The sequence below is a fragment of the Pyrgilauda ruficollis genome, unplaced genomic scaffold, assembly GCF_017590135.1.
Source record: "Pyrgilauda ruficollis isolate IOZ18807 unplaced genomic scaffold, ASM1759013v1 scaffold73, whole genome shotgun sequence".
Classification (NCBI taxonomy): Eukaryota; Metazoa; Chordata; class Aves; order Passeriformes; family Passeridae; genus Pyrgilauda; species Pyrgilauda ruficollis.
The window spans coordinates 4,230,464-4,374,642 of record NW_024529155.1 but is presented as its reverse complement, the minus strand read 5'-3'; the positions used below and the strand labels follow the sequence as shown (position 1 = coordinate 4,374,642).

At 40.9% G+C, this 144,179-nt stretch overlaps 4 protein-coding genes across 11 annotated transcripts in view; 2 read left to right on the top strand and 2 right to left on the bottom strand.

The window, feature by feature from the left end:
• KIAA0930 (KIAA0930 ortholog) overlaps positions 1–51,170 on the bottom strand; it is a 58,126-nt gene extending 6,956 nt beyond the window's left edge. Inside the window, exons 1-8 of one of the 2 annotated variants that reach the window (XM_041485975.1) lie at positions 50,819–51,170; positions 25,453–25,601; positions 13,919–14,026; positions 12,556–12,633; positions 7,826–7,927; positions 7,268–7,408; positions 5,004–5,198; positions 2,665–2,827 (exon numbers count right to left, since the gene is read on the bottom strand). In XM_041485975.1, coding sequence (XP_041341909.1) covers positions 2,665–2,827; positions 5,004–5,198; positions 7,268–7,408; positions 7,826–7,927; positions 12,556–12,633; positions 13,919–14,026; positions 25,453–25,601; positions 50,819–50,942 — 1,060 coding nt within the window. In that variant the 5' untranslated portion in view covers positions 50,943–51,170. The remainder of the gene's footprint in view (positions 1–2,664; positions 2,828–5,003; positions 5,199–7,267; positions 7,409–7,825; positions 7,928–12,555; positions 12,634–13,918; positions 14,027–25,452; positions 25,602–50,818) is intronic. The other variant, XM_041485976.1, reaches the window with a different exon arrangement.
• A 36,837-nt stretch (positions 51,171–88,007) lies between these two features.
• FAM118A (family with sequence similarity 118 member A) lies at positions 88,008–99,711 on the top strand. 7 transcript variants are annotated; one of them, XM_041485960.1, is made up of 9 exons: positions 88,008–88,121; positions 88,172–88,332; positions 91,050–91,105; positions 92,314–92,566; positions 93,571–93,792; positions 94,418–94,546; positions 95,280–95,565; positions 98,052–98,084; positions 99,491–99,711. In XM_041485960.1, the coding sequence occupies exons 2-9, from the start codon at positions 88,273–88,275 to the stop codon at positions 99,586–99,588; spliced, it is 1,137 nt and encodes a 378-aa protein (XP_041341894.1). In that variant the 5' UTR covers positions 88,008–88,121; positions 88,172–88,272; the 3' UTR covers positions 99,589–99,711. The 7 variants fall into 7 exon arrangements, with proteins under 7 accessions (XP_041341894.1, XP_041341893.1, XP_041341892.1 ...); XM_041485963.1 differs by lacking the exons at positions 88,008–88,121; positions 88,172–88,332 and adding exons at positions 89,377–89,549; positions 90,800–90,942; XM_041485959.1 differs by having other exon boundaries at positions 88,040–88,332.
• Positions 99,712–102,216: 2,505 nt separating this feature from the next.
• On the bottom strand, positions 102,217–131,068 carry SMC1B (structural maintenance of chromosomes 1B). The gene is made up of 25 exons (XM_041485974.1): positions 130,960–131,068; positions 129,011–129,199; positions 128,400–128,512; positions 127,417–127,620; positions 126,782–127,020; positions 126,067–126,325; positions 124,988–125,128; positions 123,137–123,219; positions 122,435–122,642; positions 120,003–120,188; positions 118,807–118,986; positions 117,672–117,818; positions 116,947–117,084; positions 116,344–116,460; positions 113,720–113,826; positions 112,804–112,945; positions 111,884–112,029; positions 110,614–110,767; positions 109,132–109,227; positions 108,095–108,251; positions 107,210–107,364; positions 105,664–105,815; positions 105,198–105,267; positions 102,551–102,661; positions 102,217–102,327 (listed from the first exon to the last, which is right to left on the bottom strand). Exons 1-25 carry the CDS (start codon positions 131,066–131,068, stop codon positions 102,217–102,219), a joined length of 3,714 nt encoding a protein of 1,237 aa, XP_041341908.1.
• Positions 131,069–131,540: 472 nt separating this feature from the next.
• RIBC2 (RIB43A domain with coiled-coils 2) lies at positions 131,541–143,796 on the top strand. Its single transcript, XM_041485993.1, has 7 exons — positions 131,541–131,672; positions 135,148–135,229; positions 136,597–136,941; positions 137,515–137,633; positions 141,107–141,334; positions 142,688–142,854; positions 143,715–143,796. The coding sequence occupies exons 1-7, from the start codon at positions 131,556–131,558 to the stop codon at positions 143,794–143,796; spliced, it is 1,140 nt and encodes a 379-aa protein (XP_041341927.1). The 5' UTR covers positions 131,541–131,555.
• Positions 143,797–144,179: the final 383 nt, after the last annotated feature.

Sequence of the window (144,179 nt, the reverse complement as noted above, 5' to 3'; positions counted from 1 at the left end):
GGGCTTGTGTTACCACACTGCACCAGCAGAACACTAACTCAGCCTTCCCTCATACACAAAATCATAGACTAGCCCTAAAATTAAGTACTTACTCATGCAGAAATTCACCTGGGTAACAAGATAGAAATTGTTTCTTTTGAAGAAATGTCACTACAGGACACGAAAAAACATGACGTGAACACGCTGCCATTCTCAAGGTAAAGAGAGGCAATTTACCTTCTGACTCCAACATTTATAGATGTGGACAAAAGTGACAGTGGATTGGAGGGTGAAAGTGCCACCTCTCCAATGACACTGGACAACAGTCCATCAAATTTCTCCTCCTCCATAAAAGAATGCAAAACAGTAAGTTATTTACAGGAAGTTTGTGAGAAAGTGCGTTACAAGAAAGTAAACATCAGAAGGCTTAGAAAATCTTAAAAAATCAGGATGACATTGAAAAGTGCCATCTAGCAGACATGGAGACTTTCAACACTAATACCTCAGTTTCCTGCACACCTAGGACCCTTCAGCTGAGCCACTGTCCTCAGAATTAGTTGAGATGCCTCCAAGCAACTTTTAAAACGAAAAGATACTGAGTCCCCTGTAGGCCAGAGGAGTTTTTCATAGGTGCAGGTCTTTCCCACAGCCACGTGCTGCATTTTTGGAGTGTTCTTTAAATCTTTGCTCTATTTCCCTGTAAAATTCAGCCCTGTCCCACAGGGCTAAAATCAGATGTTGAAGTCAACAGATCGATTCTGAACCAGAGTGATCGAAGCTTTGGGACTGAAAGCAGATCATGATCCAAAGAGGAAAATACGTGGTAGTAGCTGCTCTAGAAATATATATAACAATGTGGGAGGAAAAAAACTGTGAAAATCTTTCCCTCCTGCCCTACACATGTCTGTAGCCAAGCTGTCTATTACCTCTTCCCATGCATGACCACTATGGCCAGGAGCTCTGTGGTGATCAGGGCAGAAGGATCTGACTCTGGAAGCTGCAATAAGCACAGCACTCCTGGTGTATCATGCTTGAACACAGCAAAGCCACTGAAGTGGGCCTTGGTGGGCTGTTCCTGTTCACCACAGGTCTGTCTGCACTGGGGCAATCACTGGCTGTACCAAGGACACTGCTGATCTTTACACAGTCCACATCTTTTCCTCCACCCACAAAGCCAAAATGCACCCAAATCTCTGCTCCTATCTCTGCATCTTCTGCATCTGTATCTGGCTTTTTCATGCCAAAATAAGAGTTTCACCACTGCAGCCCCTGAGGAGCACTGGTAGGACACTCACGTTTCTGAAATTTATAAAAAAAGAGTAATTTAGTTGCTATTCCTTGTAGCAAATTAATTTTTGAATAAATTAAGCTTCCTAGGATAAGCTGTTAAAATATTACTCTTTTAATTTTTCAGATGAGGAACAATAATGTCAAAACTCTTAGAAACCATTTCTTGGTATTTTATATGAATGCTATAAAATATCTGAAAAACTTAGATTTGTTTATTTCCATAAATATATTAGAAGGAAAAGGATATTAAAATAAAAAGAATGTCCATCATTATCATTAAATACTCTAGCATCAGACCCTGCAAGACAACCCTGACCAGGCACTGCACAACCCATGAGGGCTGCCAGAAAAACACCTTAAACTCTGTTCTATCCTGGGCAACCTCCAAAATAAAGATACCAGAAACAGGACTACATGTGGGGAAAGCTGCCCTTCTCCCCACACTACCCTGTGCCTAGTAAAATATACTAAAAAACATCTCATTTGAAATAACATATGTTCTGATTAGGCAAATTAGGGAAAAAGAGAAGAGCAAAGGTTTTTATTGATAAATTAAATTAGCTGAATTAGCTACCATCAGTTTCAGCTGCCACAGAATTTGCATTGAATGCTGTCACTTCAGTTTGTTTTTTAATGTGCAATTCTTTATTAGTTAAGGTGGTCCAGGGCTGCTGATAGGCAATTTCTTCACTACTTCAAACAGAACTTGTAATCTGGAAATTACCTTTGGGTTTATCTGTTAGAATGCTAACAGACAGATTTGTTGACTGAATTGTTTTTAAACATATGGAAAGCAATTTGGACATGGACATTTTTGAGTTTCCTGCCTCATGAGACTGTGATGTGATTTGATTTATATACTATATTCTGAGTCAGGCTCCACCTTGCCAGTTGTTTCCTGCTGAATAACTAGGATTTAAAGGAAGAGTTCCACAAGGCATTAAACTATTATGCAGACAAACTCATTATGTTTTCTTTATAAAGTTCAGAACTGATTCAAAGCCAGCTGAACTAAATGCCTTTTCACCAGCTTTAACCAACTCTGGGTCAAATCAGAATTCAAAGAACGTGTTCCTGAGAGCATATCCAACCCCGCCATACCTGGAGAAGTGCCCCCAGAGGCTGTGGCATCTGGGAAAGGGGAGGATTTCAGCTGCTCCAGTCTCTCTCAAAGGGATCCACATAAAAGAAATAAGTTTTAATGTATTCAGGAGTTGTGGGCTCCAGCCCTCAAAGAGATGCTTAAGCCTATGAAAAATCCCATTTTCAGAGAGGCACCGGCTGTATGTGGAGCTCATGTTTTTCCACCTTACAAAGCTTCTTGAAAACCCTGCACTGGGATCCCTTTCCACAGCTCTCCAGACAAGTCTGTTTAGCTGTCAATACTTCTCTCACCTCCACCATCATCATCCCTGAAGAACTCCTCACTGTCATTTGCTGAGTGGGACTTTTTCATCTCAGCAATTCGATTTCGGGGCACTTTTCTCTTGAGGGATGGGGAGAAGAAGGATGGGCGGTTGTTACGCTCTGGGGTTGGCGGTGTGCTGAAAGAAGTCACCTGAAAGGGAAATAAAAGAAATGCTGGAGAAAGTCTTGGTTTTCCCTCCATGTGCCACAAGGCAATCACATGTGTAAAAATCAGAATGATGACTGGTATCCAGCTCCACTTTATCAAAGTGGCTAGAGAATTTAAACTGAACAATCACCTCAAGATGCTCATCGAGGGGAAAAGATTTTGATATATCACAACCCTCAACTATTACATGAATAAAAATTGAAAACCTCTCTCCTCAGATGATCACTTTTAACAAGGATCTACAGTCATAATGGCACAAAATTAGTAATTTAGACACCAAGAATGCCAATCTTATTTTTGCATGTTGAAATGCAGAAGACTTAATAAGAATGTACCGTATTGGACACACTCAAAATGTGCATCTTCATTTCTTTGGCACACACAAGGCAGCAGTTTTCCTACTGGGAAGACTGTCCCATGTGATCCTTGTGGAAAGTCAATGTCCTTGAGGAGGAGGGTCATAAATTCCTAAGCCCAGCACACTGAGGCAGAAGGTAAGTCAATGTTCTCATTTATGTGTGTCGTGTTTCAATACTGCAAGGAGAAAGTGAAGCTGCGGTGCTTCAGAAGATTTGGTTGGTCCAAGTGGTGACAGGGATGGAACTGTCTGTGGTTAAACTCAAGTTAGGGCAAAACTATGGTGACATTCTTCCTTCAGAGCAGCAGTTACCATTGAGTAAATTACAATTAAAGCCACGTACATCTGTTTTGGAGAGAACTGAAACATAGTGCTGATGTACTGGCTCTGATGATTTTAACAGTTTTAAAATGAAAATATTTTAATAGTTTCATTTAAAAGGGAAGAAAATAGGAATAACTACTTTGCTAATGGATGTGAGTAATTTTGATCTTGTCCTTCTTTCTTTACACAGTCAATTTAACAATCTCATAACCTCCCTCAGCTGGCAAATGACTCTGCTCATATCTGTCCAAAGAAACAGAGGGAGGTGACATGGAGTGATGATGGCAGCCAAACCAGGTTGAGTGCAGAAACACAGCTCACTCCATGTTGTACCTCTAATGCTAAATTCACTAATTTAGCATTTCACTAATGCTAAAAAAAAACAAAAGAAGGGCACTGTAACGCCCAACTGATCCTCTTCCCAGCACATTTAATTTCTAATTTGTGCTTGTCTCTATATTTAATTTGGGAGTCATTTCATATCACACTGTGGGGGGAACCAGAAACAGACATATCAGCATTAAAACCATTAGCAAAAAGCAGTGGTAACACATTATCAAATCTAATTTTACATTTTCCAGCTGACACTGAAAGCCTTGGAGATAAAAAATCCCGTTGCTCCTCCAGGCCTGATTTCTTCTGGCTATGTTTCTGCGGTAGAGAGCAAGAACATCCAGTTAATGAGCTCTCTGCTGGTAGCTCATGTTGCCTTTTATCAAGTCAGAAACAAAAACCACACTGCCTGCATGGAGACCACTAGAAGCTGTTCTGCAGACCTTTAAATGATACAGGTTAGCTGCACTACACAGAAAACCATGCTAGACTCCATCAGTACTGACCCAGCCCAGGTCTGTGCAATTATTTTGAAGACATGTTGCCTAATCCCCATTAACCAGGTAAAACGTCTCAATGGAAGATAAGGCTCAGGATTGAATAAAGGCCAAATCAGCATCTGTGCTCTGATTCTGTTGGCATTTTACTGTACTTGCATTAAAATTAAGCATATGTATGAATATGATGCTGCATGTGGATCCGTGACCTTTGCTTTAGCATTATAGAGGTTTTGTGTTGGCAGAATTCCTCAGTGGCACAACCTAAAAGCACCACTTCCTATGAGGTTTAGCAACCTATATACTACACAAATTCCATGTTTCTAGGTAAATCCCACTTTGCACAGAAGTGGAATTGACTTTTTTTTCTAGATAACAGGCAGAATCACTGGTTTCCCTGGCATCAAGATCGCTGTTTTTTCAACAAAACACTCCTCCAGAAGCATGAATCATCCAGCCATCTCTGTATTCAGCATTTGCTCAGGGGAAACTGCACTAAAGAATCCATTTCACTTACTGAGCACAACCAAATTACACACAGGCAAACCTCAGTGCAGAACCTCGATGGGAGTTAACCCCAGCTCCTGTCTTTGGAACAAAGCATGTTCATGCTTCACCTTAAGAAGTATTTCTGTCTGCTACTTACTCTCTCATGCACTGGCGAGTCTGGATTTGAATCTTCTTCTGTCCCATATGGTGAAGTGTCACCAGTGGAAACTCTGCTCACTGCCATCTCTGCATGTCCTTTTCCCTGTGGTCCTTTCATTCGGACAAACTCCATGTTGTTGTATTTATAAAAGCCAAAAGACATTCTCTGAGCCATCTTAGCTGCAACACTCACCTACAATGCATGAAGACAGGAGAGAAAAACATGTAGTAACAGCTCTATGACTTGAAAATAACATCCTCTGAAAGTAGTTATCTCAGAAAAAGTCAAAACCATAGTGAATAATAATTCCTAAGAAACATTTTAAACCACAGTCTGAAGTGATCTCCAAAAAGAAAGTAATTTTACAGAGACAAAAACAGGTTCTGAGAAGAAACAACTCCTTCAGCCACCCAAAAGGCAGAGTTAGCAGTGGCACAATGAGAGAAAACCGAAGGTTTTTATTCAGGTCCACACACTGTGGCACACAAGAGCAGAGGCAGGCACGTGCTCAACCCAATGCAGCCTGTGCTGGGACACTCATTTGAGTCCAAAAAGCAATAGACATACACACAAGATTCCTCAAACCACCAAAGCACACCCCACAACTGGGTCACTACTTTATCCAAGTAACTTCTGACATTTTTATGTTCCCACTGTCAAGGCCAAAAAAAAAAGGAACCAGCCCCATGCACAAGTAACCTGCACTGCATGGCTCACCAAGACACCCTGACAGCTTTAAATCCCCTCGACAGACACAGGGGCTCAATTTCCAGTCAGCACAACTGAACTGAAAATTGGACTGAGAACTGAAAAAGGGAACAGACCAATATGAAAACAGTCAAGGTTTTGCTAAGTGAAAATGATGCCTTCAATTTTCAGCTTTTATCCATAAGGTTAAGTGATTTATTGCAATTTTCATCAGTTTATGAAAAGGCCAAGATGCTCATCAGCTTGTATTGTAGTGAGAATTACAGAATCCACGAATAATTTACATTAGAAACAACCTTTAAGATCATTAAGTCCAACCAATCCAAACACTGCCAAGCCCACCACTATTCATGTCCTTAAGTGTCACATCTACACATTTGTTAAATATCTCAGGGGCTGAGGACTCCCCCACTTCCCTGGGCAGCCTGTTCCAGTGTTTGACAACTCATCCAGTAAAGGAATATTTCCTAGTATTCAATCTAAACCTTCCCTGAAACAAATGATATCAAATAATGTTCAAAATATAGAGATTACTCCTGTTCTGTAAAAAAAAAAAAAAAGGTAAAATTTCAAGTTTTGCCTCTGGCCATGATGAAATATTTGAAGACTTAACAATTTTACTTCATCTAACAAAATAATGTCAAGTAGCTGTGTGGTCAGTCAGGACATTCCTAGGCTATGAGGTGACTTTACCACATCAAATCTTATCTTTCCACTGCAGGGCTTTCTTTTTATGTTGTCTTCAGTGATTCTGCATTCTCACTTATTAAAATAACACAGCTGCTGATGGTGAAAGGTCACAAGATGATGGTGGGAGAGAAACAACTTTTGTTTCTTGTTCTCTCAGAAACCTGCTGGAAGAGTGTAATGGCTAACATTTAAAACAGGGAGATGGGAAGTTATTCAGGAACTCCCCTGACAAGAGTAGAAACAAAAAGAAATTTAGAGACACAGTAGATCATGTGAGAATTTATTTTGTTTCTAAAAATCTCTCAGGATTGTCTTCATAATAAACCATTTGAGAAGTTTATTGACTCCTGATTTCAGCACTAAGTACTGAGTTTGAAGGTGAAAGTGCTGGTATTTCATGTCTCTATAGAAAGCAAAGAAAGCTTCTCTCAGTGGCAGTGACACTACAGGGGTTTTTTGAATACAGCCAAGTGCAAAACACAGTGAAAAACAACACTTTATCATAAGGTAGTTACCAGAGTTTAAAATCTCCCATGAAATCATACTTCTCTGAACACAGAAATAACTATGACTTTTCAAGAAAAATGAAGGGGCTCCAAGAACTGTTGTTCAGGTCCATTCCTATGTCACACTCTTGACTACATATCCCTACCTTCCCTCCTGGCAAGGAATATTCCCCAGTCTGAATACCCTCAGTTATCTGAGCCAAAACCAGCAGCTTTCAAGCTAACTTTCAAAGCCAAAAAGGACAGACTATGATGCAGCTGATCTAACAGGACAAAAAGCTGACAGCCTCAGCCACAAAGAAAATCTAGTCAGAGCACCACTGCTGCAAAGGACATTGTCTTTCAGAAGCTCCTTACCCTGTTGTCATAGACCTTCTTGAGTGCTTCATAGCGGATGGACCCCTGGAAAATCACCCCTTGGAAGGTGTTGCTTTTATCACTGGCCACTAGCTCCACACAGACCATTTCTCCTTCTCCCACAGTCATGTCACTGAAAACCTGAAAAAAGATGCAAGATGAAACACTTTGTTCAAATCAAAATAACATTCAGATTCTCATGGCTGTCCTTATGCCCAAGGAAGTTTCAATATAAATTGAAAGGGAGCAGAATGTTCCACCCCAGCCTTTAAAAAAAACAGGCTCCAGGCAGTGCACACAGCAAATCACTTGTTGAGATGAGCAGCTCTCACATCAGCCTGTCATGCTTTAGCCCATCATCGACACTGATGCCAAAATCCAGCTTTAAGATCAGATTTCAAACATTAAAGAGGAAAGTTAAATAAAAATAAAATAAGATCTAGCAGAAAATAACCCTCAACTGGCCAAAAACATTTGATCAAAAGGTACAAGAAAACAGCTAATCAGGACATAAGACTAGAATAGGACAAAACTTTGCTGCTGCAACAAGGAACTCACCTCCTCAAAACTGTCAATCATGAAGAATATATTGGGGTAGCTGATCTTTGACTCCTCTCCTTTACTGTCCATCGGGTGTTTGCTTGGGGACGCAAACACTTGCTGAGAAAGATGCAGAAGAAGATGTCACTTCTCAGTTAAATGTGCTTGGGAACAGACACACCAAACACAAGGCAAGTAATTACAAAACACCTCAGGCTGGCACTGCTCACTTACACTAGAGACGCTGGACAACCTGCAAGCACAGCTGAGCTGGTTTCTGACTAAAGCCAGATTTGCAATAATGGCACTTGAGAAATCCTTTCACATACAAGTAATTAAAAACTCATTGCTTCACAGTAAATGTCCCTGTGTGTACCTGACCTCTCACCACATTATAGTAAACCACTGTACTTTTTCATCACCACTTTCAGGTGCCTTCAAGTTGCTGCAATGTGCTGTAAAGTAAAATGCCACAGTGCAAGAAAGTTACCATGAAGCAGCTGACACAACACCTTTACTCTAATTTTTTGTTGTTTACTTAGTACCACAGTAAGATCATTAAGGGTAGCTAGCGTGGCTGTCCTGGGGTGATTCATAATGTTGTTCTATTCCACATCTGTCTGCACCCCTAAACTGTTACTGTATCTTTCTGACCCCACAGCTGCAGACCTTGTGTGTGTGGGGCGCTATCACTGGCATTTCTGAAATTGGTGTGGAGGCAGGTCTGGGCTCTTGGCTGTGTAGCATTCACTTTGCAAGCTACTCAGTCTTTGTTCAGACAAAGACTTTCCTTCCTGTTTTTCATTCTGTCTTCATTTTGGTTTGTGTTTTTTTCCTTGTCTAGGGGAGACTGCAGTTAACAATACTGGGCTGTCTGGGGGCAAATTCCACAGGTGGGCACCTGGAGCAGCCCTCACTCCAGTCCCAGCCATGCCGGGAGAGCAGACTATGGGAACCTCTCTCTTTGTGGCAACTTTAGGTTTGCAACTGTAGCTACTTGTAAAAATTGCATTTTGTAACTAGAAACTATTCCAAGCGAACTTTGAGAACTCTCCCTGCAATGACAAAAAAGTGAGTGAGTTCAGGGGCCAGGCCATGCTGTGCCATGCCCACAGGCCGGCCCTTTCCCCACCCCAGCCGGCTGCAGAGCCCACGAGCAGCAGGAGGAAGCGGCTGGCAACTCTCCATCTGCCTCAAAAACTGCTCTGTGAGCTCCTGCTTTCCTGCTAGGGGTTGCCACTGTCAAAAATAGGTTAGAAACTCTAGTAAAATAGTTAATAATTGTTAAGCACGTGCCATACCTAAGTAAAGTGCACCACTCCCTCAAGCGAAAACGAGTCAGCCTGGACTCGTGAAGGGCCAATCAAGCGCTTTAACCTTCATGCAAATGCAAATCCCAACAGAAACCAATCCAAAGGAACAAATAACAGGATAAAAAGGGGGCATCTGAATCAGTGAGACTGTGCTGCTCCACCTGGAACATCTGGAATATCCCTGCTCAAGAAAGGAAGAAGATCCAGTGCCAGTGCTGCAGCATCCTCACTTGTCGGGAACACTCCTGCTCGACCCATGGGCCCTCCAAGATTTAGGCCTTATAGCAAAAGCTGAAATCACTTTCGTTCCAGAGTGCGTTCCCATCTATAATCCCACCATCTTGTCACTTTATTCCTGGGGACACACAGTCACCTGGGAGGCGCCATCTTAGAAGGGAACAGGGTGACGCCATCTTCCCTTTGTCCCTTGGCCTCCTGCACACCCCATTTTGGGAACAGGTGTTTCTGGCATTTTGGGTCTCTCTTTGCTCCCACGGGGTTTTGAGTTATAGCAGTTTGGTATCTAGTAGTTATTTACTTTTCCCCCCTGACTGTTGGTGTCTGTTTCATAATAAAATGTTATTTTTTCACTTAAATCTAATAGTATTTCATTCCTTATTGGGGGAAAGGAATTGGTTGGAACCAAGGGGGAGTTTACTCATTTCAGAGTGCCCACCTCTTTTTAGACTGTCTCACACTGTTGGAAATTATACCAAGTTTAATTTTTTTTATATAACTTTAGTCAGGGGTTTTGTTCACCTTTGCCCCAGGGTGGGTGGGGAGGGAATTTAATTCAGGGACTGTTTCATCATTTAAGGCCTGATGAGCTTAAGATCTCAACAGACTAGGAAGATACACAAAAGACAACAACCATCAACTCCAAACATCACCCCTGGCGGGAGACACCTGGTCTGGGAAAAGAGAGATAAGAGAATGAAGAATGAGAAACTAATTAACATCTAAGGGGAAGAGATTGATAACCAATAGGGAACCAGATACTAAGAACTGTGTAATGTGTGACCAATGAATATTGAACCAATTAATTTCTATGGGTTTTGACTGTATGTGAAAAATCTAGTAAAAATGATGTGTGATGGAATATTTTCTCTGCACAATCCAGGCAATGTGTGGGTGAAATTATTTTGTTTGCACATCCTGGCCAGGACAATATCCTGGCCAGAATAAAGTAATGCTTTGATTCTCTAACACTGAAAAGGTTTTTGAAGCATTTTTGCTTTTCCCGCAGTTTCGGTGACAAAATCAAGACAACGGCTCACAGGAGGACAAGCACTTGGTTTCTCATCGTCATCTTGTGCTTCTGCTTCTTTCCCTATCACTATGCTTCCTCTTGCACATTTCTCCCTCCCAATCAGGTCCTGAACTCCTTAAGTGACTTTGTTTGTTTAAACAGCTGAAGGCTTTAGATTTCATCATTCCAAAAAGATTAATGAGTAGGTAAGGAGGGAGAAGGAATTCATACCAAGTAGATTTTCTTCGCTTCCACATTTGTTTACAAACGAAACCTTGAATTAAAGAAACCTGTCAAATCTTAGCCCACTGTGAATATGCCAAAAGCTATGGATCTGACCAGACTGTCAAGCTCTGACATTCTTGCTACAAACCATTCAACACAAAACATAATTAAGGACAGGACATTAGATATTCACAAGAGGGTTGCTTTTCCTTATTTGTACTTATACAGCCTTTATGCACATTGAATAGAATTAAAAAGAAAGGTTTAAGACCAGAAACATAATTAGAAAGCAATTAGACTCCTAAAAAAGGCTACCTGCACCAATGCCTGAAACAAGGACCTTTTCCAGGCATCTTCACTCTCATACCAGCCAATGAACCAAAACACCCTCCCAAATTCATCTACAGTCAGGCACACCTGAGGAAAACAGTTTGTGGAGATCTTACTGTCAAGCCAGCAGTTTGCAAAATAAAGTCAGCCTTTTTCATACTGGCTTCATGCCACAGGCACTCACTTGTGCAAGCAGAGTAGATTTGCCATCGGTCTCAAGTAGGACAGCAAATCTTAAGCCATCAACATCTGGCTGCATATGGGCAGGAGAAGACACATTTTCTAAAGCAAGAGCCATCAGAGCAGAAATGCAGATCCAAACCAGCTGGATTTTCTTCATTCAAAACCAACAGCCTCAAGAGTGGATGTGACAATGGAATGCCCAACTGCAAACATGCTTTCACAGCATATGGAATTGCCTTTGTCTCTCTATAGATCAACACAATGATGCTGAAATGTTACTGGTATGTACCGGCAAGTTTATGTGGAAAAGGGAAGACAACAATTTGCAAGCAGTCCCACAGTAGGAGCTAGAAAGAAGGAACAAAAAACTTCCCCTTCATTCTAAATACTGCTCACATGCAGTAAGGCCATATCCCTCATCTTCTCCTTCCTAGTTTTCAAATCTGCAAATAATATTTACAGATTTTTCTCAAAGCCATTTGCAGAAGTTAACTTGTGGTGAAATTTGGACTAGCCAACAGAAAAAAAAGCAATGAGAAATAACAGGCTTAAATGAGCAGTGCAAAGTGGCATCTCAACAGCCCCTAAAGAAAAAATTATGCGTAATCAATGTAAATCTCAGAGACAATAATCAGCATTGCTAGTTCTGTTTGTAGGCAAAGCAAAATTCTTTTAAAGTGGTTAAACATAATCAAAAACTAAATAGCATTGGATTATTTAAGTAGAGCCATGCAAGCAGCTGCATGAACTAAGGAAATGGAAAGCCTGGGAGAAAAAGCCATTTAAATGCAACACAAGCCTTTTAAAAGAAGAATTTCTGCTAGCCAGCAGAAGTTGTTGCAAGGTCTACATTACAAATTGAAATAGAGTGGGGAAGCCTCAGGTTTCTTGTTCCTATTCCCTTTATACTTGTTATTCAGTCTCTTCCACTATGCTAAACTCTGGAATTACTGCACACAAAAGAAAAAAGCCTATGGAAGGATTGAGCAGTTTAAGAGACTAAAAATCTTGTAAAATAATAAAAAACAAAATTGGTAATCAGGTAATTGCCTGCCATTTAGCAGCTCTACATTAGAAATTTACACTCCTCAAATTCCAGATCTCATACAATTTCAGGTTTAGTCTCAGACTGGGGAACGGTTGGGCATCATATTCCTTCCTCCCCCTAGCACCTTCCCTCTCTCCCCTAAATCCAGCAGGTAAAGATATACACCCTGAAGCATGCAGGGGTCTTCACAATTGTTTGAGAGGGGCTATAAAGGACATTTAGATCTCAAATCTAGATAACTGGCAAGAAATATCACTAAGCAAAGACTTGAGATGCTTTAGGAGGATGAATCTGTCAGACCACAGCCTGAGAACCACTGCCCCAGTTCTGGAGCAGTTTTTAGGATTAGGTAATACTGGATACCAACCTCTGATCCAAAGCAATAAAAGGGGAAACTCACCTGAGATTTCTTTTTGTGAATATGAATATCTCCTCCATCGGAGCGTGTGCACACAGCACAGGTCACCACATAATCCAGCTGGAACAGGGCACCAGAATGAGAAATTAACATTTAGAGTCATTTGGGAAAACAAAACATTCATGTGCATGAAGCAGAACACATTCTCTTTCATTTTTTAGCTGTCTGTCTAAAAAGTAAGCTATTTTGGTGTTGCCATTTTCTTTACTCTTTTTACTATATGGACCACCAACAATTTATTTATTATTTTCACAGTAACATGTTATTTTTTTCATTTAAACCTATTTAATTCCTTATTGGGGGAAAGGAACTGGTTGGAACCAAGGGGTTTGGAACCAATTGATTGGAACCTGTGTTTGTTCATTAACTCAGTGGCACTGAAATCTCTTGTACAGCTGCTTGTTGAAATGCTCAACCGATGGGTAAGGAAAGTCCTGCCAATATTGTTTAACACAAGCTTAATTTCAGCTGGGGGAATAAGCAGCACACACACAAACTCCTAAGCACGTTTCAGGATAGAAATGGAAAAGATTTCCTGCCTTTGAACAGGAAAAAGAGACACTAAGGAGCACCAGTGACATGTTACAGAGGTCGGAAAACACTAGCACAGCCTTCCAAACAACCTGAAAAAGCTTGTAAGGAGCAAGTGCAATAGCTCTGGAGAGCAGTACCCAGCTGTAGTAACATCTATGAATTCTGACTGTGGTAAATGTATCCTGGTTTTATTGAGCATCAAATAAAGGCAAAAACTGCTCTCTGCAGAGAAGTTCTGCAAAGAGACTTCTGGGAGGAAGGAGAAAGAATGAAAACAATTTGTTTTCAAGGATGTGTGCCTAAGCCAATAATTTCCCATTCTGAGACCATAATGAGCAAAACCTTTAAGGGATCTCAAATGATTACAGCAATATTCAGCTTTCCTAAGTCATAATGTAACACACACAATAACCTCTTAGCCAGTTAAATATAATAATTAGTTCTAGCTTCATGTTCCTACCCCTAAATATTTTATCAAAATTCTGTTGTGAAGAGCAGTAACCCCTCAGCATAATTTATGACACTGCATTTACACTCTTCTCTATTAGCTGCACCAGTGAACTCTAATGGAAATGCTGCTTATCTAAGTCTCATTCATTCTCAAAAAACATTAAACTGGATGAAGCTTTCCTTTTGCAAAACTTTGTTACACAGCATAAAACTCAGCCTAGCTTTACTGCATACAGTTAAAGTTTTTTGTAGAAATCTATTAGGACTCTTGAAAAATAATAAACATCTCAGTTTAGGTTCATTTATATTCTGAAAGACTAAACTGCATAAATAGTGAAAATTAGATAAGCATCACTGTTACCTTCTGCAGGATGAGGTTCAAGTAGACACTCTCTTCCCAGTCAATGTCAGGGTCTCCCAGGCCAGGAAGCTTCTTAGAATCTCTCCGGTAAACTTCAACTTCAACCTGCTAATAAAACACCACATCTCTTTGAAAATTATTACTTAGAGGTACCTATTTCCAAACATCAAACTGGAATCAGAAGCTGTACATCACGTAGCTTTCCAGTTTTCTGTCAGGATCAGATTTTGCTGATGATGCAAGGCTTTGTGTGGAAATGTACTGGGGAAACATGGCATGTGTGGCAAACAGGGAAGAAAGGCAAGAGAAACTCTGTGCAGAAGAATCTCAGTTTTGGACAGAAGCTTAATTGATTTCTTGTAACAGGTATGTGTCACAGTCATATGTTCTGGAAAAATCCCTTCGCCCAGGATTTTCTCCTGGGAAGCTGAGAAGCCTCAGAGGAAAGGTAAACTAATTCTTATCTCATTTGCTTCTCCTGTGTTGTGCTCACATGTGGAATGTGTTTGGAGATTGTTTATCCAACAGGTGGTTGTTTCATTGGTTTCATGTGAATTGTTTTGACTTATTGGCCAATCAGGGCCAAGCTGTGTCAGATGCTGGAGAGAGAGTCATGAGTTTCATTATTACCTTTTTAGCCTTCTCTAAGTATCCTTTCTGTATTCTTTAGTATAGTTTAGTTTAGTATTCTTTAATATAATATCTTAAAATAGTAAATTAGCCTTCTAAAAACATAAAGTCAAATTCATCATTCCTTCCTTCCTCTGGACACCTCACAAATACAATAGGTATGTTTCAGCAAAAATGAAATTAATAAAATCAGGGATGCACGCACATCCATATTTCTCTTAACAAAATCCCTCAGAATCAAGCATGTCACTACACTAATGCTCAACGCAGTCCAGACCACAGCTATTGCTTATTTTCCATTGGCATGGGAGTCTCTGGGAAGACAAAATCCAATAATTCAATCACAGAATAAACCAGCTTAGGAAAGACCCACAAAGATCATCCAGTCCAACTCTTGGCCCTGTACAGGACCACACCCAACAGTCACATCATGCATCCCTTGGGGATGGTCCTGTGCACTCCACAGAGGATATTTTGGAAACCTCTTTGTACTGGGCTTGTGTGGCCAGGTTTTGGTAGAAGGGAGCTACAGAGGCAGCTCTTGTGAGCAGCTGCCAGAAATTTCCCTTAGTGCAGCAGAGCCAACGCCAGGCAGCTCCAGGATGGATGTGCTTCTGACCAAGGCTGAGCCTGTTCATGGGAGTGGCAGCACCTCAGGAATAACAGGTTTAAGAAGGGGCAGGTAGATGCCTGAGAGAGGCTGTGACCCTGTGGAGAATCCACAATGGCAGTATCTGAGAGAGAAGAGCCCAGGCTGGAGCAGGTGTGCTGACAGGACTTGTGACCCTGTGGGGGACCCACACCAGAACAGCCTGTGTCTGAAGGACTGACCCTGTGGAAGGGATCCACACTGGAGCAGTTCCTGAAGGACTCTTCCCTGGAAGGGACCCCACTCTAGATCAGGGAAAGAGTGTGATGAGCCCTCATGCTAAGGACAAAAAGTGGAGGCAATGTGAGAGGAGCTTACCATAACCTCCTCTCCCCATGACCCTGTGCTGCCGGAGGGGTGAAGAGGTAGAGAAAACCAGGAGAGAAGGCCAGGAAGAAGGGAGGGGTGGGGAGAAGGTGTTTTTGAAGATTTGGTTTTATTTTTAATTGGTAATAAATTGCTCTAAATTTCCTAAGTTAAGTCAGTTTTGCCTGTGACAGTAACTGGTGAGGAATCTCTCCCTGCCCTTATCGTGACCCACGAGCCTTTTGTTGCATTTTCTCTGCCCTGCCCAGTGATGGAGCAGTGTCAGTGGGCACCAACATCAACATCCTGCAACTTCTTCTAAAGGTTTCACACTGGAACTGCTGATTGGACACAACTATGTGCAAGATTTTCAGCTGCACTAAAAAACAAGCAAATGAAAAATCACAAATAATCTCAGAACATAGAAACAACTCTGCCTATCCTAACAAACTGAAGCAGCTGAGACAAATATAAAACGATAAGGTAGTACACTGAGGTGAATGTAGTTTGACACTTCTAATACAAACTAGAATAAAAATAAATAAAGCTGGAATTCCAAAATATAGTGAAGAACAGGGAAACAGTAAAACTTCAGGACTGGCACTGTCATCAGATACCATGAAAGCTGAACATGCTGTTCTTAGCCATTAATTTTTAAACTTAGACATATTTTTTTAAAAGGTTTGTAGACATAATTTTTCTTTTGTTTTGTTTTTATTTCTTCCAAGGTTCCCATCAATGATTTTTTATTAGCAATATAATTACACAAATTAATGACAGTTACTGCAAAAAACTAAAGATATGAGCAGATGAGGGAAATAATCTAATTTAGATTAATCTCCAAACAAAGGTAATATTTGCACTTCTGTGCCTAAAAGCACAGAAGCATGACAAGAACAAATTCCAGAAATATCCTGTGAAACAACAGCCATCCTGTCTCTGAAGGAAAGAAGTGGTGAGAAAACAGGGTGAAGGCAGGACTGAGCAATGGCAGGGTAAAACCCCAGCTCTAAATAACACCAGGGAAAGCAGAACCAAGTGCACAGCAGACACCTTTTCAGTCTCTCCTGCCTCTGTATCCATGGAGCCTTTATTTTAAGCCAAGAAGCAGTTAATCACCTCGTAACACTGAAGTCTAAACCTCCCTCTGCAGAAGTCAGCCACTAATTCTTTCTGCTGGTGAAATTCACTCACACATGAACAACTTCTCCCCCGCAATTACCATGCCAGTGCTCAACAATGCTTTCATGGAATGCCTCCCAAGTCTGTCACAGATATTGACAGGAAAAAGGCTTTCTTTAACCATTTTTTCCCTGTGCACTAATTCAGGGTAGGATTCCTTGGTGTTCAGCCTGTGGATCAGGGCAGAGTGGATCTCCATGAATCACAGCTCTGCATGGACTGGAGAACATGCTGGATTTCAGACAGCTGAGTCCTCAAAACTGCCCCAAAATCAAAACTGCCCCAAGCCAGGCATCCAGGAGTCACTGGGCCTTTTCCAGGTCTGCGGCTGACTCACCTGGCCATGCCTTATCTTTGTGCTTGTTTACCTGGCTCTAGATCAGATGTGCACTCCTGCAAGCATAAAAATACAAACAACTATGTAAATACTAATTATTTATTCCCAGTAAAATCCAAAATCCAAGCTATATATTTGCTAATTCAAATCAGTGACCCTTCTGGAGCTGAAATCCATGATGCCACCTTTGTATCAAGTTTTCACAGGGTTCCTGAGCTACAGCATGACCTCCCACATGCCACGGATATTTCACCATGTCACTTCCTCAAAAACCCCATTAAACAACCTTTAGCTGGACAGTACCTGGGAAAATACCTTGCTTTGAGAACTCACTCCAATGATTAATCATCCTCTTGACTCCAAGTGTGCAACTTCATTTAATTCAGCAGCTTTCCTTTTGCTAGCCTCTGGATCTTGTCATACCAATTTATGTATTTATATATATATATGAAGAAGATCTTGAATACTCAGTTTTGGGTTTTTTCATTTCATGCTTGGGCTTTTGGGGTTTTTTTTTCTGTCATGTGTTAATCTTTGCTAATCTTTTAAATAAAGCAGACAAAATACTTTTAGGACACTTCTGAGCCTCTCAGAACTTGTGCTCCTTTGCTCCCCACTTCCAGGTATGGAGACACTGGTCACTCCTGGCTTCCCCCTCTCTACACATCAACAGCATGATGCAGTTAGGAAAAAAAAGACGATCTCAGGAGCTGCCTGCACCTTTTGGCACAGGAAAAAGGCATTTTCTCACACTGAGAAACCCCAACAAACAGCATGTCTAATATGTCAGGACTTGTGCTTCCTGTGGGAAGGTTTTAACAAGCTGGGAAGCCCCAGACATTCGGTACCCAGCAGTGCTGCAGGACAGATACTCACCAGGACACAGGCTGGGCTGGCCAGTTGGCCATCAAAATCCATCTGCTCATGCATCTGTTAGCCAGTGACATCCCTAAATGCTAAATGGGAAGGAAATCAAAGGAGCCTGCTATTTTCTGGAGCATGCAGAGAAGCCCTGTGGGAAGGGTGCACTCCCAGTCCTGTCACACAGGGAAGCTGATGTTACTAGCCTCCACTGGAATATTTATATCCAAGATAATATTTCAAAGGGGACAACTGTATTCAACAATGCAACAATGTTCTAAAATGAAAAAGAAAGATTCTTTCAGATGTTATATGGAGAAGCTTTCTTAGGATTAAGGCTACTGAAATTTTCACTGGTGGTAACAGCAGAGCACAGTGTAAAGAATAGTCTCCAAGACAAAATTCATATTCCCTTTTTCTGGATATTATCAATTATTCAGAAGTTGCACCTGATTCTCCTGGAACACACTCTGGAGCCCACATAAAGGCAGCATAATGCCCAGTAGCTATGGCAACTCGACACCCACCATAGCTATAAAGCTGAAACAAAGCCCACTGCAATAAAGCAACTGCAAACTGTGCAAGAAACAAAGTTCAGCTGCAGAAAAACTGCCCATTTTGAAAAATTTGCTTCTGTGTCAATTGCTTGAATTCTGTGCCCACAACCAATTCTGTGCTGTAAAACCAAATGATCACAATCTTTGGGAACTCTTCCTTGTGCTAGTGTCTTGGTTTAGAGAAAAGTTTAGAAGAAGAACACTCTGGAATGAGTATTTCTGCCAAAAAAAAAAAAAAGGATTCCAACAATCCCTTTCTGCCAATGAGAGATTAACACTAGTGGATGAAAATGAAAAAAACCAACTGTTTATTGACAAACAGAGTGCCAATGTAGGGTGGTAAAAATGGTGAATAAATGCTAGATCCTGAACTGTCAGACCTTGCCCTGCCCCACCAGAACAAAAAAACACCAAAATGCCAGGGACAGAGGAAAAAAAAACCCACAACAGCCACAACATGGTGGGGAGGAGGAAAAAAAATGGTGTTGTCTTTTGTCTCAGAGAAGGGAAAAAAAAAGGGTTCTCACAGCAGCTGAGGCAAAAACAAATCAGAACCTGGTGAGTCTCTGATGTTGGTCTCCTCTTCACAGCAGATGAAGCTGGTGGATTTAGGGTCCTTTTGATAGGGAAGATGTCTTTACAAACAATGCAGTGGGTGAAGGTATGGATATTACTGTCTTTGAAATGGGTCTCAATGTGTCTACTAACTTCAAGCAGAAGGTTTGTTGCAGACAATCTGACTCCTGAAACAGACATGAGGTTCGGGAAGGCTGCACTGTCACATTCACATTCTCTGAAAAATCCCTTTGCCCAGGATTTTTCTCCTGGGAAGCTGAGAAGCCTCAGAGAAAAAGGAAAACAATAATTATCTCATTTGCTTCTCCTCTGTTTTGCTCCTTTGAGACTGCTTACCCACAGGTGATTGTTTCATTGGATTCTGGTGTGAGTTGTTTTGACTCAATGGCCAACCAGTGCCAAGCTGTGTCAGGACTCTGGAAAGAGTCACAGGTTTTCATTATTATCTTTTTTAGCATTGTGTAAGTATCCTTTCTGTATTCTTTAGTATAGTATAGTTTAGTATTCTTTAATATAATATAGTATCATAAAATAATAAATTAGCCTTCTGAGAACATGGAGTCAGATTCACCATTCCTTCCTGCCACAAAGGTCCCCACAAATACAACACTTCACCTTCAGAGTACCTCAGCCAGTGGGGAAAGGAAGAGGACAAGGTGCAGCCAGGAGTTTAGGATAAAAGGAGGCTCCAAAACCTCCAGAGGGGAAAACCCCACAGGTGTGCCCCAGTGGACACTCTCTCCCTTTATTTGAGGAGACTCTTCTGTCTCCTTTATGGCTTTTCATAGTGTGATTTTCTGTACACTTTCTTTCACTGGGTCGGCTGTTCTGAGATCAGGGGGTGAGGTGGAGCAGCCCCTCGGCTTCCTGCCCATCCCTGTCACTTCTCCCGTCTCTGACCAAAACCAAACTGAGCAGCTCAGGAAAAAACGCTCCATGGATCTGCTAAATCAGCTTTCCAAAATGAAACTAAGAGATAAATGTGTGACCATTTGAGCATTATCAAACGTGGTCCCAGACCATAGAGTAACCTGCATTTTCAGGTGCTGAAACAAGTTGTTCACTGTTACCTTATTCTTGTATTGTTATTTTCCAGCCTTTCTGAAGCTTCTAGAGAAGCACAAGTACCTGAAGCAACACACAGTGTGCCTTCTGCAGTATCCAGTCAGCAGGCTTCAGGAGGATACGTTACATCCACAGGCAGCAGACACAGTCATGGGAGAAAGAACATTACAGAATGGTAATAAATCAATGTGTCTCAAACCATCTCCACTGAATACAGAAATGCATAAACTGGATTAGTGACTGGAAGACAGGGTGGGCGAAAACCCTGGTGCAGACATCAAATAATTTAAGTTCTCATTGCCAGTGTTACTGCAAACTCGATGATGATATTCCAGAGCTCCAATTCAATTGCATATTAATTTCAACACTGAACCCAGACCTTCACATACCTCTAATAAGCAAGTTGACCAGCCTGTAACTCACAGATCAAATCCATTAAGTGCTCTGATGAACCAGTGGCTTCATGAAGCTTTTGGGGAGCTCCAAGCAGATGCTTTCAGCTTTTCCAGGATGCAAACCTAGCCTAGCAGTACCCTTCTGTCCCTCTAATCCCCAGTGACTCAGACAGATATGATGCATTTCTGATACTGAATTATTCAGCACAATTCATCAGATAGGAAAAGTGGGTCTGGGCTTCTTCCCTTCCCAGTAAAGTTGCTCTCTGTAGAAGAGAACAGAGCATCTTCTTGGCTGCCACGTTTCAGTGCCATTCATATTAAAATCACATCTGATTCTGGCTTTCTTGTCACCCTATTTGACTGCTTAAGAAGAGTTCTTCAGACTGGAAGCAATATAAAGCAATTCATTAAAAATGCCCCTGCAGCCCACACCCCTTCCTGAGTCTGGAATTTTGTGACTGCGATACTGTGAAAGTATTTCAGCTGTACACTTGCTCACACATTTAGACAATCTAAGTAGCACAAGAAAACACAGGCATTTCTGGCAAGGGGAACTGCAAAAGAAAGGTCATTATACTGAAAAATCAGAGGTCTTTACTCTGAAAAATCAGAGTATCAATCTGATAACGCCAGGGTTCCTTTTTCATGTTTCAAAATGAAAGCATTGTGTGGATGTTGAGCTCTGCCGGAGCCAGTGCTCCTGCTCACTGCAGCACCTTTGCAAGTTCAGCACAATGAAGAGCTGAGGCACAACAGCTGATTCTGTATCAGCCTGGATGTATTGGAATAATTGTTTCCTCATACTACCCATGAACAAGGAGAAAATCTATTCAGCAAAAAAGATTCAATTTTTGACCGTTTGTTTTCTCTTCAGCGCTTGGGTGGTGGCATGGGACTGCCATGAAGCATGGTATAGAGCTCTTTTGGAGACATCCTGTTTGCTCTCAGTGCTGAAAAAAACCTTAACACTAGAACAGAGCCAGCAATGAAAGATTCTTAAAACTTGCATTTTTATTAGATGCTGAGTTCAGGTTGTTGAATCTTCCAGGCAGCCAGACAGTGACTTGCAGATTCAGTCAGGAAAATCCTGTGATTTTCTGTGCAAGTCATGTGCCTGAAGTAATTTAGGTTTGGAAACTGACTGGTCACACCACAAGCAGCATTTGTTGAGTCACAGGTCCAGATGCACATAACATGTAAACCATGGCTCTGTTCATTTCTGTCTCTGAAGCTGTGGTCTCAACATCAATAGCTTAAGCTTTTCGGAGACTTAACAGGCCTAATGACTATCCTGTGCATTTGGCAGCAACTCTACTCCTCCACATTCATAGGATGCTGAAGAAAATAGGAACTAGTCCAATATCCGGGCAAACTCAGAACACATGCCCAGAGTATCTTACATTTATCTTTTTTATTGCTTTGCCCTATAGATATGGCACCTTTTATTCACCTTTTCAAGGCACAATGAAAGGCAGAATACAACTTGTTGGTCTATCACTGAAGTTTTATCTTTCTTTCCCAGCTGTGTAACACTGTATCCTTGCATCTTTTGGATTCCCAGAAGAAAGTAAAGCTGCTCTCTACAGAAAGATCAGAGATATTCAATCTTGACCTAACTGCATTTTAAAATCATAATCCTAAGTCCAACCACGTTAACCTTTCAAACCTGCAATGTCCAAGACCCTTTGGAAGTGAGGATCAAGGCTTACATTTTCCAGTAGGTCACATCAGCTGGCATGAGAGGCAGCAGCAAAGCTGTTTTTGAGTCTTGACTTAATAAAGAGTGACAAGTCAAAGGGATTCCACTTTACAAAACCCTGCTAAATTCCTTAACCTTGCAAAAAGCTACACGACACAGTGCCTTGGTCTGCAAAGAACCTGACACAAGACACCAAGAGAAGATGTATCTTCAAAACTTGGCAAGAAAAACTGCAAGAGTGTTACTGTGACATGCCAAGGAAAGACAGAATTAAATGTACTTCTCTGGGATCCAAGAGTCTGTGTAGTGGATATAGCCCAGAAATCAATATGGCAGTTCTGCCCTGGCATTCACATATTAGGAACTTAATTGCTGTTTCACCCATCTATGCTCAGTTTAGAAATTGGTGGGAAGGAAAAGAGAAGCAAATGGAAAGTCACTTAGACCAGGCAGAGTGCAAAGCAAATAATTTAAAAGGCCTTTTAAAATAAAATTTATGACGGTAGAGAAGTTTACCATCCAGCACCTACTGGACATACCAAATGGTAAAATTTATTACTTCAAGCTGTCGTGACTCATCCAAAGCCCTTCTCATTCAGTCTTAAAACTGAGCAGAAAGTCTAATCTTGATCCTATCAGGTTTTTTCTGCTTATCCTCTGTTACACTTCAATTTAAAATCAAATGTTATTGCCAACACTCTTCCAGCTCCAGTAAGCACAGAAAAAAACCCAAACCCACAAGCAGGAGCTACTTTTAATCAGACAGTTCAGGCACCAAAGCCTGGGAACCACTGGATTCATTGACATTTGTTTCCCACTGACACATACCATCACACCAGGGCATGGAAATGACACAAACACCACCACTGTCAGCACTCAAACAGCATCTCCCCACTCAACCCCTTTTGTTGTTATCAGTGTGATGACTGCTATGCTCAAAGCTGCACAGATCTTATTTTCATGAACATAAACTAATGTTCTGAGCTGACATGGCATTGAGTCACCTCTGCCAGCATTCTCCAGCCAAAACCTGCAGCAGCCAGCTAAGCACAGAGCACATACGTAGTAGAGTTTGCGGAAGAACTGCAATGAACTTGCTTCACTGTACATCCAGACTACAGTCACCCTCAATGTGGTCCATGAAGGAATCATCACCAGACCATTTGACTCAGCTTGGCATAAAGAAAAAGCCAACAGCATAGCTCCAGTTCTAGTCCTAAATGTCCCCAAACAACTCTGAACTCTCCCCTTCATTTGCCTTTTCAGTCTACCCCTGGAAACCTAAATGAGAGCACAGCTTGGGGGGTGGCAGGGAGGCTTGCACTTCTATCCAGCTCCTACAGATACCAGTCTCCATCTCCCTCCCCTTTAACAGTATCACTTTGGCATTTTGGCATTATTTTCCAAGGAAGAATATCCAAAACTACAAAGTAAATTAAAAACCCATGCAGTCATAATTTGATGTGTAGGAGTAGTTGTTTGGTATCTCACTGCACTGGGCAGGCTCAAAAATCAGATAAAAGAGGAGTTGAAACTACAAAGCAGTCAAGTGAAATCTAACAGGAGGACAGCTGAACAAGTACCAATGAATAACCAACTATGAAGTTTCACAAAGCAATTGAAGTACTTCAAAGTCACAGGAAAGGTTCAATTCTCAGAAGCCATGCAAAATACAGCCAGCCACAAGAGAGTTACAAATGCTGTGTGTGCTAAAAAGGCCCACTCCCCATCCCAGCTGTTACCATACACGATTCACTAACACTGATTTTGTGGTAATCACCACTTATGCAACCTCCTCACAAATAAAAATTATTTATGGTGCTTTTAAAAAGCCTAAATAATGCTCTAAGAGCAAATACAAGGGTTTATTTCACTGTCACCTATCCACAAGAGCTTCAGGCACTTAAAGCTAATGAATCAGTTAAACAGATTTATTTGTGAATGAATTTAAGCAACTAGGCTGCCTCTGAGATTCACTTTCCTTGTTGAGAAGGACAAGAGGTTAAACAACCCATGCTTTTACCAGGCTGAATAAAGCCATAATATCATTTGATGTGAAACAGGGATGCTTTTATAGTCACTGAAACAACAATCAGGATGGAAGTTTCCCCCACAAGTAAAGCTCCAAATACACTAGCTGAACACTAAACCACCTATCTGATAGAGAAAGAACCATATTTTTCCATCTTCTCCTCAGTGGTTGTCATGGTGGAAGTTGGAGGGCCAGGGAGAAGAGAGAAGATAAGCCTGTCCATTTTCTGTATCTTTGTCAAAAGTGTGGGAAAACCTGGAATCTTTTTCTCAAGGGACCTGACAGCTGTGGCTCTTTATACCGCTCCATATGAACCCAGAGAACTCTTGTCTAGCTGGTTACAAACACTTTCACAGACACCATTCACAAACACCTGTGATTCAACAACAGTGTCAATTATTTACATATGTCAGGAAACCAATCCCTGGTTTTTTCTCTTCCATTTATCTTCCTATAGCCACCAACCTTAATTTCCAATAAAACCATTCTACCTCTTCTTCTGTTTCCCCCACCTAAGATGAAAACTGCCATGGAATGCTAAGAAGTTTCTCAGATCTCTCATGGGAAAATACCTGTGCAGCAGCACTAGGACACCTGACTGTCCTAGTGCTGGAACAAGGAACAACAGTTCTTTATGAGGGGCACATTGTCTTAAATGTAGACTGAGAATACAGGAGTTTGTCACTGCTGTATCCCAGCTCCAGGAGACTGCTTGTGTTCTGCTACTGAGTACACCCAACAGATGTTCATTCCTGATACGCTGGTAATCTCTGCCAGTTTTCTTCTAGAAATACCAGTGCGACCATCTCTCTTCTCCTTTTTTTCCTGTCTTCCTACAGACTTGTGCTTTGAGTTTATAAAGTATCATCACTGAGAAGCAAAACAAAAATCAGCTTTCCAAAAAGGCAGGTAAGCTTTCTGGTTTTCTCAAGTCTATAACAGAGCACCTCATTTACACTGCTGCTGCTGTTACAGAATCACAGAATTGTTAGGGTTGGAAGAGACCTCTGGAGATCATCCAGTCCAACCCCCCTACCAAGGCAGGGTCACCTGGCATTCACAACCTCAACCATGGTATTTCCTTATGGACCAATTTTGTATAACATCTTGTGGCGAGCAGACCTGGAAATTCCTTATCCTTGGTTTGCAATTCTTCAGAAGTGTCAGGTACACCAAACACCAAATCCCACGCTACCTTAAGTAGTTAAATTTAAATACAAGTTAAAATCCATCATTACTCACCTTTTTACCCTCTGTACTCTCCCCACTGCCATAGGAGAGTTTCCGACGGACGTAGAAGAGCATATCATCCTGCCGGGGGGCCCACTTCTCCATGAAATACGTGGAAAACATCCAAGTCCAGAACACAATACGGTCATCTTTGAAACACCCTAGGAAGCACAGAAGAAAGGAGATATGAGAGTTGTGAAGGAGGATGTCACTTTTGCTTGTGCTTAACACGACACCAGAACTGCAGCTCTAAGTTCTTCTGTGGTGCAGAAGAAGAGCTGGTGCTGTCACTTGGCCTGAGCCCACAGGTTATCCCAGGACATTGTCAAGCACATTCCAGCAACCCATCTGCCCCTCTGCCGCACCAGCACAGCACAAGGTCAGGGCCAAGGAGCAGACCCTGGCTTGTGGCATTCATATTCTCTGAAAAATCCCTTCGCCCAGGATTTTTCTCCTGGGAAGCTGAGAAGCCTCAGAGAAAATGGAAAACAATAATTATCTCATTTGCTTCTCCTCCGTTTTGCTGCTTTGGAATGTGTTTGGAGATTGTTTACCCACAAGGTGATTGTTTCATTGGATTCTGGTGTGAGTTGTTTTCACTCTTTGGCCAACCAGTGCCAAGCTGTGTCGGGACTCTGGAGAAAGTCACGAGTTTTCATTATTATCTTTTTAGCATTCTGTAAGTATCCTTTCTGTATTCTTTAGTATAGTATAGTTTAGTATTCTTTAATATAGTATAGTATCATAAAATAATAAATTAGCCTTCTGAGAACATGGGGTCAGAGTCATCATTCCTTCCTTCATCAGGGCAGCCTGCAAACACAATACCTGGCTCTGCCTGTGCTATGAAGAAGTGCAGGGCAAACACACTGAGGGAAAATACATCAAAGCCACCCTCAAGCACTTTCAAAGACATGTGGTGACAGTACATGCTCCAGTTAATGACCTGAAGCCACAAGGTGCCTACAGGTTTCTTATGGGGTCTTGGGGATTACAGCCAGTCCTTCAGGAACTAACAGCTGATGCCTTCCTTAAACCAATAAACAGAAACAAGAATGTACCTCTGACTGCAATTCACCGTCTCTCCGACTCAAGGAAATGATGAGCAGACAAGCCTTGAATCCCAATTACACAATAAAAAGTGGCAGGAGAAGGACAAAAATGGGAAGAGGAAGATGCCACAAAGTTTCACTCAAGGAGGTGAATGACATCAGCATCAGCAATAGCACTGCAGTTGGCCTCTCCCCAAGAAAAGGAGGCACAGTGGAGGTGACATCTCATTTTGTGAAACGCTTCAAAGCTCTTAGCTGTAATAAAACAGCAAAGGGTGCTGCACCTTTTGTATTGTTAAAGATAAGAAGATAATGCAATCCTGTGCCTGGTGATAGGGGAGCTGATTGCTACTCCATGGAGTGATTGCATCCCCTCCCCAAAGCCCTACTGAGAGATAACTGGCTGCTATAATCAAGCAATTTTAAACATGTGAGGAGAGAAACACTAAAAAAATACAAATAATTATATTGCTGACAAACAACAAAAACCTAAAATAGATAGTGGAGATAATGGATGGCTATTATGTACAAGACAGCAAGACAGGTGGAGGTGTATGTACACACATGAAACTGCCAACCCCTCCTCCAGAACATCCACCCTTTACAGGACATCCTCAGCACATTTTCCTACTTCACTCCTGTGCAGTATTTGCCAGATAAATGTTCCTTCCAATCTTTAATTACTGAGGTGGGCAAGAGATTAGATTTTCAAAATTTTAGGAGACAGATGTGTGACTGAAAGAAAAAGATGAAATGTCTCCAAATGAAATAAAAAGCAATATTGAAACCACAATAAAAATCCACTGATGGACTGTGCACAGAATATGTTAATCAACATCAAGCAGGAAAATATTTGAAAATATGAATATAGCTGATTAAAAAAAAAAAACAAACCAAAAAAACAACAGGAATGCTGAGGGAGAATGGAAAAAGGCCATGGTAGCTAGTTCCCAGTGCAGGTTAATTGCATGCCACACTGCAATTATTTTATTTTCATGACAGCAGTGAAGTAGTTTCAATTACTTAAGGCAGCATGGAACATAATGTGCGATCCTGAATAAAATCTGCACTAAATACTTGAGTACTTAAGGATTATCCATTTTTTTCCAGTGGACAAATGGAATCAAGTGCTGGAGAGATCAGATAGGAGATCCTGGGCATCTTCATCACGGGAATGTCTCCTTAGGGCACAGATGAACAGGACTGTGTACAGCAAATACTTACACCTGAGAGCATATAAGAGTGGATTCCAGTGTGTTCAGACTCACAAAACCAGTGTGATAAAGGACAGGACCATCACTGGTCTGTATATTCACACAGGAATATCAAGAAGAGAAAAAGAACTCTTGAGGTTTAAGGATAAACCTTGCTGCCACAAGGCCAAATGGCTCTAAAGTAGCCACTGACACATATGCAGGCTGGAAATTCAAAGCTGATTCCTAAGCATTCAAGCCACAAAGCTCAGGAGCAGCACCCTCAACCGGAATAGCGAAGGCAAAAATCCCTGCAGATAAGACAAAGCTCAGCTTGGTTAAAAAGTTTCTGTGGCACCTGTGACAGCCGAGGACACCATGACCCAGTCCCACCTCTATGTTTAGCAAAGAGCAGAAAACGGCACACATTCATCGTGATTAACTAATAGCCTCAAAGAAACTTTGAAAATCTCATGGGGTTAGAGTACCCGAATTCCCAACCTTAATTAGGTGGGGAGGGAGGAGGAAAGAGGATTGCCCTGAGTGCCTCTGAAGTTCTAAGAAAGACAAAGGAAAAACTAAAACATGAAAGTACATTCTGTAAGAACCATCTCTGAAAGTGCTCTAGTGTTGAGAAATACATTGCTTTGGTTTGCTCCATAGACAAGGAAACAAAGTAAGTCCAGGCAAGGCACTCCTAGATTTATAATTCAAAATCAAGTTATCTAAATCCAGCATTATAAAAAAGGGTTTATTAATCACTTCCAGATTCTTACAGTACATGCAAAACTCTGAGAAACTGTCCATGAGCTGCTGACACCATCAGGTGTGTTTTAGGCTATAAACCACAGGACTTTACCATGCTCACCTAAGTATTTAGGGGTAGTTATAGCATATATATTTAGCATATACAGTTCTGGGTGGTTATACCTGCAGGAAACTGGGTAGAACAACAGAACTTTGTGTGTGCTTTTACCCTTGCTGGGGAACACAGAACAAAGTGATTCCACGGATTCAACCTTAGTCCTGGGGATAATACCTGGGGATAAAAGCACTGCAGCACTGAACCTGTATCAGCACTGCAGCACAATGCAGGGGAAAAACCCTGGAAACCCTTGGAGTCACGTTGGATCACTGTCAATTTCAACCCCACCTGCAGCTGATGAGATGTAAAATTCTTCTCCTTGCTTCAGAGATGCTTGTAGATTCTGCTGTAATTAAAACCAGCCTAAGGATGCTGTGACTGTTGTGACTGCAGTGGCTAAAGGACTCATCTTGAAGCCAAAAAGAGCCAAACCACAGCAAAAGAGCTGCTTTTCTTCTATTCTAGGAGAAGCAGAGAGGATGTGCAACAGCACACAAGAAGAAATAGCCTTTAAAATCTACTATTAAATTGCCTTAACTTGCAAAGGAGACAAAACATTTTTATTTGTAATCAGAACTTCTTAAAATATGAGAGGGAGAAAATCTATTACAATTTAAAGCCTGAAACTGTCAGATCCACTCAGGAATGCCTTCAACTATTAGATCCCCACATTACAGTAATTTTGGGCATTTACAGCTTCTCATGGGAAGCCTTCCAGCTTTGCCAAGAAGAAAATTGGAAACGTCTATGGTTGAGAGCTTGTAGCAAGTCAGCTTCCTGAAAATGCTCCTCCCCTAGCAAATCCCACTTCTAAAGGAATAAAATGGAATTAAGAGTTCAGACTATAAATCTTAATAAACCCAAAATCTTAATAAACCCATAGTTAGTTATATAATTATGAGACCTTTGTCATGAACAAATCCTAACTACAACAATTACTGTAACTATTCATTTACATGTATTTTATCCTCATTAGAAGCAAAATTTATGCCAACTACTATGCAATAAATGTCTTTCTTCTTACCTATTAGGTTTTTATACTGAACATTCATTTCAGGAAACTGACTTCATATCCACATAGGAAACAATGAATTTATTTTTTTAATGCCTTCCAAAAAATCATTGGATAAAAGGAAGTGTCAAGTTATTATTTTGCTTCAAAATAATAGAATAAAAGACTTCTCATTCAGTGGATAATATTTTTTTTCAGCATGTACCACTCAGAGCTTAGAAGAACAATAATTTCAGCTAGACAATGTTTCTTGCTATGCTTTTATTTCTTTAGTCTGCCAGGAGATACTCCTCACTGTGAAACATTATAAAACTCATTTCATCCAACACTGCCACAGTGATCATCTGTAAAATACCTATCCTTAGATGTTTAGGAGTTAATTAAACACTAATGAAGATCTTTACAGCCCCAGCATGGTGATGAAATGAGAGTTCTAAGCAACTCACACTGGACTTAATTTTTTTTTCTGAGTTTAGCCAAGTATTTTGCAAGGACAATATAAGAAGTGCTTCACATATATTAAAGCTACCATTGATGTCATAAGGTTGTAAATTATGACTGCATAAAATCAGAATGGATGTTCCCTCTCTAGAGGAAGTGGCCAGCTAACCAGATCATCAGAAACCTAAAGTTCAGGCTTCTTCCCAAGACTGCATACAGGAACACCACTTAATCCCTTCAGCTTGACCTTATAAAAAACAGGATTCTAGTGAACTTCCAGAAGTTCAGCAGCAAGCAATAGTTGGAAGGCACGTGGTACAGAAGGAAAAAATTTTACTGGCAGAACTTTGGCTAAAAAAGGAAGGCATCATGTTAAGTAACAGCAGCAACAGAGTCAAGACATGTCACAGATACAACCCTGCTCCTTACCCTTGTGAGAAACAATGCTCACTTCTAAAATTTCAGAGGTTTATTAAACCTTAACAAAAATACAACAAAGGACTTAATAAGGAAAGATTACAGCACCGGGAGTCTCCGTGACCAGTGGCCATGTGCTCTTCTGCAAAATGGCTGCTCTGCCTTTTATAGCCTGAGGCCCTTCCAAGGTTTTGTCAGCCAGCTCCTTCTCTGCTGTCCATGGGTGGAGATCACTCTCTTGCATCTCGATTGGAGGTCAGCTGTTGTCATGGTGTGCCTCCTGGTAATAATCTTACCCTCCCCAAAATGCCCCCACTAGTGAGCCTATTACAAGGGGGCGAGGAAAGAGGACTATGGGAGGACATATTACAATAATATCACTATATATCTACAAAACTTCTCTTAACATATACATAATATTAATCTCTTAATTGTGAGAGCCAACCATCACGTTATTAATCTATAACACCCTAAAGTAAACTATTCTACCCTGCCAAGTGTGGCATGCACACTTCTATCCATCTAAGATGATGAAGACGCAGTATTATACCAGTTAGAAAAACCTCCAACTTATATGTTTATTCAGAAAACAGCTGGATGAGCCAAGACATCCATAAAAGGGTGTGGAACTGCAGGGAGACAAGGATTGATTTCAAGGAAATCCACACCTGCACACCGGGCTCCCCAGCTGTGCAGTTGCAAATTCAGGGAGTCTCATAGTGCCTGTGCCATCTCACCAACTTTTTGGTGGGATGCAATCAATGTGTGGAGATAACTAGAATGGAAGAAGCTCTCCCCCTTCTCCTAGCTAAACTGAGGGAGCACTCAGCCCTCCCTTCCTCCACTTGAGTTTGGGAAAATGAGCTGCTTCCCTCTTTCCTCTCCAGCTTCAGAGACTGAAGAAGCCCATTAAGGGGAGCAGAAATAAGAGTAGCAGAAAGCACCACTACAGAGAAGCAGACAATGAAAAACCTAAAGAGTTTCTGATGCTGCTCCACCCAGCAACATAAAAAACCCAAACCGACTGAAAAATAAGAAACCTGGTCAACAAAAACAGGTATCTATTGTCTTTTCTTCAGCCTTCAAGTGATTTTCAACATGCACACAACCTCCACCTCCCCTATCTCCTTCTTCCTGAGATAAGAAGCCTTGCCAGGTCCCTGCAGCCTCCCAAAGCTCCACTGGCCAGGAACTGAACAGGCAGCTCATGTCAGATCCAGCTCCCACCTGCCACCACAGATGGGCCAGCGTTCTGCCTCACCAGACAGGAATGACACAGTGCCACATGATGCCACTGACAGCTTTTCTGGCTCCATCACTGGCTCCTCCCAGCACCTGGCACAGCCCCCAGTGGGGGAAACATCCCAGTGCTTTGGAAGAAACTCCAAAAGAGCCACAGGAACCCACTGAGCTTGCTGGAACAGCCGTGGCTGCTGCTCTTGGCTGCTCCCTGATTCCTTTCCTCCTCCAGCAGCCAGTTCTCCACTCCCACTGCCCCAGCCAGAGCCTAGTGTGCTACCCAAAACTGCCCCTTGGTAACACCCTGAACCTCAGGGCATGCCCCAGAAAGTGCTGTTCAATGTGGCAGGGGCTGAATTGCCACCAGTAGGACCAGATCTTCTCAAGACTCATTCTGGCAGGCACCTTCCTACAAATCCAGGCTGGGCTTGGTCCCACCAATTGCTTCTCCCAGCTCCTTCCCAAGAGGCAGCTGAAAAAAGCTCTGCTCTGCCTTCAGCACATGTGCTGCCACCTCCCCTCCAGTGAGACTGAAAAGATTCATCTGGCCAGACTTTGGGCTGATAAATGTTTTTTATCAATTGCACAGCAAAGAGAAGGAAAACTTAAATCCATTAAATTCCTAGATATAATAAATCTGGACCAAAGCAACACTGAACAGGCTCTGTATAAGCCATTTCCTCCACCCATGGGGCTGTTTCATCCCAAGGGGGTGAATACCCCAGGAGGGGTCCATACCTCAGGAGAGCTCTCTTCATCTTCACCAGCCCCAATGACAATGTGCTACAGAGCAAAAGCTTTTGGGAAATGCTGCTTCCACATGGGCTTCCCATGCAAGTGACAATGGCCACTGCCATGGCCTCAGGTTCCAGGCACAGAACCCGAGGTCACTATCTGGCCCCTTCCACGTGGCCTCTTCTTGCAGAGGTCTCTGCTTCCCAGGCCCCTGCAAAGGCTCCCAAGCACACATATCTCCCACCAGATCAAAGCCTTCTGAACCCCTGGGTCACTTCCAACCATGCCCACCTGGGGAAGGGAAGTCTCCAGACAATAAATCCCTGTAAGTGGCAGGAAAGAGAGGCACAACCAAGGAACTCTGCTCAGCACCGCTAGCACAGGGCAAGGGGGAAACCTGAGCTCCACTTTACAAAACAGAGAATCCATGGGATAAAACAAACCTAAAGAACCCAGGAGCCCAAATGCCCATAATCCTGCCCTTCCTTGCCAGCCCTAAGGCAAAGCAAGGACCTGGCAGGGGTCATCCCCCTCCCTGTGTCAGACACTGGTGATGCCACCTCCACCTTCATGCCACTGGCACGATCCTACAGGTGCAGAAAATAAAGCTGATGAGAGATTTGGTCAAGCAGCATGACTTTCCCCTTTCAGGGAGGGTCACGTGGTATTTTACCACACAAATTTCCCCAAGCTGCGATCCTCCAGCAAATCCTGTCTGCTACAAAGACATTTGTGGCTCTTGCTATAAGCCTTCGGAAAAGCCCTTGGAAGTTACTGGGGCACTGCAATGTGAAAAGTGCAGATTATATGATTGGCTCTATGCAGATATGAAAAGGAATACTATATGTGTTATGTTGTATTAATTAGAAGTACTGTATTAATCTTTTTTTAAGTAGTGTGGTAAGTATAGTTTTAGGTTATAACAATGTTAAAATAGAAACTATGTAATGTAAGATACTTTTTTTAACTAGCTCAAGAAAGGGATGAGATAATCAAGAAATTCTTTGCACAGAGATAACAGCAACAAGACACCAAAATCCCCAAGAGAAGAATTATTGCCTCCTTATTGGAAAAGACCAAAATCCTTCCACCTCCTTCCAGACTTTGAGGAGCCACCAAGATGAAGGAGGGGGAATTGACAAAAACCAAAAAACACCATTTGTTTGAAAAGAATTTTTGCATTATGTATGAGATACATGAATATGCAACCAGCTGCTGTTTTAAGAGTTAATCCTTTGTTAGCATGTGGGCTTTCAGGGCTTAATTGCCCAGGAAGCATCCAGACAGTCCATATTTCTTTGCTTTTTATTGTCCTAACTCTGATTGTCCAAATTTTTATTGCTCTAATTTTTATTACTATTTTTACAACCATTTTATTACTGTTAAGCTTTTAAAATTTTAAAACAAGTGGTTGGTGTTTTTCACAGCAACAACCAGCCTGGCCACCCACGTATGACAAACGACTCCGCTGCAGGAGAACTGCCAAGGCACTGCTCTCCAACACCTCAACAGCTACACAAACGTTCTTGCCTCCAATCCCCTTCCCAAAACAGCCACAGGAATGATGTAGGAACACCAGAGTCCCTACCCCGGTTGCCTTCCTGTACTCAAGCACTGCACCCGGGGTGTGTGTAAATCTGCCCTGATTAGCAAGAAGTTTGGGTATAGAACTGAACTAGCAAAAACAAATAATTAAAAGGCAAGGATAGCTGCTGCCAATCTAACACAGACTTCCTAATAAATGTAATTATGGTATTTTTATAATGCCTTTTTGGGGTTTTCTACCTTCTAATTAGCCCCTGCAAGCAAGAGGAAGAGTGCAGACACAGTCAGTGCCTAGAGATCAGAGCAAGGCTCCTCCACAAAGCTGCTCTCATTTGGCTGAGGACAGCAGGACAGAGCAGACCTTTGCATTGTTCATCTGTCAGTTATTTCTGGTTTATTAACAGTATCTGTAATGATCTACCAATAGAGACAAATGACTGGTCTCTTTGCAGACTTTTGCAAAAAGTCCAAACTTCGTACAAAAAAGTGGCAGTACATTTATTCCACCACCTGCTGTTTTTATGAAAAAGTCCATATAGTCCAGGCATCTAAATATACATAACTCTTACGAGGTGTAACTACATATTATCCTGACTTCTAAAGCATGTTGTTTAAGAGGTTACCACAAATACCCTATTAAAAATTTATCACTAGAGAAGTATTTCCTATATCTCATTCACCTGGTGGTGTCTTTTGAGTTACTTTGCTTTTTCCATTTAAATCATGCTTTTACCAAACTCAACAAAATTGGTTTTGCTAATCTCTGAAATCTACAATCTGTTTCCCTACCTTTTCCTGCAGTTCCTACTCCCCCCTTCCAGAAACTACCTTTTAACCTCCCCCCTTCCAGAAACTACCTCTTATCCATTCATCTACCCAGCTAGATTAATGAATATAGTACCATGCAGTCCTTTTAGGTACTGGTCATTACTGCTGTGCCTAAGAGCACAGACAGCCCTGCCAGTCAAAGTTACAAACACTTAATGCCTGTCTCATGTATTTAAGGACTTCACTTGGCCCCAGTGGTATTTACAGACTTTTGGAATGGGGAGAGGAGGGCTCAGGGTGAAGAGAACCCTCAAACACAACTACCAATTCTACAATTTGCAGGAAAAGTTTAGGAAAAGGAAGATCTCATCTGGTTTTCAAAAGAAAATACAGTACTTTGGGATTAAAAAAAAATGTGTAAGAGATGGCTCTAACTCACCTAGGAAAGGGCTTAAGGAAGAAAAAAGCAGCCAAAAGAGGTTCTGGCCTTGCAAACCTCCCTAGCTGGAGAACACAAAATAGAGAGCAAAGCACAGAGAATAGGGCTTAACAACTCATCACCTGAAGGGTCTTTTTCAACATTTATTTTAGGGCCCAAAAGTTTAATTACTTCCTCAGCAACAAAGGGGAGCTGGTGGGGGGACACAAGGGGTGTGAGGCACAACACTTCTGCACACTGAAATCGTCAGAGAAAGAGAGTCTAATCAGGAGATAAAACAGAGAGAGCACGGTCAGACAGCTCTAACCATAGCACCTGCCCATTCTGAAGGAACTCTTTCACATATTTAGACACTGAGTTAAAAAAGAAGCATTCACAAATGATCCAGGTTGTACAGAAGGCATGAAAATTCAAGTCAAAAAAACACCAGAAGAGCGTTGTCTGCTCCCATCACCAACTCTTTAACTCTTTTGGTTTGATTAAGTCCCTTAGCAGCCCTGCCTGACTATTCCATCTGTCAGGATAAGGCAGTATTGCCATCCTGCCACAGAGACAGATCAGTTAAATAAATACCTTCCAAATATTTCATTTGTACTTAATGAGAAACATGCTTTAAGCTATTCTTTGTCAAAAATGCTCTCAGATACGTAGATTATGACTCTAGCATAAGCAGAGATGAGCCTAAGAGCATCCATGGAAACACAGAAGAGATACCAAGGACCTATTTAGACAACAATTATCAATGTCAGTATCATCAAGCATCTGGAACGACCACTTGGGAGTGTCCTGACAGGACACCACAGAACTGCAGCTTAATCTCTTCCTAAACCATCTCCCTGCCAGCACTTTGGTCTTGGTTAATTAAACAGTGACACAAAGAGCTTATTTTTCTTGTCTCTTAGGAGTTTCTTGGGATGAACACTGGGGTATTTTTCTGCAGCACAATGTCTTACATCAGATTTAATGATCAAAGTTATATATCCAGTAACTCCACAGAGTTACTAAAAGATCAGCATACAAATACCACAAAGTAGCTAAATTCAGATAACCAAAAACTGAATAGTATGAAAATAAAGAAATATTTCAAATTCTCTCTGTATTACACCTCACAGAGAAACACTACTACTGGCCATTCCTGATGAGGAAATCCCTTGAAGAACACTTTCCTTTTAATTCCAAGGAACACAAAAACTTCATGTAAGAACAGTGAGTCAAGCCCAAAGGTTGTTTACCCCAGCATTGTGCCTTGAACAGTCGGCCCTGGAGATGGACAGGAAGGACAGAGGATGATGCAGGAGTGCATCACCTTCCTCCTCAGTACCCTGACAGCCCCCAGTGTTTCTGTGCCAGAGACCAGTGACCATGGCAGCTCCTGCTGGATGGCCATTCCATTCACCTGTTCATCATCTCCTTGGACACACCTACAATTGTTTGTGACTGTGAAACCCAGCTTTTATCATACAGGGGCTGGTTTTGTTTGGTTTAGGAGATTTTTAGGAGCTTGGGGGTTTGTTGAGATATTGGGACACAAGACAGATGATGGACTTTGGACCTGGTTAGCATAAGAAGTTTGATAACAGGATGCCTTGGCAAGAGCAAATAGAACTTTGAGGATTAAAAGAAGATTCAATCAGACTGGGTTACCAGAAAATTTCATTAAACTCTGCAAGCAAGAGTAATATGTAATATGCATAAGTTTGTGTACATGATTTTAACCTAATCATGGTAGTAAACATTACTAGTCTTCCTAAAACAGTATATAAGCATTGGTAGTCCACGGTAAATTTGGATTCTGATCACTGAATCAGTCTCCCCATCTCTCTTCAGCACCAGCAGGAGTTTTCTTTCCTACCAATTTCCAACTTTAAGCAATGGTTTTAATCACAGAAGGACACTGTGAGCAATTACTGCCTACACACTGTATTCACACCATCTACTTCACAAGTAGCTTGTGGCACACAGCACCTGAAGCATCCCTTTGCCAGGCTGACAAGTCCTACCCTACTAGTGAAGTATCTCCTGTACAAAAGTCATCCCCATAGCTCCTCTACTGCCCTTCTCTGAACCTTTTGAAGTCTACAATATTAAAAATTAGCAAATTCCACAAAAACTTTCTGCACATTCAACTTTACTGAACACAGGAACAATTACAGCTCGCAAAGCAGGTAATACCAACTTGCTCTGTGAAAATGATGTTTGCCGATCAGCTAAACCCAGGGACAGAGTTTCTAATGCAACAAGTTTTGGGGTACAAACATGCCTTTCTACAAAACTATTTCCTCTTTTTCCTTGCTCTTCATATCTCATTGCAGAGCTGTAGCACAACTAAAAGGAAGAAGCCTTATGCACAGGCAGAACACCAGTGCAGATTTCAAATGTGCTTGTGCACAAGTGGACACATTACCAGGCCTAGAGGAGGGAACATTAGAGCTTCTGCAGGCAACACTTCAAACACAGCCACATGTGAAACTGCACAGCTTTCCATTAAGAAAATTCATCCCAGAGCTCCTCACTTTTAATACATCTTTATCAACAATACCTTACACAGGAAAGCTCCATATTTAATGTGCTTTAATTTTCCAAGATTAAATTTATAAAAACCCACTACATCAGCAATGGAAACAATTCCACCCACCCAAGGAATACCCTTGACACTGAAGAGCAATCAACCAACACAAGTTTCTCAGTTGCCTCCCTTGCTCTTAACATCTTGTACAGCTCTTTCTGAATCCAAACAATTCTTTTCTGCTATTTTGTGTTTTACTGAATTTCACCCAAGAGAGAAGGGATTCACAGAAGTAAACTTGAATGTGGCTTTAGGCATATCTGCAACACACAACCAAAGGAGAACAATACACAACACAAAAGGGTTCTGTTAAGGATTAAATTGTTTTTTCTATGGTGAATTGAGTACCTCTATATATATATATATATATATATATATATATAGAGGTGCTCAATTATAGAGCATATATAGAAAACAGCTAAAGGCCAGTAGGACAACTCCCACAGAGAGCTGTAACCTTAGGAGAGAAGGTACACCACAGTTCAACTACCAGAGTTAACATGCATTCTCTTTCAGCTTTGGGGTTTTATTTTGGTTTTGGGGTTTTTCTCTTCCTATTTTCTTACCAAACTAAGATTTTCTGCCCAGTACTCATCTCACCATTCTAGATATCAATAACATATCTTATCTACATCCTCAACTGCTTTCTAAAGTACTTGTAGTTGCTTCAGAAAACTTCAGTTTCTGGAACACTTTTAATTCCATTTTCTGAACTTCACATATAATCTGCCACTTTGATTACATTTACCATGTTTGTTTTCCCTTTGTTTTCTTTCATGCACAGGATGACCTTGTGGAAGTCCAGCACAAGTTCATGTATTATTTAAATTGAAGACACATGAAGAGAACAACTCAGCTGATCCTGCAACTCATGCTAAGGTTTACACAACAGCCACGCAGTGTCATATTACAGTGCTGGAATGCACTTGATGCTGGCCACCAAAGTACAAAGGACACACAAATTTTTGTGTAGTATTTTCAAAGTCCACTCAAAGTGACAGAGAAAAGTATAACTGAACATGACTGAGGTTAAACACTAGCCACAAAGTTTGGCTGGGGTTTCAGAGCTTCCTCAAATTGGACCCTGTGATTCCTCACATCCAGGAAAAAAACTAGTATTTTTTATTTGTCACTTCATTTCATGCAAGTAGTGAGAATAGTGAAGGAAAAGAAGTGCTTATTTGCACAACAGCATCAAGAAGTCTCACTCTTTGGACTCTGGGCATTGCAGTTTTTTGCTTTCTTCTCCTTGGGATGGTTTCTGTGTTACTCAGAAGTGGAAGGTGGGAGAGAGATTACTTTCTCTCATCCACATTTGTTTCAATTCTCCATTTCCATTTTTACCTGCACTTCTTCCACAGCAGAAAATTGCTTCATAGCATCATTGCTGAGAAGACAAACACAATCTCCGCTAGAAAAAAGATTTGTAAAATATATTCCTAAAGTTCACACATCTTCCTGCAGGTCTCTTCTTTACTATTACATCCATATGCTGAGAAAACCATCATTTCAGTTAACACTGAAAAGCCAATCAAAGCCTGCATAATTTAAAAGCATAAACTACTGTGCACCATCTACAGATTTCCACTTTGAAAAAGTAGAATTCAAATGGAACCATAATAACATGAGAAATATTTTCCAACAAGAGGAACCCTAGAAGATAAATTTAAGAGAAAAATCATCCAATATGACAGGCCAGTATGTAACACCAAATAAAGACAGCATTTTACAGGCTTCTGGCAATTTACTTTGACTACTAATCCTAGCAAGGGTCAACACAATTGAAAGGATATGGTTACCTGCTACTGAACTGCAGTGCACAGAAATAATAAATCCATTTTCATCCAACAGTTGTCAGCTACTTTGCTGTACAGCCTCTCAAAGCATGTGGTAGCTCAGTTCCCTGGAAATGGCACCCAAACTCTCAAACTATGCACAATTCCCAAAGGACTGCAGCATCACTTCCACAGATTTCATTACTCATTAGGGAAGCACCAGAGGAATCACCTTGTTATGCCTTTCATAAGAAACTACTGCAGAAAAGATGTTGTGTTTGAGAGCTGGCCTAATTGGGGATTTAGTGCAGGTGTACACATTCTCCTTCAACAGAGGCAACCCCACTGGATGCAGACACTTTAAATCCAGTGAAAGAAGAACAAATGCTTACACATTTCCTACTGCTGCCTTCAGGATTACCCAGCAACAGTCCCAAACTTTCCAGGACCTAGATCCAACCTGGAAAGGTCACTTTGCAACTTACAAAGAATGCTGGCCATGCTGGAGTGCAGAAACTTGTCTATAACAGTACAAATATGTGTTTTCACTGCTAAAATACATGCTATTTTTGTTCTCTACCAAAGCAATCCCTCTGATCAAAGACTGCTGCTTCTGTAAATTTATGACATCCAAGGTCCCTATTTTCACACTTAATAAATACCACTGTCAAAGCCCTATCTGAGAGACTACTGTGGTAGGTCAGATAAAACCAGCAAATTGTATTTTAGAAGTATTCCAGCCTTACAAAACTACCAAGACTGTGGTTATTACTGATAATTTCATGTATGCACCTCCCCCAGTACCTTATCTTTGCCCAGGCTGCTAGTTAGCAACTTGCTGTCAAGGCAGAAGGAAGGAGCAGCTATCACAACAGCAGCTGGCAGAGAAGCAGAGTTATTTCCTATCCATACTTACTATCACAGACTGGCATTTTCCAAATGCAGTCTCTTTTCTGGTTAGAAACATCGGCAGCATCTTTCTGAGTGAGCGCTTGGCAACTTTACAGTGGAAGCCATAATTCTCACTTACCTTCTACACCACAAACCCACTCAGTTTTAGAAGCTGACAACCAACACTTTCACCTATCTTGCAGCCAAGATTTAAAAAAAAAAACTTGTTTGACACTGCCATTTCTTAGATGGGTGCCTAACCTCCTATGCACACACATAAGACAACCAGTCCAAAAAAGGATGTATTTCTTAAAAAAAAAAAAAAAAAAAAAAAAAAAAGCCCTTTAAAAATCCCACTTAGGGTTGTTCAGGGTTGGGTTGTCCAACAAACTGAGTGTCTTTGCCAGTGCCTGGATATTTCAGCTATTTAGGCAGCACTCCCTTTAGCATTGACATTACTGTCAGACAGAACTCAAAATAAAGCCAGCACCCTACTCCTTAAGGGAGAGCAACTACTGCAAAGCTGCTGTTCTATTCCATAAACAGAGGTTTAGTCTTCCATTCATATTTTAGCTACCGAAAACATGCCATCCCTTTCCATTGGTAACCAGCATCACTGCTCCACTTTCTCATCCAAAGGAGAGACTTGCACAGTTCCAAATCCCTGCAGACCTGGAAGGCTTTGTACAGGGTGTATTACAGCAACCTGGCCAAGGGAACAGAATCCTGGGCTAAAGAGTTAAGAGACTTTGAGGCTTTTTGCCTCCAGTCTGCAACATGACTATTGTTCAGCACTTCAGCTCTGCTTCTTCTGCCCTCCTTCCCCTTCCTGGGTCTCTCCCACCCACCACATCACCCTCAACAGGCACTCTCTCCAGGCTAAAAAGAGTTACAAAAATGCCTTACAAACAACCAGAGAAAGTCACAGCCTTTATCTTCTGAGAAATCACTTCTATCTCATGACAGTTAGAAGGTCTCAGGCGGGAACATGTGAGCTGAAGAAGAAAAGTCTTCCTTAGAAAACTCCTAGCACAAGCACCACAAGGCAATGTCTTTTACTGCCTTTGCCCACCACTGGGCTTACTAACATCCTCCCCTGAGATTTTGATTACACAGTTTACTGTGTAATCAAAATGCCTTTTGATGTTGCAACTACTAGTTTAGAAGTAAATATTATAAATCTTAATATTCTTCTATTCAATCATTACAGCACTGAAGCATGGATCCTTCATTTGAAGAGACACACCAAGGCTTTAGAGATACAGCCACAGTAACTGCAATTTCTCCCTATCCTTTTGTTTTCTGTAAATTTTAGGAAAAGCCCTCAATCTCAGGTTTCACAGACAGGGACAAGTAAGTACAAGGTAAGCATTACATTTTTATTTGCTGCATTCTTCATAGTATTCTTCTGAAGAAGATTTGTGATTCCCTTCAAAGTTTCTTACCAGAAAAGGAGACAGAGGAAGGACATGTCTACACTTGATTTTCCCTTTTTGACCCATTCAGAACAATATAGGCTAAAAAATTCGACCCTGGAGTTTTCTTCATTTCTGGCAGCTGTAGAAAATAATTCAAATTGGAAAGGAACTCAGAATTCAAGTTTTGCTGCAAAAAATCACAGGCAACTCTGTGTTTATGTTTTTTGTTAATAAAGCAGAATTTATGTTATTTACAGGCCAGGTGGTGCTCCTGGCCATGTCACAGGCAGGAACAGAAGACAGAACAGTCTCCAGGAACAGGACACTAGCCTGCTCTCAGTGCAACTCTGCTGGCACCAGCTACAGCAGCCTCAGAGCAAAACATTAGAGTGAGCTTCAACACAGCAAGTCTAAATTTTTAGTCTCTTTATTTGAAGATACCTAGAAATGCTACTTTAGAAATTAATTCAAGACAGCAAGATTGTAAAAGTGGCAAACAGCCTACTTGGGATCTCACACTTTGCCTGCCTTTCCACTTTTCCATTGGAGACTCATAACCACATTTTCCCTATTGGCTTCTAGGAGCATGGATGCTACTCAAGTGCAGGACAAGTGCAAAAGGATCATTCTTCCATTCAAAAATACTTCTGTTGTGTTACAGGATTAATGCATTGTATTAAATATACACACACGTATGACTACTTAGTTATCTATCACCAAATGAGTTAGATTGACAGCTGTTGAACAGAAAAAAGTGAAAAACCTCATAATTCTATTCTGGTCACTTTAAAGCACCTAATGCAAACATTTAAATCGTTGTTCCTTTGTTAACTGAAAGAAAAGAAAAGCCGCTGATGAAGAACAATCCAGAATGAATCTGGAGAGTCAGAGCAAAGAACTCAGCATAATGTATGTTTTTAATTTCAAAGATCAAAGAGGATGAAATCAGTTCCCCTTTAATCATGTAAAACATGGGCTACTAACAACTCAAACGATGCTTTAGTTTAGTCACCCTTGTTATGAAAAACAAGGGTCATCTGTTCAGACCTTCATTATTTAGCCAGAATTAAACTACTCATTAGAAACAAACAAACAAAAAAAGGTACTTCAACATTCCTACAAAGTATATAAAAAGCTGGATCATCATTATTCAGAAAGACACCTGGGTTTACAGAGCTTTATCTCCAAGTTGTACTGCCATGAACTTGCTGCTTTCCTTCTGAAAGGATGAGATGAGGCAATCACTAAGCAGGAGTGCCACCCCCGAGGCAATGAACTCATCTCCTCAAGACTGATTATTTCACTCATACTGAACACCCTGTGTATTGTTATTTTATTAGTACATATTACAGAGCACTGAGTTTTATGGAAATCTGAAACCCACCTCTCAGGGTCTTTTAAGGCAGGTAAGTAAACATATTCAGTATTGGAAATGCAACACTGCTAGACATTCAGCATCTCCTGTATCTGCTCTCCAACAAGGCACAAGAATAAATTTCCAGTGAAATCCTTCACAGCTCTTAGCAGAATGTTATAAATCCATTTCAAAACACTTCCCTCATCTTGATGGTGTTTCAGCATCTCCAGGCAATTAAATCAAGCTCTTCATAGTGCCATGACAGCTAAAGCTTCACTGGCATTTTAATCCATTTCTCAAGTTCCTGCTGATCACACCAAGTCCTGCAAGGTAGGACCAAGAACTCCCAACACACTTCTGCCTTTTATCCAAGCTTGGCAGTTAAGACATGCAAACAGAGTTTGGAGCTAAAACTACCTATGTTACTTCCAGACACAGGTAATCAGAAGTAATCTATCTTCCACCTCCATGTGCCCAAAGGAAACCCCACCTCAGCGCTCACCCATATTCCTCCAGCAGACCTGACACTATGCAGTACCAGCAGATTGATAAAATGGGAGCAACACCTATCACAATATTCCTGACACTTGAAATCACTCTGGGTGTGGTGACAGGGCAATTCCTGACATGGGAGCTCGTGAAATGCTGGGTCACTATTGAGCCACAAAGATTTTCAACACAAACAGCAAAAGCAGGGTAAGTCTCAGCCTGACTCACTGAGCACATCTTGCCTAAAAAGGAGGAACAAAAAGCCCAATGATGTCATTTTCCAGAGGGAAACACGACAAAGTTCAACAGATCAGGCCACCTCAAATGCACTTCTGCACATCCAGCACACTGTTGTACCTGGAAAGAACCCAGAATACTTCAAATGTGAAGGACTGATGATTGCCTGACATCTGCTCTGCCTTCTGAGATAAGAAAGAAAATTATGCAAAAAAAATATTCTGAAACACCAAATGCAGCCTCAATACCAGCACCAGCAGCTGTTTCCTCACTGCTGTGACAGGACAGATATGGCTCCAAAATGAACTGCTCTTCACATCACAACACATTACCTGCCTGCAAAATACTACATTCACCTAAAGGGACTCAACTTGTGGCCTCTAAGGAAATATGTCTAGGGAACCCCCAAGTAGGAAGATAAAGAAAATTACTGTTTTCAGGGTTCAATTTCTGCATAGTACTAGCACACTGTCTATACTAGAAACCAGGCAAACCAAAACAACAAAAACTTCAGTTTTAAAGCCTTGAAATTGCAGAAAACCCTATAAATCTTCACACATACAATTTGTACCTTAAACAGTAAGAATTCAGGGGAAAAAATTACTTAGGACTGTTGGTGCATCCGATTAACTTCAGCCAACAGAAGTCCTGCTGCAGTGAGCCCAGGTGACCACAGCTCCACAGCAGCAGCAGCATGATGCTGTATCTGCTGCTCCTGTATCCTGACTGCATTTTATTGCCTGCATAGGGAAAGGCAATCAAAACTCTCTTTATGATCACACACCTCAAAAAAAGAGCAGCTTTGATGCTCTGAAATTCACCCTGTTTAACCCAAGGAACTGCAGACAGACCAAAACCAGCTTGTTTCACATACTTTTGAAAGCTCTCTGCAAAAAGCAGCTTCACTATTCAGTGGGCTCCTGGCACCATGAATTGATTTTGTGCAGACCTTCTTTTTCTACCTTACTGTTCACTTCCAGGTAATACTTAAAATGAGAGTCAGCTGCTACCTCAGCTGCTGATCCTGCTGAGCCAGTTTACAAGGACAAGCAGATGCAACAATCATCACTAACTATTTAACTGCAGGGGTTTGGTTTTCCAGAAATGCAGCTGGACATAAGACACTGTGTATTTCAGCTTTTGAAAAGCCTGAATCCTCTGAGCTTTCTCTGTTGATCATCACCCTGATCACTAACAGTTAGAGGGGAGACCAACACACTTCATTCTTCAGGAAATTCCAGTTTTCATTCTTTGGAAAGAATCCAAACAGAGTGTTAAATCTTTAAAACAACCACCCTGAACCTTATAGGTAAGAGGTGTCCTAATCCCTAAGACAATCCTCCCATCCATCTTAAATTCCAAAACAGAACTCAGACTTCTAAATAGATTTACAACTTACTAAAGGTTTAGAGCACACTACTAGGACAACAAAACGAAGCAGTTATGGTTATTAGAGCTACAGTATTACATAAATAAGAGATGGGTACTCTCAAATATCCTGGCTGTTCCCATTATCAGTCTTATGGATTCATAATTCTGCCCAGAGGGACACTAAACAGAAAAAAAAAAAAAAAAAAAAGAAAAAAATGGTGGGGAGGGATCCAGTAACACCAGCTAGCATCCAAAAATGAACAGCAGCATGCGATGCCTTAGAAACTTGACTGCTCATTTTGGTAAGGCAACAATGTTTTGGAAGGTATTTTGTGTGGGGTTTTTTTTTGGGTTTTTTTTTTTTTTTTTTTTTGGGGGGGGGGGGTTTTTTTCCTGATTAAAAAAAAAAAAATCTTGCCTTTCAACTTCAGCATCTCCAATCTGTTTTTTATAATTTGAGCGTGCACACTCCTGAGCAGGACACGAAGAATCCCATAAGGTTTCATCTCTATTAAAATGAAAGAACAAACTAATAACTCAACTGTTATAAAAAGATGTGAAAGCTGTAATAAAAGATAGTCTGTTATATTATCGATGTGGAATATCTGCCACACTCCAGCCAGAAGCTAACCTTTTCCAACAGCCACAGGACAAATCCCTGAACACACCAGTGAGTGATGGAAAGCCTGAGAGACCATTAGTGACATCAGCATGAACAAGGTTCTAAGGAACAATCAAAACAGACTTTCAAATGAATCACCTTTAAAAGACAAAAACAAATGAAAAAAATAAAACCTCACAGGAATAGGTATTAGCCCTGGAGAGCTGCAGCCCTAGAGTTTAGCCCCAGACTGCTATTCTCCATGGCCTGATCCTACAGGGACACTCCTAAACTTGACTGTGGAAGTGACAGGGTGGGATCCCAGGACACAAAACCCTTGGACAAGCAGAAAGGCATTCCCATCCCCTGGACAAAGCCACTGGATCTAAGAGTTGGCTCCACCTGTGGTTTCTCCCACACCACCCCATCCAAGTGCGCATACACATCAAATGTCTACATGCATCTGACTGCAGAAATGTCTTCCAGACATTTTTCAATGCCAGGCAAAAAAAAAACAAACCAAAAAAAAACAACAACAAAAAAAAACCACCACCAAAAAGCAGTTTTAAAATAATCTGTCTTTCACACTGGAATTTTTTTGCTATTTGCTCATCTTTATCCAACTACAAATCTGAGGTTCAATTCCTCAGGATATTTACCTAAGGGTAAACTGGTTGAATCACTTTGATTTCAAAGTATCTATTTAACTCTGATTTAAATAATCTGTTCTGATCTTGCATTGTATTTGCACTTTCTAGAACTCTTCCTGAAAAAAAAATACAGATTCCCCCTGGTTGGAATGTTGTAGAGGGGTATTTTTGTTTTGACTGATTAGGAAGCTACTCTATAAACACATTTTTATTTTACTATTTTTAAGTTTCTTACATGAGTATCTTCTTTTTCTCCTCAGTATTTGACTATACATTTTTTAGTGAACATTTCATATTCATTAGCTGCAAAACACTTTATAAATAGGGCAAAAGAAATTGTGTAAATAATAAGGTAAAAGTAACAAAAAAAGGCTTTTTAGGCTGAAATCAAATTGTTCGAAATAAAACATTCTCACTGGAGAATTTGGTTGTATACATGCCTCAAGTTTTGTTAGGACAGATGTGATTTTCATACCTTCTTGTTATTGACAGATCAAAGGAAGAAAAAGCTTTGCAGCTTTTGTAGTTTCTCACCTTTGACTCCACAACTCCCTGAACTAACTCCAAGAGCCATGAATGAAGAATGTTTTGTGTCTGCTGGAAAGTGACTCCTGTCAAACCAGTTCTGTGCTGCAGTAAATTCTCTGCAGACACTTTCACCTACACTGTGGATATACTTTCTTCAAAGCTACAGACACAATTATATCCTTCTTGAATATTATAATTTAATTAAAAGTTACTACACTATGAAAAAGGTAGCGCCTGAATCTAGTACTTTCAAATCCAAATTAATTCTCCTTTTAATTTTTCATTTTAACCTCTTTTGTTTTCCAAAAAATTTCTTCCCCTGTTCTTCATCCCTTCAGCCACATTGTGTTTCCATCACAGTGACCAGCATTTACTGTGCGCCACCTCACCTTCCCTTCTCTCAGGAAGGCTAAAGAATTCTTTCCAGGTCTTACTCATCAAGGCAACGTGGCCCATGAATCACACTACAGCCTCTTCTCACATGATGAGCCCTGAGGTTTGTGCACTGCTGCACAAACAAGTCCAGGCAACCCCTGGCTTTGAGGATGAACATTCCTGCTTCTGCTGCCGCTGTGCCAAGTACACCTCCTCTGCTCAAGCCCCAGAACACCCCAGGACCACCAGGAAAGCAAGAACAAGAAACTCTTCATGACAGGTAAGACCACTGGGTCTCTGCTGGCACCTGGAACAGATTCCTGCTGCACACCTCAGTTTCCAGCTGCTTTTTAAGTCCCATGTGCTGCACTCCACAGGGCAGTCGCCTTCTTTTCAGATCTCTTCAGGACCTCTAGGACTTCTCCATTTTTCACCCACTACATGTCCCCATTACAGACTAGCCACAGTTCAAGAGATTGTTAGGATCTACCTATTTATTTTTTTTTACTCATTCTAAATTCCAGTATGAAAGTCAGGCTCCACCCCAACCCTCTCCACTACTCTAAAAGCAGGGCAAATTGTCACTGAATGACAGAAGGACAAGGAAATTAAGTATCTGAAAATGTTACACAGTAGTATCATGAACCACCAAAAATAAAACGTTCCCCAGTTCAGGGATTTGGCCGAAAGGAAACTTTAGAGCCTTACATGCAGCCCCTGAGGAGACACACACAGCCCATCTGTGATTGCCTCAGGAGAAGTATTTTGCCACAGAAGTGTTGCAACCAACAGCATTTCAGAGGGGCCTTAGTGCACAACACCAGAGCTGTCCAACTGGGTGACACCAACAGCCAGCCAAGAATTCTTGGAGAGACATCACCCTTCCCAGCTTGGTAAATAATGACATGAGTCATTATTTTGAAGTGCTACATTTTGTACATTACACAAACAGGACATTATGGAAAATCCCACCACTCAAGGGGATTTACATTTCTGAACAAAGCCTGTCCAAATGCTTATGTGACGTTCTTGAAACAAAGCAATTCCTCTCACCAAACCTCAGAGTCAGCAGAAATAGCAATTTCCTCCTCCTTGGGCTCACTTCTAGAAAATACACAAAAGGAGAGAGAATGGCCAAGTTATGACCCAGTGAGTCCCATTTTATTGTTGAGGGATTAGCAGCACTCAGGGAAAAGACACTGTTGGAGTCTTTGCCAGCTGATTTGAAGGGAACTGAAAACAACAGGTTTCACCTGCTGATACAGCTCAGAAGGACATGGCCCCACAAAAAACCCCACCACAAATATAAAACCAGCTGTGGGTGAGCAGGTCCCTAAGCCCCACAGGTGATGTGCTACCCAGGCACAAAAGGCAGACAAAATCTGTGTTAGCCACCTGAACCCAGACAGGATTGTGACTACTCTCATGACTTCTGAGCTTGAGGAAAATCCTTTACATCTGCTGTGCTGCCAGAGCCCAGCACACTCCAGAATAGCCCAGGCTATTCCAGCTGTGCTGCATGCCTTGCAACAGCATTCATCAGTATAGAGCAGACATGCACAAGTTTAAGCCACAGAATCACACCTTGGGTTCATCTACAGTTTCTACTAAAGGAGAAGATGTTTTTCCTAAAGGAGGTATTTCAACTTAATTTACTAGCCTGGCAACAAATCACAGCATAGGAAAAAGAGTTCTCATTAGCTGGGAATGACAGTGTTAAGGACCAGGGAAGACACTGCAAAATGCACATCTCCACACAGGGACAGACACACAGGGGCACGTCTCCTCAGCCACGAGCAGCCCCTCAGTGCCACGAGCTCAGCAGCTCTCCTGAGGTTTACCTTTCTAATCTTCACCTGGCAGAAAAGAGGTCCACTGTCCTATTCCTTGTGTGACTATCCCAAAGCCACTCAGCAGGACTTCCCACGATGGGCTACTGTGGATGTGTGCTCAAACACAAGCAGAGAAGGAATATCTGCATGGTCTTACCAGCTACCACAGGTTTTTCCTGTCCTAATTTCAGCAAAAGAAAGTGATGGTGATATTTCTCTTCCTGGCAGTCTTTATCACACATTCAAACATGAGATGGCCAAACAGGACGCGACAGAAGCTTTCCAATTAATGCAATCTCATAGGCATTTAAATTTCATTTACAATTTCTTTGCCACAACATTTTACTTACTTTATTAGGCCCTGTAATATTTCAACACCACATTACAGCCCAGAGAGCCAGTTCTATCAGAAAAAAAGGCATAAAGAACCAAGAATAATTTCTCTTTGTTCATACAAGATTTCACTCTGTGGCAAAGCAAAAGGAAAGAACAGAGAGCCCATTCCTTCCCAGGGAGACCACAGCAAGCACTGGCAGACAAACTGATACATAAAGGCAGAGAACCAGAGATGCCCCATGTTCATCCAAACCTCATCTCCTGTAAAACCTGAATAAGAACTTATTCTGAGCTTTTAACAAAGACTCAAAAATGGATGAGACTTTTGGGGCCTTATAAACGAGCTGAGGAGGGAGGAGTCATTAATAAAGGCACCATAGAAGAAACAAGTGTTGTATAGCACTTTTCATCGCTTGAAACACTGCACCTGCAAGAACTTCTGGATATTCACCCCCTTAGAACACAGGTCCAGTCCTGGCTATATAAAAGCTTTGAATAAGGTAGACAGAAATTTTGGACGTGAAGAACAATTTCCATGATCATCACTGCTAAATACAAAAATGAGTAATTTCTATTCATTAGCCTGGCCAGAAGAGTTTCCTGATGTGAACAATTTTGATTAACGACCTGCCATACCATTCTGTTGCCTAAAGCTGACCGAATTTCAACCTGAAACTTCTGTTTTGCAGTGCATAAGCTCTGCCAAAAGCTAAATAAAGACTTGCTGCGTGAAATTTGCATCAGCCGAGATGAAAACAAACAAGACAGAAAGCTTAAGAAACCCTCCACGGTTTAAAAAATTAACCGACCTGCAAGAGGCACGACATCCTGTGCTTACTAGAGCATGGCAAGCCGAGTGAAGTCATTTAAACAGAGAAGGGAGGTGTCAGCCTCAGAATCTCTAGAGAGCGTCTGAGAGCCGCACAACAGCCAGCACTGCCAAGAGGCACCAAAAATCCGCCGATTCCATCCCAAAACACACACGACACGTAGTTTACACTTAAATACAACACGGGGTGACGTGCGCGGTGCTGCCTGACCATTTTTCTCCAAGGGCATTCCAGACAATGGAGCGGGGGACGAGCCCTCGGGGCTGGGGCAGGCACAGGGGCCGTGCCCGTGTGCCGAACACAACAGGTGCCGCTGCTGAGGGCGGGCCGGCGCGGGGCCGCCTCAGCCGCCGGGGCCGCCTCAGCCGCCGGAGCTCCGGGCTCCGCTGTCCTCCCGCCCGCCCCGCCCGACTCACCGAGGCCGCTGATGTCGTGCCGGAGGCCGGCGCGGCTCCGCTCCTCCGCTATCGCCCGCAGCATGTGCCGCAGGGAGCGGTCGGGCTCGCCGTCCGCCTCCCCGTCCCTCCGGGCACAGGCCATGCTGCCGCCGCCGATGAGCTCATGTCAGGCCGCCGCGGAGGCGGCACCGGGGCTCCCGGCACGGGAATAGCAGGAGCTTCCCGGTCCCGCTGCCCCGGCCGCTCCCCCCTCGGGACGTTCCCCGGGCGCCGCCGCCGGCCCCTCCCCGGGACACGGCGATCTCTGCCCCCGACGCTGCCCGGCCGCGCTCCGCCGCTTCCTGCTGCTGCGGCCGCCGGGCGGCACCGGCAGGGCCGGGAGCAGCCCAGACACGCCCACAGGGCGGATCTGCCACCTACCGTCATCCCGGGCAACCCATCCTGCATCCCTGACATCAGCCGGCATCCTGGGAAACCCGTCCTGCATCCCTGAGAATCCATCCTGCATCCCTGACATCAACCAGCATCCTGGGAAACACATCCTGCATCCCTTGCAATCCATCCTGCATCCCTGACATCAGCTGGCATCCTGGGAAACCCATCTTCCATCCCTGAGAATCCATCCTGCATCCCTGACATCAACCAGCATTCTGGGAAACCCGTCCTGCATCCCTGACAATGCATCCTGCATCCTGGGAAACCCATCCTGCATCCCTGAGAATCCATCCTGTATCCCTGACAATCCATCCTGCATCCCTGACATCAGCCAGCATCCTGGGAAACCCATCCTGCATCCCTGACAATCCATCCTGCATCCCAGGCAACTCACATAGACCGACCAGAAAGAGTCATTAGATGTCAGGGATGCAGGACTTTCTGGACACCTCCTTCGCTATCCTTCCTTCTCACTGCATCCCACAGATCTGTCTACTGCCACTGCAGGCAGAGCTCTCCTGCCCACCCCACCGATGTCACAGAGGAGCTGCTGCTTCCTTCTTGCTCTCCTGTTCCCATGTGTCCTCTGTGGGGACAAAACCCAACCTAAGGTGTCTGCTGAAGTCTCTACCAAGATCTGTCACCTCTTCCTGAGCATTAGCACCTCTTGTGAAAATCAGGGATTGGTGGTCTCAGGGAATACCCAGCTTGTGCTGCAGAGATTGGATCCAACGTCCTCCTGCAGCTGGTGGTTGTCCACAGCACATTCCAACAATGGCCAAAATTTCCTCAGAAATTTACGATTTTCTAAGCCATCGTTGGAAAGCAATACCACCAACTTCTCAGTTCTCCTGCAAACAATTTGTTTTCTGTTTATAATATTTCTTTAGCCTCACCTTAGTTCCTAAAAATACTATGAAGGCTTAGGCAGACCATTCTTCTCTCTGAAGCCCCATTTGAAATTTGGCAGGCCTTGCAAGTGGCAGTGGGGAGAAGCAAAAGGGTCAGAGGACTTCAAATGTGAGTTGACAGCATTTGAGAGTCAGGCTTTTTGCTACAGCATAATAAGAAAGGAAAGTTATCAAATACTGCAATGGCATACATTTAGCCCATGTTGCCAATTTCACTTCCCTGTCAGCTTTTGACACCAGTAAATTAATAATCAGACACCTGCTGAATGCATATCTTGGTTTGAAAAGACAGGTGCCTGTTAAGGAAGGCAGGAGCCTCCCTTTAAATAGATAATGTAAACCCCCTCCTTCTTAATTATTATTATTTTGAAATTAAGGGCCTCTGAGACAAAGATATGGGAGTAGGAATAGCAATTCTTTATTAGGGAAAAAAAAAAATAAAAATGCAGTAATACAAAACAACATTGACAGAATACAACCTGACCCCCTGCAGGTCAGGGTGTTGGCAGCACTCCCATTAAATGGTGCCTGCAGCCCTCCTGCAGTGCCAGCTGTGGTTCTGTTGGGCAGTGATCCTGTAGAAGGGTGGAGTTTTCCTCTGAAAGTCCTGTGGTGGTGTAGATGGGTCTGGTCTTCTGGGAATCCAATGGAAAAGGCTGTTTCTGGTGTTTCGAATCTCAGATTATATCCAGATAGGAACTCTTGGCTCCTCCTCACGGCTGGAGCATCTCCCAATGGGATGATGGAATTTTATCAGTCATGCAGTGAGACTCACTGGCCCATTAACAGCAGATATTCCCTGGAGAGAGGATTGGTTGTGGAAGAGATAAAGAAAACTGCCCCACCTGGTTTTAACAGGTAGTCTAATTAACAGCAGATAATTGCCCCACCTCTAACAGGAGGCAATATAATACACACCCCCAGCCACATCTTGCATTTCCAAGCTAAGACAGTGCAATTTACAGTCACACACTTGTTTCCCGTTACACCAATATAGATGAGTGTTTTCTGTAGAAGGCCCTTCTGCTGAATTGGATAGAGGAGAGACATTTAATGCAGCATTTTTCTAGTAAAGTATCTAGTTCTTTCATAAAGCAATAGAAAACAGGGACATACAATCTCAGGATTTAAGCACCTCTTCCCTGGTTAAATCTTTTTCTTGGAGAGAATGAAGTTTGCAGTCACATGTTAGCCCTGTAAATGCAGACATTACAGTTATTTATCCCATGGGGAAGAGCAGCAGAAGACTGTTACCTCCAAGTTGTTTCTGACATTGTCAGGAGGAAGGACTCTCTCTGCTGTTGGAGGAGCAACAGTCTCACTTCCCTCACATCATGCTGTACTCACTGAGGATTGGATGTCCTTCCCCTGCAGATTGCTTCTGGATCCCAACAGCACTGTCATGTTGGGGTCACACAGGAACACCAGTGTCACCAGCCAGCAGCCAGCCTTACAGCAGTTTCACTAGAGTCTCCAGCAGTTCAACCTCTCTGCTGTGCCCTGAACACTAGCCATAAAGTTCCAGCCACCCTGGTTAAAAAAAAAAACCAAAAACAAAAACAAAAACAAAAAACCAACCAGCCAAAGAAACCTGCTGCTGCCTTGTCCAGGCCTTTTAAAAAATGAAAAGGTATTCCTGCCTCTTCTTAGCTCCCCACCCTACCTTCTACTTTCTCTGGCTTCCATCAAAACACCCATGGACAAAAAATGCAGCTGTTTTCCTTCCTTTAGCCTTCCATAGCCAAATATACCTCATAGCAGATCACAGCACTTGATCAGAAAACACAGGAATAAAGTTTGTTTTCTTAAAGGGACTGTTGATACCCTTAAGATCAGTTAGAATCCTGTTAGAATGCTAATTGATTTTGGATTTTAAAGATCTCATGGTACATTGTAAAACAAGAAACCACTCTGTCTAGCTGAATCTTTACAGAGAGGGGGCTTTGTATCTGATCTTTATATATTGGTCCTAAAGGTCTTCTTCATCAACACTTAACCCAGTGTTATCACTATGATGGGCACCAGGAGCACTGTCTGACCATGCATGCTCTCACTCAGCTCAATGACACACAAAAATTCTCTGTCTTACAAAGGGGTAATGGGTGTTGTGGTCCTGATCACCCTTATCTGGGGCCTCCTTCCCCCTCTCCTTGGCTGGGATCTCTGCTTCAGCTCAGCCTTGAGCACCTCTTGGAAGGAGTCTTTGGGTGTGCCTCAGCTGAGGCTGCTGTTCCTCTGGCCTTTGAGCTGCAGGCTGCTTACTTAGCTTAGCCCCAGACCCTGGAGGCACCTTTGGACCTGGGCTCTGCTTTGCCCTGTTCCCTCTCTGAGGTTCTGCTATGCTGAGATGTGGACCTCAAAGGCCCTGCCAACCTGGGAGTGTCTCTCCAGGGAGCTTTTAAAGTGCACAGTGCCCTGACAATAGATTCCTGTGCTTTCTTATATAATAATGCAGTTCATGTCCTGATGTAAAATATGAATATTGATCAACAAGATGGATGGGCTTTGGGGCAGAGGCTGGGCTGAATTATTTTTTGTACCTTAGAATGTGTGTTCTATACAGCAGAAGGTTAAATACAAGGGCCTTAGGCTTATTAAAAATATCTAGCTGGCTGAATGTTGTGTGCTGTGCATTTTGCACCAGTCAATAACAGTCACCTTTGCTATATGAAAGTCATGCAAGTTATTTGTACGAGGCTGTATTTTTCTTTCTATATTTATTTTAGTAGTAGCTAATAGTGATAGCCCGCAGTGTGAGCTAATAAGACCACATGGGGTGTGAATATCTAATGGCGAAAATGAGTTTGCAAGTTAGAAAATATGGGTTTATTGAATGCATTTGAGTGTCTGTCTAAGGGCTGAGTCCTGGATTACACGCACCTGACAGTCCTGACCCTGGCAAACATTTGTGACTACCTGCAACCTGTCAGAGACCAGCATTACCTGAGCACTTCAAGCTCTCTATGTGTAGAAACAATTGCAGGAGCAGACTTTGTAACTCTGAAGCTTTGGAAGTTCTTTTCAACCAATTATAAACACGCAGAGTACCCCCATTTTTCTCATGTGTTCTTTACTGATAATAAGAAACTAAGGTTAATAGCAGCTGTATGTAGCAAATAAATGTTATATCTAGCTTGAAGAGACAGGGCATAAAATGCAGTTTTTTGAGGAAGAGATTAAGCAATTTAAAAAATCAAATCCTAGTTTAGTCTCAAATTGGGATATTGCCATCTCTGGCAGTCTGCTGCTCTGCTGAGGGCATGCTTGAGGTCAGTGGCCATCCAGGCAGTTTATATGCAAAGAACAATTCTGCAAACTTTGCTTAATTGCCTCCCTAACTGCATCAAAGCATTCTGACTTAGGACATGGCAGTTTGGGGCCTCCCATTATAAAATGTGTTAAGTTGGCCAGCTTGAAAGATAACTCAAAGTTATCAAGTTCTAGAACTTCAGCACAGGTCTGATTTTGCTTCCAAGGTTAAACATACAAGTTACTGAAAGTTTTATGTACAGAGTGTTACAAGATCTTTTTTCAGCTAAAATAATTCTTTGGAATTAGATCTGTGAATGCACAGCAGAATACTTAAGGTCATGCAATTTTGAAGTTAGAGGTGTTCTATGTGTTTAACTCTCTTTTGCTCTTCCCCCTTTCTTTGTACCAGTCTTGTTACCCCTGCTCCTACTTGGATCTGTTAATTGCTATAGGTTATACTGAATGGAAGCCAGAAATGCTCAGCCCAGCACTGTAGGAGTAGAAACACATCTGAACTTGTATGTAGAGCTTTCAGCCCAGATTGATCCCCCTTCTCTTCAGCCAAAACCACTGAGCCTTCTGCATCTGAGTCTTTTATCCCAGATTGTTCCTGTGCTGTTCCTGAGAGGATAATTATCTCAATAGGAGTGACATATGAACCATAGCCTCTGTGATAAGAGACTTCTGAGATTTATAAGCCACTTACACAGAATCCATGTCTCACTGTTTTTCTTGAGCTGTACTTGTACCCAGAAACCCTTCATCACTTGTGAACCCACCCCAAGCTCTTCACCAGCTCAGCAAGTCTGAAATCCATGTAGGAACTATTTTTTTCACACTGCTAAGCTCTTGGATAAGAGGAAGTGGGGAAGTCCCTTGACAAATTCAAGTTCCTTTCAGGAAAGAAGCCCCTGCCAGACTAGGTAGGACTGTTCATTCAGGGCATGGGATTCTGCTGAAAATACTGAACTGGCTGGAAGCCACCTCAGAGGGCAGAGGTGATCAGGACTTAGCACAGGCCAAGTATCTGCTGACAACTCTGTCCCAGGGAGTGACACAGCATTGCTTTCCACAGGACTCTTACCTGATGCCAGTATATTGCTAAATTCCTTGTCATGTTACCTTACCTGTGTCTCACCTGCACTCTTGAGCCTCTGTGTGTGACAGCCTTTGAGTTCATAGGCAGCACTTGCTAAAGAAATGTTCAGCACCTCTTGGGCACAGGATTCCAGACCTGTGAATGTGTAAGTCTGCCTGAGTATTGCCTGTGTTCTTTGAGAGGACAAATCTGATGGAAAACAAGTGGGTGGTGAGGCCACAGGGGCTCAGTGGGGCGAGCCAGGGCTGGGAGCTGCCCTTGTGTCACACTGAGCTGTGGCTACCAGGAAAGCACGTGGATGTTTGCCATCCACTTCAAGTAGTGCTCAAGGCTTGTGCAAGACTGTTTGTAACCACAAACAACAGGTCTCAGCCTGCTTTAAAAAAAAATTAAACCCCAACAAGTAGTAACATGGTAAAAAAAACCCTCCACTTATCCAGAGGAGTGATCATTTCATGCAAAGTTTATAAAGAATGCAGTGATAAAGTCTTTAATTCTTTTGGGGAAAAGATATGTGATTACTTTCTTAAAACAAACTGACTTTTCAGAAATAATTTCTAAATAATTAACTTGTAATTTGGAAATGAGTTGGTTTTTTTTTTTTTGTTTTTTTTTTGTTTTTTTTTTGTTTTTTTTTTTTTAACTCCTGAATTAGTGTGTACACCTCTAGAAGTATAGGGGGAAAATCAAATCTGAGTATGAGTAACAATTCTATAAATGCACAAGTAATGATGTAGTCTTTTTTTTCTTCTTAGAAATGTCTAAACAATAGAAATACCTGGTTATTTTTGAAATATCTAACCAAAAGTGTGGTTTGAAAAGTTTACAGTTTTGGTAATAGTGTGATTTTATTTTACTGGTTTTAATGCTATATTAATTACACTTTATAGTATAGTTGTGTTAGTATTTCAGTATTAATGAACATCTGTTAATATTTTTAATAACAGGCAAGATAAGAAAGAATCTGCGAGCAGAGAGCAGAAGAAATTGCTCTTTCCAGAAGATCTGCTTTTATAAACTGGGTTGCTCTAATAAATGACTCAAGCAGCAGCTCCAGATAAAGAACTCAGTGTGGCAGGGTTTTTTAGATTCATTTTTACTTAAGCAAACATTCAGAAGGTCAACTACTCTCAAGACAATTCAGGTAATGTTTGGAGCTCTGAGCAGCCTGGTCTAGTGGAAGGTGTCCCTGCCCATTGCATGGGATTGAAACAAGATGAGTTTTAAGGCCCTTCCAAGCCAAACCAGTCTGTGATTCTGTGATCTTAAACAATTTGCCTCTAAGATTTTTCTCTACAGATTACCTGGCTGAACTCTGCTCTGACATGCTCTCTCATATAATAAAAATGCTTTTTGACCTTTGCAAAATATTTTGGTGTTCATACCAATGTATATAATAAACTCAAGAATTAGGGAAGTCAGGTTTCCAATTAGAGAAATGCTTTCCGACATGAAAAAACCCCCAATTTTATTTTCAGGATGATTTTGAATGGAATTTGGCCTTTCTGACTCAATCATGTTAAAGGAAGAGGTCAGTGGGTATCAATAAGGTCAGGAGGTCATCTTGAAGATTTTTTTTTTAAATTAATTCAGTATTTTTTTCTGCCTGTATAGAATATAGACAGTAAACGTATTTTATGAAGACATCAACTCATTTGCTTGTACAAGAAATACAATCTCTAATTTTGGAAAAGAAATTGTGTTCAAGCTGTAAAGCAAACAGAAGTTGAAGGCTTAAAGTATTATTTATGCTTAAATGAAAGTATATGAAATGTTGCCTTTTTCTCTCAAGTAAAAACACAATAATCTCATTTGGTCAGAGGTGGGGAGAAAGAAAACCCGTGAAACAGGAATTTTTTTCTGAGGATGATTCTCTAAATTTCACAGTGTCTTGGTTTGGAGGATCAGAGTTGTGATGACATGCACTTTTCTGCACACTAGCTCAGGGTGAGGGAGCCAGTCTTTCTGCACACTACCTGAGACATCAAGCCCAGTCAATTTTCTCCATGAGATCTTCCTTTTCCACCAGTGGTCAACTGAGTAAATACAACTAGCTAGAGTAGATTAAACTGTGAAAATGGTCTCAATTATTTTATGGTTTGTAAAGCATTTATTAGTGCCCAAAGTGATTATTACACTTTCAATAAATGCTTTTATAAATCATGTGACCAGCTATTCTTGCAAAAAGACAGAAGTCAAACCTGTATGTATAAAACAGGTACCCATCTAATGAGTTCACAACAATTTATGATCACTTCAAATAATCCTTTTTCTTATCCAGTTGAATTACAAACAATTACCTCCCAAGTTTCAGACCATATACCTTGACAGACATACATTGCACTTTTTGTACATTTTATAGTGTTTTATCTACAGCAATGCCTGGAAAATATGTCTTGTATCTGAATCAACTGTGCCTCTGACAATGAACATATATTTACTAAAATTGAGCAATTTCATTGTGACAAGATAAAACATAAGAAATGGATAAGTCTGACTTAAATCCTGGTAAGGCCTGGATATTTCCGGAAGTCCTGGAAGGGTGTTGTGTGTTTTCCTGTATAGTGACATTATCTCCTGTTACAGGCAATTTATATATGTGTAAATTTTACCTGGGCTTGTGGTATCCTTTAACAATGCCTAAAGAATTCCCCAAATGGTTCTTCAGAGGGACTGTGTGTGTTGGGAGTAAGTTTCTGTACTGCTTGTAGGCAAGCTTACTCTGTGCTGTAAGGCATTTGTGTCTCACCAGGAGGAAAAAGTAAGACATTTGAAGGCTTGAGGTGTTCAGTGCTCCTCCTGTTAGTGGCAGGTAGCTCTTCCCTGGCCAGGTGCACACTCCCACACTGTCCTGGGGAATGCTGATCACACTGGTGCAGGCAGAGCAGGAGGGGATGGAGTCAAGCCAGTCAGCTTCTGGGTGTCCCCAGGCACAGCACTCCTTCATGCAGTGCTGCTCTTCCTTAGACAAATATTTTATGGATTATAATCTAGATGAGCTTAAAAAGTATAGGTATCTATTAGATTTAGGGAGTTTATTATGTGCTTGTTCAGGCAGAAGGCTATGAGATTTCCTTTCCTCAAGCAATTCGATGAAGAAGAGGCAGCTAAGGAGCAGCTAAGGAGGTGGGATGTGTCTTTCCACTGAAGAAAGGCTGTTCTTAGCATATTTAAGATAAATAAACTGAAGAACATAAATTTGAATTTCACAGTTCTAATGGCTTAGAGAACACTGAGGATTACTTGATTCCATGAATTTAAGAAGAAACTCTTCTCTCTTGAAACACGAATTTGGTTGCTAAGGCCAAAAGGAATGGTGAATTGCAAACATCTCTTCCTTCTTCACACCTGTCTCTGCCAGTGCACCCAAAGTGTGGTTGTCAGGAAAATCCTTTCTCTAGTCAGTGTTGCATGTCAGCAGTGCCAAGGGCTGCTGCCTTGCCTGCTCGGAGCTGAAGTGCACCCCAATACACACCTAATCCTGCCTGCTGGCAGGAAGCTTTATGCACATCAGATGCAAAATTCCCAGAATTACTTCCTGCATCTCACCAGCTTTTTGTGGAAACATTAAGGGAGAAAAGCCATCTCCTGTCAGGAAGATATAAAAGCTCTAAGTGCAAGCACCAAGTCCCTGCAGAGCAGGGGTTTCACATGCTGTATCTCTGAGCCAATCAAGGCACAATCAAGAATATGGGAATATTTGGGAAGTAATTGGTGAGGGCATCCAGTGGATGCCTGGCTGTGTGTTAGCCCTGGGAAGTGCTTTTATTCAGCAGTGTCATGGACAGCTGCCAGAGTTCCTCTTGATGAGCTAGGCTGATGTCATGCTTTGTTTCAAAGGCCTGCATGTACTGCATGTTCAGGGGAAATACACCTGTAAGGCTTTGCAGAGGGTGGAAAGGGAGAATTCCACTTGTGAAGACCATATTCTTTTGTTGGGCAGTATTAAAAAAAAAGGTTAATATTTTCAAATTAAACTAAAGGAAAAATGTCATGCATTTAGCTTTGAATGCTACAGTATCGCACACATGCAGTATCTTGAGGCTCCAAATTATGCTAGGTCTAATTACTGTGCATGGACAAAAGAAGAGAGTCCTCTAAGAGATTAAACACACTAGTTATTGCTTATGAACAAAGCCTGAGAAATTAGATGGCAGAAGTCTTTCAAAAATCACATATGGCAGCAGTCAGATAAAGAAATTATTATAACAAAAGCATCCTGAACTGTCAGGTCTTTTCTTTAACTTGGATGTCACCCAACATTTCATCATCATAAAAATCTGCTTTCTCTATACCTAGTTGCAAGTCTCATTCCTTATTTTGTTTCTTTTTTCCCTTTTTCCCTCATCCTCCAACCTTTCTTCAAACCTAGATGAATTCTGTAATCCATGAGGAAAAGGAACCCTGTTTACAGCTCAGACTGCTGACCTTTGAAATGTTTTACCCCATCTTTGCAAGCAAACCAAGTACACCTGAGACTGGCCCTGAACTGTGGCATTGCCTGGGCTTGTTTTGACCCAAGGGCAGGACCCAGCACTTGGTCCTGCTGACCCTCAGTCCATGGATCCAGCCTGTCCAGGTCCCTCTGCAGAGCCTTCCTGCCTTCCAGCAGATCCACACTCCCACCTAAATTGGTATCATCCACAAATTTATTAAGGATGCACTTGATCCAGGCATGCAGGTCATCAATAAAATATTAAATTAATCTGGCCCTGATACTGAGCCCTGCAGCTTTTCCATACTTCTAATATATCTGTGTCATAATTTAAAAGGACAAATCCAGGGGCAGAAAATAATCTGGCTCCTCAGTCCAGCAGCAGAGTAGAACTTGGCTCCTTCCATTGCCAATAAGAATGTGAGATGGAACTGCATGGTTTAAAGGAGATAAAACATAGCTTTACCTTACATTAGGTCTTTATGACCTGGTCAAAGGGACAAGTGAAGCTGACAATATTTGGCAACTCCACCCAAATGTCTCACTCCATTTCTAGAGCCAAGAATGGATCCCATTAATGGTGTTTCCAAAACAGAAGTGCTGTGAGCTGTTTATCATTCATTAGTATCCATGGCTGTAATGAGGAAGACTTCAGAAGTACAGCACTTGTGATGGAAATGGCATTGAAGGGTTTCAGGTATTCAAGAGCAATCCATGATACAGGACTGGTCAGATTTCCTGTGTTGGCCCACTCCTTAGCACTTAATATTTGAGAGAAGAGAAAGTACTGATAATTCCAGTGTGGTTATGTTCAAGAAGCAGCGTGATAATGGAATTAATTTCTTTGTGCCATCTGTAGTATCTACTATGGTTAAGAAATCAAACCAGTCATAGAACTACTTTTGAAGGCAAGATTAAATAACAGAGAATTTCATGTGGCTCCTGAGGACCTGAAGTTCTGTAGATAGAAACAGTCATAAAATCAACTTGGCCAAAGTAGAATGATGGACCTTTAACAGATTTTGTACATACTTCAGTGTTTTAAATGCAGGATTGAATATGGTGAAAATCCTGAAAGTTCAAGGGATAGATCTTGTTGACTTTGCAAGTATGGAATCAGAGAATTCAAGTGATTTGAACCTGTCAACAGGATGACAGTGATTGAGGAAAATAGTGGGAGAAGTCCCTTTGAAGAGCAGTCACTTGTTTTACCTCATACAGGAAAAACTGGCAGTGACTAGAGTTCACCTGGTTCTAATCTAAGAAAAGATTCCCTTTTGTGTCCTTCATAATTCCCACCCAAAGTCCTTTGTTAGTGATGGTGACAGAGCCTCTTATGCACAACCCTTACATGCAAACACACTTCAGAGCTTTTTAAGGATGCTGGTTTCTTGATTTCCCTGTGAGAAGGGCCAGAGGATATATGCAATAGCACAACATGCCCCCTGAGGGTGAGCAGAAATCCTCCTCTGCTTCTGAATTCAAATATGTGATTTGTATCAAGAAAAATAAACTTGTAATGAAATACTTGTCTTAAACTGTGAAGGTCTTAAGTTTCAACTCTGGTTCCTTGTTTTATTTTTCTGATTCTAAGCAGGATCATAAAAGGTTGCCCAAAACTACTTAAGGTGAAAAGCAAACTTGATTGGTCAAGATGGTTCAACACCCAGGAGAAACATTCAAAATTCTGATTCTGGGCTATGACAGTTTTGAGCCTATTCTCCCCTTAATTTCTCTATATACAAAGACTTATGGGATTTCTGTGCCTATTCAGTATGTTCCTGTGGAAATATGAAGTGAAGAAGGAGAAATAAGAATTATGTAGGACAATCAACTTTCTAAATTTAGATAAAAATCAAGTCTCTGATTTACTGTGGCTTGTACATGAAGTTCACTCCACTACAGAACCCTGTGGCATTGTTTGGCCAGGATGTTATAAATATAATTCAATGCCTAGATAGGTCTGGGCTCAAAAATATTTCTTTTCAAATTATCTCTTTTGAAAAAATTTTGCTCAGTATTGTGTTAGCTGTGGTTGCTGAACTCTGAAAAATGTTGATCATTGCTCAGTGGTCTTCAGTATTATTGAAAATCTGGTTAAATTTTAGGCTAACTGAGACTTCTATTGATTCATAGACATAGGATACTTTCCACACAAAAGTAAATAACCCATGTGCAAAAACATGAAGTGATTTCAGTTCTTCAGTGAAATGGTGCAGTAGATATGTTTTTTTCTTAGTCTTTATGCTGTAATATACTCAAGTATTTAGTTAGAATTATTAAATAAATCATAGAATTGCTAATAGCTGCCATTAGGAGACTCTTATGTGAAGATTATAGCAAATCTAATCAAATAAAATGGATGTAATAAGAGGCAAAATGAAAGAAAAGTGTTTCCTTCTGCATGGTAGACAGCTGTGTGTAGTGAAAGCTCTGCTGAAGACAGGTTGGGTGGACTGTAGAAAATGTTAAGATACTTTATAGCAGAGTCTATAGGAAATAGCCTATCAAAGTCAGCAGGAAGCTTGGGGAAGTATTGATAAGAGCATGAGAATACATGGAAAATCAAATACATTTGATTTTCTTCTTGATCACAGAAAGAGTCAACTATTGTTCCTTTCAGATCTTTAGATGCACTTTTATGAATAAATAAAAATCCTTAAAAGAAATATACATTCCTTATGACATCAGTATTTGAGCCAAATAGAAATAAACCCAAAACTCTGAATTTTGGGAGACAATAATTTTCTGTGTGTTGAGAGACAAATGTGTACTGCTTTGTGGTTTCCAAACAAGTGAAATAAATTGCAGCACAATTTTTCATCTTTGTGCATGCTGTTTGTTAAGAAAGGCTGACAGAAAATAGCAACAAACAAAAATGGCTGCAATATTTATTCTGCACTGGTCAAGTAACTGCATAAGAACAATGCTGGACCTGGCTTAATAATTCTAGCTCCAAGAATTCCCTATGTCTACAGAGTATAATATGCAGAAATACCACAAGCACCTCGAAGTAAGCTGGTTCAGATTTGATGGCACTACAGGAAATTCTACCTATGCAAGTTCAGCTGAACTGATGCTTGGCTGGAAGCTGCCCTACATGTGTTTCACTGGAAAATGTAGCTCAGCCTGTGCAACTGAGAACTGCCCAGGCTTGGACAGTATTTATTTTGCTGAAGAGAACAACGGCTCTGCACATTTTGTCATATTAGCTGCTTTTAAATTCAGAATTTTCAACTGAGATCGGGACTTGGCCAAAGTTATTATGTGGGTAAGTACAGTTTTAAATGAGGATTTAAATCTTTTCCTATTCTGTAAAAATCAAAGCAAGCTGAAGCTAACATGCTGTGTTGGTGTTGACACTGAAATGGGAATGCCAGCTCTTCCTTGCTATCCAGCTTCCACATGTGGCTGCCTTCCAGGGATGGCTCAGCACTTGCCTCACATCTCTGCAGGGTATTCTCATCCCAGGCTGTGGGCAGCAGAAGGAAATGCTTTTTCCTGCTCTGTTATTCCTCTTATGATAAGCAGCCAGGGCAGCAGCAGTGTGCCTGCTGACAGGACTGTGCACTCCAAGCCAGGCTGGAAAGGAATTACAGCACATGGCTCTGCAGCAGCTCACTGCCACTGCCCTACCACAATTAAAGCCAAAAACCAGTCGTGCTGGCCTCTGGTTTTGTGTTGCTCCTTTTAATTTCTGTGTGTGCAACAAAATGAACCTGGACAAAAAAGCCAGAGCTTTTAATTTTAGAGGTATTGCACTTTTTCAGTGGTGACACCTTCTTGTTATTGACATTTGGTTTAATCTTAGCTGGACAGCAAAAAATGCAATGCTGCCATGTCTTTGTAATTATTTCTTCAAAGTTATAATGCACTTGTAGAGTGACTGGTTTTGAGGAAAAGTCAGTGAAAAGATACAAAAATCTTCTAAACATTCAGACATATACATGCACACTCATGCCTTTTTATTATTCAGGTGATTTAGGATTGTGTAGAGAACTAACTTGAAAGAATATCTCTAGTTTAGAAACTAGATATCCCTGGTTTAGAAACATCTTCCAGGAGAAAAACTCAGCTGAAACAAGTCTCGACTTTTTGTGCCTAGACAAATGACAAAAAATACAATAGATGTGAAAAACACATAGTTCTTCCTTTATTACACAGCTATTCCAGATGAGTGTAATTTTTTTGGTGAGACTTTCTGTGCCTCAGCCTTTCAGCAATCAAATGAGTAAGGGTTTTGAAGGCTGCATTCCCAGCTGGGGTGTATTGGCTATGTACCAATGGAGCTGGGCAAGCCTAAAGTGCTAAAGATATGGCCATGTGTTAGTAAATATCATAAATCTTTAATATAACTACCCTGTATAGATATATCAGATAGTCATACACTATCTGCTTTTCATGGCATGCAGTGCACTTGGGTTTTGGCTGTTAATGAATGTGGAGTGAAATTTCACAGCTGAATTTCTAACAGTCTTATGAAAGTGAAACCTGAAAGGACAGCTATAGAACAACACATTATTTCTGAAATGAAATTCACATTCTATTGTGATCACATTTTTCATTTTGTGGTTCTCTGATTTATGTCAATCCTAGCAGGACCCACTGCACTGTAACACAGACAGAGGAGGTCTGTCTGTACCACAGTAAACCTCAGTAAACACATTAATAAATCAAAATAACATCACCTGTGGAGTCCACATCTGTACACACACATACAAGTTTCAAAAAACAGGTGAGCTCATTTCCCTCAGCTACTTTAAATGTAAATGCTTTACATTTTCCCTAAAAGATGATGCAGGACTTGGCACTTTCCAATTAGCAAAGTGCTCTGTACGGCTCTGCCTTCCCAGAGGCTGCTGCATTCTGCATGGGGAGCTCTGCTCCGAGCTGCAGAGGGCCAGGACAGCCAGGCAGCTTGTCCCACTGGTTATTCATTCACAGGGCACAGCTCAATGGACACAGGGAGAAGCTGGGGCCTGAAATGACGAGTGACTAGGGAGCTGCACAGATTCCTTCTGGTCTGTGTGAGGTCCCAGCAGCCCAGCACACATCCTTGTGCTGTGCTTTCTTCTTGTCACAGTCCTGGCTCATTAAGGACCGAGCAAAATGCTTCCTTACAGCTGCCACCCTGCGTGGCCCTTTGTGGCTCAGGGAACCTGGGACTGAAAGAGACACCACAGCAGGGCTTCATCTTCTCACCCCTTCACTCCACGAGTAAAAACTTTCAGACCTTCAACACACCTCACTCCTCACCGCCCTTCAGTCCTGCTTACACCAAGGGTTAAAATCCTCTTTGAACTGGCATGAGGAGCACAAGGCTCCAGTGAGCAGAATGCTGACCTGAACTCTGGCCAGCACTGAAGGAATATGGTCGAATAATTTCACCCTCCATGAGTTTCTCCTCTGCTAGATAAAGCTACAGTGTATGAAACCTGTCAAAGACAAACTTCAAAACATATCCAGTCCTTGCATGAAACTACTAAGCCTTTTCTAAAACTAGGAAACACAAGAAGAGCTGATTGTAGTATGACTTATGTAAGCAGTGCAAGGTACAGAAGAACAGTCAGAACAAAGTGATGTCACTCAGCTTGCACAATGTGTGGTTAAATGTAGGCACTGCACTGATTTATGGATGTACCTGCTGGACTCTAAATTTAGAGTACGTTCTTGGGCAAACCATGGCTACAAACATGTTCTGTGATGTTGTCATCAGGGCATTCCTGCAGGAATCCTGGTTCTGGCCTCTGCCTGGCTGTGTTCAACCCACTAATGATTCAGACTGCATGTCTGCCTGTCTGTGTGCTTGCATGGGGGCAAGGTCTATTTTATTAACAGTACACACTTTTTCTCTTAAGTGCCTGGATGATACTGCTCAGTATTAGGACAGGATGATTTTTTTTTTTTTTTCAATGTGGGATTTATTGCTTTATCTTTAAAAATATTGATTGCTCTATGACTGCATCAGCTTGCTCCTAGATGAGATGAGATTCCAAGTGCTATAATGATTTCTTGTCATATCCAGTGGAAAATGAAGGATCTGGTTTTCACTTTCACAGCTGTAAAGATGGAGTTAAATGACTGGAGAAGTAATAACATAAAACCAGTCAAATCCCCCAGTTCTGGCCAAGAAATAAAAGCAGTGTCTAAGAGTCATATTTCGAGATAAGAGCTGGGTATGTGCTCCCTTTTTATTTGGAAAGAAATTCCCAGATAGTGCTGTTTTTATGCAGCTTGAGAAACGTGCTCAGGCTACTGCTGTGCAGCTTTGGGATGAGTTCAGTTTCTATAAAAAGGAGGTGATCTCATCTTCACTACTTAAAGATGCATCACCCTATCTTTTCCCCTTGGCCCAGCACAAAGGGGAATTTGAATTTATGAAGCCTGAAGTGGCTTTTAAAGGATTGACCTGACTGACAAAGGCATTAGTGTTAACCCCTTCAATTCCAGCCTGTCCAGGCTTGTGCCCTGGCACCGAGAGCAGCTGGGAATTGAGATCCACGCAGGGCATGTGTGGTGCATTCCCTCTGAGCTCAGGAATCATTCCTGTGGCAATACCTGGGGTCAGACAGTGTGTGCATGCTCAGCTCTAGGAAAAGAGAAGGGGATAGAACATTCCCTGCATTCCCTGGTTAGACTGTGAGAGAACTGGTAGTCTCACAGAAAGGAGAAATGCTGTATTACAGGCATTTATCAGCATATTTACCATTAGCAAAGTGGAGTTTGAATCCTAAAGTTACAGTTTGGCACACCCACTAGGATGTGATTTTTGAAAGCATGTATTTAAGTCTGTGAGAAATGCTTCAGGTCAAGCTATTCATTTGGGGCCAAATACTAAAAGTTATTTAGGCTCCAGAAACTTCTTATTAAATTTAATTTGAGGATTTCAGAATTAAACTCAAAACATTTGCCCTGAGGATTTTTTTTTTTTTTTTTTTTTTTGTCTATGTGTATGCAACAAGGCAGATTGGTGATAATTTTTTTCAGTTTAGCTACCTGCTTGCATTTTCATGACACAACAGTGAGGGTTTTTTGCATGGTCATTTAGTAAGCCTAGTCTAATCCCAAAGAAATTTTTTCAAAACTGTAGAAGATACACATACTGTGTTGAGAAAAAAAATTATGCAGAATGGTGTATTTGATGTATTGGTCATTGTGTATTCTACAAAGGTTTCTCATTAAGCCACAGCCTAAGAGGAGGTGGACTGGAATGCAGAAATGGTCAGCAGTGCTGTACTTAACAGCATTTCATAGCTAAATATTCAGCTCTTTCTGTCTTACCACTGCTTTGTTCCTGCCTACCACTGACAGCACACACCTCAAAATGCAATCCAGTCCTCTATTTACATTTCAGTCCCTTCTGTTGCATTTCTTCTAAAGAAACTCCTTAACTTCATCCAGTAGTTTTAAAATAAGCTATAACAGATGACAAGTTACTGAACACAATAGGTGTCCTAACAAGAAAGAAAGGTTTCAAAATCCTTCCAGTGCCTTATAAAATGGTATTACTGAATTGTTTGGTTGGAAGGGACCTTAAAGATCATATAGTTTCAAACCACTGTCATGGCAGGGGGCAGGAACAGTCTTCTTTTTTTTTCCCCTTTGTTTTTTTTTTTTTGTTTTTGTTTTTGTTTTTTTTTTAATTTAATTTGTTTTGTTTTGGTTTGGTTTGGTTTGGTTTGTGTTTTTTCTTTTTTTAAACCAAAAAAAACCCCAAAAACAAAAAAAAATGAATATTTCAGACTGATTTTTGGAGGAAAAAAAGTGGAAAAAACTGTTTATTTAATAGGCAAAGCATTTACCAGCACAAAAATATGGACAATATTAAACAATAAAAGCTATTGCCAATCTGAAGGATGCCAAACTCAGCAAGTCCCTGGGTGGGCTGCAGCTCAGCTCACTCAGTCTCTGAGCAGCCCCTCCAGTGCTGGAAATGCCACGGCCCAGGCCCGGCCCGGTGGCCGCAGGTGGAGCTGCCGCTGCTCTGCTGGGCACTCAGTGCAGAGCAGGTTTGAACAGGTCCAAGAAAAAGAAAACCACAGTCCAGGGAACTTCTCTGCCTCAGCTGGCTAAAAACTAACTAAAAGCAAAGGAAAGCCCTGTCCTGCTGTCTGTCCATCTGCAGACAGCACAGTCCAGCAGCAGGATGTGGAGGAGCGAGTGCAGTCCCTGAAAACAAACTCCGCGCTTCTTCTCTCCCCCTTTGCTCTCAGAACCAGTCTTAAAGGTGCAAAACTGATTTCTGGGCTAAACAGATGATGAATGGGGATACAAGCATCATAAAGTCACCCCAGGACATCATTAGAAAAATGGCATTTGCAAATATTTACTTTGTTTTGATTTTATGAATCAGAAATTATTATTACAGTCAGAAATTTGACAAATTATACATTCATTACAGCAGTAAGTCTAGTGTCTCTCTGTTTAACATCTCCATTAATGCTCAGGATGGGGGAAAGAGTGAACCCTTGGTGGGTTTGCAAGCTGGCAGGAGTGGCTGCTGCACCAGAGTCTCATGCTGCCTTCCAGAGGGACCTCGACTGCAGAAATGGGCCAACAGGAACCTCAGGGAGTTCAACAAAAAATGCAAAGTTCTGCCCCTGGGGAGGGACAAGCCCAGGCAACATTATGAGCTCAAAGCAGCAGAGGGGGAGAAGGAGACCTTCTAGACAAGGCCCCCTGCGCGTCCCTGTGAGCACCAGGCTGAACCCGCGCTGCGCTGTGCACTGCCTGCAGAGGAGGCCAGCGGCATCTGGGCTGCTTTGGACAGAATGCAGCCAGCAGGCAGAGGGAGGTGATCCTCGATCCTGCCCCTTTCTCAGGGCTGGTGAGTCCACAGCTGGAGCTGTGCCCAGTTCCAGGCTCCTCGGTACACGAGAGACATGAACACAGAGTGCAGGGAAGGGCCAAGAGGCTGATGGAGACACCGGAGCCCCTCGCACGTGTGGAAAGGCTGAGAGCTGGGACTGTTCATCCTAGAGAAGAGATGGCTTGGGGGGATCTCACCAATGTGTGTAAATAGCTGAAGGGAGGGTGAAAACAGGATGGAAGCAGGCTCTTCTCAGCAGTGCCCAGTGCCCAGCAGAGGCCAGGGGCACACACTGAAACACAAGAGGTCCCTCTGTGCTGGCAGTGCTTTGGGAGGGTCCCAGGACGAGGGAAGAGATGAATCTGACTCCATATTTCTTAGAAGGCTGATTTATTATATAATGATATTATATTATATGAAAAGAAATCGTATACTTTATAATTTTATAATATGTATTATTTTCTATACTAAAAATAATAGAGAAAGGAATACCTCAGAAGGCTAGGAAAGGAATGAATCATAAAAACTCGTGACAGACCAGAGTCCCAACACAGCTGGACTGGGATTGGTCATTAAGTAAAAACAATTCACATGGAACCAATCAAAGATGCACCTGTTGGTAAGCAACCTCCAGACCACATTCCAAAGCAATCAGATAATTATTGTTTACATTTCTTTTCGGAGGCTTCTCAGCTTCTCAGGAGAAAAATCCCGGAGAAGGGATTTTTCATAAAATATCATGGTGACACCTCTGAACATCAGGAAATGTTTTTTTGCTGTGTGGGTGACTGAGCAATGGGCACAGGTTGCCCAGAGGAGCTGTGGAATCTCCATCCTTGGAGACATTAAAAAAACCCCAAATGGGTACAGTCCTGGGTGACCAGCTCCAGGTGACCCATCTGGAGCAGAGGGACTGGAAAAGATGATTTCCAGAGGTCCCTGCCACTTCAACCATTTTCTGAGTCTGGGTTAGTGTTGAAGATAATGTTTTAAGATGTATACTTTTGCATTTCCAGCTCCCTGACTGATAGTGATCGATCAGTTCCATGGATCCCACAAAACTGATTCCCTCTTAATGACCTGGCTGCTTCCATCTTGGATGGCAAGCAAGATTAGAAGAAGTAATTTTGAGTTTGTATTCCAGGGAGAAACAAGGGGTAAACCCTTACTGAAAGATGAAATCAAGTACTTTGCTTACTTTCTACCACTGCAAAACTGAAGTCTACACTCATCACTCAGTGATGCTGACCTAGAAAAAATACAAGTCCACGTTCATTATGTGTTAAAATCAGAAGTGGGGAGTACCATGGGTCTGACACTTAAACATGAGGCCCAAAGCTGTACTTAATCCAACTCTCCTGTCACCCATACTGTTTGCAAGGAGTAGTCCAAGGATGTTTAGCTCCTCCTGGGGGTTTAATCTCTCCTTCTCATAGTCTAAACAGTTGTGTTTGTAAGTACTTGGAAATATCAAGGGAACAGCTAACATCTTGTTTTTAATGTATATTGTAGACTTACCTGTGGCAGTGCGTATAGAATGCATTATTAAGCAAGTAAATAATATTTCCTCACCAAATTAAAGGACATTCCGAAGGCAATCAGGTGCAAAACTACCCTGCCACCCAGGCCCTCCTCTAGCCCTTTCTCAGTTACTTTTATCTCAGATTATTTAATCAAGGGATGACGCTTGAGATGGAATGTGTTCCTCAAGCCTGTAATAATTATTTCACTGTAATGAATATGAAATACAAGTTCATCATTCAGGACACAATGTACATGTCCTAAGTGTTGCCCAGGGATTAACAAGATTTATGAGCAGACAGAACTCTGGATACAGCCTTTAATATGCCTGCAAGTCCAGGCAGTGATAAGCTGCAAGTGTTTAAGCTGGTGAAAGCTCTTGTTGTGCTGCCTAATTAAACCTCTTCTGGTATCACCTTTATTACTCTTGATATCTTGCAGACAATCAGAACTGCAAATTGGTGAGTTCTGCCTTGATTTTGGTAATTACTAATTATTAAAACTTTTTGGTTCATATTGGAGAAGGTGTTTCATAATCCTGTTGGTAGGGTGGTCACAGCATCATTGGCAAAATCCAAATTATGCTTGCTGTTGTTAAGCTGTCTGGTGCTATATAAGCCAAATGATAAATACTTTCTCATATAATTCTCATTATCCCCTCTCATAATGAAGCAGGCAGTGACATAAAGGTGAAACAAGACTTTTTAATTTGACACTCATTTCTGTTAAACTGTTCCTTGAAGCTATGTTTACCTAAAATATAAAACTATGCCTTGCTAGAAGAGTTTTCATGTCTATTATTTTCCTTGGATTTCATAATACTTCAAGATGACATTGATACTAAAGCCTGTCAAAAGCTTTCTTTAAATATGTGAAGTTTGGTGGCTTTTGCTGTTCAATTATCTCTTTGATGAATATTCTTAGGGTAAAGATCTGGTGGGGCCTTGGTTTTCTGAAAAGAGCCCTATCTTGATCTTTCTTTACTTTCACCTTAATTCATTAATTCTTTTAAAGTCACTTCTGTCTTTGGAGAAGACTGAAGGGACCCCAAAGCCTTCATAGTTTGTGCACATGCTCAGGTCATCCGTGGCGTTTTGAATGAAGTGCTGCTTTCAGGTTGATGAGAAACCTTCCCTGTCTCACAGGGTTTTCAGCCTCACAGGACTGGTGATTTTACTGATAACCTCACCAATTCCAGCTTTTTGTGACCGTTTTCTTTTTGTGACTGTTATTTTTTTAGAGCTTTTCCTCTTTGCCTGAAACTACAGTGGTTTTACATTGTATAAAGTTTTTTTTCACAGCTCTGTTTGTGATGAGAAATGATTCAGGCTTTGACTACTACTGCTGACTGACAGCATCACTGCTTTTCCATGCTGCTTGCTAGTGCTCCACCTCTTAAGAATGATTTGTCCACAGGCTTTTCTTTCTATTTCTAATTTTTTCTTCTGTTTATTTGTAAGAGGTCATCCAGTTGATATAAACTTGTCACTCAGAATTTTGCTTTTCTCAATTAAGTGATTTTCATTGTGGTTTTCAGAAGCCTTTTCAGTTTCTGTGGTAGTGCTGACTCGTGTATTTGCTTGTTTCTCCCAGTTTTTTCCCCAATATAGGGAAAATATGTATACATTTACAATTTATATTTTATTAATATATATGTTATACATATACATAGATATGTATAACATATATGTGTTTTATATACATATATAACATATATGTTATATATGTTTTACTGCTTATTTTCCCAGAATACATTTTTGAGACTTGGATATTAGGTTCAGCTTGCACTTCTTCCATAGAACTCTCTCTGCCTTTACTCATCAAACTTCAGGTCGTTTTTTCCAGAAAAATGTTGCTATTCTTAAGGCTTCCTTAGTGTGAACACAGCAAAGATCCCAGGCCAATTACCTATTAATTGGACTGATCTAACCATCTCCAAAGTTATTCTTTGGTTCAACTTTATACTCCTTTTGTTATGCTTCTTTGTTAACTTTTTTGCTCTCTGTAAAATGTTTGGGCTTTGAGGATTTATGTCCTTTTTTTTTTATTTAATCTCAAAATTACCATACATTAATGAGTTCTGCTTTCCCATCAGCCCTTGTGTATGCTCAAACATTCCTGGAGATCTTCTGTAGTGAAACTTCAGTGAAGTTCTCTGGATTAATTACAGCTGTCTGTTTCCAGGGGGCTGATTTTAATATGAAGCAATTGCCTGCTCACCTTCACAGCTGCTCGTGTGGTGCCAAGAAATGACAAACGTGTCGGGCCAGAAGCAGCATCATGGAGAGTGGGAACACCTCTCCAAGTCACAGCCATGGTGCAGGCCAGCCTGGAATGTTTGTGGAGCTCCAGTGTGAGGAGATGATCCTCTAGGCAGAGCTGGTAGTCAGGATGTGAAGACAGACAGCCCTACCCCTGAGCACTGACCTTCTCACCACACAGATTTTTTGGTCTGTGCCATGGCCACTGTTCTATGCAGCCCTCATCAACTGGTAGCTGCCTTCTCTGTTGGGAACACTGCTTTGAGCACCTTAATTAATGCTAGTCCTACTGAGTCTTTCTTGCCTTAAAATATACAGCTTTATTGTCCCCTCCCATGGCTTTTATCAGCCCCTTAACACTCATGGTAATTTCCTCTGACACTCTTGAAACAACATTCATACAGTTTGTGCCACTCGTAACTTTGTACAGTTTTTGCACCTCATAAACTCCACTTTGCACCCAGCTTTCTATAGGCCTCACACCTGCTTTAGTTTGGTTTTGAACTGAAGAATTCTGTACTGAATTCCCCAGTAGCTTTTGCAGTCTTTCCAAGCCTGCCAAAGAGAAAACTCATTATTTTAACGAGATGCTTGCCCCAGTGCCTATCTTATTGTGTTCCTGCTCTTTTGTTCCTATGGCATAGTCTGTGAGCTCATGACTGAACTTGATAACCACTACGTTTGAGGTTCCTAGTCTCAAATAACGCAGTCTGTATGATTTTGACCAAGCCAAACTTCCTGCTATTACAGAAAAGGGTAAGCAGCCTCACTGGGACAGTGCATACTTCAAAGAAGGAATAGTGTGTATGGAGCAGCATCATTCCTCTCCTAGAAGGAAATGAGAAGGGGGTTGCAGGTTTGGGCTGGGGTAGAGTTAAATTTCCTCCCAGTGGCTGGTAGTGGCTGTGGTTTGGATTTGTGCTGGAACAGGGCTGATAACACAGGGATGTTTTAGTTATTATTCAGTTTAGGCATGCACAGAGCCAAAGCCTTTTCTGCTCCTCTCCCACCTCACCAGTGCTGGGCCTGGGGGGCACAAAGAGCTGGGAGGGGACATGGCTGGGACAGCTTTTCCCAGCTGGCCACAGGGACATCCCAGACTGCATGGTGTCATGCTCAGCATACAGGAGGTATTTGGAGTGATGATGTTTGTTTTCCCAAGTCACAGTTGTGTATCATGGAGCTCGACTTTCCTGGGATGGCTGAACAGAAAATGGAGAATGAATCCCCTCTTTGGCTTTGATAGTGTGCATGGCTTTTGCTTTTCCAATTGTCTTTATCTCAACACACCAGATTTCTTACTTTGACCTTTCCAATTCTCTCCTCCATCCCACTGGAGACGGGTGAGCAAATGACAGTATGGGTGAGCTGCTGACTGGGATTAAACCATGACACAAGATTACAGCCCTTTTCTAGTGCTCTATCCTCTCTATTTAAAGAAATTAAAATAAATGAAACTTCTTATAATTTCTTTTTTTATTTTTTATTAGCAGAGAGAGTTTGGGAAAACTTAAAGACACTTGTTAAACTCGAAATGTCAGACCCATATCTGCTGAAAGTTACTGGAAATATTACATTAATTTATCAGGGTTAGCCCACCTGCAGCTATGTCCCATTTTCCCTTCCTGGAGTCAATGATATACACTAGAACTCCAACCTTCCAATAAGATATAAAATTTTCCATATTTCATTCTAGAAAACAGATATATGTAATTCACACAGCAAGCTCAGCCAAATTCCTTATCCAGTATGAAAATTAAACCTGCTTATAAAAATACCTTGGGAAGTGTTTTGGAGAAAAATGATTTGCCAATAGTCCTGAACACAGATGATTGAAGCAGCTCTGTAACTTTTCAACAAAAAGGACTTAAACAAAAAATACACCAAACAAACAATTCTCAACAAACAAAAATTTTACAGGAAATGTTCAGCAGCCTTTGTGTAGGCCAGTTATAATTTCCATCTCATCTGCTGTCTGCTGTGCTGTGCAAAGCACAGGATGCACAGAGAAGGCACTAGAGGACAAGGGGGTAGCACAGGACTTTCCCTCCTCGGGAGAGGTTCTTTTTACACTGGCAGTTGTATTGCTTCAGAAAGGAGAAAGGAGGCAGTGAGGCTTAGAAGACCATGAAATTCCCTCCTGTCCCTCCTTCTGGCATCAGCAAGGCTGATCTCACAAAGCTCAGATACACGGTAGAAGCAGTCAGTGTAAAATTACAGTGCACTGAAAAACATCAATAATGGGCTGTTTGTGGGAGCTGTTGATACATGTGGAACATGCTTACCTGTTCTAGAATCTGTTAGAGCTATTTTAAGAGGACTTTGATTTCCACAGTGCATCTTTATGAGCTGCATAAAACAATGAGCTGCTTTATAGTTTTACAAGTGCTTGAGATGAGACCATCGGCAAAAAAAGAAGCTGTTTATTGGGCCTAGGCCTTGTCAGAGGAACTTACTCGTAAATGGCAAAGTCACAAGCAAGATAAACACCAGGAAGCAGTGTGCAGTGTGAGCAAAGTGGCTGAAACCTCCTCACAAACCAAACTCATCACTGCTCTTGAGATTGCATGTGAGAATGAAGTGAGGAGGGCAGCGTCTGTGGCAGGAACATGCCCTGCACCGACAGCACTTCATCACCCACTTCAGACAGCAGAGGACAGAAACAGCTTGGCAAGGCACACACACAGAACAGCTACCAAATGCTGACTCAGGCATGAAAACAACCCTCCCTGAATTATTTCAGAGAAGCTGACAGAAAATGGCTTTTTTGAGCAACAGCTCAGTCATCCAGCTGTGCCAGAAATACATGTCTCCACAACAAGACATTGAAGGGCTGGGATGTTCCATTCCTGAGATTCCAATTAGCTAAAACGGGGACAAAATTCGTTAAATACTTAAGCTGATTCAATCAACAGTCTTTAAATTTAAATGCCAGACTAGTAATCATTTCAAGCATGTTCTCAGCTATGCACTTGTGACAGCCTGTGGATGAGCCAATTCAGAACATTCATCCAGTGAAGCTGATCAAGAGCTGGTTGACATACATAATTTAATTTCTATTTTTGCTTCTCTCTTTTTTGTCAATCACTCGTGTTGAGAATTCACAGCAATTTACCCATCAATGCCAAGACTAACTACAATTAACACACATGAAGATATTTCTTGCATACCAGTAGCAAAATCTTTGAATTTGTATTTTTCTAGAAATCTAGGCATGTGACCTCTCTGCTAGTTTTTGTAGCTAGTTCACTGTGGTTATGAACTCACATAGCTGGAATTGTCCACTCAGTTCACACCATGAGTCACCTTAGTTATTTAGTCTGGCTTTACTGGATGAGCCTGAAAGAACTGGGAAAAGCCCATTGAAAAAATTACAAAAAAACCCTGTTAACTGTAAGACTTTCTCTAAGTACATGTTCTCATGTTTTGGGGAATATTCAAACCTCAGGATTTGTTAATCCGCAGGCAGCCCACTTGCTCCTGTGTGATTAAAGCAGATTGTAACAGTTGGGACCAAATACTTCACTAAACCCTTTATTTGTTTCCCAAACATGAAATGTTCTCTTCTGTTCTGTCAGTTTAACTTATGCCTTGCCTTCTTTGCCTACAGCTGTAGAAAACTCTCCAGCTGTCACCTCAGCTCCTCTGTCATCCCCTTCTTCTGCACAGTCATGCATTACACATCACTTGCTGTTACTACATCCTCTTCCTTCGGCACAGTAACAGATCTGATTTCATAATCATATGAAATCCTGTGTGAGCTCCAAAACTAAGCTCAGGGAGCAACCTTTTCCATCCGCTGTGACAAACATAAAAAAACCCCACAAACATCCCAAAACCTTGCTTGCAACAACATAAAATTTATATACATACTGCGAAGATATTAAAATGCAATAATTGCTATTAATAAAACTTTATTTAACATCTTAACAATACTGAAAAAGATTCCTAACACCATGTAGACAAACTTAAGTTAGAGTACATGGTCATCCCTCTGAGACCTTCTCAGTTTTGGAAAAATAATTCTTGTTTTAGAAAAAATAACATTTCATTTACATAAATATGAAGCAACATTTCCTTTACAAGAAATGTGGTGGTAGTAAATAAAAGTGTCATTTCTATCCATTTTTTTAAAAGAAATAATTTCTATTATTTAGACTTTTCCACCAAAACAAGTTTAATGCTTATCAAGGATCAGTGGTCAAATAAAATAATATTAAGAACAGCTATTAATTTCTGAAGTAGGGTTTTCTTGTTGTAGTCACAGACCTTTGAGATTGTACAAACACAGAAGACCAAGATATCTACAAATTTCATCTTTAACTTAGCAAGAGCCTTTCTATGAATTGCAAAAGTGGTGTAAGTTGGAAGTGTTTCAGGCCAGGTTGGACAGGGCTTGGAGTAACCTGACCTAGTTGGGATTCTACACCACAGAAAATTCTTTTGCAGAATCCTCTCCTAAATGTTACACTAGGAATGTGGACATTGTTGGAGTTGTCAGTGCCCTGATCAGAAGCAGAAGATGGTACCAGGAGCTAAAGTGTAGATGTTCTTTGCAGCCTTGTTTAAACTCCCAGAAGCTGGAAATGGTCAGGGCCTGAGGATGTCCTTGTATTTCCTAGTTTTCCTAGTGAAGACTTCTACCACTTTCTTTACTAGGTTCCTATATAGTGTTCAGGTAGCTTGTGCTTCCCCTCAGAACCTAATTCCATTACCAGTAGTAACATGCTAAAACCGATTTTTATTTGATTACCACAGTGCTGCATTGATGAAATTCAAAGAAGTGGGATCTGAAATGACCTAAGGTTTTTATTATAAAAGACAGCAAAGATGAACACTTAAATTCTCAAAGCCTGCTTTAGACCTCCATCAGAGTCACTTTTATAATGCTTATTTTTAATTCTTATGAAAGAATTAAAATTTAATTCTAATTTTTAAAAGTTCAGAAATTGGTAGATGAACTTCTTTTCTCATTGGGAACTGATCCTACCAGATAATAGTGGAATCAGATTGTTTTTAATATCTGCTTTCCCCAGTTACAGCATTTCTTCCTGCATGACACACTGCTTCAGCATTTGAAACAGAAAACAGTATCTGCTTTTATGGTTACTGTTTTCAGATCTAATTTCAGTTTATTATTAAATCTGCTATATTTTATCTCCACTTGTTCTCACTGCTCTTCCTCTGTGTCCTTAAAAACCCACAAGAATTAGTTTTGATTCTACCACATATAATCTCAATTTTAAATTCCTTTTTAATTTTCTTTTTCCATCCAAGAAGGCATAATGTGTAGGCACGATTCTAAGATTTGACATTTGTGGCCACCCTAACAATGTTTTTCAGATTATACATTAAAACTGGCTCCCTATTTTAGCTTGTATGACTGAGAGAAATAGGTAAAATACCACTGTGAATATCAAATGGCATTATCTCACCATTCAATTTTTATATCCCACTTTCCATATAAAACTGATATAAAACCAAGGTACCAGAATAGCCATCATTATAAATATATATATATATATATATATATATATATATATATATTCAAATGTGTAGGCAGTGTTTCAGTTTGATATTTTAGTTATCAACATGACCTGTAAAACTGGTAATAATGGACAAATTCTATTTTGAAACCTCTGATATCAGAATGAAATATTTTTCCAGGTGGCTGCAAACATGTATAAAAAATTCTTGTTATTTCACACCACCAAGATTCTTTCATGTAAATGTCAGATAGCAAAAAATAAAAACTTTAGTACTTGTATGTGCTTGACCATCATATTAATAAAACCTAATTTCCTTTGATAAAATTCCACTGACAAAAGCAGAACACTGTATCAATCCAACATAATCCTTGCAAAAAAGTCCAGTGTTCATTAAAGAGCATGTTGAATATCATCCACGCCCATGGGATACAGAGGAAACTATTAGAGCTAGTTATATGTGCTTATTTTAAAATAATAAAAGGATGACAGCAGAGTAGAGCCTTCCACTGCGGAAGGACATGCTCAGTATCTCCACCATAGCACACAAGGTTTAGATTTTATTTGTGCAAGAAATCTCTGAAGGATCTAAGGGAATTTGAAGTGCAGACGTGTAAAATCAATGTTCCACCATGAATGCTTCTCTCCCAACCATTCAATTTCCACAAATAATACTATATAACCCATCAAACATCAGATTTGTTTAAAAACCTTTTGCAGTTCTTTGATGCTGTATTTAATGAATTTGCAGAATATCAGTGCAGTTATTCATGTTTGTATTTTCAGGCTACTTGGAATGCAAAAGATCTATGTAAATCTATCCTCAGGCTGTAACTGAGGTGAAAAAAAGAAAAAAAAATATAAGGAAGGTAAGAAACTTTGCTTTGATGATTTCCCATTAGAAGTTTTGCTTACTAAGTGGTCACGTCTCATCATCCTCCTGGTCTGGTTGGTGATGTGGGATGCAGAACGCTGACTCAGCTGCATGTGCCCCAGATTCTCCTGGAGCTCCTTACTGCCTTTTTGCTTACATGTCATTGCCTGCTTCGCTTCCATCCCAGAGCTTCCAGAGTCACTCAGCACCTCTCTGCTAGTGTGACAAAAACGTTGAAGCAATATGAAGTACCACAATTCACAGCACAACAAGTCTTTAGATGCGCTAGGCTGAGCAAGGCAGGGCCAGCACCACACCTCATCCTCGTTGCTCTGGTGCCCTCTGCTGCAGTAAACACCTGCTTGGCTTCTGAGTCACCTGGGCAGGGACAGGAGACCCTGCCAGGTGCCATATGCTGCCACCTCTTCATCTTGATATATTTCCATTTCTGTTCTGTCTCAACAGAAAAGCAGAGCATGACTCTTTACTTCCTTTCCTTCCTGCAATGGTACTTAGGCTCTGTTATTTTTGAAATTTGTTCTTTTCCTTCGTAACATTTCTGCATCACATTTTACAACAGCCTTATACTGATCTTCGGGAGATTACATGTGAATTGAGATGATAACAACTGTAAGAACTATATTTTATAAAAATTCCTCTGTCTGTGTGTGTGTGCGTGTGTTTGTGTGTAAAAACATTAATGGCTTAAATTAACAATGTCATTTTTGTTCCTTTCTGGAAGATTTTCTAACGTGCTGTAAGAATGGGGGAAAACAAGAGACAGGTAAGGCAATACACTCAGCACAGCTTTTCTACAGTAAGTCAGTATTTTGTTTGGCTGTACATAGACAGCCTTACTCTCACTTGGCAGGGATACCTAAATTTTTACCTACAGGTAGCATTTACCTAAATTGTAAAAGGTTCTCAGGTTCACATAACAAGCAAGATGAGGAACTGTCTGGTCACCTTTTCCACCCACTAGACCTTGTGCATCCTCCACACTCATGCAAGTTACAGTGATCACATTAGGACTAAACTTCCATCTGAGTAATTTTTCCAATGGAATTTACCAGGTAAAGAACACTTAGTATATGTAAAAGGTGGGATTGTCTTATGTCTCTGCAGTCACAGCACATTTCTTCAGTAAAAGATGATTTCTTGGAGTGATCCTTGCTTCATATGACCCATAAAGACACCAAGTTTGATACTGGCTTGGTTTGAGAATGCCTGATGTAAGATTTCTCCAGTGCATCTTCCAACAAATAGAACTGTCAATTCCTATAGGAAAATCGAGAATCAGCCTTACCTAATCCTAACACATGAAACAAGTCCTAACTGCATAAAACAAATATAGGTGTTTTTATATTAGTCTGGATTTCAAGCAGCAGCTGCTTGTTCAGAAATCAATCCCAGCAGTTTTTTAAAATATACATATATATATATATATATATATATATATATATATATATATATATATCTGTGTGTGTGTGTGTGTGTGTGTGTGTGTGTGGCTGCAGCTTATATTAATAAACAGTTCACAAAAGATTATTTTCAGTGACAATTTATCAAATTTGTTTAGGTGGGCTGAGATGATTTTTTAGAGATCATAGTTGTATGGTAATTTCCAATAGTCTTTTACCAGATTCTACATATCATGTTCTCTTTGATAGGCACATTCTCACACATGTAACCCCCCACCTTTTTAACAAGAATTTCTTCTTCTACTTTTAAATTTCTTTTCAGCATAATATTTTCAGTTTACTCTCTCTCTCATTACTGTACTGGTAGAAGTTGTTACACACCATTCCATCAGTTCAATTTCAGCAGGAAACATTGAAATATATGAATTGTAAATGTGCATTACAATTTGTTCCTGTTGTGCATGTTCTTCTGGTTGTAGTAAACTTTCATGAAGACTGACATCATTAATCTTAAAATTTAGGGATTTAAAAAAAATACATTTCAATTACTAATTTTATTTTTTAACTTGCTTAAGAAGAACATAAGTTTTGCAAAAAATATGTTATCTTTTATAGTTTTTTAAAGCTTGCTTGAAGGCTTTAATAATCTGACATGCCACATGATGCTGCCTACCCTTCTTTGATTCCAGCAAGTGAAGGATGCAGTGTTTAGAGAAAAACAGATAGAAAAATCCCTAAAAGGAATCAGTAAGTTGAGTGAAAATTAGTAACTACTGCTGGAACTAGCTCTTATTACCAGGCAGAAAGAGACAGTGTTTGTGGCTTGGCTGGTTAATTATTTTTGATCTTATTTTTCTATGTAAGCTACTGACATAATTGCTAACTAAACAAAAGTGAAAGGATCAGAACATCCTGTGAGCACAGATGGAGCTTACAATGTGTATACATTTTTAAGATATTAAATTAATTTAATTTTAGCAAGAATGTCATCAATCTCTCAGAGATAAATAGGTATTTTTTGCATGCTCATTGAGGCACATGGAAGGCTGTGGTATGGGTACAAACTTTGGCCTGTTAACAAACCTCAACTACATTGAAGCACACTTTCTGTTCTGTCAGGGAAATTTCTTATTCTGACACATAAGGCCACAGTGTCTCCAGTTTGTTTCTCCCCAAAGCTTTTGGTTTTCTGGCTCCTTTGCTGGGCAGATGTGCTGGCAGCATGAAAAATTTGAGCCAGAAAATAAGTTATTCATCTCCCTTGTGCAGTCCTCAGTCTTTGTATTTTGAGTGCAGTTGGACTTCAGCAATTTGATATTAGAAAGTTGTTTATGAGGCAGTTTATCACTGTCTCTCCCAGGCAGCAATTTTTCTTATTGTTTCCATTGACAAAGTGCTCTGCAAAAAAACCCAAAAAAAACTTACAAGGTTTGGGAGGCAGAGGCTGACACAAATTTGCTTTGTCTTGCACTTCTCAAGCGTGCAAATTGAAAGGAGAATCCTAGAAATACAATATTAAAATTCTGTAACTCTGACCCTCAGTCTTCCTTTCAGCGTCAGTTGCTAAAAGGGCAAAACCAGAGAGCCACAAAGAACAGAGCAGAATCAATTAGGCTGGAAAAGATCCTTTGGATCATCCAGCCTGTCTAGTCACATTGTTGGGCTGTCTGTTGTCTTCTGGGTGGAAGATCCTTGTCAGTCTCTCTAGAATGGGTTTCTCCTGCTTTTCTTCAGGGCTCTGGCTGTCTAGAGTTAGTTTCCTGGCCTCTGGGTACTCACCTCTCTTTCCCCAGGTATTTCACAGGGAGAAATACTGGTCTGCTGGTGGAGTGGGATTGCTGAGCATGCTGTGCATCACCGGCTTCTGTAAGATCCAGATCTGTGTGGAAGGAGAGGAGGGAAGGCTGTCATCCCCAGTCACTATCAGCACCTTAGGAGGAGACAGTGCTGAAGAACTGGTTTGCACCAGGAATTTATGCCACAGCCAAATAAATCTATGTCTGGCATGCACTACCTTTAATGTTAATGAATCTTGGCAAAAACCTCAACAAATTAAAAAATGGTGTCACTATGAAATACTATTCAGAAGACTGATGCAATTCTCTGGAACTCCACACAGGTAAGTTTATTATTTATTAATAATAAATTAATAAATATTAGTTTATTATTAGGAGAATAAACACACAACCTGGTAGATTTTACAGGTGCAAAATTGTTAAAATGCAGATGGGCCCAGGCACAGCTTATATAACCAGGACCTCCATAACAGGATCTCCACCTCTACAATCTCGGGAATTATTATGGATAAAAGTACAGGAAAGAATAACTCACCTCCTTGGTGGAGGGACAATTTTTGGTATTGCTAATTTTCTCAGCAGTAAAGGTAAAAAGAAAATCAAGTTGGATCCACCACTACCATCTGAAATCCATGTCAGGTCTCTGTAATTCTATGGGACTATTAAACAGTGAGCTGTAGCACAGCATAATAAATTGCCAATTCTCATGTTTTTGGAAGTTCCATGTCAAAAGAATCTGCTATTATCAGACAAGAACTGTCTGGTTGCTCTTCATTCTTCAGCTTTTCTCTGAATCCTGAGAGAGGTCTGTGCTCTGTTAACCTTGAATCCCTTGCTCATCACTGCTCAGCTGCCTTTTTAGATGTCAGATCTTACCAGCAGCCAAGTGATGGATATTTTCCTCTGCAAACAATTTCTCACACGACTTCTAATTTTCTTATTCTTGAGAACTTAAAGATGAAGGGGTTGCTTAGAGGATCAGGGGCTCCATCACAGACACACTATTAAGTTTAGTGTATATACATGGACAACAAGAAAGGCTTTATCTCCCCATGTAAACACAGACTTCCCTGTTCAGTACTTTCACCTTTTTCCCCAAATGAAGCCTCCCAAGTGCAGCTTAACACAGAAGGGCCTGAAATTACAGACACTTTGCTGTTGTGAAGATTCAGGAGCACTATTTTATGGAAGATTTTAGGCAAGTCTTGCATTTTTTCAGGAGGTCACCACATTTCTATTTATGACCACGTGTCACACATTTTTGCGCTGACCTAATTTTCTTTCTTACAGATAAAACAAGATAAAGATCTTCTAACTTAGCAGCATGAAATGTAAACATTGGAACTGCGTAAGGGAAAAATATTATTGACATATAAAAGGTTCTACTTTATTAATTTTTTTGTAGAGACCTATAAACTAAGCAACTCAAGGGTTAGCCTGTGCTAATTAACTGACACATAAATGGCTACAGCATGTGAGCAAGCAGTTCTGATGATTAGTCGTGCACTGTATGTGACATATAAACACAGTTATGCAAAATATATAGAGTGAAAATTGATCTGATTTCCCACACTCTATGGTTTGTTAATTTTTATACAGATTTAGACATCAATGTTGCTTTTTCACAACATACATAAGAAAGATTAAAAGTCACAGTGATAAGACCTCTTTAAAGCACGCATAGTAATGTGAATTTGTATTGTGTGCACAATGAAGTGATAGTTTACATGGCATAGCAGGTCTACATAATATCACTATAATCCTAATCAGCTTTTCCATGAAAAGACATGATCTTTACAGCCCTATTTAATATAAAAATTCTACCCTGAAATACTTACAAGTGTAAAAATTAGCCTTTCTTTCAGATCATGACATCAAATTTGAGCTCAGTAATAATCAAGCCATCACACCCATGTTTCTGAGGAGGCAGTTTCCTTGGCACCACTGTTCCACTCCCCACCCTGAACCAGGAGAAGGGATGCTCCTGTCATCCTACTGACCATTTACTGAGCTGAGCTCCCCAGTTCAGCAATGCCATTGCAAGGAAGCCTGACTCTCTGTTAAGATATTGCAGTGCAGGGACAAGAAGGCCACAAACAGCCCAGATACTCTTTCCCAGCGCAAAGAAACAATGAGCACAATGTCTGTCCACATTTGGAGTATCTTATGTAGTCGTGCATAGTTAGAATTGCTGAAATACGGTAAAAATAATTGAATTCATTTTGAGAAATCTGAAAGTAAAAGGAAACTCTGTTCCCACCAGGAACTTAACAGCCAAAAAAGTGTTTTGCTGAGCCTAATGAGAGACAGGAATGTTGTTTCACATTACACAGGCATGGGACATTGTCAGGACTGGCTGACCATGCCCTCTATGGGGGCAACCTCTCAGCTGCCCTTGAGACACTGAGGTGCTGGGCTTTCCTTCCTGGGGAAGAGAGATGTCCTTTGCAGCCAGGAACCCCTGCCCAAAAGTGGGATTCTGCCTCCTAAAACTGCAAATGTCTGAGGATTGCTCTCAGACAAAAGCTGCCAGGACTTATGGCTCTGGCTGGCCTTGGCCTCCCAAGCAGCACCCAGGACACTGGGGTGGAAAGTTTTCCTTCCTGTGGAAACGCCTGAAACACTGGGGCTATTTGCTTTCCTTCATATGGAAAAGAACTGTCACTCTTTTCCAGCAGCTCATGGAGGAAATTTAGAATCTACTTCCAAAATTCTATACATACAAGGTTGCTCCCAGACTAAAGCATCCAGGACAGACAAGTCTGGCTGGTCTTGACCTCTTGTGGGCCACCTCACATCTACACCAGAAACATTAGGGACATACTTTCCTTCCTATGGAAAAGAGCTGTCTTGTACTTCCAAAAGCTAACATCTGATGTTTGGATTGGACCTCTGAAATGTAACACATCAATGACTGCTCCCAGACAAAACATGCTAGGACAAATGGGTCTGGGCCTTGACCTCCCCTGGGCTGCCTCTCATCTGCATTGAAACACCAGGTCTACATGCTTTCCTTCCTATGGAAGAGAACTCTCATTCTGGTCCAGGAGCCAATGGCCTAAATTTGCATTCCACCTCCAAAATTCAATATAATTGCTCCCATCAGAAAGTGGCCAGGACAGAGGAGTCTTGCTGGCCTTGTCTTCCCCTGGGCTGTGTCTCCTCTGCACCCGAGTCACGGTGGGTATGGGCCCCAGGACAAAAATCTTCCTCTTACCGTGCCCCCTGTACCTAGAAATTTGTATTTGTACCACAATCATGTGACAGTCCTCTTGCCTTTTCAGCATGTAAACTGCAGTCACACTACTGAGAGAAATGACTGCTCACTTTTAAATTTTAAAGGTTTATTAAACCTTAACGAAAAATACAACAAAAGGACTAAATCAGGAAAAATTATAGCACTAGCAGGCCCCATGAATATCAGCCATGTGCCCATTTACTAAATGGCTGCTCTGCCTTTTATACCCTTAGCCCCTCCCGAAGTTTTGTCAGTCAGCTCCTTCTCTGCCATCCATGGGTGGAGATCACTCTCTGCCACACCTCCAGGTAATAGACTTTTTTTCTTACCCGGTTAAGATATTTTTTAAACAGAGGAATGAGGTACTCGCACCAAGAGAGCAGCCACACGACACCTAAATCTTTCAGAGAAAAAGAATCTATTGCTCCCTTATCAGAAGAAACTAACTTTGTCCTGCCTCGCTCAGCCCTGAAAACGCTGTCAGGATTCAGAGGAAGAAGCTGACATTGACCAGACAGAATCCTTTGTTTGAATGGAATTTATGCATCTTGTATGAGATGTATGAATATGCAACAGGCTATTGTTTTTAAGGGTTAATCCTCTGTTATCATGTGTCCTTTTTGGGCTTATTTTGCCCAGAAGAAGGTACCCGGACTGTCCATAACTCTTTGTTTTTATTATCTCATATTGTCCTAATCCTAATTGTCCAAATTTTTATTACTCTAATTTAATTACTATTTTTATAACCATTTTATTACTATTAAACTTTTAAAATTTTAAAAACAAGTGATTGGCGTTTTTCACACCACCAACTTGTCACTTTGTTCCGATAGGGTTTGTGGCAATCTCATGTCGACCAGTTATTTACCTGATGCTGCTGCATTTGCCAGGGCCTCACCACCCTGACAACAGACAACTCCATCTGCACATAGTTTTGAAAACTCCAGTTATGGAATTAAAACCAGATAATGATTCATTTTTAACACAGTTTTGCAGCTGGAATTTGGGGGTACAGGTCTGTAACAGCCTCCTTGGGCACAATGACAGCCTTTACCTATCTGATTGCCAGGATTAAAGCAAGGTGCTTCAAAGGGAGGTGGGACTGCTGATGGAAAAAACACTGCAACTGAGCTAAATATTGTTAATCAAACACCAGAATAAACCATGCTGAAGGATGTTGCCACATTTCTCTTCAGAGAGAAAAGCAAGGCACAATTCTTCCCAGGAATATTTCTGGGTTTCACATTCTCTGAACATCAGAGACAGAGAAAACACAATTCTTATCACTTGCTGTGCCTGTGTTGTGGCAGAGTAGAATGCAATATGGAGACTGTTTATCCAAAGTGAGGATGTTTTGTTTCCTTGGCCCATCAGGGCCAGGACAGTGTGTGTGTGGGACTGTCACAAGACAGTCACGGGAGAATCAGAGATGAGTGCAGTTCTGTGCAGTTGTGAGCAAGAGTGAGTGCGAGGCAGATCCAGTTTAGATGCAGTGTATCTAGTATGGAATAATAAAGTAATTATTTAGCCTTCCGATGATGGAGTCAGACGCATCATTCTCTCTCCCCTCGTCGGAGTCGCCTTTGATTTCCGGCAGAAGGACCTGGAAGTTTTTACGCTCTGGCTTTAAGATATTAAAAGGAAAAAAAAAAAAAAAAGGAGAGAGAGCGAGAGAGCGAGCGAGAGAGAGAGATTCGCAGGGGAGGAGCGCTGTGGGTGTTGGCGCTGTGGCCCGCTGAGGGGAGCCGGCTGTGAGCAGCGGGGCTGCCTTGCTCTCCGGCAGGTGACCGTGCCCAGGCGGCTGTGCCACTGTGCCAGCCGCTGTCCCGGCAGGTGACCGTGCCCAGGCGGCTGTGCCAGCCGCTGTCCCGGCAGGTGACCGTGCCCAGGCGGCCTGTGCCGCCCGCTGTCCCGGCGCCACAGCACCGCGCCTCATGCACGATGCCTCGGCCACTCCCGCCAGCCCCGCCGTGCCCTCAGTGGAGCCGCCCAAGGTAATGCTGCCGTCTGTGCCTTTTTCTTCTCTTTTGTTTTGCATTTTCTCACTGTAATGTTTTTCATCTTTAACACCTCTACCGCCGGTACGTTTTCAGAGCACTAACTGCTTGATCTGCGGGTTAGCCAGGTCGCTTTCTGCTGTACTGAGAGCTGGCTGCTGTGTTTCACACACACCCGCAGCTGGGCGCTCTTGCCTCGCAGGGTTCTCAGGGCTTTTAGGGAGCCGCGGCCGCTCCCATTCCCAGATCGGGATCTAGGGGACAGACCCGCTCACACCCCGCCGCCCACCCTCCTGGAGCTTTGAGCGGAACGGCCGCGATTTGGGAGCAGATTCTGGTCGGAATCTGCATTTCGGAGCTGCGCGGAACCTCGGCTGCGGGGCGGCTGTTTCCCGGGCGCGGGAGGCTCGGCTCCTTCTGGAGCGCGTCCGGCTCGCTCCCGGAAGCCGGCAGGGAACTGGGAGCGGCGGGAGCGGCTGTCCCGGCCCGGCTCCTGAAGCCAGCAGGGAACTGGGAGCGGCGGGAGCGGCTGTCCCGGCCCGGCTCCTGAAGCCAGCAGGGAACTGGGAGCGGCTGTCCCGGCCCGGCTCCTGAAGCCAGCAGGGAACTGGGAGCGGCAGGAGAGGCTGTCCCGGCCCGGTTCCTGAAACCAGCAGCCAGCAGGGAACTGGGAGCGGCAGGAGAGGCTGTCCCGGCCCGGTTCCTGCTCCTGCTCCCGGCAGCAGACAGGGAATTGGGAGCGGCGTGGTTCTCACAGGGGACCGGCGGGCTCGGGAGCGGCATTCCTTTTCCCGCGGCTGCCTTTGGGTGGTTTCAGACCCAAAAGTATCTGGAAACACTCGCCTGGTGACCTGGAGTTTCAGCCGGCGAATAGAACTCTTATTTCACCGATAAACCCGGAGTGTGTTGAGCAGCAAAGATGTGGGATTAGAAGTGGCTCCGATGTCCCCTCGCGGCGCTGGGAGTAAGGACCCAGCTCCCATCCCGGCTGCCGTGTTGGGAAGCAGCTGCCCACGCCGGCGGTCAGCCCCGGGGGATGTCCCGGGGCAGCTCCCGGTGCTCGGAGCACGGGCAGATTGGATCTCCATCCCTTATCACGGCTCTGTGAGGAGCGGGGATCGCTGCTCCCGCTGCCTTGCGCCTTCCAGCAAACAACTTCAGGAGCTAAAAGGAAACAGTGAGGTCTGAAATGTTGGTATTGACAGCAGCCCCTGGTGAGGTGTTTTTATTAAATGTGGGGAGTTGTGATTAATAAAGCTTTCTTGAACGGGGTTAGAAAATAAGAACTGTCTTTAACACAAAACTAAGGTGCGCTTTCTTCCTGTGTTGTTTTTGCATTGTGCATTTTTGTTTTGGCATTTGTTTTGCACATTGTTTTTGCATAGTGTTGCCAGGTATGAAGGGAGCATGTTTTAGGGGTGATTATGGTGATGGCCTTGGTGATCCAGGAGGTTTCTGCCAGCCTTGATGGTCCTGTGTGTGATTTTGAAGTGCTTTGCCTAGACAGATTATTGTCCTGATTTTTGGATGTGCTAATGACAGCAGGGGGGCACCTCCATAGGGTGCTGTTGGTCAGGGAAGGGAGTACAGAGAAAATAAATACTACAACAAGAAAAGATTTTTTCCGCCTTAGAAGACACCCTGGATGCATTTGCTGAAGACATCTGTGTTTTTGTTGGGTTTTGTTGTTGTTTTGTTTGTTTGGTTGGTTTGGTTTGGGTTTTTTGGGGGGTGGGGGAGGATTGTTTTGGCTTATTTTTTGGCTTGGGTTGGAGTTGGTTGGTTGTGTTTTTTTGTGGGTTTTAAAATTTTTTGGGGGGGGGGCTTGGGGTGGTTTGCTTTTCTTTTTTCTTTGTTTGTTTGTGTTTGTTTGGTTTGGATTTTTTTGTTAAGTCAAATAATCTCCAAATTTGGAGCTTCTTGCTTCCAAATTAGTCTCCAGCACATGAATGAGAGAGCTGGCAACTGCCTTAGGAGCCCTAAGCTCTGGCACAGTGTTTATTTGAGGGATTAGGGACTGCAGTTTGCCATCACCATCACCAAAAACTGTCTCGAAGCCAAACAAAAATTACATCCTCATACAAAAATAAACCCATGTAATGAAATTTAGGGGTTTCTAAGTAATGATCCCATAGCCAGTTCTCCTGCCAAGACGGAGTCTTTCTTGTACTTCAGGCATAAGACATAAAAATAACTTATTTCTGTATCATCTATTTTCTCTGCAAGTATTTTAAATAAAATCTTCTCTCATACCCTGCAGTCCGGTCATGTAGCCTGGTGGCTCTCAGAGGGCTTTTTCTGATCAGGCTATCCCATGGAAGTCTGGTTTCCACAACCTGGATTGAATAAACTGATTATTATGAAAAAAATAGCATCAAGAAACTCATTAATTGACTTGAAATGACTTGTAGTTTTAGTGGGTGTGATAAATTTTATCCTGAATTTAAACACAAGTATTTTTTAGCTGCATGAATAGCTGCATCTCTGTTGTCTCAGTCCTGTGGCATTTGGAAGCTGAACTGGAGTGTGCTGGGTTTGCACACTTGTCCTTTGGCACGTTTGTTTCCATCAGTGCCTTGCTTCACATGGAGCCTTGGTGTTAAAACAGTTGGTAGGAATAAAGAGAAAAAACCAGCAGTAATACATCTGATTTTGGTTTTGGCTTTTTCTAAGGTAGAAGCATTAAAAATTATTTTGCTTTTTGTTTTATTCAGGGCTCAGAGATGGATTCACCAGAAGGGGCCACCATTAGAAGTGAGCAGAAATTCAGGTAACTTGTATTAGAGTTGATATAAAACTGTCTCTTAATGAAAATATGAAACCACAGCAGGAATAAACTGCTGAATATTGAATACAAGAACAACATCATGCCAGAAAACTTGAAATTATCCCAGAAGCTCGTTTCTTCACTGACCAAGTACTTCATGCTCACTCAAGTTGTTTATGAGGAGTAAACAATGAGAGGAGAAAATTTGGGCTAAATGTAGCAGGAAGGCATGGGGCCATCTAACATATTTTATTTGTAGGCACTAGCTGGCAACCATACCTACATGGTTATTGCTTTGCCTGAGGCCATTTCAAGTTGAACATTATAGTTTGACCTACATAGTTACAGATGATTGTGAAATAAGATGTGTTAATCATCTTTATTACTGTGTTACCAGGAAAATCTGTAAAGGTAGTTTGGAAAGGCAGGGGAGTTCTGAGTTTCTGTACTACTGAAATCCTTGTTTGTACAGAGTGATTTTGCTGTATGGTTTGCATGCATTCTCACTTATTTGCTGAGCAATCATGAAAGACAGATTTTCCTCACATTGCTCTGTGCTGGTTTATGCAGACTGTGGGTGTAACACCAGCACACCTCTGAGAGGGATCTGTGGGTAGTAATGTCAAAACAGTGAGCTGGATTGAGCCAGCATCAACCTGCTATGTTCACATACCCTACAGTGATCATAAATGAGAATAAAATATTCCACTTTTTCCCAGAAAAAAAACAAAAATTTTGTTTTCTTGGATTAGTGTGGCTTGTCCCTTTGAAATAGTTCTACTTCCTCTCTATCACATATGTATTATCTCAGTCATTGGACAATCTTTTGCCTACTTTTTTCAAAATTTCATTCAAAATGGTTGGGCTTGCCCAGTGGCCTGGAAATTAGCAATTGTCAATTTGGACCTCAGAGACAGTAGTGATTTGAAGTTGTTGCCTTTTTTTGGCTGGCATTAACCATGCACATTTATTTGTCTGAAATGGCAAAAAGCCATCAAAGCTGTGTGTTGGTTTGGGGGAGGCCATGAGTTTCTGTGGCTGCCTAGCTCATCCTGTTGTGTAGGAATGGAGAACTGTGTTCCTGCTGGTTTGTTGGTGTTTTGCAAAAACTTTAATGGCTCAGGTGAACTTCTGGAGTCAATCCCTGAGCTCTTCAGGCAAGCCAGGAAATGCTCCATGAACAATGAACACTTTTGTTTTCTGTGTTTAAGAAAATTCCTAAAAAGTCTCATAAGAAAGCAGCCTCGGGACCTTCTGCTGGTGATTGGGACAGGGGTGAGTGCTGCAGTAGCCCCAGGAATCCCAGCACTCTGCTCCTGGAGGAGCTGCATTGAGGCTGTCCTTGGAGCAGCTGAGCAGCTGGAGGTGCTGCACCCCGGGGATGTCGCCGAATTCCGTAAGAAAGTGATCAAAGAGAGAGACCTGCTTGTGGTTGCACATGATCTCATCAGGAAGATGTCACCAGTGAGTATGTTTGTAACCTCTGTTAATTTCTAAGCCTACTGTGTGCTTCTGTTCTAAGGGAACATTACTTCCAAAAGTTGATTTTTTTTATGGTGAAAGTGGAAATTTTATGAGTAATCATACAGCACATTTTACATTTTGGGGAGACTAAAAAATCCCCGAGTTTTAGTATAAGTTAGCATTCATCAGAATTAATGCAAACAAGAGTCCTGACTATTAAATGTTTGCTGTAGTGTTTTTGAGATTGAAAGAGGAATTTCTAGATCTGTGGCTATAACTGGAGAGACCCTGTGAGTACAGGTAGGCCTTGAGCCTGCTGATGGCCTTGGGCCACACATTGTGAATCACCAGTGCAGATCCTGCTTCCCTGAGGACAGCCCATGCCTGCCCAGTCTCACTCATCCATCTGAGTTTCCAGAGGTTTTCAAATGGTGTTAAGACCTTTGCCAAGCCTTCCTTCTAGTTTAAATAATCTGGGTGACACACATAGTGCTAAGTGTAGCCCCAGTGTAGGCTGGGGTGAGCCTCTCAACAGCTCCAGTGTGACAATAAGTCTGCATGTGTTCACAGCAGATTTAATCATGAATAAAGTTTTCTCAGCCAGGAATGAAAACACAGAAACTGCTCCCCCATCCCTCTTTGTACTATATCCCAGGGATATCCAGAATATACTGAATAGCTGAATACTGATAAAATACTGGTGTGTCTGAATCCAGGGTAAGCTAATTTTAGTTGTTGTACTTTTATTACAAGCTCTCTTGAAAAATCCGGACAATTGTTTGGAGCTACACTAAGCAGAGGCAAGAACACTGGAAGGAATTGAGATTTGTTTTGGGTGGTGGACTGTTTTGGTTGGGTGGTTTGGGTTTTGGCTGGTGTAGTGTTCAAGCCCTCTTTTACAGGAATGCTTTGGCATTAAGTAGCCATGTGGTGTGGGTTCCTGTGGGAGGCAGTTGTAGCAGAGCATGTGGGGCTGATGCAGTGTTCCTCTCCTCTTCCCTCAGCGTACCGGGGACACGAAGCCCAACTTCTTCCAGGATTGCTTAATGGAGGTGTTTGATAATTTAGAGCAACACATTCAGAACCCTGTGGTTCTGCAGTCCATCCTGAGGCTCATGGAGAGAGGCACAATGGTTCTGACTACAAACTATGATAACCTGCTTGAAATATTTGGTCAGCAACAGGGTAAACCTATGGAATCTGTAGACCTTAAAGATAAGGATAAGGTATGATGAGAGCAGTAAAATTATTAGACTTAATTTATGACAAGTCGGCACATAAGCTGCACTGAAAAAAGATGTTCTCCTGTTTAAAGAGTCAAGACTAAAAGTCTTAATTGTTAAAGCATGTCTATAAGCTACAGCAGATGCCCAGATATTTCTTGTATGTATCTCTTTATTCTGAATAATCTGATAACAGTTACCAAGGAGAATTTCAGTGACATGTTTGCCAACCAGTTCCCTGCCATTTACTGGAAAAACCCACAAATTATTTAACTTGTGTAAAGTCATTGTTAAAATTCCAAATAGAATTTCACCTGGCTAGTAATTAATTTGCTTTAAACTTAAAAATTCATACCTTTTCTGTCAGTGCTGCTGGAATTTGTTTCTTGGTTGACTGGCTGTTTAACCCCAAAAGCCAGAGACAGCTGCAGAATCAGCCTCCCCTCTTTGTTATGATTTAAAGTGAGCTGTGTAATTAGCAATTACAATCTCTTGCTGTAGGAAAGTGCAAAAGGAGTTGTTTTTGCTTTAAGTGGTTTATAAGTTAGTTCAGCTGTATAGTTCTGCAGATTCATGGTGAGTGTGGTATATTATAACAAAAGGATGTATCTTGCATGATGTGCTTTAGGTTCTCCAGTGGGCAAGGGGCCATGTAAAATATGGAGTTCTTCATATTCATGGCTTATATACAGATCCCTGTGGAATGGTGCTTGATCCCTCGGGATATAAAGATGTTACTCAAGATCCTGAAGTCATGGTTTGTATGATCTTGAAATTTTTTACTGTGTTTTGCCCAACAGTTTTCTTTTAATCGCTGTGGACAAGATATCTAAGGCTATATGTGGGATCATACAAATTAAATACTGGGGACCAGAGGAACTATTCAGAATTATTCAGGAAGATGGCTCTGTTGCAAGGGCACTCTGTGCCCTTGGGTACTGTGGCTGTGTAAATCACAACCAAACCCCTCAGCTGAATGTCACAGTTTGTATTTATCTCTGGAAAGAGCAGGAGCCTCAAAATACTGGATACTAGGACAAGGATTTATCATATGATTGCTAGGTTTCTTAGGGATTTAAACTGGATTTAATGTCATCTTAGCTGTCATAGAAAGTCAAACTTTTGGTCAGGAATATTCATTTTCCATATTTAGATGTTGATTTACAATATTCTGTCACCCTAATTCTTTCAATTTAAATTCTCTTGCTGGCAACACTTACATGCCTAGTTAAATTCCATGGAATGGCTTGGGTCGGAAGGGACCTTAAAGATCATCTTGTTTCAGCTCCCATATTTGTATTATAATTTTGCCCTTTTTTTTGTGTAGGAACAATGGTTTTGAAATGTCAGTTTGGCCTGGTCTTAAAACATTTGCTTTTTTTCTGGTCACTAATGAGTGACTTTTCTGGCTGATGTATTTTAAAAGTTCTGACCTTGGCTTTTGTCTGCTGAAGTAAATGTGGTTCTTCTTGCTTTCTGTTCCTTCACAGGAGGTTCTTCAGAACTTGTACCGAACCAAGTCTTTTTTGTTTTTGGGTTGTGGAGAGACTCTGCGTGACCAGATATTCCAAGCTCTTTTTCTTTACACAGTAAAGAACAAAGTGGATCTAGAACATTACATGTTGGTGCTTAAAGAAAATGAAGACCACTTTTTTAAGCTCCAAGCAGATATGCTGCTGCATGGAATAAAAGTGGTGTCCTATGGGGACTGCTTCCAGCAATTCCCAGAGTATGTCCAGGATCTGACTGCTCAAATCTGCAAACAGAGAAGTCCAGGTAATGTGGCCTCTTCAACAGCACAATCTGGAGCAGGTACTGGGCAGTTTGCTCTCCCTGAACACTGCAGCTGATCCAAGGCACTGACCTTGTGTCCAGCCTTGTTGCTTGTGAGGGACATGCAGAGTTGGAGCACGTGGCCAAACTGTAACTAGATGGTTTTTTTTGAATCTGTGGATTTTGGAGGTCTATGGATGCTTGCAGATTTAATCTTGAATTCTGGATTTGTCTCTCTGTTAGTATTTGGTAAAGATGTTTACTTAACATATATTTATGATGTGTGAACTACTTCAGCTTATTGAGTATTACGTTGTCAGAAATCTGACTTGTCAGGAAGAGAGACTAAGAGAATCGAAGGGATTAGCTGGTGGGATAAGCTGGTTGAGCCACAATATCTGACTGAGCGTAGAATGGGAAATTAAATCTGCATCCAATAAGTGTTTCATTTAGTACACTTAGGGTTGTGAAGAGAATGAAGAGAAACAACAACTGCATGTCTAAGGAAAGAGATTTCTTTAATGTTTTCCAAACAATGACAGTTCTGTTTTGATTTATCCAGAGAACAGAGGAAAGTAACTAAATGACCTTGGAAAGAATTGCTGTTTGACAGCTCTTCTGTTTATCATTTCAGTGAAACTGTTTTGTCTAAAATTATTCCGAGGTGGTGCATAGGAGGAACCTTTCCCTGAAAAGTGTGCGTCCAAATTAATATCCTGGTTTTTGTGACTTAATGAATATTCCAATTAAGACTGCATTATGTTTTTCTTTCCGTGAAGGCTAGAAAAAAATATTTATCACACCACTGAGATTTCAGGAAGTTTTTCTGCAACCTGATTAACATGAGACTTGTAAGAAGAGGGACCTTACTCAGATTTGGAAACCTCGTGATCTCATTTACAAGTCAGGATCCCAAACAAAACCATTTTCAGGTGTGCAGAACTGCTCTGTACATCACCAAACTGTCAGGGTTTGGTTTTTTGTGCCTATTTACAAACTCCCTTCTAAAATGTAGCAGGGGGAGTTTGTTAAAAGGCTTATATTAAAGAAATGAGAAATGCAAAACCAAGACAAGTCTGATGCAAACTGGGGACTACAGGCCCCTGGACAGTCAGTGGAAAAGGAACACAGCAAACCACAAGCAGTCCAGGAATCCTGGAATGCCTTGAGGACCACTTTCTAGGAGAGCTGAAAGAGAGCCCAACAGAGGAGAGGCTCAGCTGAGGTCAGGGTTGGTAGTAGCCTGGGCTGGAGTAATCATGTCCTGGTGGAATGCTCCATCTGCTAAACCATAAATTAAATTGCTTAGCCATATGATTTGAAAAACTCTGTCATCTGGGCAAGTTCCCACTGACTGGAAAAGAGGAAACATAACCCCTACTTTTAAAAAGGGAAAAAAGGAAGACTTGGGGGATGTGGGTAAAAAATGGGCTGGATGGTCACACTCAGGGCTGTGGTCCGTGTTTCAATGTGTGGATGGAAACTGATGGAAGCTGTGTCCTCCAGGAGTCTGTGCTGGGACCAGGACCATGTAACAGCTTTGATGGGGATGCAGACAGTGAGCTCGAGTGTGTCCTCAGCAGATGACAGCAAGCTGAGGGCTGTGGTTGTAGGGAAGGGGTCACATCCAGAGACACCTGTGCAATCACCAAGTTCAGCAAGGCCAAGGTCCTGCAGCTGGGTCAGGGCAGTCACAAGCACAAATCCAGGCTAGGGATGAGCAGATGGAGCAGCCCTGGGAGAAGGACTCGGGGGTGCTGGTGGTGAGAGCTGGCCATGCCCTGGCTGGGTGTGCTGGGACCCAGAACCCCCCTGTGCTGGGCTGAGCCCCCAGCGTGGGCAGCAGGAGAGGGGGATTCTGCTTCTCTGCCCTGCTCAGGTGAGACCCCATCTGCAGAGCTGCCTTGAGCCTGGGGGTCCCCAGCATCAGAAGGACATGGAGCTGCTGGAAGTGGGTCCAGAGGTGGGCAACAAAGATTATCAGGGGCTGGAGTAACCCTTCTTTGGATACAGGCTGTGAGAATGGGGGGGGTTCAGCCTGGAGAAGGGAAGGCTGTAGGCAGATCTTACAGCAGCCTTCCAGTACCTAAAGGGAGACCTGGAGAGGGACTTTTGGACAAGGTCACATAGGGATAGGATGAGGGTGAATGGCTTTAGACTGAAATGGCACAGATTTAGATTAGATATGAAGAGGACATGTTTTTGTGACATCAGAATGGTGTGACCCTGGGCACACAGGGTGCCCAGAGAAGCTGTGGCTGCCCCATCCCTGGAAGTGTTCAAGGCCAGGCTCGACAGGGCTTAGAGTAGCCTGGGATAGTGGAAGGTGTCCCAGCCCTGACAGGGGGGTGGAACTGGATAGGCTTTAACATCCCTTCCAATCAGACCATTCTGGGATTCTAAACCTTGCTGTTTTGGGATGGTGCATAAAAGTATAAAAACTTCCTGGATGCTCATGTGTGTTGCTGATGTCTCTTGCACTTCTCTAGATGCTGATCGGGTGGACAGCACAACGCTGTTGGGTAAGTAAGGTTTTTATTTTCACAGAAAGTTCCATAATCCTACCAACACAAGAAAAATACCCCTCTTATTTCCAAAGTAATTAAGTAGTTACTGTGCAGAGCTCTGATTTAGCTCTGAAAGTTTGCTGAATGCTTTTTTTTAGTCCCTGGTTCTCTTTCTGCCTAGCAGCAGGTAACTGATGGCCTTTTCAGGTCTATCAAATGACAAATGATAGTATTACCTCAGAGTGTTCTGGTGAATGCCAGTAACTTTTTATATACATTTTCTGGAGCTTTTACGTGCTAACATCAATGAGATTTTTGGCTTAGATTTCCAAATACAGGTTTCTGTTTCAAAAGCCTTCCTTAAGGGGGTTAGGAAGAGGGAATCTCCAGGGTATGGTACTGAAGGTGATTTTACAGCTGAACTGTTCAGGTTGCTTTTGTAATATTTCTGTGAATAACCCAAGCAATAATGCATTCCAATTGATGGAGAAGTTATAGTGAAACAACTTCAAAAGATTCCGCTCCTGAGAGATCTGTGCTGCTGCAGCCAACATCATAATTGCATAGATATCATTTGGTACTGCATGTAAGGGCCTTTGGCAGTGCAGGAGGTGAAACCCTGCTCTTTCCCAATCAAAAAGCACACAAGCTCCAAGACACTTATTTACAGGTGTAAAGCCAGAGATCAGTTTTGTAATTCCAATGGGATTTTAAACTTATCTTTCTCTCAACTAAGTTCATCAACCCCAATTTTAATCAAGTACAATTAGGCAGAACAGAAACCAAAACCTTCAGTACAATTTATTCCAGTCCCTCTTAACATCACTTTTAACAGTCGTCCTTTATTAACCTGTTAGCACCATCTTTAGGTGGTTTCAGCACCTGTTTACTTGTAGCTCAGAATACAGACCAAGTGAAAAACCCAAGAGGATTATTGTGTGTAATACTCCACAACCTTCTGCTTTTGAAGGGATTTCTATTCCATTCACATTACTCTCCAGTTACACTGTTTATGTACTTCCAACAGCAGCTTACACCAAGGATTTTTGCTGCAAACTTCAGGAATGGTTCAAGTTAGGACCACTGGGGTAATCTATTTCAACCCTCCAGCTCAAGCTGGGGCCTCTGGATAAGGGATCCAGAGTCACAGTGAACTTCACAGGTGTTAAATTAGCTGTGGCAAAAGGCAGCTGATGCTGAGCTGAGTTCTTGTTGTGTCAGTACTAGAGATCAGTTTTGGGGGAGAGCTTGAGCCCAGACATCATCAGGGTTAATGTTACATGTAATTCAGAATCCAGATCTGAGAACCTTGGGGGACCAGGATTGTGTTTATCTTGCTAGCTGGTGCTTAGAATCGAAAGTACACCAAGCACATGGATGTAGCAATATTAACGTGTTTTCTTTCCCCTCTCTCACCCCAGGAACATCATGTGTGGACTGTGCTAAAAGGAAGTTAGGAGAAAGTGGCACTGATTCCCCTAAGAGGATCAAGCAGTCAGATACACCCACTCTTGAATGAAAAAACCCCAAACACCCAAGGCCCACCACAGAAGCTTTTAAACAGTAGGTGTTTTACATCTGCTGCATGGGAAGTTTTCAGCTGGTATTTTCATGATTTTAAGTGGAATAAAATTGTACATACTAGCTTTCTCTTTTCTAAAGCCATAAATGTCTCGTGTGTAAAGCTTGAGAGTCAAATGAGTCACTCCCCTGGCACTGCCAGACCACTCAGGCAGGAGCTGCAGGGTCAGACAGAAGCAGATGCAACTTCTCTTTGCATCTATGTGAAGCCACCTGGACCCAACTCGTCCCCAGGTGAAGCCACCCAACATTTGAATCTGTCAAAAGGGCCTTTGAAATAGAGGGGTTTCAGTTCTCCCACCAGCTGAACTGCAGGTGGGTTTCTGCATTCTTCAGGGGTCTTGCAGGCTTCAGTCTCTGATCCCCAAGCCCTGAAGAACAGTGCTGTTCCACATTTATGGAACCCACAGCATGATGACCCACCTGCTTAACACTTTTGGCACGAGATTTGGTTTTTCTTTTGTCTGGTAAGGCACAAGAGCACCTGGGGAGGAAAGGCTGGAACAGTGCTGCATCTGCAGGGACAAGACTGCAGGTCTAGCACTCCCTGACCTCTCTGCAGTGGCTTCCTGTGGAAATGTTTTAAACACTGCTACATCACAGACTGTGCTGCCTGCTGCCGTGGACAGCAGGGGATTCCTAGTGTGTAAGTTTGCCTTTGGGTGAACTGCTCCAAGGGTGAAGGTGAGGCCCAGCAGTACCTGGTACTGCCCCCACCTGCATCATGTTGGCAGCAAGACAGAACTCTCACTGCAGCTGCCAGCACTGGTAAGCACCTGTGGTTTTCCAGCCAGCTGGCCCTCACCTCAGTGGCTGCAGGAGAGCATGTCCAGGGCTGTTCTTTGTGCTGATGGTGTACCAGCACAGGTGCACCTGACAGGGCTGAAGGATTTCTGTTACACCTGAGAGCAGGTCACATTGCATTGGGGTTTTACAGGAGGGCAAGGGGTGGGTCTGGCAGGTGACATTTCTGAACTGTGGTTTGGCAGGTCTTCACTCTCTTGTCACACAACCACCTCCTGCAGTGCTGGAAAGCGCTGCTTTGGAAAGTGACTAGTCAGGCTCTTGTGGATCCTAATGATCAGCTCAGAACCCTTCACCTGTTGTTTCAAGCCAAGCAAAATCCATCACTTGCATTGAGGTATTTATGACCCTCATTACTACCACTATTTAAACCCTAAAGTCATGCCAACTCCTTGTCAACGTGCTTGAAGTTGGATCCACAATAGGAAATCCCATCCCTCCCCTTGCTGAGGATCAGCTTACACCCAGCACTGGTGATTCTTCCCTTGTAGATTCTGTTGAACTGTAGCTTGTCCAGCAGCCTCCTGTCTTGAGGGCCATCTGCTGTATCCTCAAAAGCAGAAGAGAGAGGGGTTGTTTTATCTCCTAATACATCTGTTACCAGATTCTGAAATAAGGCACTGATGCTGACTCATGCCTCAGAGTAAATTATTTTATTCAGTGAAGTGTGGCAATAACACAAGTATTTTATGAACATCTGTATTCCTGTGAAACACGTTACACTCTTGCTCAGACAATCTTCCTCCCTGAGGCAGGATCCTCACAGGCCCAGCACAAGCCCAGGGCTCACAGCACATGACAAGGTAGATATGTGTAACCAACACACAGGACAAAAAGAACCTGCTCCGTGAACACAAGATAGAATTATTAACAGCCACAAACCAAGGGAACCTCTTTAGCACACAGAGGTGGAACATAAGCCAGATGAAGTGATTCCAGCTTTCAGTTTTCTTTGCCCAACTTCATTAACTTTAGATGAAAAACTAATTAACTTCCATCTGCTTAGATGAAAAACAGCCAGCAAAATAAGTAACTTCAGTGTACTGGGACAGCTACATAATTACATTTATGTATTATATGTTTTATATATATATAAATAAATTATATATGTATATTTCATTTGCCTCTATAGCATGACTCATTCTTTCTACTTCTGTACGAGGTGAAATCACTCAGAGGTGAAATTTTTCAAGGTTACATCACAGCTCTCAAGCTGCATCCCAAGTTTTTGTACAGTTAACTAATACTTGTGTAAGGCTGCAGTGGAGAACTGAAGTCTGATTGTCACAGAAGTCACCCAAAATAATGAACACACTCCAGTACCTTACTGTTTTAGAAAAGAGGAAATAATCCTATTCTGAAGGCAAATAGAGGCAGCTGCAACTCAAAAAGTCCTGACTGGAGCAGTGAGCACCTGAACAGCATGTGGCACTGTAGACTTTTCCTTTGAAAAACAAGAGGCTTGTTCTTTGGGATACTCTACTTACAGAAATGAACCTGCAGCACTTCTTACAGCCAAAATATTTGGAACGAAAGCTTAGGGTACCAGTGTGTACACCACAGAAATAGCCTCGGGCTCTCACCCCTTAACAAAACTGCATCAAGGAGTAGCAGTTGATTCCTTAATATTTTGCAAAACTGCTTCACTTGAAAAGTGAACATTTCCCTGTCAACCTCTAATAGCCACATTCAAACTCTGGTTTGTAACAGTGAGCTGTGAACCCCGTTCCTATTGTCACCTGGCCCTGACAGTATCCATGCACTAGTCGAAGAGAGAACCATGGCTGGGCTTCTCTGTCGTGTCCTGCTCTTCCTCCTCTGGGTACTCGGTAAGATCCAGGGTCAGGACTTGGCTGAACATAATGTCATTGTACTGAAAGAGGGAGGATCAGACCAGGTAACACACTTCTGGGACTTGAAATAAGCTTTCATAACTATGAGATGCAATCATGAGCTTGAGTTTCCCACAGGATGTTCCCCAAAGCCGGTACCTGCACAGCAGGACACACCCACCCACCAACTCTGTGCAACACTTCAGGTGTGACCCAGCACTTCAACAGCCCCATGTGCATTATTTACCCATCATTAATTGTTACCTCAGGACACACTCCAATCAATGCATCTGCCTTGTAATAAAACTCTTCCTTCAGGGAAATGACTATCATTTGGAACTGTTCATGTGCCTGTTCTCTAATGAAACTTGAGACCTTTGGAAAGAAACCAAGTATTTCAGTTAGTTCTGGCAACCTGAAACAATGCTATGATTAGGGAATGGTGAGGGAAGAACTGAACTGTGCTAGCTGCAGAATTCCATCATGATTGCTAAAATGAGAAATAAACCAGTTTTAAAAGCCAGATATTTTGCATGGTTTTAAGACAACCCCTCAGGTGTGCTGCTTTTTGAAAACATTTAAGAAAATAATGGTTGATTCCAGTGAGTAGAGCTATAAAAAAACTCTAGTGCCAATGAATAACAATTTTACTTTATATAAATAGAAAGGAAGGTAGAAATCCCCAAGTAAGTTTTTTTTCAAAAGCGTGGAAAGTTTGCCACTGGTTGTATAATAACCTTAAATAGTTCACTGCAGACAGTAGCAAGTTTCTCAATAATAATGCAACTAAGTTATTAACTGGTGAGATTGCAATGTCCCACAATATAAATTAAATGCTGCATAAAGGAAAACCAGTATCTTTTTAATGAGCCCTCTACCTGCACACTTCTATCTATATGACATGGAAATTAATTTTTTACTGGAAGAACTCTTAGTAAGTTATGGGAAGAACTCTTGTTAGTAAGTTACAAACTTCACAGTAATTTCAGAGTATAGTTCCAATTAGTGAGAGATCTGCTTTAATACATCATCCATCTCAAAGAATGGAAAAAACAAATTCATTTCTTAGGATAAAAAATAGATACCAGTGAGTACCAGCAACAATCTTTCACAGATCAGTTCTGCTCACTTGCAGTATTTAATTTTAGCTATGTTTAAACTGAGTAATTCAGGTGCACAGAGGCAAAATCACCTCTTTGTTTCCAGTGTTTTGACAAGAATGGTGCTCAGCACATCCTTAGGTGTAAAGGGAACCTCTCTTCTGCCAGGCAGAATGAGCCTCCTGAGAGAGGCAAAGTGCCTAGTGCACTCTATTATCATTATCAGCTCTGGTAATGCATCAAAGGTAGCCTATATGGAAATCCTCACATTCATGCAATGAGTACAGGATTGGGGCATGTCTAACTGCAACAGGAACCTATCTGGATTAACACAGTCATCCAGGTAACAAGCAGGTAAGGGTCCCTGCCCAGCTCCAGACAGAGCCAGGAAACACAACAGCCAGCCATCCCAGAGAGCTGCAGATCACCTAACACACCACAGCTTCCACAAAAAGCAGAAATGTTAAGTTCAGCAGTAAATGGTGTAACACCAAAGGAACTGGAGTCAGCCTGCACTGCTCCAAGTCACCAGCCTTGAGACATCTGACCCAGAAAGAATAACACACAGGAAACACAATACTCATATTCCTCCAGAATACATCATCTTAGAGTGGTCCCAAGTGAGACTCATCAGCAGAGCAGTATCTGGTAGAAGCTCAGCTCACGGAGGTGCTGTGTGATGTGTAATCTTGTTTTTAATTGTGTCACTGAGAGACAAACCCTTAAACTTCCTTAGGAATCTTCATTATAGCACCACTACATTCCAACTCATGTTGCTGAAACACACTGCACCAAGTTAAAACAACCTCAGGGCTTAGGTAACACTTGTGGACTTGCATCCCAAGGATTATTTAGGGAATTCAGGTTTCAGGAACCTCTCACAGTGAGTCAGTGATCTCTAAGAAGGAATCTAATTCTATCTGGCAGGCACATGTGGTAGAGCTTTCCAGCTATCTATTCCAGAAGTACCCTCCAAGCAAACTCTGGGGTTCTTGGCCCACCACAGTTAACGCCATGAGGGGAAAAACCAAAATATGTGCTGTTTAAACAACTGCTCTTGTTTGTTAGGCTCTACCAAGACTGACATTAGCAGTAATGCTAGTAGAAATACTGTTCTGAAAAAGAATGCTTCTACAGAAGAAAATCCAGGCATACTTAGAGAGCTTTAGGATTCCTCCCTACAATGAAGTCCCCCTGTTCTGAGCCTCCTCCTCCCAGGGGCTGCCATCCACAGCTGCAATCTCTGCTGTTTGTGCTCCAGCCTCAGTTCTTGTTACATTGAACAGTCACTGGCAAAAAGGGCACAAGAAATTAAGAGGGCAGGAACGTGTTCTAATCAAGAAAAGTCATGTGACTAAAGTGACTGGAGCAACAACTTTATTGGTGCTAATGCAAAAACAGTTACTAAGCCAATTACATTAAACACTGCAGTAACAGCATGACTTCGTTTCCACATGCAAACACACTCCTTGCTACTCCTTGGAGTCAAGGGAGCTTCAAGGCCTTACCAATTCCAACAATTCCCAGGTGCCCTCCAGGTCAGACTGTGCCACATGGGGTTACACAACACACCTGCACACTCCTCACCTCCTCCTCTCACCTTCCCAATTTGGAGACCAATCAAACACACTTGGATTAAGGAATTTATATTTTTCCTGTATCTCACAGACTCATTACTTTAGCCCTAAATCCAATCCAATTTAAAACAGATTCAGTCAGGCTAAACAATCTCTGTATCCCAACACCCTGCAATGGAAGTAGCCACCCTTTTACAGAAGGTACCAGATATTGTCAGTAAAAGAGCAACTTACTTTACCAATGTTTGTGTTATCCAGTGCAGCATCTATCTCATCCAAAACAAAAAAAGGAGCTGGACGAAAGCTGTAGAAGACAAGATGGTATTTTGAATTGAGATACCAAAATGTTAATCAACATTCTAATTACTTACTTACTCTATAAATAAAATTCATAGTATTTTTCAATATTATTCTTGTATTTATTGTAATTAAATAATTAGGTATCATTTAACATCTAATACACAACAGACAAACTCATTAACAGTTAATATTTTTAATTAACATGAAATTTTACATTGAATATATAAAGTTATGACAGATAAAGAATAAGGACTTCAGCAGCGCTTGAACACTCCATTAGCAGAATTTTTAACATGTGTATAAGCATAACACTGTCTCTATCACATACTTGGCCAGATACTTGGATAATACCCTAACACTTTTTTTTTTCCTCCTGGATAGTCCCAAACAGCTCTTTTACCTGTGTACAGCAAACACAAGAGCCAGGGCTGCCACTGTTTTTTCCCCTCCTGACAAGCTGTCCATGGGCATAAAGCGCTTGCCCGGAGCCACGCAGTGAAAGCCAATGCCTTCCAGATAGGGCTCCTCAGGATTTTCTGGACTAAGGAAGGCCTAGAAACAAACACATTTAATTGTTGATAGTGAGATTTATCAAATTATTTAGATGAGTATTTTTAAGGTTTAAATACTGCCTGAGCTAGTGAGGAAATCAGTGAGTTTCATCCAAGTGTTCATCCATTCTGAGAGCAGCAGTATCCAGTTCCTGGAGAAAATGGTTTTGTCAACAAACCAGGAACCAAGAGGCTCAGTAACAAAACCAGTATGGAAACGGTGACACATATTTGTTATTTCCAGACTTTGAACTCTTGAATAAACTTAATTTTATCACCTTTTATGTAACTGCTTTGATTTTTTAAAATTATTAAAGTGTTACACTTCAAAAGCAGATTTCTTGGTTTTTTTTGCCTGGAAGACAATATACTTGCAAAATTGCCTTTGTTAGCTTTACAGAACCTACTTGTGAGCTGGACAAAGACTGCTTGTCTTAAAGTCTTTTTCTGTACTTTGTGTCTTGGTTCTCAGGGACAAAATTTAAAAGCATTATTTTAAAGGAATCACCATTTTCCTAACCACTAAAGGTATGACGGGTAAGATCATTACTAGATGATTTTTCTCATTAATAGAAGAGACAAAATAATACAGACTCTTCCCCTCTGCACAAGAGGAGACAGGTAAGAGAAATTTCCTTACTTAATCCTCATTTCCAATGTCTCTTCTCAGATCACAGAAATCATGGAAGAAAACCAACACATAACATGCTGAAGAAAACCACAAAATCTTAAGACAGACAAGAGTTCAATCCTTTAAACATTCCACAGTCTATGGAATTTGACATAACCAAAGCATTTGGTTATGTCAAATTCCATAGACTGTGGAATGTCCCTCTTGACTTCTGGTATTAACACAGGAACAGTAACAATGATAACTGTGAGGCAATTTGCTTAAAAGAAACATGCGAGACATGTTTCCTAGAAGTTGAAAACGTGTTATATCTGTTTATGTTTTCTAGATATTTAAAGGGGGGTAGAAGGTGCTTCAAGACCTTGCACAAAACACTAGCACTGATTCACAATTTTCAGCTGTCTGTACTAATGATTATTATTAGTGTAAGTTGATGCGTAAACCAATGTTATTTTAACTGAAGTACTCAATTACATTTCACACTTGTGTTCTGATAATTTACAAGTCTGCTAAAAGCAAAGAGTTAAACTAAGCCAAGCTGAACAGTCCCCAGTTTTGCTCATAGATTACCTCTCTGTCTAATGTCAAGCATACTTAGGCTTATTGCCTGTTCCTTCCCTGACCCTAAACTTCTGTAGGCTTTATTTCTGTAGGTTTTCTTCTTAAGGTTTGAGACTGTCTTTGGAAACCACAAGTGCTACTTTATTCTAGGTAACAGATCATCAGGTTTGGCCTTTAAGGCACAGCCCCTGCACACAACACACCTGAGCACTACTGTTCCTGCAAAGCTTCTTGTAGATCCTGTCAATGGCTATGGAGGCATGCTCAAAGCACCGGCTAAACAGCTCGTATCTCCTTCTTTTCACCTCTTCAAACTCCTGCTTGCATATTCTGGCCTCCTTTTTGCTGGCCTCAAAAGCTATGGAAAAAAAAAAACCAAAAACACAGGAATTGCTCTTTAAGAATTCTTTGAGCAAATACACAGAACAAATGTATACTGGGTACCATGAACAGCATCAAAGAAAATACTTATTGCAGAAAAAGGAACATACCGATAATAGTGTGAGTTTCATTCCGAATTTCAAATGGAAGACCCACAAACCAGTAAAGTTTGGATGTATTCAATCTGCTCTGTGCCACATTTGTCTGGAGCAAGGAACAATATTCTTCTCCTAATTCCTTCTGGGAACCAGGGAGCCCTAAGCAGCACCAGCACTGACCTGGTACAGTTCCAGAACCTCTTAAGTTAGTATCTTCAAAATTCTCTAGAGATACTAATCATTTTGCAGAAATTCTCATGTATGAGTTTTGGACAACATACACAGTTCCTTCAGTTATATAAGAAAATTTAAGCAATTTTAACATTACAGTCAGTACTTCTCAGAAAGCTAGTAAAAAACACTTTATGATGTCATGTGGGGAACAAGTATCTTCCCAATCATTCAAACTGTATTTCAACAAACTACTCCACACTCAAGTGTGTGTTAATTGTTTACATATAATTAAAAAGATAACTGAGGATAAACACTTGAGCACACAAAATACCTTAATATCTGAAAGGGGCAAAGCCAGCAGGACCAACCCCAAGAAGAGGAATTTCAATTAGGGTGGAATCACAAAAGTGACTGACATGAAAGACTCAGTGTTACCATCTATGGATTCCTGGAACTTGTCCCGAGCTATCAGTAACTTCTCTTCTGCTCTCAGGTTTGGAGCAGCTGTCTTCATTAATGTGACCTCTTTAGTTTTGATTTCTTGCTGCATTTGCTTTACTTGATCCTCTATGTCTTTATCAGATTCTAGTTCCTAAAGAAAAAAACCCAACAGAGCAATCTAATTTGCTTTTAGGCCCAGACATTTCAATACATATAGCAAGCATTCATGGCTCCTGAAACAATTACCCCACTCATTAATAGTTTTAACTTTAAACACAACTGAAAATGCCACCCAGGTCTTATTTCTTGCAATGAGTCTACCAGGCCCTCACTCTTCTTCCCCAAGATTTTAAGAACAGGAAGCCAATTATTTTCTCTCAATTCCCTTTTTAAAATACAACACAGGAGCAGGATTAGTTCTTCACTCCTTGATTTTTAAAGAAGAGGCTCTCAGTGAACTTTAGATAAGTTCTACTGATGACAGATGCAGCCTTTGTGCTTAGCCTCTGACATTTAACTATTTTCCTCCAGATTTAAAAGGAAAAAAGATATTACAAAACCTGCTGAGAAACTGTGACCTAATGGGCTGTTAGACAGGGAAGGATGGGAACCCTTGGTCTCTGCAAATACCACAAACAGAAGGTAAACAAGCCCCCACAGCCACCCTTGGGTTCTGGAGTTTTGAGCCTTGACATACAAAGCTGGAACTTCGAGGCAGAAGGAGGAAGGAAAAAAAGAAAAAAAAAATCAAGGTTATATTAAGTCTCTCAATTCCATTTTTGTGGTTCAGGTAAGCTGTAAGTTAAAGCCAGTTATATGGAAACTGACCTATCTAGAAATCCCACACATGAATGCTACATCATGAGTACAAAACCAGAGCACACATAACACATGCACTTCAGCTTAGCAGTGGCTTGACCAAGTGTCACTTAAAGACTAGGGTGAAGAACAAAATAAACAACAAATAAAATACCTTTCACAAAAATAAAAATCAGACACTTCATCTCTAATAATTTCAGACAAAAGATTACCTTTAGGTCGACTTCTAGGGGGCTGTAGTCTATCTGAATTCTCTCTTCCCTTTCATAGATCCCTGATAGAGTCTGGGTGTCTTCTACAGTTCCTAGCTGTAAGATGAAGGACATTCCAGTTCAGAAATACAACAGTTAACTTTAAAACTGTAAAACCAATTCATTAAAAGATTTTAAAATTAAGAGACAGTGGTAACATCGTACGAGGTATATGTAATCCATGGCTCTTCCTCTGGCCCAAATGGAATGAACAGTTAAGATCTCATGAGCCTAACTAACACACACACCTGTTAAATGAAGATGAAAACTGCTAAACTCAGACTGAAGCTATGTCAAAAGCAGCAGCAGCCTGTTTATTACATATTTACAACACTGTACATACTGTAAATCTCCTGACTGTCAAGATGTACACTCACTAATACCTCAATCCCTTCCAAGGGAAGGCTGAAGTGTGTAAACTGAGGCGTTTCTTCCACTCAAAAGAATTGAGGAGCTTCAGTTCTGTATGGCACAAGCAGAGAATCTTTTACTCCCTGTCGCCTGAATTTCAAATAGTCATGTTCCCTCAAATGAAACATGTCTTATCTCTCATTATTAGACCCCTTTCCCACCAAGATTTTTTTCTCGGAACCAAATCTTGCTGGTCTTCTCTGTGAGTTTAATTAAGAATCCACATTGTTATTCCTTCTGCTCTCCCCTCCTTGGTTTCCTCTCTTCCTTACTCAGAAACAGTGAGAGCTGAGTTCCTACATCCTTGGATCACGGGCAGTTCTTGTTCTTTCCCTTCACAGACTGCCCACCACACCGCACTGCCTGCATTCTGTCCACTGCCCAGTTCACACCTATCCTCCAGCAAAAATACTTTTCTAAGGAATGGGTTCAACAAGACTCCTTCCAAATTCACACACTTGTTGTAAGTTCTTCAAAACCCACTGCTTATTTCTTTTGTAACAGCGCAGAAAGTTTATTTCTCCTCACAAAAGGTATGTTGGAAAAAGAGGGAAGATGGAGACAATAAGGGGCAGTCACTGGATAGAAGGAATGTTTCTATTTTAGCCTATCCCTAATTACTGTGAATATCTACATCTACTGAACGCAAAAGGATGCTTTTATAAACAGCATTTATATTATGGATGGTAGAACAAATATGATCTCAATCCTTGCACAAAGCCACATTTATTTACATTTCTGAACTGACCCCTGTGTATCCTCTTATTTATCTTCACACCAATTTTCCTGTACAACAAGATTTTATATGTTTCACACGAGTGTGTTTCAAGCACAAACAAAAATACTTGCAAACAGTATTTACCTACAAAAATAAAAACAAATCTTTTTGAATGAAAGAGACCTGATCACATGAATAGAGTGCAGTGGTTTGAACATTACTATGTAATAGAAATAGTCCTGTAAGGAAAGAAAAATTAAATTAATGAGTAAGTGCTCCTCCATGATATCTATCTTCTGCAAACACTTAAGTACCTCTACTTCACTGATGTCGTCCAGTGATCCAGACAGTAACTTAATTTTCAAGTCCTGCACCTTGCATTCAAGCAGCAGATTATGTCCCCTTAATCTCATCTCTTCCAGCGAGGTTTCTAGAGCTGTAGCTTCCCTCTGCAACTTTGTGGCTTCTCTACATGAACAAAAGGCACAAAACAACTCAAGAATGGAAACATCACTGCTAGTAACATCCACAGAAAAACAGCATGAAAAATACAGCATAGGCAACAGCTTCCAAGCACCAAGAGGGCTGTTTCCTCTTCAATAACCCCCATCAAACATAAAGGAAAATGGTACTTCTGCCATCCCCTCCATTCTCCTGAATTACTCCAGAGGGAGCCTCAGTCTCAGTACATTGCCAATTTCACTTAAAAGCACATTCAAATACCCATCTTTCCCAATTACAGACTACCTCAGTTCTGTTCAGCTCTAGTGAACATGTATGGAGATTTGATCCTTTAACATGTAACCAAGTATCTTTCATCACTACTCTCCCTGAAACAGCTTGATTCTTTACAACCAATTCCTCTGGTAGCATCAAGTTACTATCAGCAGAAACACAGTTAAAATTATACACAACATAAATTACTAGGCATACAGTCATGAGTTAATAGAAAATTCCACAAGTTTACATAGCCATAACTGTGCCAACGTGATAGGGTTTTTAAACACAGCGATGACTCCTGATTAAGGGACATCAGTAATAAGCAAGCACAACAGAACTGAAGTATAAACTGTCCACAAAGGAGTTGATTTAATACAACAGTAGGAGAAAAAAAATGACCTAAAGTTAGTATTAGTTTAAGGCATCCAACATACGGAAAGTCTGGAAAAATAACAATGAAATTGGAAAATAAAAATGTTCCTATTAATCAGACCCACTCTACAACTCAAACTGAACTGTGAAACCACGAGGGAACTTCACATGCTGCCAATCAAGCTGTAAGCTACTACACATTCACCACAGGAGATAAGAGATCTCTGGTCAGATATCTCAGTGAGACCTAAGACTAGGCAGGTAATAAAATAATTCTGTATGGTTTATGGGATGGACCTCTTGAAATACTCTGCTTCACCCACTGAAGTAGAAACAAGGTTAAACCAAGGCACACTGCAGATGCAAATCACTATGTCTCTAATAAATTTTTCACAAGGAAACAAAACAAGATCAATCCAAACATGTGATCAGTAAGTCCCTTCTAAATATTATCCCTTTAATAATTTTCCCAGGAGTAGAAGTAGGAGTTACCTATTAAGAGTTAATATCACCTTTCTGCACTCTTCAACTTCATTTTGGCTTTTTGCAAGCTCAGCTTTATGAGCACTTAGTCTATCCTTAAGGTGTTGCTGCTCCTCCAAAAGTTCATTTACTTTTTTAAGAAGCTTTTCCTCATCCTGCATGGAAATATTTAGATTTTTAACCTCCCACTAAGAATCTAGATATGGAACCTCTACTACACAGAAAGAAGGAGTTAAAGTTTCAACCTGTTGCATTCAAATGTGTTAGAGTGAAGATCTGAAAGGCACTGGGGGGGGTTTCCCCCACTTTGTGGCAGTTTTATACATTTCATATTTTGTTTTTTGTTCAAAGCACATATTTTCTCCTTCCCTTTTCTGTGAACAAGCACAAGCTTGTTTCTTTAACAAGCACCATCACCACAGTACAGAATAAAGAGCACTGTGAAGGAGAAACCCAGACATATTACTTCAACTAAAAACCTAAATTGGTTTCATAGCATTATTTTAAATGTTTTAGTGGCTGTAAAGTAGCTTAAAGATGTAAAGCACCAGAGTTGCTTGCTCTTACTCAAAATCTCTGCTGAATCTGAGCCACATGCTGCTGGTTTTATCTATAGTTGCATGTTGCCTTTTCATATCAACAGAACACATAAACTGAACAAAATATAAAATAGTACTGTACAGACAGTAATCCAAAACTTAATTTTTAGTAAGCTTATTTTAAATAATAAATAAGCATTCAAATATGGCAGTTTATTCCAAAATTAAAATGCAATATGCATCTGGATTTTTCTAAGCAATTACAAAGTCAACCCTGAATTAACCCCTCAAAAGATTAATCCACAGCATCAACTACATTTATTCAAAACTGAAACTGAGAGGAAAGAATGTATTGAGTTACAAAGACAGAGAAATTATTTTCATTATTACCTTCTTTAGCTTGATAATCTCAGCTTCATCTTTATGAATTGTCTCCCTCAACTTGCTGACTGAGTTTGTTAATTTTTGTAGATGATCACGATTATACTCCAGCTGAACGTTCAGCCGTGTCCTCTGACTTTCAAACTCCAGTCTAGTCAAGGTACAGGATTTAAAACCACTTCTTACAAAGCAGGCTATTAACTGTGATTGGACTCTATTTAGATACCATTACTGTATATCTTCTATGTGAACAGAAAAATCTGCATTACATTGATTCTACTACACCACATCCTGCGAATATATGGGAAATCACAAAGATATAGTGATACTGGTTAAACAAATACAATAGAGAATATAGCCACATCAATATGGAAAGTGACACTTGAACTTCAACCATCTTTTCATTTTAACATCCTGCTTCTAAAATACAAATCTGTGGAGCAGTGACACGTGTCTGTGAGATAAACACTAGCTGAGGCTGCCTGTGAAAAACTCAAGAACCTGTGCTCCTTAGAGAGGAAGTTCCTATACCAAACACCTGCATCTTACACCCTGTTTTCCTTAAGATTTATTCACATGAGTGACCCTTCATGCTATTCTCAATCTGGGATAGTGCCATTTTTTAATGTGGGTATTAGAAAACTATTTTTAATTTTTTTACAATAGTGCTACCAAAATAGTAAATGTTACCTTTCAAGTTTGTTGCAAGCTGTCACCGACTCCGTCTAAACAACCCCAAAGCACAGCAGTGATCTAACTAATCCTTGTCTAACTAATCTACAGCAGTGGCCTGACTAACAGTGACATGGAGAACCTTCCACATTCCACTATGACTTTGTGTTATTTCCTGTGAAGGAGTTTCTCCAGTACCACTGTGCCCAACCTAATACCAACCAGTGGTTTTCATTTTAGAGACATATACTACCTTCTCTTATCAATCTCCTCTTGTTGTCTCACGTGTTCTTGTTCATACACACGAATATTTTCTATACCAATTTCTTCACAGAATTCCCGGAAAACAATATCTTCAACCTTTGAAAACAGAAATGGAACAAAAAATGATTATACTATTTTGCAACTCAGAGATGTAAAACATTCAATCACTTCATGCTACAGACTAGATTTTTTAAGGTACTTCAAGAAAACAGCTAACAACTACTGAGAAGTAATTTGTACTTGAAGTTTTCAAATAACACTTTCAGTCCAAATGCCAGACATAAGGCATATGTGCCTGGAATCTACAAAGTGTAACTCTAATGACAGCACCTGGTCATTTTGAAGACAGAAGTCATCACAGTGTAACCAGCTTCCCTGGTTTTGCCTGTTGTTCCCAGGCAGCTGAAGAAGAGAAAGCTAGACAGGACACTAATCAGATACACTAGATTTCTTGGACTTGTAGTTCAGTTCTTTATTTGAATCCTTTCAAGAGATCCATAAATATTAATTACTATGCTCTGTTTATAAAAAAGTCACAGCAAAAATTCTGCCATGGAATAGCTAATTTCCTAATTATACAGTATATACTAAAAAAAAGCATCCGTCAAAATCAAGTCTAATTTTTTTTTTTTACAATTTAAGCAGGCAAATACTAGGTACAGTGTATATGGCTGGACTGAAGGAAGAAATGGCAACAGTCCATTCCTATAAATTCCTATTTAAAAGGAAACCCAATGGACTGAACAAAATTTTAAAAGAACTCTACAGGTCAAAGCCTGGTATTATTTATATAGTTTTAGTATTCAGGATTTTTTAACCAGGTATCAAATACTACATCAAATCAAGTTATACTATCCAAGTTACACTACTCTTTGGAAACTGATTATTGGTTCCAAATGATAGCCTCTATGATTTTGTTTTTTCAGAACAAGCAACAGAGAAGTTCCTGTATCTGGAATTCTTACATGGTTAACCACCAGTGACTTCCTCACTGTTTGCAGATGACAGACATCTGCACTCCCTCATGCCTGCACCCCAAGCAAGACAGAGAACAGGCAGCAATTTTGGCTTGTTCTTACATGCAGAATTCCAGTCATGGATTAATCCCCAGACTGACTGATGAGAATGGGTCAGAAGCCAGGAACTAAATTACAGATGTATGATACAGCCTGAGTTACTGCAGGCAGTGGTGAGGAATGTCTCCTTCTCCAACAAAATACATTTACATCAGCATCTAAGTCCTGGGCTGTGTATTTCCCACATAAAATTGCAGTACCATTTTTCCACAGCTTATACCAGATTTCTTTGTTTGACAAGAGTAGGAACAAAGGCAGCTTCAAAACACAGGTAGAGATGATGATTTTCCCAAGAGGTTAATTACTGCCTACCCTAGCAGAACACAGCAGGAAACCCCTCTTGGCATCACATTAGGCTTTACTAACATTCCCTTCACTGAATGCCTTTAGTCTCTTCATGACAACCCTGCTCTGCAATCTGTCCACTGTCTGTATGAACTGCTCTGGGGACCACTGGAAGATTGGTATATTACAGGGAAACCAAGAGATGAGATGGCCAAAGTGTCTACACAAAAAACCAGCTGAGAAACCTAAGTGGTGGATCATGTATCACAGGGAACTTTTCCTATTGCTGATAAGAAGCAGACAGGAGCAGATTCTAAAGACAAAAGCTCTTTAGTACCGTAACAGAAAATGAATTTGGTCAGGTGGGGATAGAACAAGAGCTCCATATTCTCCATCAGCTACACCTCAAAAGAGAGGGTGAGCAAAGAACACTCAAGTTATATCACAGGCTAGCTTCATCTTCCATGAACTGGGAATTCCATGAAGCTAGCTTGTGATACAACTTGAATACCCTGAAGTCCATTGTATACCTGGACTTGAATACAGGTATACAACGGTCTTAAAAAAACCAAGAAAACACCAAAACAAGCCCCAAAAACCACAACATGCAAAAACCCCTAAAGAACTTCCTTCCCACCCAGAAAAGAAAAAACCAAACAACAAAATCACAAAGAAAATCTCCTCCCAAAACAGAGAAATAGGAATTTGCTGATAATCATCACACACACCTCTGCCACTCTCCCAAGGTAATCAGAGCACAGAGAAAAATCAAGAACTAATACTGGCTACTTCCCAAGAGAAAGGAGCCTTCGGACTACGCTATTTTTCATCTACCTTCCAAGCAGACAGACCATCCCCCAGACATATCACCTGCAGAGCTCCGAACAAAGCCCTCCTGCAGTGCTGAGGGCTGTTTTCAGCTCTAGAAAGCTGTATATATATGTTAACAAAGCTTCATCTACTTGAGATGTAGATGGGTTTGGTTGGTTGGATTTGCACTTGACAGTCACAGAACTTTGACTCTAAGGAAACTGATTTGCAAAGCCATGACTCATATACACTAACATTCTCTGTTCAGAGTTACCTTGGTAAGAAGGGTAGAGGATGTGGAGACATTACTGGAATAATGTACAAGCCTTGCTGACAAAGCAGTTTACAAAGTTAAAAGTTCCCTAGTTCTAAATATCAAGTAAAACTTAAGCTTCTGTAGCCTAATAGCATGAGCTCTCAAAGCTCTGACAGGAGGCATTACCTTGTTAATTTTTTTCTGAAACTCTTCTATTTTTTCTTTTCTTTGCACTATTCCTTCATTCAGCATATCATGCTGAGCCTCAATATTTACCAGTTCACTTTCCAGTTTTGATTTTTCCTAGATAGAAAGGAAAAAGATGGTAACTTTTCTCAATAGGATGATCAACTTTCTAGAAATTAAGGGACAGCTCTGTTCCAGGTTAACTGTTTTTTTCTCATTAAAAAAATTAAATATTTTCTTCTCAAATGCCACTTAGCCACTATTACTGCCAATTTGCATGTAACAATCACAGTTTTAATGAGCAGAAAAGCAAACTAAGTACCACATAAAGTGCACTTGGACTTACAGACTTCTGAAGGTTACCAGATGATAAAACTTGGGTTTGTGGTAAGCTTGGTTTAAACCACAATAGAAAAAGCCTCATGTAAAGTACTCTGCAATCTTTGTTTTTTGTATTTTATCAATTCCTCAGTTATAACTGCTGTATGTAATACTTTCACTAAATTTTAAAACCTACGTAAGGACATAGCATTACTTGATCAGTATTCCAGTTAAAACAATACAATTATTAAACATGAAAATTATAAAGACTTAATATTATACCATGAAGAGATTAGCAAGATGTTTCTTTTTAATAAGGTCTAATTCACTCTGGGAATATTTAAGTCGTGTCTGAGTTCCTTGGCATTGAGCACGCAACTGCTTCAAGTCAGCCTCCTTCCGTCTGATCCTCATTAAGTCCTGGGAAATTGTTAGGGTGGGAGAAAAAGATTTTTAAACAAAAGATGAACTGTTTGAAAATTATTTGTTTTTCAGATGTTAAAGCTAGTCCCACTGACCCAGGCCTCACTCGAGGTAAAGGCTGATAGCACAGGTCATATTCAATATTAATATCGTAACGGGTTTACTTCTCCCAAGAAAGTATCAAATTGCAGATTAAATGACAACTCCATCCCTCTTAAAAAAAGCCAACTAAAGGTATGACAAATCATTTTACACTGGCAGATTTTGGTTCATGCCAACATTCCCATGTTTACACAACCGTATTGTCATTTTTGTCAGAAGTCTTCAGGTACTCAACGTTTTCCTGGAGGGAGCTTGGACCAAAAGTGTTATCCTGCATTTCTGCCCGTCAGCTGAGAACCACGGCTAAGAACTGAGATGTTCATTGAGTTCACTGATAACTAGAAGAGGACAAACAGCTATTATGTCCTGTCTGCACTTTCTGGAAGCTTGGCAAATTATACTTTTAGAAAATCACCTTCCCAGAGGTGAATTAAGTTAGACACAGCATGACTTCTGCAGTTAAGTGCTTTTAAGAGACCTACCTTTAACTCATTAATCAAGCTATCTCTTCTTTCTTTCATTTTATTCATTTCTTTCTCATCCCAACATCTAGCTTTAAATCTTAAATCACTTGATCCTCCAGAAATCACTCCAGATTTCAAAAATAAAGTTCCATCAAGAGACACCGTCTGGAAGAAAATAAGTTATAGCCAAATAAATCTGAAAACACGCCAGCCAAAATATCCCTAGTGCCCACGATATGGTAGTAAAGACGTAACAAACACATTTGAGTTGGACTCAAATTTTTCTTTTCTCTTCCAAACCTGCTAACATGAGGCATTTAAAGCAAAGAGAAAGTCTGTTCCTTCTTAGGAGTAATCACATTTTGGTATGATTACAGCTGATCAGAAAAAAAAAAATGAAATTGTATCATTTCCTTGCATATAGCCCCTCGTGTATACACTTGCACTTAAAAGGTGTAGAACAGACACCTTTTAAATTTGGTAGACCAGACCAACGAACATGATAGCAGGGTAAAGGCAAACACCTTGTTTGTAAAGTGCAAGTGTACATTTTTATAAAGAACATGGGGGTTTTTGTGACTTTGTTTCAACTAAAAATGACTTCACTCTAACCTTCAACTTAAAGCTCTCTTAATCAAAATTTTAGACAGTTTATTAAGTGAATAAAATACTGTCTGCAGCAATAGAGACAGGAATAAGAAAGAACTGCAGGAAGTGACAGAGAAGCTTCCAGTCCTTAACATAATCCATATCTATAACTAAGATATTCTGGCAGATATTTTACAGGATTTTGAAAGCATTTCTTCAAAAGAAATCTTGCAAGATAAAGTCTGCATTTTTAAACCAGACAGTTTTAGAAGCATGATTATCCATCCCTCCTACTTCTCATAACTAGGACCATACAAGACCCATATTTGGACACTAAATATCCTTTCATTTGCCTCCTTCCTTTTCCCAGGAAACCGCTCCAACTTACTATCAGAGGAAAGAACAGCCAAGTGAAGTATCTAGTGATTTGTTTCTGGGGGATTAGACAAAAGAGTACCAACTGTGTTTATCTGCAATACTCCAGCATGTTTACAGAAGAATTATTTAATGGCATCAAACACATAACTGCAACGAAAAATGTATGCAACAAACTTTGGCTTCTCACTTTCAACCTCACTGGTCCATCAAATGCAACGTGTTTTGCTTCCTTAACTGTTTCACAGATCAAGGCATTTCCACTCACAAACTGAATCACTTTTTTCAGTGGAGCAAACTGTGTTTGTACAACATCCACCAACATTTTAGCCTCTTTTATCTCCCTTAACTTCTCGTTAATTGGTTTTACCTGTAAAGCAAACAACCAGTGTTTAGAATCCATGTTGTTAAAGCAAAGCATGTCCAAATCTGAGTAGTCTGGGGCAGGATGTACAGATCAATGCAACAGGGAGCTCAAACACTGCAAGACTAAAAACAGATCTGATGTTTACTTGCTCTCTACACCACTGTCCTTCAATCTGCAACCTATTGCATTACTATTTATGATTGCATTAAGATACAATTGTATAACCTGTGCATCAAATCAAAGGACACCAATACATGGAGAATAAACAAGAGAGTTCAAAATATGTGTGCAGTTGCAGGGCAACCACCTTGCCCAGAGAAGCTGTGGCTGCTCCGTCCCTGCAAGTGTTCAAGGCCAGTGGGTAAGAGCAACCTGGTCTAGTGGAAGATGTCCTTGCCCATGGCAAGGGTGGAAGTGGATGAGCTTTAAGATCCATTCTAAACCAAACCAGTCTGTGATTCTATGATTTTTGGGGTCAATGAGATGTGGTCTGCTAGTTCTTATAGCTGGAGCAGTGCTATGGAGGGATACAGGCTTTTTGGGAAGGACAGGTGGGGCAGAGACGAGGAGGTGATACAGCATATAGAACAGACTGACTGAGTTCTTTTCACTTCAGCCTCTACTTGCAAGACTAGCCCCTGGGAATCTAGAACAAGGAAGACATGTTCTTGAGAGAAGATGATCAGGTGAGGCACACTTAAGCAAACTATGCATGTAAATGTACGGGCCCTGGCATGATGCAACCAGCAGAGGATACCATTACAAGGCCACTTTCAATGTACCTTTGAATGATCATGGCAACTGAAAGAGGTGCCTAAGGATTAGGGGAAAACAAATGTCACTCAGCATTTGCTGATCACCTCAGCAGGCTGGCAAAGTGAGCCAACAGGAGCCTCATGAAATTCACTTCCCAAGTGCCTTAACACTTCAGCTCATTCTAGTTAACTAAAATGAGCCAGTATCAAGACTTGCAAGTGTATAAGCTTGCTGATGACAGGAGAAGGAAAAACAATACTTACATCAAGGTAATCCAAAGCAAGAAAAGTTTCAGGTTCAGCTCGTTCTTGTTTTAGGAACCGAATGCAATCTCTTGCTACTTTTTCAGTGGCAACAACAATAGCAGTCATGTATTTGCTGAACACCTTGGTAACAGCAAGCTGGTATTTTTTATGAATAGGATGACACAGGTCAAGCAATCTTCCGAACTGAAGATTAAAATACAGAGAAATATTAATATTTTAAATATAAAAAAATATTTTTGCACTCAAGATATATTTTCCTCTTACTGCTTCAGTATTATGTATCTACCAGCTGCACTCTCTCACAACAGCTGCACATCAAAAAAATAAATCACAGCAGTCATCAACCCAACTCATGAAGTATGGCTTCAGAATCTGAAAGGATCTCATTTTTTTCTCTAAGGTTACAGGTACATATCAATGTTTTACTGAGAATCTCTTTCATACACTTCTAGAAGCATGACAGAGTGACAAAGTTAGCTAAGCATGCTTTTTGGAGAGTAAAAATGTATCTAACACTAAGCAAGATCTTGAAATTACAATAACATCTTAAATAAATAGACCTGTTACCTGCAAAATGACAGCAAGAGGTACCATTCCAGTTTCAACCCAAAAATGAAGAAACATGAAAAGAATAAAAACTACTTTTCTTGTACTGCACAGTCTAAATAATCAAGCCTCTTTTGCCATGTGTTGAAGTAACACCTCTAGAGAGAAAATTAATTATAGTTCCTTGTTGCTCATGCTCCCTACAGACTTTCATTTCTTATGAAAATTAATTATAGGCAGAGTTGACTTTCTCTGAATGACCAAACCTACTGATGCACATTCTGAACATTATTACCTGTGAATTCATGCAAAAAAAAAAATTTCCTGCTTCTTGACATGTATCTACTCATCTCCTCTTGCATATCTATGGTTTTGTTCTTATCATATTTAGTACCTGCAGTGCTCACCCACCATTATAAGCAAGTTTTAACAGAACAGAAGCTGTAAGATGGATGTAGGAACAGAACATTTAGAAGTTGTCTGCTATTTTTGCCCATGAAATCCAGAAGACCAATACAAAAATTTCCTTCAGTTCTGTTAGTAGACCAGAAGACAAAATGTGTCTCAACCCTTTTTTCCTAAAACTGTGCTTTAGGTTGTGTTCACTCATCTGTCATTAGTACACCTGAGCATTAAGGAGCAGTTCAGAAACAGCTACATTGCCTCAGTATGCTGGTGTCAGGAAAACTACTGCAGGAACAAGGGTGACTGAAGCAGGCTGCACCAAGCCCTCCTGTAACAGGATAATTTATGCAATGAATTTGACTTCTCATTTCTGTTAGAAGCCATCCCATCTCTATGTACTCTTAAATTTGCAGTTCCTACAGGAAAATCCCAGAATATTCCTCAACACCTTCCCTAAGCCAATAAAGCATCACCATCTGATCCAGTCCTTTTCAAACAGGGATATAAAACAATGAGTGAGCAAAAAGAGATAAGCCAATCAATCCCTGGATTTTTTTGCACCACCTTGCTAACTTGGATGAAAAAATTCTGAAGAGCAGCTGAAAAGCAAATTTCTTACTCTCTGGAGAAAACAACAGGATCAGATGCTTGTCATATTCTGAGGAGGCTTTTGCAAAAGACCAAGAAGCAAAAAAACAACTGAAAACATTTCACTTTTTATGTTCTAAAGGCAACACTGCAAAGTTCAGTAAACATTAAAAAACACACAAAGAAAAAAAGATGGCCAGCTTGTACATCCCAAATGACTGTATATCAACAGGGACCAATTACACTGAGTCGTACTCAGAGGTCAACTATTTAATTGATTATATTTATTTACAATTTTCTATTTGAAATGACTTTCAGTGTTGGAATATATCTTTTAAATGTCACTAAAAATATGTAAAGATGCTTAATAAACCAGTTCATGTCTGCTAAAAATTCACAATCAATAGACAAAACCCTTAACTGCATTACAAAGTGTAATTTAAGGAAAATATGTAAAATATCCTAACTTATAAGTAAAGACAGACCATTTGATAATATAAAAATTGTCTTTCAGAAGCAGCATTTGTTCTGGAATAAATGGTCTCATAGCTAACATTCCCATTCATTTGTTCAAAATAACAAAGTCAAAAAGAAGGCCAGAAGAAAACAAAACCGAGTAAGGAAAAAATCAATTAATTAACACCATTACATCACACAATAACCAAATTACTATTTGATGAGAGCCTTAATTCCTTTATTTTTGGAACCTGTGAAAAATAATGACAGTATATGCTCTAATTTTTCCAGTAATACTATACACTCAGGCAAGAATAAAATATCAAAAAGATATTCCAGACTGTCCAATTTACTCCAGCTGCTTACTCAGTCTGTTGAAGAACTTTTAAGTCTTAACTCTAAAAGAAAGCATTTAAATGAGGCCATTCCATTACCACAGAATCCGGGTAGAGCCTTTTTAGACTTTCCAGGATCTCTGCTCTCATCTGCTCACGCCTTCCTTCATGGTAATCAATTTTGGCATTCTGCAGTTCACTAACTATTTTGCTCAAGTCTTCATTCACTTCAGCTGTTCGTATTGTTGCATTCTCAATTTCCTTAGCCAGCACTTCCTCCTGCTGTTTTTTTTCTGTTAGTGATCCACTTTGAACAGAAGCCAAAAAAAAAAAGCAATTCACAATTTCATTTATACACACTTTCAATATAAATTAAGGTCATTCTGCAATCACCTAACTTCACAAGCAGTAAATATCAGGCAGAAGACAAGACCCAGGAGACAAGAACCAAGCTCTGCTAATACACAATGTAAATAAATGTGTTTTCTAGAGCAGCACAACTACAAAACTCTCCCGTTTTCTTGCTCAGAATTCGTCCAACAATAGTCCCATACCCACAGTAATATAACTTGTGAGAAAATAGAACTATAGAACTGATTCAAACAAAATATGGATTAGTCATCATACTTCCTACTTTATTCTGACAGCCAAAGTGACTGAAATATTAAGTAAAATTAGTAAGAATTCTAGTTCTAATTAAAATTTCAAAGAAAATAATTAGAAGGAAGTAGAAACCTGCTACATTTTGAAACTGATTAATACCCAAGAAATCCAGTTAGCTTTTAATTTTTTTACACATACATGCATACTTTAGCATATTCTTCCAACTTCTCTATGCGTTTTTCATGCTCTTCTACCTGCTCCACAGTCTGTTTAATGGTTTCCTATGCAGTCACAAATAGCATGTGTTAGAAGTTATATCAGAGCAAAATGACAGTTTTAAGATCTACAGCTCTACATTAAGAACAAGTACTTAGATCTTTTCTTCTATATTGCTATTTCATGGTGAACTAACAGCACCTCTTTTGCAACAGTAGGTGCTAAGCTACACCTGAACCAATAACAGGGAAATTATTATACCAAGGCCATTATGGGATTTTCCATGTTCAGCTACAATTTAATGAAAGCCTTTTCAGCACAGAGAATCATGACACCAACAAATATAAAAAACTTTAAACAAAGCACCAGGAAATTATAGGTCTTGAAACAAAGAGGTGCTACTCTTGGCCCTACATCAATAGCTTTTTCCAAAGAAGTTTGACACAGTTTCTAAATTGACACAAAACATTGTAGTAAAAAAACCCCACCAATGGTAAAACAAGAATTTTCAATTACTCAAATTTATTTGAAACACATTAACTGAAGCAAGTGGAGAGGAAAAAAAAAATACTGCTACCTACACAGTTTGTTAAGCCTTAATTTAACCCCTCAACTCCTTGTGACCTTTTAAATAGTTCTAGGGATGGAGAGTTAGAGTTCTTGCACCCACCACAATGTTTGCATATACATATTTCATGCACTCTTAAGTAATCCTTATTCCTTTCTCAACAACACAATGGGACTTGCTCAGTTTAGGCAGCACTGGCAATGGAATTTATTTCACTTCTGGATACTAACTACATTTTCCCGGTAACTAGTAATTCAGAAAGAAATTGTATTTTATGAAGAAAAAATGGATATACAAATATTAGCTTAGCTATTATGGTAAGGATAACTTTATATCCTCATAAACATGGAGTAAAATACAGACTTCTCCATAGAAACAAGCTTATATGTTCAAGAATGAGGTGTCTGGAGCTCTATCACTTGCATCACTCATATGATGCATTTTTAAGCTTTCTGAACAACAGTCTCCCTCAACCTTGACTCTGTAACTAAATGCTGAAGAAATGCATGTTACCTCTCTAATTTCTGAGAGATGACAAAAATGCAAGTGAGTTAAAAAAAAAATACAGCCAGAAAACCCAAAACACCCAACAGGACAAGGTTTCCAGCAAAACAGAAATGCTACATAGTGTTCTGCCCTTTTTACTTCTATCCAAAGCAAACAACAGGCACGGTAACCAAGCCAGAGTGAAAAATGCACATATTTTGTTCTTATATGTTTGGATCTGCAATGATAAAACATATCACAATCAAAACAACTGCAACTGTATTCACACAAAAAAATGCCTCTGAAGTGCAAGAGAAGAGTGGACACTGAGATTTTTCCAACTACAACACATTCTTACACACAACTGACCTTAAAACCATCTCAGCAAAGAGACTGCTGTGATGAAAATACACTTCTGCAGGGTTTGAGTGCCACACATACATACAGCAGCCATGGGACACCTCAGAAAGATTACATTCACAAAACCAGAGACTGATGACCATTAAGCCAATGTTCTGAGTACTTGTAAAATATCAGTCAAAGCTTTCAAACCCAAATCCTCAGTGTGGGCCCACGCAAACCATTTCTGAACAAATTTAGAGACCATTTTGCTAAACCTGCTGCAACATGGGAATCTGAGTTAACACTTCCAATGTACCTCTCTTCTGCTGAGGATTTGATTACATCAAAGCACTGAACATGTTTATATACAGTTATACCCTAGAGAATGGCAGAGACATATTTCTCCTAAAAACCTAATTCTAGTTTGATACAAATACCTCAATTTCATTTTTCTTCCTGCGATTAAGTTTCAGCCTTTCTTGATCTCCTTTATCCTCCCAACGAAGTTTTTCTAGCTGCTGGGCTATTATAGCTACTTTCTTTCTTGCCATTTCCTTTAGCTCTCTGTACCGCTCTAACTGGACAAAAAGAAATAAAAAAATTCACTCCTTGGAAAGCTAGAAAACTCACCTTATTACACCCCTAAGTAACTTTACCTACCTAAATTTTATAAAAACTACCCAATTCTCCAGAAGACTCTTGTAGCTCCTGAATTGCTTTACAACAACCTGATCTTTTTTACATTAAGTTTCAATTCAAAGCTTACACCTACCAGCTCTCACCTACAGTTGTTTTTTATCCTTTTTTATTACTCTTATTGTTCAGGGAATCTTATAGTACTTCCCATTCAATCTGAAGATTAACACTATGTTATGGTATAGCCCAAAATCAGTGCAGTATTTTCAGCATTCTCATGTTATTAAAAGAAATTCATATAGCAATTGATATATAAATATTTTAAACAAATCTGCTGAGTGATGACTAACTGACCAAATGCCTCTAAAGTGCAGTGCAGGAAGATTCACAAACTAAGGCAGCAACCCTGCAGGCTCTCCATTAATTGATCAGAAATTATTTTAAAGAAGAGACAGTGGAAAAAAGCTATCACTTAGTTTTACAAACATTTGTGGCCATATGGTTGCAAAGAAAAATTCTTTGCAAGTGAATTTACTATCAAGGGATGTAGCCCTTTCCTTCTCAAAGGAGCTACCCCAGTTAAAAACCCAGAGAAGATGGTATGTGTACTACCAGGTCTTCATTGGTTCCCCCTAATTGATACCTCAGATGAAAAGCCAGCTCTCAAAAATCACTCACCCTGAGAACCTGACAAAGGTTTTCTGTCCTGCCCTCCCACAGTGTACCATGCCTAAATAAAACTTAGAATTTTGGTTTTATCTAAGTTCAAGGGCAAAAAGATCACTAAAAATCACAGGTAATTAGTGAAATAAGTTTCTGTGTAATCAGGAGTATTTTTGGAGTTTTCCAGTAAACAGTACTTTTGGGCCTCCTGGTTTACCTGACTTTCTCCCAGCTCAATATCTGCTGCTCTCTGTATTCTCTCTTCTCCAATTTTCTCCTCAAACGCTCTCCATGCCTTCTCAATATCATTCAATTCCATCTCTAGTTCTTTTATGTTCTGCTTTTCCTTATCACAGGCTTTCTCCTTGTCCCTTAGAGATTTTTTAGACATTTCTACTTTCTTGATTTGGTAGGATGTGTTTTCCTTCGCTTTTATATAGAGGGGTCTCTGCTGAATCAGTGACGCCTCCAGAGTCCTAAAAAACAAAACCAGAAACAAGCCCAAAACAACCAACCCCAAGCAACCACCACAAGGCAGCCAAAACTGCAAAGCCACAGGGAAAGGGGAGAGAGAAGACAGAAAAGACACTCCCTCCCCCTCGCTGCCCACATATGCAAACAATCAGTTTTAAACTGTAAGGTTAGGGCTTACACTGTGGATATGCCCACAAAGGATTTTAATACACAGTAAAAACAATAATTTCAGAAGTGAAACATAACCTCCTAAAATTTAATAGCAAACAAGTATTTATATAATGAAATATATAACTAGGCATGGTATAGGAGTCTGGATTTTCAGTGAATTGCTAGGAACTGACTTCCACAATACTGGACTATCAACCAAATTTCTACCAGGAAATGCACACCTGCCAAGCAACTCCCAGTGCAGATAATGCTTTATTCAACTATCACAATCTCATTGGAAAACCTACTTAATTTCTTTTTCCATATGCTGTTGGTCCCTGTTTAGCATCCCAAACATTTTCTTCTTGACTTTAAAAGAATCTTCTGCTGTAGAAAGAGCCTCTTTCTTGATATGAGCCTCCATATTCTTTTCATCCAAATTGTTTTTCAGAAAGTTAATTTGTTTTTCATTGTGATAAAGCTGAAAAAGCTGCAGCTGTATCCTTTCTTCATCCAGTTCCTTGAGTAACATCTGGTAATGCTCTGCCTACCAACATTAAAATTTAATTTATAGTTTATAAAAAGTATTTTCCATCATTAGTCTAATTTCAAGGCCAAAGTGATGTAAGATGGTGTACAAGTAGCTCTAATTCCAGTAATGGTCACTAATCATAAAACTCAAATATTGAAGTCAATATTTTAATTAATTATACTGGCAAGCCTATACTTTCTTTTATTTAGATTACATGTATCCCTGTACCTTTTCAAATGATACTAAATTATTATATAGTATGCCATACTGAAAAAACTACTAGACTAAAAACAAAAAAAGGTTGTGGGCTTGTTTTGTTGGTTTGTTGTGCTTTTATAAACACTACTGAAGTTCACAAGAGATGCAAAATCTGGCAACTTAGCATGAAAAAACTGAATAACTTTAAGCTACCTCCTCTTTTTCTATCCTTGCTTGTTTGCGTTCTACTGCCACACTTTTTTTCCTGTTATAATTAAACTGTGCATCCTCTTCTGCTTGCTGCATTTTCTTCTTCTTTTTTTCATAGTCTTCAGCATATTCCCATGAATTACTGATTTGTTCAAAAAGTTGAGTTCTCTCCTTCGGCTTCTTCATTGCAATCGACTCTACTGTTCCCTAAACCAAAATTGAAAATAAATTATGCAACATCACATTTATACATATTTATACCAATAAATAAATTTATACATAAATAATTTATGTAGGTAATTCTGATACCTTATGAGTTTAGGAGCATATAGTACAGATTGACCTCTGTATTTATTTACTGTCAACATAGCTGGTGGAAATGCATCTAGATTCGCATCAAGGAAAAATTTTGTGCAAAAATGAGGATCACCTAGCCACTCAGATTTCTATAGCTGTTTCTGTAAAAGGGAAAAATCCATTCTTCCTTAGGAATTTTTGTCAGCAACTCTAAGTAAGATGATTTTGTGAAATGGATTATTCATCAAAAGCTTAAGGCCTATGTCATTAAATTATTGGAAACTAACAGCTGAATAGAATTTTCAACCCCTCAATCTTAAAAAAAAATCCTTTACATTTTCCTGTGTCTTTACTAACAGGAGTATTTTAAGATGAAATTACTTTTTCCTAGTACTCCTGCAATTAAATACACTAAGCATTTATACAGACCCATACTTTTCTATATATTGTGAATAACAAAAGCACTCAACTTCTTCCAGATTACCCTCTTTCTTACTAGTGTATGCATTTATACACAAACCCCATTAAGTGTATTTTGTAGCCTTGTAGTTCTTGGTAAGGTCAATAAAAAGTGTGCTGCCTTGTAGCTGGCTAAGGGTGCTCTCATTTCTAGAGAATATTTGACTGTGTACTCTATGAAATAACCTAAGAACATTTAGTTTTCTTTTGAAAGTACCTTGAATGCTCACCTGAAAAATAAGGCAATTCCTGGCCTTGACAAGAACGCCTATTTTCTCAAGCTCAGATATGTATGCAGATCGGCTGACAAGCTTGTCATTGAAAAGAAACTCAGAACAACTACCTAAAGGAGGAAAGGAAAAAAAATACTGCTGAAAATGGCTACAACAAAAAACTCCACTGGAACAAAGTTAAACTACTGGAATAATTTAACTGAGCAATTTTCTCAAAGAAGACAATAGATTTCAGTTACTCCTTTATTCCTTTCAGTAATTTATTTTTCCTGTTTAAAAACTCTACTTTCCAATTTTAGTACTTTCTAGAGGAACTGACACCTGCACAAGGTGTCAGACCCCATTTCTTAGAGGCTATATCACCTACAGACCCCAAGGAAACATCTAGAGACGGATATTGAGCAAAGAACATAAAATAACTTAATTTTTTAACTAATTAACCCAAATATATTTTTTCATTTATATCACTACTAAAATGCTATCTGAAGGACTATACTAATCTGCACAACTATCAACTAATACTGGGCATCTGAAATTCTAACTTGGGTATTTTTGGTCTCCATTTCTTTATACATCAGACAGTACATGCAGCAGAATTCACTACCTACCATGGATAACTCTTGAAAATGTTTTTTCTTCCCCATCTTCCTCACAATATACTATCTTCACACTAGCTGTGGAAGAAACAGGCTGCCCAACATGTGCTCCATGAATAAGTTCTCGAACACTTTTAACTCGCAAATTTGATGTTTTTTCACACATCACAAAGCTAACAGCATCCATTATGTTAGATTTTCCTTAAAAATTAAAAAAACAATTAAGAAATTTTTGACACAACATAAATGGAAGCATATTATTAAGAAAACTGCCAAATTCTTTAAAAATTCTATTTCTAATTAATTATTCCTTATTCTTTTAGGAAGAAATTCTTCTCTCTGAGAGTGGTGAGATAGTGGCACAGGTTGCTCAAAGGAGGGGATGCCCTACTCCTGGAAGTGTGCAAGGCCAAGCTGGATGGGGCTTGGAACAACCTGGTCTCGTGGAAGGTATGACAGGGAGGTTGGCACTAGGTGAGATATGAGCTCCCTTCCCACTGAAACCGTTCTAGGATTTGGGGATTTTATTGAGGAAAAGCTGTTGCACATTTTAAAGATGTAACAACACACTGGCAGCAGAAAATAAAGCCTGTCCGTAGTAAAAATTATGACAAAACTGATTTATTTTTCCAGCCTTACTGGAGAAATCTTTTTGTCTTTTACACAGGCTTCTCTAGAGGAGAGCGTGCCACATCACCCCCCTTCCTTGGCAGCGTGCTTTCTGGAGGGAAGTGAGGGAGGTTTACTGCATGAGCACTCCCAACTTTTCCACTGCAGCTCCAATCTCCTGAAGAATATTAGCACTTTCCTAAATCCATTCACCACAGCAACAAAGCTATCTGGTCATAGTTCTCTGACAAAAACCTTCCTAATGGAATCCTCTTTTTGTTTTATCCCTTTAGTGTTGAACATTTCTGCTGACAACTTAATTATTTTCAGTCTTCAACCTTGCTACTTTGACAATATTTTGACTTACTCTCCGAAGTATCAGAAAAGCAAGAACACTAGGAGGAAAATAGAGAAATAAAAACACTCAATTCAGGGATTATGTAATATTCACACCTTTTATTCCCCTGGATTAATCTATAAAATGTACTCAGATTTAACTGAAAGAGCACCTGGAAAAATATCACAGTTCTGAGACTTGACAATACAGAACAGTAGGGATAGGATGACAAAGAACATGATAACGATCCTAAATATATTCAACTTACATTCACAGATCTTACTTCAATCAGGTAAGTGAGGAAACCACAGGGTCTAAAATCTGAATTATACACTACATCATTAACAGACTGGGGAAACACAAGTGAAATGTTAAACCCATCCTTGCTGCTCGGTTATGACAGCCCTCACCTATCACTTTGATAAACAGACATAAAATCCCTTTTGTTGAATGGAGCCTTCTGGAGCAGAGATCAAATGTTAGGAAGTTCCAGCACCTTGGGATCACCGCGCTCCTGCGCCGACAAAGCCTGGCCAGCGCGAGCCCCCTCACGGCAGCCGCCATTTTGCAGAGGTCTCGCCCCTTCCCGGAGGAAGCGCAGCAAAACCCAGACTCCCGTCAAGAAGCAGGCTTCCAGGTACAGCCCGCAGTGTTAAGATAAAACCATCTTTATGTGATCTTTGTAAGCTAAGATGGCCAAGACAAGCTGTGCTGTTTGCAAACTAGGCTTTCTGCTTAAGCTGGGAAAGCACCAAGTTAACACGAAATTAAAATTCCCTGAACGCCCTTTCTCGCCCCCGCAGCCTGCTCCTGCCCTTCCATCTGGAAAAACCCATACCTTCAGCTAAGAATTACAGTGCAGGTGTTTCCTATGCTTCGTTTATACTGCCACACCTTCAGGTGCACATGATGAGATTTTCAGCAGGTCCGTGAGGCTGAATTCCACCAAAATCAGCCCTTAATGTTGACAGCTCATGGAGCAGCTGCCCGCTACCCACACACCCACCCACAATACCTGAACCATTGGGCCCGATGATGCAGTTGAACCTCATGAAGGGTCCGATAACCTGCTGCCCCCTCCACGACTTGAAGTCCTTTACCACCAGCAGCTTCAGGTAACCCATCCCCGCGGGGAGCAGGGGTCAGGAGCTCCTCAGCTCCACACCTCAACCCCCTCAAACAGTCGACAACGATACTTCACCAGTAAGTTTACCGACAGAGAAGTACCCCTAACCCTCTCCCACGATTTTATCGCCTCAAAGGGACTGGCGACCCCGCCCCGCCCTCACAGCCTGCGCGCCTCGTGCAGCGGCCCCGCCCCGCGGTGCCGTTCGGGAGTTGCCGCTCCCGTTCCCCTCGCGACGGGCCGCACTGTGTCCCGGCTGGCCAGCGCCGCCGTCCCGCTGTTCCCATCGCGACGGGCTTTCCCGTGTCCCGCCTGGCCAGCGCCGCTCCCGTTCCCTTCGCGACGGGCCTTCCTGTGTCCCGGCTGGCCAGCTCCGCTCCCGTTCCCATCGCGACGGGCCGCCTTGTGTCCTGGCTGGCCAGCGCCGCTGCTCCCGGCTACCGCTCTCACTCCAGCCCCGCCGTCCCGCTGTTCCCTCCGGTGCCATGAGCGGGCTGGGGCCGCAGCGGGAACTGGAGGAGGCCGCCGCCCTGGAGCGCCGGCGGCGGAGGGAGCTGCTGCGGCGGACCCGCATCTTCAACCCGCGGATCCGCACCATAGGGGTGAGGGCGGGCAGGACGGGAGGGAAGGCGCCGTGTTCCCCTGGATTCCCAGGAGCTCTGAAGAGAATGGCGTAACGCGGGGATCGCGGGGGAGACCCCCAGTGCGGGGCAGGGAGGGAAGGGGCGGCTGAGCCGGTGCCCCAGTGCGCCCTCCTCAGGTGTGTGTGTGTGTGAGGGGCAGCCAGCAGGAAGGGAGGGCCCAGATGCAACTTTCAGAGTCGCGTTTAAAGTTATTGGTGAAAGAAATCATAGAATATTTAGGGTTGGAATCAGTGGATCTGTGAAGATCATCCACTCCAACCCCCCAGCCACGGCAGGGTCACCCAAAGCGGGTGGAACGTGCCCAGGTGGGTTTGGAATATCTTCAGGGGGAAAGACTCCATGACCTCCCTGGGCAGCTGTTCATTGCTCTGCCAGCCTCGATAGAAAGAGGTTCTTCCTCCTGTTGAGGCAAAACTTGCTGTGTTTTACTTCATGGCCATTGTTTCTCCTGTGTACCTGTGCCCCACGGCTCTGGATTCAAGGGCAAGGTGTCATTGCCCCCTACCAGCACAGAGAGATCAAGCCCTGTGTTGTATCTCTGTGTAGTAGTACTTGGATGGAAGCCAAGAGCTTCCAGAGTCAGTTCGTGTAATATGGCTGAGGCAAGTAATTGTTTTTTACCTCACTCCTTTGTGATACTGCCCTTTTCTTCCTGGACCTCGCTAGAATTGATGCTGTGGGAGATTTAGTGCTGTAAGTGTCCTGCAATTAGTCCACATTTTGTATCAGACAAAATAGGACTGATCCATCCTTGTTTATATATAATTGTTATTAATATAATTATAATTAATTATCAATATAATTGTAATCAATACAATTACATATATAATTGTGATTGTTGTGTCTGATTTTTCTTGGCGTGGATGTGTAAATGTGAACACGCTTCCAGCTAGTGGGTTTTCTCCAGAGTTTACTATGCAGTTTGAGCCTGAACATAGGAAATAATGTGCTCTATACCTTTTTGACTTTGGATGCAATAGTATTTTGAATATGCCCGTGATATGTCCAAAGGCCCACATTAAGATTTTGTGAGCATGCATGGAGGGAAGAGTTCTGTGAGGTGATTTCACTGAACTGGTAAAATTGCAACAGATGTCAATTGGATCCTCTTAGGTACAGAAACATGTCTCAAGTCAGTGGAAAAACATGTTCACCTTATCTCTGACAAGGCCTTGAATTTATTGTTTTCACTCCTATGCAAGAGTCATTGTATCTGCAGAGCAATTAGCAGTTCCCACTTACCGAACCTGAGAGGTGTATGGGTCCACCTGGTACAGCATCCCAGCACACACCAACAATATACCTAAGTACCCAACAATATACTTCAGTGGAAGGAGCTAATAACATTTTTTTAGCAGTTGTGGTATAGGTTAAGATACTTGAAATTTCTTCATCAGAAACACATACTTTCTCTATAAAGTGGCTTTTCTAGAGCTTTAAAAATGAGCTGCAAACTAGATTCTCAGTTAATGAAATAGCTGACAAATCACATATCCTGGTGTGTTTTATTGAGCTGTGCTAAAGTACACCATCTGAAGGTTTTACCCAAATACTTTTGTAGAATTGACTTGTTTTGTCGAACTGACTCAGGTAGGTTTTGCTAGATCTGTTCACATTAGACAAACATCTAAAATGAAAGAGAGTTCGTCTGGAGAATTTTGATTAACAGCTTCTTTTGATTTAACATCATTCAATGTACCTGAAAAATGATGCTGACAGAAGGGACTGTTCTTATGGTTTGAAGTTAGGCCGGGTCTGAACCATAAAGAGCCAGGAAATCCATACAGAGATATTCTACATCAGTATTTCTGTGTGGTTTTATGATTCATTGCTTCAGTTCTCTGACCAGTTTACCTGAGTGGCAATTGCTGAGAAAATTTAAAAATCAAGACAATATTTGACTTAGAAACCAAAAATCCTAAAGCAGGGTTTGAATATTTTAAAAACATGGAGGTAATACACTGGAAAGCAGAATGAGAACCCAGATTTTCTATTTTTTCATTGATTATTACTAGTTTTTTTATTGCTTTGACTTCTGTATCTGTTTTGTCATCTGAGTAATGGAAAAATAAGGTAATGCCCTCTTCACTTAGAGATTGAAGAATCTATCCTCAGTAAACCACTGATTTTTCTAGAGAGTTCAGATGAGTAATCCAAATGAAATACTACTTTCAATTTACATGTAAACTTTAGACATAAATAGAACAAGTTTAGAAATTAGCTGCCTCAAACTGTTCATAGATTTCTTATTTAAATGCTTAAAAATGAAACCTATAGTTTTATGTGACTGGGAATGTTGGTTTTAGGGATGTTTTTGTGTCGAGTGAAAAAGTGTCAAGAGGTCAGAGCCAATAGTGTAACACAAGTCGATTCACTGACCTACCTCTATTATTGCCAGAATACTGAGAACTTGTATTGAATTTCTCTTAACAGTATTTCCTGTAGTTATATTGTCAGCTTGGCTTTCCCAATGAGACCTCTGAAAGAGCTGATATTTAGAGTCTGCAACAGCATTGTTTTTGGAGGATAGAATTCTTGATGGTTTCAGCCTTGCTTACAAACTTACCTCTTTGCTTGATGGCTCTTGTCGGTTGTCCTTTACAGCACTAACCCTGTCTATTTTCAGCCATGATCTGTTTCTGTTTTCATCTGAATAGGTTTTAGAAAAAGAGTATTAAAATTGTTTAAGATTCTTGAAGACATTAAGTGACTTGTCAGTAAAAAAAAAAAAAAAAAAAAAAAAAAAAAGAAGTAAAATCCACGTTTCTGCCTGTTAATTTGCCACAATCTGCCAACAAATGTGGGGCCACATTCTTTTGCCCAAAATGGAGCTCCCATTTGATGATGTGGCCTGTATTATCCTTTGCTCAGGTCCCACTTGCCATGGATGTGGATGTTCTGTACCATATCTGTCAGCTCATCACAGATTGTGTATCCTGTAGTGCGTTTTGGCAACCATGTGAATCTCTCTGATAAGACAGGAAACATTGTCATTCATTTCTTATACTGAACTCTTTGTATTTTTTTCAAATATGAACTATTACAACCTCTTGTCATCTTTACTGTTAAAATACTTACCTGCTTTGTAAATGAAAGCAGAACAATAAAATTGCCAGCTGTAGTGGGAAAAAACATATTCTATGTAATGCAGCTGAAAATATTTATAGCTCTATGTATCATGTAAATGTGGTGTTTTCATCTGATCAGGTGCAAGAACATACCTATCATTATTAAAACAAAGCAAACAAACAAGAATATTTCTGTTTCTGGATTTTTTTTGCCCACATTCGTAATGTGTATATATTCTGTTGCTAGTGGGATTATATCTATTTTGTACAACTGTGAGTCAATGTAGCTTGACAATACCTGTTTTAATTGTTCAAACACAGTATCTCCTAAAGAGCTGCCTTTTTTTTTTTTTTCATTTTAATAGATTGATAAAGATGCATTGGATGCACAGGTCAAGGAGAGGAAAATTCAAGAAGCAGCTGAAAAAGCAGAACATGAGAGATTCGGTATATTCCTAGATACTGTGATATTTCTGTGAATAGTTAAATGTTTTAATCCGTTTCTTGCTTTCTTTTTCCCTTCATATATTCTCTAAATTCAGTCATCCTATTTATGTTCATGCATCTACATTGGCACAGTGTGTATTCTCCTTGTTATCTTAAGATTTATACTGACATGATTAAACTGGAATACATTGCCTAATAGGCCAGAATTTTCAGAGTTTTCTTTTAAAAGGTATTGATGAACAGCATGATTTAAAAACCTGAATATGCATCAGCATTAAAAAGAAATAAAATTAAATTTTTACCACTGTCCTTTTCAGTATGGTGGTAGCTAATCTGTTTAGTTGTTTCATGTTTTAGTCTTCTGTCTAGCCATTCTTCCACAGAATATATAGATTCTATGGAATCCTCTCTAGATTGTTATTGCTGGAAGCATGAGTCATATACAGTAAGGTGATAAGAGAAGCCATTGCTGAGTCAGAACTTGCAGCCACACAAATATTTCATGCTGTGCCCTGACCTCAAACCTTTTGTGGTCTTCTGTGCTTGGGATGCTTTCCTGTGCTATCAGATGAAAGGGTCCCACAGCCTGAGCTCTCTGTGTGCCTCAAGAGGAGCTAAAATGGAGCTGCCACTTCCAGCTGCTTGTGATTTTCCTGGCTGGAAAATACACCTGTCAGGGTTTGACTCCTGGGAAACTACCAGCAGCAATGTGGAGTCTGGCAAAAGAGGAAAAGATATTTTCTAGCAAATTATTGTAAATAACTAAAATGGCTAGTTGGGTGGGAGTTTTGTTGTTTGTTTTTCTTAAAAATGCTGAAATTTATTTAGTTCCAATTAAATGGGCAGGAGCTCTTAAGCTGTTCAAAACTTAATGCCAGCCAATGATTTTAGTGCTATGGTTAGAAAAATCATTGGAACTACGGAACAACTACCTATATTCCTTTCAGTTGCAGCCCAATTTTGGTGTGCTTCCTGGTAAGCAGCAATGTTTTTCAGCTGTAGCTGTAAACTGAGAGTAAATGGGAGCAACTGGTTTACTGTTCATTGTGTAGCAGGTTTTCACCAAACAAAACTTCATAGTTCTGGTACTTATTATTGTATTTGTTTCACATGCACATATTTCATTGTAACATTAATAAAATACTTTATGCCTAAAAAGCTGAAAATATTGCATAAGTAAATATTACTAACTTTAAAATGTTTGCTGGGCTGGTACTTATGGATCAAATACTCTCCTAAGGCATAACAGTTTGAAGATTTATATTCTGTGTATTCATCTGGAAAATTTTATTTTCACCTTATGTGTGCACTCCAATGACTCATGCACCTCTAAGAGTTGTGGTTTCATTGTGTTCATTTTTGTCTAGCTCATGACATGAAGAAAAATGACAAGCTCATGTGTCTGCTAGAAGAACGCCAGAAAAATGAAATCAAAGACATGAACAGGGCTCTAACTGAATTTCATAAGAATTTTCAGAAGCCAGAAACAAGACGTGAATTTGACCTGAATGATCCACAAGCCCTAAAGAAAGACAGACCTGCTCGAGTTTCAGATGATGATCCTCGGTGTACTATATCTGGCATGCAGAAATTTATGGGTGAAGACTTAAACTATGATCAGAGGATGAAGTTTCAAAAGGAGCAATTGAGGGAGTGGTCTCTTCAGCAACAGAAGGACTCAAAAAATGCGTTAGCCGACCAAAAATTGGCAGGTAACAAAAAAGTTAATGTAGTTTTAATCTTCTTTTTTTGAAGTTGTGGTGTATTTGATGAAAATATGGTATTGTATATTTAACTTAGAAATACTAGACCAGTTAGAAATACTAGACCAGTTTTTACTTTATAAGCTTTAATGTATTCACTATTTCTCTTAGGAAGTCTCTATTTCATAACATGTGGTTGTAATATCACCCAGGTTTCATTTCTGGTTTGTGCCTCTAGTTGGTATGCTTACTTCATCAGGCCAAACTGTCTAATCCCTACTGTCCTAGAGAAGAAAAAATAATACTGATTTTTCTTTCCCAGCTTGTCATGAAACATTACTTTCTGCAGTACTTAATATACTTCTTTCATTTTAACACTGACTGTTTAGACAAGATAGGTTACATATTAAACTGATTCATGAGTCACCTGAAATCCCAAGATGGACAGCTTTGATGGTAGGATTTGGAAATAGTTATTCAGCCTACTGTGTCTGTAGCTCCCCCCTGCCCCTTCTCCTGGTTAACTCATATGGCACATCATTTCCATGAATATTGACTATGTTTTATTTGAATCTAATTTAGATGATCTTTATGACAAGTTTAGGATTGAACTTGACCGAAAGATTATGGAAGAACAAAGAAAAGAAGAGGAAAGCAGGCGTGCTGTTTGTACAGCTACTAAAAATTTCAACAGAATCCAGGTAAATTAATACTAAGTTGGTTTGTTGTTTTTTAGAAAATGTGGAGACAGAGAAGGAAAATAAGATGGACAAAATCAGAATGAGTAGTGATGTTTTCAATGGGGGTTTCTTATCACCTGACTTTCAAGGCTGTTTCATCTTGGAACAAGATAAATTTTACGCACTTTGCCAAGTGAGCAATCGATCCAAGGATTTAGACGTCTTCTATCTAGTTATCCTCTGCCAAAATTGTCCCTCCTGGTTCTCAGCTTGACTGGTGGGCAGAAACAGCTCCCCAGTTATTCAGAGGCTTTGAGCTGGCAAAAGCCTCCCATGCTTCTTTCTGGGTTTCCATCAGACCTCCCATACTCTTATTGTGTCTGTCTGCTTTTCTTTGCACTTGTGTGGAAACATTGGTAACAATTGCTTGTTGTCCTTATTGTTTACATTAATTTCCCACAACCACTGCTTTTGGCTCTTCAGCTGCTTCATGAGTATTTGTGTACAATGTCACTTGGTTGTTAACTGACCTTGCTTTGGAGCCTGTCTTAGTACCATTACCTGTCATGCTCTAGTTCTTCGTCTTACTGCAGAGGGTTTTCTTCTTTTCAGCTTCTACATACAGCTCAAAGGGCTACGTGGATGCTATTAGCTTAAACTGTATTTGTTGTGACTGAGCTTTAAATGTATTTATCACATCAAAATAAACCACATTAGAATTACCTACATTAAGTATGGTACTTTTTGGTTTAGCTCTATAAGCATGCAAGTCTTTAATGTTGCTTGAGCCTTTTGGGGGGCATTTGTCATATAATTTTTTATAATTGTTTTTAGACAGCCCAGGTTAATTGAAAATCAAAATCTAAATGTACAGGAGCAAGCCATCCCCATGCACTGAAAGCCAAGCCAGTGATGAACACCAGCCTGGCTGAACAGACAGCTTTGGCTGGAACTCAGTGAGAAAAAGAGAGTTTATTACCTTTGGAAGAAGGGGCAGGCAGCTCAGAAGGACTGCAATAATGTTACAAGGTCATGCAGGGAGAAAATTAGAAAGGGCCAAAGCCCAGCTAGAACTTAATCTGGCTACTGCTGTCAAAGACAATGAAAAATGTTTCTAAAAACACATCAGCAGCAAAAGAAAGGCAAGGATAATCTCTGTCCTTTGTTTGGAGGGAAACATAGTGACAGTGCATAAGGAAAGGACTGAGGTACTTGATATCTTCTTTGCTTCGGTCTTCAGCAACCTGAGCTGGAAGGCAGGGACAAGGACCAGAATGAAGCTCCCATATTCCAGGAGGGAATGGTCAGAGAACTTCTATGCAACTTAGATCCACAAAAGTCCATAGGGTCAGATGGGATCCATCCAAGGGTACTGAGGGAGCTGGTGGCAGTGCTTATGGAGCCACTTCCCATCATTTCCCAGCAGTGCTGGCTCACCAGGGAGGTCCCAGCTGAAGGGAAGTTGGCCAGCGTGACACTCCTGCAGGAAGGGCTGGAAGGAGGATCCAGGGAGCTACGGGCCTGCCAGCCTGACCTCGGTGCCGGGAAAGGTCACGGAGCAGATCCTCTCGAGTGCCATTGTGCACCACGTGCAGGACAAGCAGGGCAGCAGCCCAGCCAGCCAGGGTTTATGGGTCCTGCTTGACCCACCTGATCTCCTGGGCAGAGTGACCCCTCAGTGGATGTGTCTGCCTGGACTTTAGGAAAGCCTCTGACACTGTTTCTCCCAGCATTTTCCTCATGGCTTGACAGGGACACGCACTGTTCACTGGGTAAAAGACTGGCTGGATGTCTGGGTCCAGAGAGTGCTGGAGAGTGGAGCTACACCCAGCTGGGGCCAGGCACCAATGGTGTTCCCAGGGCTCAGAACTGGGGTCAGTTTTTTAATGTCATCAACAATGACCTGGACAAGGGAATCAAGTCACATTGTAGATGGCACCAAGTCTTCTGGGAGGTAGGAAGGCTCTGCAGAGGGATCTGGACAGGCTGGAATAACAGGCCCAGGCCAGTAGTCTGAGTTTTAACAAAGCCAAATTCTGGATTTTGCACTTGGGTCACAGCAACCCCCTACAGCTCCAAGATGGGGACAGTGGCTGAGAAATGTCTGGCAGGAAAGCCTTGGGGTGCTGGTGGCTGAATATGGGCCAGATGTGCCCAGGTAGGCAGGAGGCCAGTAACACCTGGCCTGGATCAGAAATAGTGAAGCCAGCAGGACTTTGGCTAGACAAGATAAATCTGATGTGTTTTCAGACTTCAAAATCTTTCTTGTCGTTAATCATGGCATACTAGTGTGGCATTCATGGCTATGCCTAGGGCTGGGAGTTTCCTCCAGTAAGATTCTCAGGCAGCTTGGAAATTTTATGCTCTCCCACTTAAAGAGAAATCTGAGTTACAATGTCGAAGTGCCTTGTTGCTAGATCACAGTGGAGTGACATTAAGAAAGTGATCTAAATAAAAATTGCACATTTTAAGCTTCAAGGCCAGCAATTATGTGGGATCCATTCAAAATTATTTTCTGTTAAATGTGATTTACTCTAGAGCTTTTTCCAAACTACAAATAATTCCTTGATTCATAGTATTAATAAGAGAAAAGTACATACCCAGATGTTCTGGTTCAGTGTTCCAAAAATATTGGATGATTTAATATCTTTGGGCATTTGGGCTTTAAAAGTAGTCATGTCACCGTTCATTTCAGGTACTTATTGACTCTTCTTGAGGAAAAAAAACCAAAACAATTCAGGAAAATACTTTTTGAATTTAAAAAAATTTCTTAAACCTTCTGGTAGAAGTCATACTCACTAATACCAGAGATGAAAAAGTGGCCTTTAATTCCTGCTGTATTATTCCATGTTATGATGCTGATGATTCCTAGATCTGAACTTGATGTTTGTCACATGAAACTTGATTTTCTTGAGGTTTTCCATTTGTGTAAAAGTAGGCTTTTTTTTTTTCCCTCCATAGTTGATGTTCCTGTTAGCTCTAGACATTTCTAAATCCAAGGTTTTTGCCATTGTCTAAGCTGAATTGTGGCTTAGCTAATGTACAATTAATTGGACATCTCCTGTCTGTGTGTTTTGAGGGCTTACCCATGCTTTTCACCTGGATTCAGTGTGTAATATATAAATCAAGTTTAGTGATTTGAGAGTGTAAATTTTTATTGTAAATTTCTTCCATGTTGTGTTTGTCTGCTAAATATGTCCTGGTTATTTACTTGAGGATAAATGTGGAATTATTTTTTATTTAATTCTGTGTTTTCTTATAAAACAAAGTTATTTTCCCCCAGTTTACTTGCTATGTGTAATATGACAACATTACTGTTTGATATTCGGCTTTTGATCTTGCCCAGTAAGACAATGATCACTTTTTGTAGGTGATGCTTTTGATAACTATGCATGTTGGAAAGACATCTGTTATGATGTGTTAACATTTTTTCATCCCTTAGTTCATTTTTTTTTTGGAAAAACACATCATTTCTGTCTTTCCATTGAATTTAGGCTGCTGAACTAGATCATAAAAATGAATTGGAAAAGGCTCAAAAAATAAAAGATGACATGGATGAAATTACCTGCCTCCTTCGAGGAGACTTCCTTTCTGAAAACCCTGACCAAGCAATCAGTCCCTGGGGTAAACATAATGTGCTGGTGAATCGATGGAAGGGAATGAATCAGGAGCAGCGGATGGCAATTCGTGAATTTCAAAAGGAACAAGCCCTGGAGAAACAGGTATTTAAGCTCACATGCATTTTCATGCATTGTTTGTTTTCTTGCTTGTAATAATACTATACACAATGTTTGTAGAATAAAAATACCATTGTTTGCCCTGGACATGCCAATTTGAGACTGTGTTTTCCATTGATCTGCATTTTACCCAAACTTTAATCAGTCTAACTGAACACAGTACGTCTGAAGCACCTGGGAGATGTCATGGAGTAGGCTGGAGCCCTGGAGTTGGTCTGGGAGGAAGATTGCTGAGGAGCCCAGGGCCAAGGGGATCTTAGGGCATGGTCCATGATGGTCCAGCTGAGCAGCAAAGTTCTGCCCAGCCTGAGACCCAGGCTTCATGATGCAATTCAGGACCTGAGAGTGCACAAGCTGCCTGCAAGGAGTGGGCTGCTCCATAGGGGAAGGAGATCCAGGAGCTGAAGGTGAAAGCAAGGCAGGCCAAAGCAGTATTCTCATGCTCAAGGGTGCCCAAGCAAGGCACATAGAGCAGATCCAGTGAGCTTGCTCATGCAAATTTCAGAGACGTAAAAGTTCATGAATGTAAGAATGTGATGGAGTTTCATTTCTACCATTCCACACAACTATGAGCGATACTATAAAATAGAATTTCAATGGTAATGTTGATGCTCTAGAGGTGTATAGAAGCAGGCAGTTAAAATGAAGATGTCTAGGCTCCAGGCCTGCTTATTGTGAAGTAGGAAGTGACTTGCCTCCCTTGTGCAGAGGCTGCATTTATGACAGCTAAGGAATAGTGTTTGATTTTATCTTTTAGTCCTTACAATACCATAGGCTATACTATATCTTACTATATAGTACCGTTATTAAAGCTGAAGGTAGAATTGTTATTTTCCTGCCTCTCCTATTACTCTGAAATGAACCCATTCAAGTCATTAGGCTGGCTGAAAATGAGTACAATCAAGAAAAGTAAGTTTTTTGCAGGCCTGTTTTTTTGATTCTGTACAGTGGGGTGTCAGACAAGAAGTGAGGCAGAGGAAAAAAGTTTCTACTCATGTGGTGTTCGTGGCTCCACTATTTTACCAAGTTAGCCATATCATAAGCCATACTGATGTCTATGCACCTCTTGCTTCAAGAAGTTGCAATAATAACAATAATAAAAAAAATAATCTGTTGCTGCTCTGGATTTTTACAGAGAGAAAAGAATAGCTCTTTCATTGGCTGTGTCTTGCTTGTGCCTGGTTTAGAAATCCTTGCTGCATTCTCCCCATTTCAAATGCTACCCCTAGTGTTCAATAAAGGCAGGCAAGTTTGTTTGGATGAACTTACCCATGAGACTTTATATACACACTTCCATCTTTGAAAGAGAAAATGAAGTTTTTTTTCTCACTCCTGCAGAGAGTAAGAGAGCAGGAACGCCGCAGAGATGCTGAATGGGACAGGCAACGTCTGCAGGCTGCGCGAGTCCAGTTGCTTTGGGAGCGGCACCAGCAGCGGCAGAATCAGGAACAGCGCCGAGATTTGGATGCCATGAATACAGGGCTCTCTCAGGAGCAAAAAGCAAAGTAAGTACCAAACCTTCATCATTATGAATACAATAGCTTGGCTTTCAAAGAGCTCTTTTTATTTGTTCTGTTTGTACCTTTATTAATACACTTGTTTCTTTAATTTATCTTAGTTTTCTGAAACAAAAAAGGATGACCTGCCGGTAGAGCTGCCATTTTCTGATAGCTCAGGGTTAAACTAGCACCACGAAGAGCATTTCCATTATGTATGACAGAAATAGATGATCCTTTAGCTAACCACTGGATGTGTCTTGAAGGGCAGTTCTTGTGTCTGCTCCTATGGGAAGGGAGAAGGACAATACAGCAAGGACAATGCAGGAAAAGAAAAACAAACATAATGATTTGGCATTCTATTTTTCCAGTTTTTGGGTTTTTTTTTTGGGCATGAATACAGAAGTACAGAATAGTCAGAGTCGGAAGGGACCTAGAAGGATCATCAAGTCCAGCTCTTAAATGAATGGCCCACATGGGGAATGAACCCTTGACCTTTGCATTATTAGCACTATGCTCTGACCAACTGAGCCAGTCTCAGGTTCATATATACCTTTTGCAAATGAATTTCCAATACATGATGCCTTCTTATTATGAAAAAAAAAGTTTGAAACTGTGTTAATTCAAGCTTTTTTACTCTTGAGATTTCTGGAGGGATATCTCAGGAAGAAAAACCCAAGTTTGCTGTATTGAGATGTGGCATATATTTTGCAGAACAAGTTCTAGTTACATTAAATTCCATTTCTAATAATTTATGAAGATTTATGGGTGTTAATGCATTATATCTTTTTTAGATTTCTCAGACTGCTTCTGAATAATAGCAAAAACCCAATTACTAATGGCTTTTAAAAATTTTTATCTATTTCTAGGAACATTTACCTTAAAGAGGAAGAGTATTCAAATATTCCAACAGAGGAGTTTTACGCACAGTTTAATACAACCACCCGGTGATGATCTGGATAAATTGACCAGAATTATACAGAAGTATGTAGACACATTAAAATTTTCAGTTGAGCAATCCCATGTTTTATTGTTTTTATCTGTTCCGTGCCCTGTTCAAACACCGCATGCAAACCAAAGGACAGATGTATTCTAAGAAAAAGAAAACGTTGTAATAATTTTTAAACATGATTGTTGTTCTGATAGGACTAGTAGATTCAGTAGTAGGTTGTTTGACTCTTGTGTCTCAGGCTTAGCTGTAATATTTACATTATTCTTGACTATAGGAATCAATTTCTGGAAAGAAATCTGAATTTTAACTACAGTACTGCTTCATGCAACTTGGCCAGAGGGGAATGCTTCCTGCCATAGTCCACAAGAGATGCCCTTCTCTG

Coding starts and splice junctions, on each gene's coding strand:
- FAM118A (XM_041485958.1), top strand. CDS start 89,278: ATGTCCCCTCGCGGCGCTGGGAGTAAGGACCCAGCTCCCATCCCGGCT. Junction 91,106..92,313: donor AGAAGTGAGCAGAAATTCAG/GTAACTTGTATT, acceptor TCTGTGTTTAAG/AAAATTCCTAAAAAGTCTCA. Junction 95,566..98,051: donor CTGCAAACAGAGAAGTCCAG/GTAATGTGGCCT, acceptor GCACTTCTCTAG/ATGCTGATCGGGTGGACAGC.
- SMC1B (XM_041485974.1), bottom strand. CDS start 131,068: ATGGGTTACCTGAAGCTGCTGGTGGTAAAGGACTTCAAGTCGTGGAGG. Junction 112,030..112,803: donor AGATTATCAAGCTAAAGAAG/GTAATAATGAAA, acceptor ATTTCCATGCAG/GATGAGGAAAAGCTTCTTAA. Junction 109,228..110,613: donor ACGACATCAGTGAAGTAGAG/GTACTTAAGTGT, acceptor TTCATCTTACAG/CTAGGAACTGTAGAAGACAC.
- RIBC2 (XM_041485993.1), top strand. CDS start 131,556: ATGAGCGGGCTGGGGCCGCAGCGGGAACTGGAGGAGGCCGCCGCCCTG. Junction 141,335..142,687: donor AACAAGCCCTGGAGAAACAG/GTATTTAAGCTC, acceptor TCACTCCTGCAG/AGAGTAAGAGAGCAGGAACG. Junction 142,855..143,714: donor TCTCAGGAGCAAAAAGCAAA/GTAAGTACCAAA, acceptor ATCTATTTCTAG/GAACATTTACCTTAAAGAGG.